This window comes from Thalia democratica, chromosome 2, assembly GCF_965202585.1.
Source record: "Thalia democratica chromosome 2, ktThaDemo2.hap1.1, whole genome shotgun sequence".
NCBI classification, from domain to species: Eukaryota; Metazoa; Chordata; class Thaliacea; order Salpida; family Salpidae; genus Thalia; species Thalia democratica.
The window spans coordinates 38,867,826-39,012,004 of NC_139166.1; the positions used below are offsets into that span (position 1 = coordinate 38,867,826).

At 26.5% G+C, this 144,179-nt stretch overlaps 1 protein-coding gene across 1 annotated transcript; it reads right to left on the reverse strand.

Moving 5' to 3' along the window:
• Window positions 1-33,293: 33,293 nt before the first annotated feature.
• On the reverse strand, window positions 33,294-100,735 carry LOC145830137 (hepatocyte nuclear factor 4-gamma-like). Its single transcript, XM_082938026.1, has 12 exons — window positions 100,642-100,735; window positions 72,273-72,386; window positions 71,279-71,431; window positions 65,642-65,756; window positions 58,112-58,206; window positions 55,621-55,733; window positions 55,168-55,308; window positions 47,392-47,504; window positions 37,965-38,098; window positions 37,039-37,147; window positions 35,448-35,578; window positions 33,294-34,051 (listed from the first exon to the last, which is right to left on the reverse strand). Exons 2-12 carry the CDS (start codon window positions 72,367-72,369, stop codon window positions 33,699-33,701), a joined length of 1,554 nt encoding a protein of 517 aa, XP_082794152.1. The 5' UTR covers window positions 72,370-72,386; window positions 100,642-100,735; the 3' UTR covers window positions 33,294-33,698.
• Between the last annotated feature and the right edge of the window lie 43,444 nt (window positions 100,736-144,179).

Here is a 144,179-nt window from a genome sequence, read left to right on the forward strand (position 1 = left end):
AGAAAGTTAATTGTTGAGTTAATGTTTTACAAGTGGCCATACAAAATTTAAACGTATTTGAGCTCAGTAAGGCTTAAGTATATAAATACAACAAGCCACAATAAAATACAGAATTTATATTTTCGAAGCCTTCTGTTTATGTTTTGTAATGTTTTTATTTCCCTCTATCACAGATGGCGACAGAAATAATTTGCTAGCCAAAGAAAAAAAGTTGTAAAATATTTAAAAAATTTAGTAGTGATGAAAATTAAAAATAAACAAGTCAACAGTAGTTGGGTGTAAATAAATAGTAAACGTTATTTAAATCTCATTTATATGTTTTTATAAACAACTAAATATTAATTTTAAAATCATAATATACATAATAAGTCATCAATTATATTAAATAGATAGTAAAAATAATACATAAAACTATAACTTTATAGAATTAAATTAACTCGTAGTTCTACACTGTTAACAGGCTTAAAATGAGACGAGCGTTTAAAATAAATTTTTAATGCAATTAGTAAAAACAGGCCAACTTTTTAACTAAAAAATGTTTCTATAATAATACTGTGGGGTTGCGTGTTTGTCGTGTTACTATGTTATTGTATTCATTTTTGTTTTTATTGCTTTTAACGTTTAAAAAACTTTCATAAAGTTGAAGTGGTGTGCATAAGTTTTAAGTTGAACATTTATCTTATAGACCAGGGGTCGGCAGGCAGTTGGTGCTTGCGGGCAAAATTTCAATTTTCCAAAATCTTCGCGGGCCGCAGTTTTAGTTTTAGTTACATTAAAACATATTTTGATTTTAGTTTAAGCCACACTAAAGAAAATTTTACTTTTAATCAGTTTACTATTTTTAAAGACTTTTAGCTTTCAAAAAATGCTTATTTAAATTAAACATGTTTATTAAAATAAAATTAACATTAACTAATGTACTTAAGTCTTGAAAAAAGTTGTACTATCTTAATAACAAATAAAATTAACTTTATGTAATTATTTCACTTACAACCCTACTATCTATAAAAACCGAGCTTAAAAAACATTTAAAGATTACTTTATACATCTTTATATCATAAACCACTTTTTCATATTTTCAAAAATATAAACCTTTGAAAATATTTTTGCGTTTTAAATAGTTTGCACTCTTAAAAAAATCAGTAATTAGTTAACTAAATAAAACTAAAACCTATTTGTATCATAAAAAAAGTGAAACATGTTTCTATCATAACTAGTGCTCAAATATTTAAATAAAATAGCTTATTAGTAAATTATTAGTCTTTTACATGGTTGCTACTCTAAAAGCAAAAATGTCTGACTCATATAAAACCAGCCTGTAAAAAGTTAAAAATGCTAAAAGATTGCTGTTAAATACCTAAGTAAAATATTGTTATTATAAAAAAGTACATTATATTTAAGTAAACTAGAAAAATGTAAAGTTAATAAAACCTATTCTGAGAATTCGAAGATTTATTAATAGTGTTTAAAATAAAATTTTCACACACCTGAGTTTTTAAAGATCTCTAAAGCAAGTCTCACCTAGTCTGAATTTTTCAGTTTTTTAAACTAGCTTGTTTGTTTGACAACCTTTATTGAATAAAGTTTACATAAAATAAAAAAATAACGAAGTTTATTAACAGTGTATTAGTTATATAGCAAAAAAATAATTATTATAAGTCAGCTTAAGTGAACAATAAGGTTTCTTAAATTCTTTTGATGGAAGTATATAAAAAAAAAATTAGCCAGTAATGAAGTAGGAAAACTTATTTTTTAGTAATCATTATAGCAATTTATTATCTTCAGTAAAAATATTGCGTTTAAAATGAGTAAATCTAAACTTAAAAAACGTTAGTTAAAAGTTGTTGTAAGAAAAAAAAAACAAATCGCTTAAGTCAGTTTTAATGAAGCACATGATTATGTTCAGTAACTACAGACTGATCAGAAAGAACTATTGAGAAGTTTATAAAGAAGCAATAGTAATTATTGTTTATCAGTGGCGTTGCGTGGTATTTTTCTTAGGTGGAGCAGAAAAAAAAAAAGCCGAGTTGCCCGTTCTCAAGTTGCCTCTGCTCGAGTTGTCCCTGGTCGAGTTGCCAGTGCTCGAGTTTTCTCTACTTGAGTTTCCTCTGCTTAGCTTAGTTTTCATTTATTGTTTACGATAGCTTGTGGAATGATATTTAAGCCTGTTCTGTTTTAGGGAATTTTCAACATAGCTTACTTACCACAAGATATTGATTTAACGGTAATTCTTGAAGAAATTTTGCTTTTTTGAGTTCATTTACGGCAGGCAGCTAAGAGTTTGCGGCAGTGTAAAGAGCAAAATGATCGATGTCTGAATTCCATTTTTATAAGAGATTTTATTCTAAAAAATAAATAAAACGTTATAGATACTTTATTTTTTTCTTATAAATTTTTAAGGTGGTGCAATTGCGGCAGTGAAACACCCCACGCGACGCCTCTGCTGTTCATTACAACCATGTCTATGATATTTTCTGTATAATGTTTAATATACAATAAAAGAAGATTATACTGCGAAACTATATAAATCTGATTACTAACAACGGATGTTAAAGATAAGAAATTTAAAGTAATTAGCCATTATAATTAAAACTACCAGCATTACCTATTTAAAAAACAAATGTTTGTGTTGTATAAACAAGAAATATGTCAAATAAAATACATTTTTAAACTACAAAAAAAATGTAAGCAGTTTTAGGGTTGCCAAAGGTTGTTAAGAAAATTTTTCCAGGTTTTCTGATCTTTTCGACGTTTTTGAAAGTTGAAGTTTTTACTTCTGTTTCAGTATAAAACTAAGTTTAAGATAAAACTATCTTCGATAGTATAGCAAAATTAAAAAGATATTTTTAAGCCACTTTAAATGTTATTAATAGAAAAATGGTGATAACAAAAATATAATATAATAGATTTTCTATGTCATATCGAAACTTCATTATTTTTCATGTAAAAGTTGTGCATAATTTCAGATTTTTTCAAAAATTCTCAAATTCTAGGTTTTTACAGATTTTTTAGTATAAATTTTCAAACTCCAAGCTTTTCAAGAATTCAAGGTTTTTTGGCAACACTGATTGTTCACCATTTTTTGCATACAGTTATATAAAAAATAATATTGTAAATATTAGCAGCTGCAAGACTTAAAGTTATATATATTATAGTCTAAACCAACACTGTGAATTGAACAAAACATACATCATAAGTTTACTTTGCCTCTCTTCAAAGCAAAAAAGCCAGCGTAAGTTACTAAAAACTAGCCTGGTTTTTTAGAATAAAAAATAAATTAAAGCCAAAAGCTGAAAAAATATCTAAACTGGCATGAGGCTTGAAAATTTTTCAAACTAAGCTGACTTAGTCTGAGTGGGTGGCAACGTTTAGTTGTTTATTTGTCTAAATTTGAATTATTTTGATTAATGGTACACAAACTTATTAAAAAACCACCCCTAAATCTAGTTTGTATTAAATTGGCAAAATGAACATCTGTGTATATTAATATACAAAGCATAGAAAATGTTTAAATTTCCAAAAAATGTTGTTTGAAAAACGAAAATGTATACCTAGCATAAAGTGTAACAAATTATATCATATACATTAATTTAAATGTGTCTGCACACACTAAGATATCATATATACAAACAATAATAAAATGTAAATTCTTAATCTAGCTAAGTATTAAGTAAAATAATGGTTCAAAAAACGAACATCTGTGTACATTGGTGTGCTTAGAAAACAATTTAAAGTGCACACAAAGTAACTAAAAAATCAAAGTGTGTCAAATCCAAAATAAAATAAACTTTTATTTTTATTATTATGTTGTTTTTAATGTTTTAGTGCACACTCAAGTATAATTTATAGTGATTAAACATCTAAAAGAAAACTTGGGTTTGAAATAGATGTCATAAATACCTAAATTAGAAAAAATTACAATTTACTATATTATTGTGCTCTTTTTTTTTACAAAATAGAAAACAATTGCATTTTGTTAACTTTCTAAGTAGGTATTATGTAAATATATTACTAAATTAAAGCACTCTTTAGAATTTTTTTAAATAATAACTTGCTGTTGTATGAAGGAAGTTATTATAAAACTGAGAAAAAAACACTAGTCGAATGCTAACCTGTTTTTTTAACATTTTAAACTAAATCTGTAAAGTTTTTTGATTGTTTTAAAATGTTATACCGGGACTTAGAACGAGATTAATCAAATTCAACCATATTAACAAAAAAATATGACTTTAGATATGTTTATGCTCAGCGGGCCACATTTACCTGCTCGCGGGCCGCAGAATTTTCTTTCGCGGGCCGCATTCCATTCAAAAAATAAATATGCCTGCGGGCCGCAGATTTATTTTTTGCCGGCCGCAATTGGCCCGCGGGCCGCAGTTTGCCGACCCCTGATAGACCATTATTAACACACTTAAGTTTTATAGTTGCTAATTATAATGCTTAAAAATTAAGGTTGAGTTTTATAAATTAGAGCTTGTTATGTTTTTTTTTTGTTTTCTTTCTTTTTTTATGGTTTATAAACCACCGCTCAAACAGAGCTGGTCATAAAAAATATTTGTATTATTGGTTAAAAGCGATGTAAAAATGTATACCACCACGGCGGACTTTGAAAGCTTCAAAGTCCTTGCTAAGTTCTTAAGTGTTGGAAATACTGGTTAACGCGAAAAGTAGCCGAACGAAAACCTTCGTAAAAAACTAGGAAGTTGCTGCTTTTGAAGTTTCAGCAGAAGTAGAAAGCAGCTCATCGAAGCAGAAACTTGCTTAAAAAGATTCAATTTGCTTTTCACTCGCCGGCCAACTTCTAAATGATTAATTGACTCTCGCTGAGAAAATTGTCAACACTTGATTTCCATGTCAAGTTGCTAGAAATAAAACTTCGTGGTTCCCTTGCTCGTGCTGGTAAGGTGAAAGGTTAATCTTTAGCAGAAGGCTAAGAGAGAAAGGAAAGAGCGAGATCTTAATCTATTTAAAATTGAACGGTTAATTTATGATTTTTTAGTAAGTTTAAGTTGTGTAATATTTTTACCTTTTGGTTTCAACCGTTCACCTAAAGTTGTTTGTATTAAAATGCATATTATTTAATTTTTCAGTTTCTAGCTAATTTAACAAAATATTTTGTTTAAGATTCAATATTTTCAGTAAGATATAAGCAGATCTTAAAAAGAGTTTCTGAAAGGGACAATTGATTTTTAGCGCCGTTTTAGAGATTAATTTTAACTTCACGATTAGTAGATACAAGATAAATCAAATTATAATTAGTTTTCAGTTTTAGTTTGGTAGTAAAAGTAACGCATCTTGGATAAATTTGATTATTCTTATTTTTGTGAGTGTTTAGTTTGGTTAACTTTATTCTTTATCGTTTTGTTGGTATAAATCTGTAATAAGTCCAATAACTAATCATACAACTTTATTGACAATAAATAATTCAAAATACGTGATCATAAAGTTTAAAAATATTAAAACTTAATATCTATAATCTAAATTTATTTGTAAATTAAAGCTAGATTATAAGATACTAAAAAATTATTAAAGTTTAAAGATTACTAATAATCTCAGTTGTTATAAAATTATAAGTTGGATGGTAAGAGACAATAAAATTGTTAAAAACAAAATAATATTTGTAATCTAAGTTTGCTAATTAGTTACAAGCTGGAATATCAGTTTGACTATAAGAATTTAAACTACAATGAGCGCGGAGGGTTAAGTTTTTGTAAGCGGTTTACAGAAAAGAGTACTAAAAGGTAGCCCACGTCTGGCGGAGTCGTGGGTGACATGACACTCTTCTAGTTCAAAATCCTTTTTGCGGCTTTAGCACGCCCGCCGACTGGAAAAATTTTATTAAAAAAAAATATATATTGCAATCTAATATTATTTTATTTTTACTTAATATAATTTTATTTTTACCTAGGTTATCCTAAGGCTATAAAAAGGTCTTATTTTATTTAGTAAGCTTGTCTTATTTATAGTGATTTACCGGATCGACTAATTAAGAACTGGCTGAAACCGATCTTTTCTTATTTTTAAGATGCGATTAGATCCGATCTTTTCTAATTAAGATCCGGCCAGATCCGGATCCTAAATAATTTAAGTTTTTCCTATAGTCTATAGAAAACAAACTTACAAAAATTAATCATTATAAAACCACTAGTTTAGTAAACATTTTAGTCATACGTCAGGTTGAAAAAGAATCACAACGTTATTTTTAAACTGTTTCATTTTGAACTCTAAGAAAAAAAAAGTTAAACGTTGTACAAAAGAATAATGAACTTCAATTAGTTTTTTATGATAAGATTAAATTAAACTTTTGTATAAAAAAGTTGAATTAAAAGATGAAGATTAACTTCTAAAACAACTGCTTAGATATATAATAGTAAGTAGTTTAGTAAATAACATTTAATATTTCCACGATAATAGGCTATAAAGAATTCTATTCTAGCTTTTAAAAGATGTGATGAAGAAAAAACAGTTTTTTCCGGTCTTTGGAAGCAACTTGTTTTTCTTTTGCTCGTATAAGTTACCAGCTTCAGAAAATAACCAAGCGAGATGTGGGTATTTTTTTTTGTTTGACTTTCACTGAGTTAAGACTTTAGCTTCTTTAATTTGTTTAACTAATTTTTCTTCAGCAACAAAAAAACCTTATGTTCTGTCTTCATGTCTTGATTACCTGAATCTTTTTGTTTGCTTTCTTGAGTAATTTTACTTTTTCAAACGTGCAATATAACGAAAAAAAATCATTGTGAAGATTATTAAAGTTTTAGGATTATTAAACGGTACTAGAGGAAAGTACGTTGACCAGTCTCACGACAACTTTGCTTTTTCACTTCTAACTTCAGCAGTCTTTCAATGTCCTGTTTAAGTTAGGAGGGAAAAAGTTAATTCGATACCGTGGATCAACAGCTGTGTGACTAACAACAAGCTGTTATCATGGAGGTTTAAGTGTGATCTGTTACTTGTAGTGTACAACGTTCTTTTAAAAGCTACTTCTATATTTTCTGCCAAGATTACTAAAGTTGTAGAACCACTTTGACCTAGTGGACTATTTGTTTTAAGATTATTTTTTTTACTTCTTTATGCAGAAATACACTTGACAACAATACATCGTTTTTACTACACTGCTGCGTTACTATGTAAAAAGGTTCAAACAGTTCAAAAATATGGCTAACATTTTGCAAATTTTCAGCTGCAATAAAATAATTAAATTGAAATTTATTGTCAGCTACTTAGTACTGGACACATTTAAAAAAAATTTCCAGTCTTTTCAAAGCCAAAACTTTTAGGCCAAATTCAATTTCAAAGTGATTTACTTCTATTTAAAAGTAATTCTTTTTGTTATTTTTCTAATAAAAACAGTTGTTAAATACTTTATAATTTTTTCATTAATGTCAATAATATTCTTAATACTATACGTTATTTATTTTGCTTACACAGTTCTTTGAAATATGTTTTCATTTCATACATGTATTTCTCTTTAAAATTAATTCGTACAAATAACTAATTCTGAAACAGTCGAAAAGACCAGTCTTAATTTATTTGTTAGTAATTGAAAAGGCGCTAAGGAGTAGTAAATAATTCTATAAAAAGTTTTCTAAGCAAAAAATCACTAATCTAAGTATAAAACTGAAAGAAGCTGATCGCAAAAAACACAGTATTTTCAATAAATTGGATCTGGCCGGATCTTTAAAAAAACAGTACCAAAGAAACAAACGACTAGATACTGATCTTTGATCGAGGTCTTTACTTATCTAATAAGTTTTAACTCAGGCAAACATAAAATAAAAGTGAGTGAGACATAGGTAAACAAAGTTATTGAGACAAATAGAAAAAAAAAAACAAAGTATATAACTTTTTTAAGAGTTGTAAAAACACGATGCAAAAGTTTTAAAATAAATATCTAATACTAAAATAATGTTATACGTTTTTTTAAATTGAAAATGCACTGATCAAAGATCTCAACTTTTACAAGAAGAAAAAAATACTGCTTAATTGTTTCTAACTTTTGTTACGTCTGCTGAAAGAGCTCATTAGTACTCAAGCTGAAATTCTGAAAAAATATACTTAAAAGTCATGGAAAAATGGTTATTACTTTACAAATTAGTTAAAATACTTATGTGCTACAAAAATTAAAGTAAAGCATCTAGACCTCAGGGATGCATTTTTATCAAGAATAAATTAGTCTTAAATTCCTTTTTTTTTAAAGGCTTCCACATTTATTACTAGGTTAGTCATTTAACTGTAAAATATAGATAATAATTTCATTTGTTTTGATTTTTAAGTCATGTTTTGTTTTTGTTTAAATTTTATTTATGCTAGTTAATAATATTTATTTATCAGTATTTTAACTAACCTCTTAATTGAAAACCCTTTTCCATGACTTTCAAATATAATACGTTATTATCAATCGGTATATTTTGGTTTAAAATTGCTTAACCTACTTAATTTTTTATAATTTTGCTTAGTTTTTGGTGTTTTTTATAAAATTTTACGTAAACAAAAATTGATGTGTGAAATTTACTGTTTTATTATACTTAATAAGGTCAGAACTTTTTCTCACTGAAACCGGGTGGTGAATAAAAAAGTCAATTTGCACATTTATTATTACAGTCACCTTTCGCGAATCTACTTACTCTGGATTAGTTACGCATTTTAGAACTCTCAAAAAATCAGTTGAAAAAACTTTGATATTGAAAACTTTTTGTGTGTATGGAGTTAGTAGTATGTTTAACTTTTAATACAACATTAAAAATGCTAATATAGGAAGAGATGGGTTTTCAACAAAATTAAGATTTTTGCATTTTTAGTTTGTACGTTTCACAAAAATCTATTGAACTCTATATCTTTGCTCATTATTTTTAGGTGTCTTGCTCTTCTTTATATTTTAAAATCAAACAAGGTACAATTTTTAATTTACGCAAAATATGTATGGCATAAAGTTTCATTTCAACTCAACAAATATCTTTTTTTTAGCTAATTGTTTCCCTAATTTGCCCAGCTAGTAACAAACTTGTTTTGAATGGTGTTAGACAAAAATCTTCTTATCTAATACTATGCTATACTATACAAGCTTAACCTTAGGTGGGCAAAGACCATATAAAAAAAAAAGCTTTTGTATATAGAATAACATTTTTTATTAAATTACTATTCACAAATAAGTACAACCTGAATGAAAACTTTTTTATAACTAAAAAGAAGAAAGTCTACAAAATGAATTTAATGAAATCCATTATAAAAGAAAACAGCCAATATAGCAGGGGCGTGTTTTGACTGGTTTTCTGTTTCCTGTGAACCCTCTGAAAAAAAGAAAAGAAAAAAAAAAAAGATTCTTAGAATATCACTAAAAACGTTGTTTATTGACTTTGTTTTGGTTATTTTATAAATATTGGATAATGAATGTTGAACTTATAACACTGAAAGATTATAAGTTTCCGTAACAAAAAATGCTCGTTATTGCCCAGCTGAAATAGATTTCAAGTAAAGTTTTAATTGTGACGTGATAATAAGTAAAAGTTTTAAAGTAGCATTTTTTTTCTGGGAAAGTTTTATTAAGATGCTCTTAGTTCCCATTATATATTGTTACTTAGTGTAAATAACTTTTGATTAAGTATTGTTTTTCAACTAGTAAGTACAATTTTACTTAAAAATACAATAATCACTAAAGTTTTATTTTACTTAGTTGATTGTATGTAATAATGTAGTGTGAAACGTTTAAACCTAGAAAAGTTCAATTCAGAGAGTTTTCAAAATCATCTTTTGAACACTACACTACTTGGCAATTTATTCTTTTATCATTTAATGGTATTTTAATATTTTTATTTAAGTTGTTTTTTTTTGTATATCTGTTGGCCACAAAGTTGATTCTTGATGGTTTTGAAGTTTTTAACTCAGAGAGATTTCAAAACCATCATTAGAATCCCTGCACCATCAGGCAAACATTTAATTAAAATTTATAGATATTTTAGTTTAATTTAATATAAGTCTAAACATATTTTTTAGTAAAATTTCAAATTTTATAGACTAAACTAGTTGAACAAAATATTTTTATTATAAATAGATATATTAATGTAAACATTAGAAATTTAAAAGAAAAATTTATAAGAACTCCATCTATACTAACATTTGAATCAAAATTGAAATTCTCTATATAAAAATTCATTCTAGTTTTAAGAATTTTATAATATTGTTTCCTGATAAAAAGGTTAATTTTTTATAAAGTAAATTAGTTATGTCTGCAACAGTTAAAGAAATAAAAAACATTTGTTTTTTAAACCTGTCATTGGAAAAAAAATTCAAATAAAGATGAGAGGAAGAGCAACTCTTGATGTTGAAATTACTCAAACAACCAAAGAAAAATGTTAGTATATTTTTATAACAGTTTCCAGTATGATTTAATACTAAAAAAAAACATTTCATTAATACATAAATAAAAAAGTGTATAATAACAAAAAAGTTAATCAAAATATTAGGAAATTTTAATTTATAGTGTTTAAAAAAATGATTAAATATAAAATAACAACTTTTTTGAAAAATAAGTGGTTTAAGTCAAGGTTTCAACCAATTGGCTTATAAAGTTCAATTAAAAGAATTTTAAATTATCTTTAAAAATAATCTTTATTCCTAAAAAAAATATATTATTGTAACTGTCATGATTTATACTAAAACTTTTAAAAAAGTGTCTAGAATATCTCATAGAAGTATATATAAAATAGAATATAAGACTGTTTATTAATACAATTTTTCTCTGATAAAAATTACTTGTATATATAGTTTGCACAGTTAGATAGTTTCTATCTACTGCTAATGTAACAATTTTAGAATGGAATATTCAGTTAAATCAGGAACAAACTTTGTCAATATAAAATTAAATAAATTAACCTAGTAAAAACAAAAAAGATATACTCAAGGTAAGAAAATTCAACAACAGTTGGTATGACAGAAAAAGCTGGTTGACAGCTTCCCTATCAGAAAAAAAAAATTCTGCTTCCCATGTCTTCTGTTTAAAGGTCAAAGTATTTGGTCAAAAACGGGTCAGTTGGTTTTATTGCTGAGGTTTTAACTATTTAAGTAGGTATTTGGTAATATACTTGTTTCAAATAAAGATTTGAACTTTGATATACAATTCATAAGTTCATAACTTTTTTCTGGTTCTTTTATTTTTAATTTATATAAATTTAATACAGTACAATAAATAAAATAAAAAACGAATTACTTTTCTGTTACTACTTATATGTATTTTCTTTATTTTTTAGCAGAAAACAGCATTTTAAACACAGATTTTTTCGGCTAAATATTGCGTAGTACCCAAAATGCGTACTTAACTTGCAGTGCATACCTAAGAAATGCGTACTTAAGCGGGAAATAAGGAACAAAAAATTGTGAACCCCTTTTGAAAAATGTCTAGACACGCCCCTGCAATATAGTAAGTATATTAACTGCCTCTCGTTTAGTTACATTCTCTTATTTAGTTATGCACTTGTGCTTTTTTTTAATTTGACACAAAGTGCGTAGATTTATGAGAGGTGACAGTATATGTATTTTTTTTACTAAAGTATGCTTAAAACAATTTTGTTATGATAAAAGACAACTGTAACACATGTTTAAAAAATTTAAACTGAAATAAACTTTAGTTATTGTTAAACTCGGAGACACTCACATTAGCACAAAGGTTTTATGAATTTCCATAATTGATACTAGGAAGTTAAGTAATGTTTTATCATAATAGTAATATGCTTTTTCATTTACTTTAAAAGTTGAATTTTTTAATTTGCATTCTACATATCTTCTTTAAACTGTTTAATTTTTGACATTGGACTACCTTTTTATGAGTGATGACGTTTCTAATACAACGCAATTTTGTTATATATTTTAACTTTGAAACATAATTTAGTATTTTAAAGTGTAAACTTTCGGTACTTAGTACTTACTTAAAGCCTTGCAGCTTTTATTAGTACCCTTCAAGGTCTTATAAAAAAAGTACATTTTTTTTGTCAATTATACCATGTTTGTATGAGTGGTAACGTTTTTGTTACAACGCCTTTTTACTGTGGAATTTAACGTTAATTACGGTTATAATTATTTTTTACATTTGCAGCTTCTTAATATTTTTGAATATGATGCGCCCTTGGTTAACATTTGAAACTTATGGCAATAAATCTAGCTACCACTGATTAAGAACCTTTTTTTTTAATAAGTTTATTTCTTGTATGTCTTTTGACTAAACCTTGATTTAAATTTATATAAATATATATGTGTAAAAAAATGTTGGTTTTAATTTCAATAGTACAAATGTATAGTTTTAATTTAAAATTGTTAATTTAAAAGCTACTATGTTGGGTTTAATTTTTTTTCCTTTATACCTTATAATACATTTTGCGATTACAAGTTATTTTCTTTTCCGGTAATTCTGTCTGTTTGTTTCTTTTAAAACGTTTTGTTTAAGTACTGAAGAGTATGGACGTGATTTACTGTGATGATTTGGGTAGAAAGGTAGTCTATTTCGTTTAGATTCGTTCTTAGATGTTCCATGTGTTTTGTATTGTTCAGACTTATACTCGGGAAATGGACTAAAAGTTCCAGCATGACACCCACCCTGATTTTTAGCAGGGCTAGAATATCTGAAAATTTTTCCTATATTAGCGTCAGTAAAGCTAGTATGCTTTTTAGTTTTGCTTTCAGCAAGTTGCTTTTTTAAAGCATAAGGATTACGGTCAAAGTATTCAGCTGCGTGCAAACTCAATTTAAAAGGTTCTGATTTGATATTTTTGTCCCTTATTTTTCTTTCTTCACTATAAATGTGTTTACTTCTATCATACTTATCATCAATGTAAGTGAATGGTTTTCCTATAGTTAAACCACTATAACCGTAGCCAGTTCCTTTCTTCCCTGGGTTATTTAAAAAATTCTTCTTTTTTTGCTTATATGGTGATCTTGGCCTTGTTCCAGGACTGAAATGCTCAACAGGCCCAGAAAAGGTACCAAAGTACATTCCTTTTCCATTTAAATCTTTAAAACCTTCCGGAGGTCTAAACTCTCCTGCTATTTTCTTTTTTCTTTCTTCTACTCTATTTCGTCTCAAAGAACCTACATAATCTTGATATGCTTCTTTTTCGAATATTCTTACAAATTTTTTGTCAAAGTAAGCAGCCTGTGAATTAATTTTGTTGTCAGTTTTCGGAAAGTCGTTCAAAAGCTGCTTTCCTACGCCTGCCTGTTTATTAAATGGCTGAAGGCTCACATGCGTTTTAGGGTACTTGTCATTAATAGTGTGATAACCCATCTCTTTAAAAAGAGCGCATCTGTCCATATCAGTTTTCGTTGTCATAATTTCTAGATAATTTGTTAAAAAACTTCACATAAACAAAACAAATCTTCACGCTTTACATTAACCTAAAAATCTAAACTATTACAACTATTTTACATTCAATAAATCTTAAAATTATTTGAAAAAAATATTTTTTTATGACATCATTTTTGTTAGTAAAAAAGTATTGGTATACTCTATCGTAATTGAAGTTAAGATGGTTTTAAGTGGTCGGCAGCCTTTTACAAGTAACAGGCCAATTTTTATACAAAAAGTTGCTTGCGTGCTGCACAGTATAGAAAAAAGTAATCCGCAGACCGCAGTTATTTAAAACAGCTTTAATATCAATAAAACTTTTTTTTTTTAACTTAAGTGTGACAATATATACAATAGTAAAAAAAGGAAGATATTGGTTATTTAATTGTAAGTTATTACAATAGATTAATTTTTAAGTGAAAAAGTTTTTTTAGCTGATCATCGCAGGCCGCAGTTCGCCGACACCTATTCTAATATTAACTTCTATTTTTTTGTGATTTTTTTAGTTAGTTTCTATTTAAAAAATGTATATACTACAGCTTTTTTTGTAACAACCCCAGCCTGGTTTAGAGTTTTAACTTCAACTAGGGAGGCTTGGCCCCTTTTTTGAGCCAAACACTTTGAGTATCTAACTCTTAAAGTTCTATTGAATTTACCTAAATCACTAGGTTAACTCTGAAGTTTTCAAACTTAATAATGACTTAATACATTATTTATAAAACTCTATGAATTAGAGTGCTGAATACTAAAAAGCTTAATTAACAAAAATTTATTCAACGATTGTTACTTTAGCTAACACTGTTTCACCTAAAAGGATCATCAGAGCTTTTAAGTAACAATAAAATTACATCGAGCACCTAAATGTATGTAGTAAGATAAAGTAATGAGAAAGTGATTAGTAAATAATTAGTCATTATAGTTATGTATTTATGTTAATCTAAGGGAATTTAACTAATTATAAAAAACTGACTTAAAACACTTGTTAAAATTAAATAATACTTGTAAATAAAATATATATAACAACAATAATAATCAACAAATTTTAGGTTGGTATATAAACATAAAAAACTTGCAACGAAAATTATAAATTTGAAAAAACAAGATTTGAATTGGGGGTAGATAGAAGTTAATTCTTTTTTTATATTGACCATTTTAACTCTACCCGCTTCAGCAATGCCCATTCTTTCTAAATTGCAAATGGAACAATTATCTGCCTTTTTTGGTACCGAGCAGTTGATTGTATATAGCATTTGCCAATTATTCTTAAAGAATTCGACATTATTTGATATAGAAAATTTAGCAAGGGCTGTTGCTTGTGATTACTGAAAATGCTACACTTAAGCTGTTGCCATCTTGTTTTGAAAGGAACTCCCGTTGAACAAATATATTCCTTATCTTTGACTGTTGCTTTGTATACACCCTTTGAAGGGTATTCATCATTAATGGGCAAATTATATAAATAAGTATATTTTAATAGTATGTATATTTACTAATACGATGAAATCAGATACTGGAATCATTTCCAAAAAGATACTTGACAAAATAAATAACAATATTACATCCAAAACCAACTTAGTTCAGTAGAGAAATTCCTTTTAGGTTTCTGATCGGTTTGATGAAATACAAGTCAATAAACACTAAATTTTTTAAAATTTGACATTGAGAAGTTCTATCTAATGTATTAAAATTCGCATATAATTACATTAAAATAAGCCCCTAAGGCAAAAGAAAACTTATTCACTCTTACATGAGTGTTCTATCCGATTCTAACGGCACGGATAGGGTAAAGAGAAATTAAACCAGTAATTTCGACCTTCCTATAGGTAATTTCATAGGTGCTGAGATTTGCAATCTAATAGGCTATTGCATACTATTGATTTATCTTCTGTGAATAGTTTACTATCATTTGACCTAAATCGTGACGACAGTCTGGAGGTTTTAAATAGATCTAAATGCGAAAACGAAAGAACAACAAAAAGAATTAGAAGCATATTTAAAACCCGTGGATTTAAGGTTTCTGTGGAATGTAATTTAATCCAGAGTGATTTTTTTGATATTAGCATGAACTTAAGAAGCAGCACTTTTGGACCATATAAAAAAATAATTCAAGCATAAAATAAATAAACAATTGGTCTAACTATCCCTAAGTAATAAGAAAAGGTATAAGCTGAATGATTAATAACAGATTAAGCAAACTATTTAGTAACAAGAATATACTTAATAGCATCAAAACAGATTATAATGAAGCATTGACTTCAAGTAGACATAGACATGATAAACTTAAAGGTTACGACAAAAACAACTCAAATTCTAATAGAAAAGTCAACAGACCCAGAAAAATCAGATATTTTAATCCTCCATTTTGCTGTTCTTTTAAAACCAATAAAGGAAAGAGATTTTTAGATCGTGTTAGTATACATTTTCCAAATAAAAAAGAAATTCAAACGGTTTTCACTAGGAATAGATCAAAATCTCGTATAGTTGTCACCTAACATAAAAAATATCATCAACTCTCATAATAAAAAGTTTTTAGAAGCAGCGAACAAAATGAATAAAATATTGAATTGTACAAACAAGTTAAGTTGCCCATTTAATGGTTAAAGCGTTTTAAAGGGGTTCAAAGCTACAGGCAGAGATTAGGAATATATTGAATCAACGGAAGTTTCTTTCAAAACAAGACTGCAACAGCTCAAGTATAGAATTTTCAAGAAATCACAAGCAACAGCACTTGCTAAATTTGCTATATCAAATAATCTCGAATTCTCTAAAATTAAATGGCAAATGCTATATAAAATCAAGTCCTCAGTACCTAAAAAGGCACATAATTGTTCCATTTTCAATCTAGAAAGAATGGCCATTGCTAAAGCAAATAGAGTTGAAACACTTAATATAATAAAAGAATTAACTTCTATGTGCCCCCAAATTGGGAACGAGTCAAATATGCACGTGATACTTTTGCACGGATGGTCAATTTTGCACGAGAGAATAAAATCATTATAAAAAAAAAATAATATAAAGAAAAAGAAAAAATAAGTTACCGACCGAGGGTAAGGGTTAGGGGTAACAGTGATAGTAAAAACAATAATGAAAAAAAAGAATTAATAAAAATTATTGCTAAAAAAAAAAGTAAATGCAAATAAACTATTTATAAAAAGATAAAGAAAACTTATCGACCGAGAAGAATGGTTAAGGGTAACAGTGATAGTAAAAAAATACAAATAATAACTAATACAAATTACTAATAAAATAAAAAATGTAATAATAATAAAATTAATAAAAAAAAAAAACCAACCGAGGCTAAGGTTTGGGGTAACAGTGATAGTAAAAAAAAAAATTAACACAAAAAAAAATCACCACGTGCAAAAGTGTTCCTTCGTGGATATTTGACTCCTACCCCCCTCAAATTAGATCTTTTTATTTGAAATTTATTAATTGTTGTTGTATTTATTTTATGTTTATTATACCACCCTAATTTTATTTATTATTATTGTTATTTTATTTAGAAGTATCATTTAATTTTGACGAGCGTTTTTACTTAGTTTTTATCAAGTACAGTATCCTACCAACTAGGGATGCACGACTATTCAAATTCGGACAATTCAAATTCCGACAATTCAAATTCTTAATAAAAATTTGAAACGGCTAAAATAAAAAAAGTAATGTATATTTGTCTCAAATAAAAAATGCATATGTGAATCATATTAATATCTACAGGCCATTTTTTGCTTTTTGCATAAAACTAAATATTTTTTGAGATGTTGCTTTATTAAAGTAAAACACATAGTTATTTTTAGTAAATTCAAAATATCTTAAAAAAACATTTAAGATTTTGCAAAAAAGAAAAAAGTTGCTTGTAGATTTTAACAAGGTCTACGTATACATTTTTCATTTTTCTCAAATTTATATTACTTTTTGAGATATAGTCTTTTAGATATTTTTTTAAGAATTTGAATTGTCGGAATTTGAGTTGTCCGAATTTGAATTGTCATGTAACCACCAACTAGGTACACACTTTAAACACAGCGCAGAAATGCTTACCCAACTGGAAAAGCCTATAAAATTTTGGTCGTTTATTATCTACATTAAGCTTAATACAAACTTTTTAAAAGCCAATAAATTTTACAAATGACGGGTCCGATTTTAAAGCAAACGTATTTACCCTAATATTTGCTGAATCCTAATTAATTTTTTTTTAATTTTTTTTTTAATACTTATACCCTTAACCCTAACCCTACTTACCCAAAATACTTTAATTTTTTTTATTTATACGCTTAACCCTAACCCTACTTACCCAAAATACTTTAATTTTTTTTATTTATACGCTTAACCCTAACCCACTTTACCCAAACATATTAGAAATTAGTTAAAACAAAAACTTTTATAATTTTTTTATGCTGACTCAGCAAATATTGGGGGATTTCCGTCACATTAACAAAAAGAGCTCCAGTCCAAATGACTATCAAACCGAAATTCACAAAAACTAAAACTTTCATAATATAAACAAAGCATTTTTATTGAAGGTACAAACATATGTTACAAAAATTGAGTATATTTAAGAATGTGTATTTATTTGTATAGATTTATTTATCTATTTTGAGAGTTAAACAATAAATTACTAGAGAGCTACACTACACACTTAAGGAGCATTTATAAATAAAATTAAAACAAAAGTAATTTTTGAGTTAATTACTTTAAAAATTCTATTTGAATAACTGTTTAATATAGATTATTTATTTATTTTTTTTACGGTAGAAAATGTTAAGTTGTCAAATATTAAAATTAAATTGCTTTTTCAAAAAACAACTCTGAAGAGCTTGGAAAAAATGATTACGGGAATGAATGGAGAAATAAAGCATTTGAAGGCTAAATTTGGAAAAGGTCAGAAGGTTCTTTATGATGAAATAAGGGAGCTGAAGGTGGAGCTCACAACTCAGAACAAGAAAGTCATTGTTTTAGAACAGTCTGTTGGTACCTTTATTAATGGTGGCTTTGAAAAAGTTAAGAATGAAAATGAAAAAATGGAAAATCAAATAGAAATACTGAAAACTGATAACATTAAATTATCAGAAACTGTTGCAAAAGTTGGGAGGGTGGTGTCGTGGTGACCTGTGTCAGAAAGTAAACCAGATGGATAGTTTTCTAAGAAGGTCAAATGTTGATATACAAGGGGTACCGGTAGTAAGCAATGAAAATTTGGAAAATATAGTTAGGGGCACTTTGAAAGTAGTCAGGGTTGCCACTTTACCTGTAAACCTGGAAAACCTGGAATTTAAGAAGTTTTGAAAAAACCTGGAGTTATGAACAAAAATCACTAAAAAACCTGGAAAACCCTTTAATTCTAAACAATTTTTACATGTTAAGTAGACAATTTTTTATTTGACACAAAAAATCTACTATATAGATAAAATTTTTTGTCATCTTCAAAAATTTTTTTTTATTAAAAAACACATTTGCAGTAGCTTTACAGTATCTTTTTACTGTTTTTTTACTACTTAAAACAGTTTTTACCTTAGACTTAAATTCAAACTAAAAATAGATCCAAAATTGTCGAAATTAAAAATACTAGAGGAAATTTTAAAAACCTGGAAAAAATTTTGAAAAAACGAGTGGCAACCCTGAGTAGTTGACCCACACATTCAAAGAAAGTATATCGTTTCATTTAGAAGGATGAAACGAACTGGAACGGCTGAAGACTAGAAGAAGGTTTTTAATCCTATCTTAGTTAAGTAAAGATTGTTTGAGCAGAAGGTTAAGATCATGAAAGAGAAAAAAAGTTGGCAAATGCTAATCTTAACTTTATATATAAAAATATTGAGAAGGTGTATATCAATGAGAATCTGTCACCATTTAGCCGGACCTTCTTTACCATATAAGAAGATTCCAAAGGGTTAATGGTTGGAAGTTCTCTTGGTCGTCTGGAGGGGTCGTTTTGATGAGGGAAAAGGAAACCAGCAAGTTTGCTGTGTAAAAGATTCAGAAAAATTTTCTAAAAAATAACTTATAATTAAATTGCATGTCCTTATATTAAATATATTTAGATGAGTACGTATAATTTAGAGTTAGATAGTTTAGTAAATATTGATTTTGTATGCAGTGTATGTCAAAAAGATTTTGAACCTCCAAAAACTGATTCTATTTGTTGTGATAATTGTGAAAGGTGGTTCCATTTAAATTGTTGTGGAATATCTGAACATGAGTTTAGTTTTTATATTAATACTGATGATCCTTTTTATTGTATAGACTGTGTTAAGTAATGTTGGGAGTGATGATTTCTACAAATCTTGTTTAATTTTTTTTTCTAATTTAGATTATTGTTTGTTCTGTGAAGGGTGCTTCAAATGGATACATCTTAAGTGTTCCAAAGTATCAATTAAAAGGTTTGCAGAAATGTGTAAAAATGGTTTACCCTTTTTTATGAAACCTGTGAGCTAAAAATATTTGTATGTTTTAAATGTAAACTGTGTTTTAAAAACTTGAAAAATTGTTTAACCTGTTTTTTTGCTTCCAAAAATGTCATATTTAGTGCGCTTCTGAAAATAAAATCTAAACAAGGCGATTACAAGTTTTATTGTGATATATGTAAGGAGTCAGTTTTTCCCTTTCAGAATGTTAATAACTTTGATTATGATTGTTTTTCTGAATCTGTTAAACCTAGTATTTTGAAATAAACAATGAGAGTTACTAAGATTTGTATAGTGTGAAATTTAACAATTTTTTATTATTAGTATTGTTTTTATGAATATAAGAAGCTTGAATGCAGATATTTATGAAATTGAGGAAATTTTGAGTGTAGTTGAGGGGTTGCCTGATGTGATTAGTGTGTGCGAAACATGGCTAACAAATCTGAGACCTTTTGTAGGTACGTTGTATGGATATGATTTTGTTAATAAATTATCTAACTGTAATCAATCTGGTGGTGTTGCATATTTTGATAGAGCTTGTCATTCTTATGAGGTTGTAGAAAGTGTGTCTTATGAACAGTGTGATGTAGATGATCTATTGATCTCTATTTAACTTAAAAACAATAAATCTTTTATAGTCGGTAATGTATATAGACATCCAATCACTGCATTTGATACTTTTAAAGAAAATTTCTTTAATATTTTAAACCTATTTGAATATTATATAATTGGTGGTGATATAAATATAAACTTGTTTAATAGAGATCAGCGTACTTGTGACTATTTGAATTGTATTTCTAGTGCTGGTGCTTTGCAATTTGTAGATTCGCCAACTTTACTAGGCATTCTGCTGATTATTCCTCTAGTTCCTTGATTGATCATGTTTATTCTAGTTTTGATTGTGAAAAGCTAAATGTAAATGTTATGGATTATGATATATCTGAACATATGCCTGTTATCTGTGAAATAAAATTCGAAAAGTCCAAAAATGGCTATTGTGATCTGAAGTTCTTTTAGGACTTTAGTAAGTTTGAAGTTGGAGCTTTTCTGAATGATTTGAGTGTAAAATTGAGAAACATGAGTCTGTGTGCTGAAAATTGTGAAGATGTTAATAAATGTTGGAATGAGTTTGAGAGTGTTTTAGTGGGACGGTATTTGATCATGCTCCAGTCAAAATATTAAGTAAAAAAGAACAAAAACTAAAAGCTAAACCGTGGATAACAAAAGGTAGAACTATCTCAATTAACTTTAAAAACTTAATGTTTAAATTTGCTATTAAAAATAATACAAAAAGAAAATTCTGTTTCTTTTAAAAAATATCGAAATATATTAAACAGAGTAATAGAATCTTCCAAAAGACTTTATTATAAACAAGTTGTTAAAAAGAATAAACAAAATAGTAAAAAATTATGGAAAATTGTGTATAGTATAACATTGTTTCCACTAAATTTACGTCTAGTTGTAAAACTAAAGGTGTGCTTGATGAGTGTGGTAAAATTGTGAATGACCCAAAATGTGTAGGCAATCTAATGAACAAAAATTTTGTAAATATTGCTAACAATCTGTTAAAAGAGATAAAAGATGTTGTTGATGTAAAGAATGATGAGTATTTGTCTGGCTTATTTAAAAATGGTTTTGTCTTTAATGAAATTTCTTGTAGTGAGATTCTGAGTTATATTAAAACCAAATAAAAGTGTGCGTTCTGATGTCCCTAGTATTCGTTTCGTTAAGCTCAGTGCAAAAATAATTTCTCCTTATCTTTCTAAAATGTATAATAAATGTGTTGAATATAGTGTGTTTCCTGAGTCGCTTAAATTTGCTGAGATAATCCCAATCTATAAATCTGAAAAAAAATGACATTAATAACTTTAGACCTATTTCTCTTTTACCCCCATTTTCAATTTTTGAGTGTTTAGTGTGTGAGAGATGAAAAAATTATTTTTGTTGTATGAGGTACTACATGAGAAACAATATGGGTTTTGAGAAAATAGTACGACTGAACTAACTGTAAATCAGATTGTTGATGAGTTAAATGAGGCTGGTGAGAAAAAATTGATAAATTGCTCTGTATTTTTGGACTTGGGTAAAGCAGCTAACACGGTTAACTATAAAATTTTAATATCAAAACTTTAAAGTTATAACATAAAAGGTTCAATATAAAATTTACTAAAAGATAGAAGCCAATCAACTGTCATAAATAATATTGTGTCTGAGCGTGAAATTGTGAATGTTCTTGTTTGGGTTGATGAACCACAAGGTTCTTGTCTGGGTACTTTGTTGTTTCTTTTCTGTATTGATGATATTTTTTCTTCTACTGAGATAAATATGAGATTGTTTGCTGATGATACCTGCTTAAGCTACCAACATAGTGATTCTAAGTATTTATATGAAGTTATTAATAAGAAGTTGATTAAAGTTGATAAATGGTTGCGTGCTAATAAACTTTTTTTTGATTATTCAAAATCAAAACTTTTGCTTTTCAATAAAACTTCAAAAAAATTGTGAATTTAGTGTTAAGATTTATGGTTTTCTTATTGAGCAGAGAGATAGCATAAAATACTTGGGTGTGGTTTTGGCTGATAAGCTGAATTGGAAGAAACATTTGAGTTGTCTGAAATCAAAATAGTCCAGGAGTTGTTATTTTTTGTCAAAATTAAAACATTATTTGTACACAATTGCTTTTAAAATGGTATATTATAGTGTGTTTTATCCGCACATAAAATATTGTATATCTGCTTGGGGTAGTGCTGCTGACTGTTACTTAAAACCAATTGTTTGTATGCAAAAAAGAGTAATAAGGTGTGTTTGTGGTGTGCCTGCCTTGACAACAACAAACCCTTTATTAAAAAAAAAACTGGTGTGCTAAAATTCAATGATGTGTATAAATTGCAAATGTTTAAACTGATGCGTAATACTATAACAGGGTTTGATGTAGAGCACAATAGATTTACACTTGCTAGCTCTATTCACTCACTAAAAACAAAAGATTTTCAAAGAAAATGTATTTAATAACTGAAAGACCTAGAACGAGACTTGGCCTAAACTGCTTTAGGTATTTGGGTCCCAAGTTTTGGTCTAGTGTCCCTGAAACTTTAAAAAACTTAAAAAAAGATGTTTTAAATTTAGTTATAAAAACATTTTGTTAAATAGCCACAAGGGGTAGATCTAGAGTGCTTCTGCATGTGTGTTTTGTTTGTGTTGAAATTTGATTCATGTTATATGGGCATCAGATTGTGATGTGTTGGTCTTTTATTTTTTGAATGTCCTAGTAATGAAAGAGTGATTGTTATAAACTATTGAAATAAATTTTGTTTGTTGTTAATTTATTTTGTTTGTTTTCATTTTGTAAGTGTGTTAGATTTAAGATAGTTCATTTTATTTTTTTAATTATAGTTAAATTAAAGCTATAGGCTGTGCTCTTTTTATAAATTTCCAGGATATTTCAAAGTCAATGTGGTTGCGCTGGTAGCTGTAAATATAATTTGAAAGGGGGCAATTGCCGATCAGAGAACATCGTTTACAGGGACAGGGCCACAGTTAACTCTGGCGTTGAGACGAGGTTCTATGTCGGCTTGTGCTTGACTCAGTTTAGATTCAGGTATGCCAATCATAAAAAAATATTTTGAAGGCGGCATATATGAAAATAATACTGAGCTTTTAAAGTATGTTTGTGGCCTAAAGCGCAGCGGCATTGACTTTGAAATATCCTGGTAAGTTTTAAAAAGAGCACAGCCTATAGCTGACGGCAATAGCCTAATATGTAGGCTGTGTCTCAAAGAAGCAACAGCCGTTGTATATGCGCTGAAAGAAAAGAGATGCCTAAATAAAAGAAACGAGTTTGTATCGTCTGGTAGACCTATAAAAAAATTGCTTTTAAAATTTAACAAGATTTAATTTCATGTAATGATAATTTAAATTTCAATATTTATCTTAATTTTATTTTTATCTCTTTCAATTGTCTGCCTAAATATATAGTTACTCATTGAAGTTTTATGAATTTTTGCCAGTTTATTGTCGATTGGTAAATTAATTTTAGCACAAGCCGTTTTGCATGATTTTCGATAGTTTCAAAATTACGTCATAATCTATTTATGCTTAATTTTTTAACTTTCATTGAAAAGACTTAACATGTCTTGCTTTGTGCTTTATTTTGAACTTGTTTTGGAGTTGATGAGTGCATAAGCACGAAACTCGAGTTCTTCAAGTTTTACATCTTGAAATAAACCTTTTTATTAAAAAATGTGAAAGATTTAAATTATTAAGTTAAATAACTTGATTCTAATTATATATATATATATATATATATATATATGAGATGTAACGTTATAAGGCGTTAAATCCTGGAGATCCTGATAAGCTAAGCTTATCGGAATGTATACCACAGATGTTCTTGTGCTAAAACGCCGTTAGTTGAAATAAAGTTTTAGCACAAGAACATCTGTGGTATATATATATATATGTATATATATATATACATACTTTTTTTTCAAATACAAACAGTATCTCTTTTTTCATACTTACAGTATTTCTTTATTGTAGTTCGTTTTTATAGAACTTAATGTTTTAAATTAGATATAGATTTATTTAAGTATGCAACAGCTGATTGTGAGTTCACGCTGGTGGCAGTGATCACATGATTGGATTTTTGATGTGTTTTTTGTTGTAGCGTCGGCGGGTACTTACCTGGGGAGTTCAGCTTTATGATTTTCCCACATTTTGTGGTTTTTGGTGTTGAGATTTTAATCTTGTGAGTATTTGCAAAATGACGTGTCACCAATGATTTTTTTATTAAAGAGTTAGGATTAGTTTTTATTTGGTTAGTTTTTTTAGTTTATAGACAGATTTAGTATTATTTTTAATTAAAAGGTGAATTTTTTCTTGATAAATTTAAAGATAGGGCAGGTGGAATAACATGTGATGAGCTCAAACTCACTCAATTGACCTTCAGAAAATCGTTTGTTTATCGTTGCAGAGGGGAGAAAGAGTTCTGGTGCTTTTCTAATAAAAAAAATGTTTAACGCTTACCCGATGATCAAAGGTAAATAAACTAACTAGAAACAATGGATAAACACTATATACAGTTTTAGCTTGGTAATTAGGGTAATTAGATAATTAAGTGATTTTAAGTAAAGTTAATTGAGAATAACGTAAAATATAACTATAACAAAAACGGTTTACTATCATATCTAACTCGCTACAATTTCTAACCCAATCATTTCTAACCCGATCACTTCTAACCCGATCATTTCTAACCCAATCTTTTCTAACACGATCACTTCTAACCCGATCACTTCTGACTCGATTTATTCTAATCCGATCACTTCTAACTCGATCACTTCTAACCCAATACTTCTAACCCGATTACTTCTAACCCGATCACTTCTTACCCGATCACTTCCAACCCGATAATTTCTAACCCGATCATTTCTAACCCGATCACTTCTAACCCGATTATATCTAACCCGATAGTTTCTAATACGATCTAACTCGACAACTTTTAACCCGATCTGTATTAATATGTTTATTTATTATTGTTTTAAAATAATGATTTGTTTTAAAAACTAACTATTCTCAACAAAGTTGCTTTTTATTGAAACTTAGTTTATTTTGTTGAAAATAAAACTTAAAGTTCAGATAGCTTTAGTTAAAATATAATTTTTGATGTTTATTGCTATTGTAAGTTTGTTGTCCTACGCTAGACCTAGGCATCAAAATATGAATTACACATAACGAAGAGACGAAAATTTATATACTTTAAAATCAAAAACGACAGTTTCATCTAATTCTTATAGATTAAGAGTGAAAGAAATCAACACTTTATTATAATACTAGTTACCTTATTTATAATTTGAACTTGAAGGTTTTTAACATATTTGGTTTTATTTCATAATAAGCAACTTTAACGTCAACTTTTTCAACATAAGTGAGTTTCAACAAAACCAAACACAGCTGCACAATCTTTCATTTTAGAATTAACTTCCAATTATTTTCAACAAAAAACCTTTTCTGCAAAATTCAGCAACATATATTGAGACGATTTTGTAAATTATTTCAATGATTTTAGTGCAACAATCAACAAAATAGTCTAAACCACGCACTTTTACATCAAAATAAAGTTCAGGGTTACTTTTATTAAATTGATTTAGAACATACCAAAATGTCAGAATTCAAACAAATTACAAAACTTTATGAACAAATTTTCTTCTTGTTCAAACATAAAACGGATATAAACATCCTGACTTTTAGTGTTAGGTTGTGCCGCTCTCGCGGTAATTGTCTCTTATTTATTTTCTTCTTTTCTCTCAAGCCGAGTATAAATTGAAAAATCGCTCGTAAAATCGGCTTTTAGGTTTGGTTGCGAAGCAGCGACTTTAAGTCATGGCGGCTTTTCGCTAAACTTAGTTGTGAATGGTTTCAATCTTGTTTAAGCAAATTTAGTTCGCTTCTTTATTGCTTTATGGATTTGATTTTTACGGACGCTTAGTTTTCAGCTTCTTTGATTCAAGTATTTTAGTCTTTTAAAAGAACTGATAATTCGATTTAATAGTTTATCTTGTACAGTATTTTATCATCTTTTCGTTTCGCAATTTCATTGTAAATATAATCATTATCACAGACTCGAATAACGTTTAACACTAGTATAAGTTATTTATTTATTAAACCTTTAGTAAATGGTAATTAAGTCATATTAGTCTACTTAGCAACTATAGTTTACTCGTTATTCCAGGGACATCTTTTATACAAGTTAAAGCGCACGTTGCGTTATAAACCAGGCCCCTAACATTGTATAAGTAGCCCCTAGGTAGCGACAAGGTTCTGCACATTTGTGCAACCGTTTGGTATTCCATTGTTTTTTTATCAATTGTTTTTGTAGCTTTTCCAAAGCAAAAACGATACATTTAAAATAAACATTATTAGAATTAAGGTACAAACAGTTGTAAAATAGAAAAAAAAAACAAGTGCATTGACTAATCACTAAACTTTAAGTATAAAGTCCAAAGCACATTAAGAATACAGATCAGAATAAATAACCATCTAAAACATTGAACAATGGTTTATTATTCACAGAGGAAATTGCTTATAACATCTAACTATAGAATGAACAAAATTATACATATTAAATTAATGGTTTATAAGTTTAAAATTTGGTAGATAATTGATAGTTTCTAGTTTAAAGTATCTTATCCTAATCAAGTAAACTTAAATAAAAGTTTTTCATTTTTTTTGCAAAGTTTGAAAGCTAATTACACATTTAAACTGAAAGGTAATTATGACTGCATGCATTCTTTTAAAAGTATTTTTCAGTTTTCAAAAAACACAAAAACTTTAGATTATTTAGCGATCATTAGATATGAGTTATATATAAAGTTATTAGCATAATTAGTACAACTTAAAAATTTACAATAAAATAATAAAAATAATTTGTGTTGTGAAACCTATTATAAAGGTCTAAATTTCTAATGAAGAAAATACTCATTACATTTAGAAATTTAGAGGTCCAAAAAATACCGAGAATAAGTCAATAGACTTCAAGCTGGCTTTACTGTGATGAAGAAAAAGTAAACATGTTGCGTGTAATAATCGTCTGAAAAAATAGTTGATTAAAGGAAACAAAGAGTTTGATAGAGTTTTTACAAGCTTCTGCTCCTAGTTATACTTAATTAAAGTATAATTAGTTTATTTTTCTATTTCAAAATGTTTTTTTTAGTTCTTATTTCGTTTTTACTTATGTTATTTCAATTCTTCATGTTAAAGTAAGTTTTAAAGAAATATTTGTACTAGTTTAAGTCGTAATTGAAACATTTCGTATGATGTATAAATTTAAGTGAAAGTTTTGAAGAAGATTACCTAGGCGAAATTTAATTACTTACGGACTTGTTTTATAAATAAACATGTCTGTTTAAATTATTAATGACTTTTTTGCTCTAGGACTAAGTTATTTATTAAAGATGTGAAATCAAGACGGTCATACGAAGTATCATACTTTTGCGGTTTGTTATATGGCATACATATTTTAATAACAAGTTTATATCTAAAAATCGTGTTTTTCCACTTAATATAACAAAAGTGTTTAATTTCTCCTAATGTTTGTTTGAATTTCATTATCTTAATAGGCCTATGCAAGTTTTTGAACAGTTTGTATAACTTATTAAGATGAAACTTAAAACTAACTTTCTATAAAACATTAATAAACTAGTCAGCAATAATACAACATTTACGTCAGACTTACAATGTAGTTTTTAGACCATAATATAAAAGTTTTTGTATCTGAAAATTATAATTGTATAGGTTTACTTTTTAAAATTTGCTTATCTTAAAATTATTATAATCATGTGAATTACAATAAGATTCAACTTAAATATAGCTATATTTGCTTACTTTAAAATTCTACAAAGAAGAGTTCAAAATATTGTAAAATAAACGATTTAGTAAATTGTATATGATTAACGAAAAACGTCTGTTAAAGTAGATTGAAAAAACAAAAATATATGAAATTATGTGTAGAATGAAAACCGAAAAATAAGGTAATAAAAATAAATTAAAGTTATGTTAAGTTAATACTTAAATTAAAAATTATACTAAAACTATTTTCTACGTAACACATTAAAATCATTATGTTTTATAGTAACTAAAAATTTAAAATTGTTTTATTAACTCAATAACTTTATTAAGACTAATTTGTTTTTGCAAGAAATCCAGATTAAAAAATAAAATAAACATGTAAAATGGGCTAGAAACGATCAGGTTAGAAGTGATCGGGTTAGAAATGATTGGGTTAGATGTGATCGGGTTAGAAGTGATCGGATTAGAAATAATCGGGTTAGAAGTGATCGGATTAGAAATAATCGGGTTATAAGTGATCGGGTTAGAAGTGATCAGGTTAGATATGATCGGGTTAGAAGTGATCGGGTTAGATGTGATAAGGTTAGATATGATCGGGTTATAAGTGATCGGGTTAGAAGTGATCGGGTTAGAAGTGATCTGGTTAGAAATGATCGGGTTAGAAGTGATCGGGTTAGAAATGATAGCGGTTAGATAGGATAAGCTCCCAACAAAAACACAATATGTAAAAAAAAATACAAAATAATGGTTAAAAACAAAGATAGGTAAATTAAACTTAGAGCTAAACAATTAAGATTTCAAATATTTTTTTTTAAGTGCTTACTTTTTCAAACCAATTCAGATCTTAAATTAAAATTTTTGTTGTTGTCTACAAACGCAATTTCAAATCTCTCCAAATTGCAGAGAGTATAAATTTTTCCTGGTCTATTTTGATTTTTAAATTGAATAATCTCCCACTTAATTATTTTTTTTTCAGTCAATGTTATCATTTCTCATTTTGTGGATGTACTTACAGTCTTGTACTTTCCTTCTTTGTTGCACTTATAAAGTATTGCGCATGTTCATAAAATATAGCTTTGAATTGTCTCCCTGTTGATCCGGTACAAATAATTGGCTAAAAAATGAGCATACAATTCTACAATATTTTTGTTTTTATAAAGTTATTTGATAAACCTCCCTGGCGGTCATTCAAAAACCAACAAAATGTATAAATTTTGCTACATTTCCCTTCAATCAGTCTTCTACTGAAGCCGTTGCGGGGGAGGGGGGAATTTGCAAGATTTTTATATTTTTTTAATGTACATTTAGAACTTGTGAAATTAAAATGTCTTAATGCACAAAAATCGTTAAAGATATTATTTCTTAACTTCAAAGTGTTTATACAAATAGCCAAAACTAGATAATATTTAAACATTAATTGAAACTGAAATGTAAAGTTTTTATTAAGTATAAGCATTTAAATCATTTAAAGCTCTACTCTAAGCTGGTTTAACTAATGTAAGTTCACTAAATTTAATTACGGTCTGAAATAAGTTTTCACAATTGTCCCTTCAAGCGGCGTTAGCTGCGGCTTCTTCTGCCTATCTATCCCTACTGCACGCTTTAAGCCGCAGGCTTGTCTGTCTGTTGACTTCCTCTTTCTAACCCGTCTTGATCAAAGCTTGTAATATCTGCTCTAGTGTATAGAAATTAACAATGACTTTACACTCTCGAAATCTGCTGCCAGACGTATGTGACGTTTTGTTTTTGTGTAAGGTAGTGCACGCGAACAGGTATTGGTGACTTGCCTACAAAATAATATCTTACTTTGCTATCAGCGTTAAAAGACGACTAGTAAATTTTCTTCCACATTTTCAATTAATATATAACATAATCATGTTCTTCAAACATTTTTGCTTGCTCAGCTATCAGTTTAAAATATGATTTTTTTTTAATGTAAAGTGACAAGAAATAAAAGGTCAAAAGTTCTTTATAAATAAAAATTTTAAATGTTAAAACTTCAAAAGTTAATCAGGCTCATATTTCATAAAAACGAACTATAAAAATATTATTTTAATTTGTAATAGCTGACAATTTTTTTTTAATTGAAGAAAAAATTATTATTTGTTATAAATATTAAGTTGTTAAAGTTTATTTTTAGAACATAATACAGTTAATTTTGTTAAAAAGTATTGTTTTAAAAAGGTTTTTGTTAAAGACAGAACAAAAAACAACACGTCATAGCAATTAAAATTTCTACTAAAGCAACACTTGTAATATTAATCTCAATGATAAAGCCAACATTTTATAGTTTATTGAACGACAAATAAAAAAGATGTTCTAATAGTTAAATATTTGGTCCTAGGACCTGGTGCAGGAAGTTTTTTTAAAGTTTATTTATATTAGAAATGAAACTTATTTTTAAAGGTTTTAAAAGGAATATCGTAACGGATGTTAAAAATTTTGTTAAAAGAAAAAAATTCTAAAAAAATTACAAAATATGAAGATCATACAATGCATAACCAACAGAGCTTCAAAAATATGCATAGCAGACTGCTTGGATTTAGAATTTGACAATATTTACAAACTTTTTCTCTCATTACGTTACCCTGAAACAGTCATCAAGAAGACAATTAAGGCAACTCAGTCCAAAATGAACCGCTCACCCTCTTTTGGTCCACATCCTTGCCCAGTCAACCTCCGCCTTCCTTATTTGGGTGAAAACTTAATTAGGTTAGCTAAGCAAGTTCCATTAGCTATAGAATCCACCTTTAATAGCGTTTCGCTACGTGTTGTGTACAATACCAACCGCCCGCTTAACGGAATTGTGAAAGATTCCACACCTACCCTTGATTTAAATAATGTACTTATACATACTTAAATGTCATTGCGGAAAAGTAGGTCGAACATCTTAACGTTTCCACGTCAGGCGAGAGCAACATGTCACGAAAAAGATAAAAATGATTATTACAAATGACGAAATTAACCCAAAAAGTGAACAATTATCCATCCATGAACACCTCCACAATGATCTTGGTTGTGCTGAGAACTACTTAGATAGTAGATTTGAAATTCTACCCCAAGCGAGAAACTCTTACCATCTCTCAGTTCTAGAATCATTGTTTATTATAACTAGCGAGCAAAAAATTTGTAAATAACAAGATTTCTACAACTTGAAACTTTATAGATAGCGTGTTTTTACTTTTTAGTATTATTAGTGTCGTTTTTTGTAATGTACTTTTTAATTTAGTTTCCAGTAAAACGTCTACAATCTAAATGATTTTATTCTAACAATTTTGTCTTAAAAATAACTTCAAATCAGTAAAGTATAACTTAGTTAATTATAAATTTTATTAACAATACAATGTTTCACTTGTTTGAAACCAAACGAGATCTTCAGTTGTTTAAAATCTGTAAAAACTTATATAATAACATGTAAGAAGACATTAGGCTAAACTTGAAATAAAAGAAATTAAAAAGTTAAAACAAAATACTGAATAAAATCTAAGTAAAACTTATAGCTTAAAATTACTAATATATGAAAATTATAATGTTATTAGGTTAGATTTAGAAAAATGTAAGTTACTTAATATTTATATAATCTTAAAACTTAAACAAACAAATAAAAAAATGATAAAGATAAATAAAAACAATTATACTAACATTTAGCAGCCTTGCGAAATTTGTAAATAGCTAACAACTTAAATTAGAGAAAGTATAACTTAGGTCTAATTTAAACCTTTCACTTAACTCATTATGACGTAAATATTTTTAGCTAGACATTTAAGAATCATTGTATATAAATTAAATTTACGCTATATTCTTATCAGTTTTTAGCAAGCTTATTCTGACAATGTGCTAAATGAATTTAATCAATAATCTTTTATAAGAATAATAAGTTATTTATGTTTTAACTTTTTAGTAAATAAATTACTAAAAGTACAATTTTAAATTTTAAAATCACTTCTGTTACTTTTTAATGAACACTGTATCATATTAAAAAAAAGATAGCAAAATGTAAGTATTTCTAGTTTTCATTTTAAGAATACAAATTAATTTTAAAATTACCTTAAATCTTTGCAGCACAGTATACTTTTCTTAATTGGATTTCTTTTTTTCTTGATCGTAGTTAATTATTTAGGAAGTAGTACTTCAAAAATTTTTTTTTGTAATACTTGCAAATTATTCTTTGACAAAAATGTTGAGAACTTTTAGTAAATTATGAGCTGAGTATAGCAAAACTGACTGCCTTTAATTTAATGGTTTAAAAAAATTGAAACACTTAAAGCAGAAAATAAACCATACCATTTTCTGAATAAGATAACCAGCTACAGCTAGAATATGTTTTAATTTAAATTTTAACTCTATATATTTTGATCTTCTAACAATTAAAAATTCAGTTTCTGCTTGATCCTCAGTCCCCACCATTTAGCCCACTGTAATGTACTACACAAGTATTTGCGGCTGATATATTCTTGCTTTTTGTGAAAATTTAAGCAGTGTATGGATTAACTTAATGTTTTTATTTAGGCATTGTATTTTAATAGTTGAAATAGAACAATTAAAGCAACAATATGAATAACTGATGAAATTTACTACTACGAACTCGTCAGTATAATATCTTGGTAACATAAAATAAATGTAAAGTTTATTTTAAACAAAACATTTTAAATTAAAGTAAACAATTTGATGTACTAACTAAATTTTATAAATTTTCAACTTAAACTTTAAATGTTTTTTTTTTTTAATATTCAGTTTAAAAAGATTGATAAGCTTGGTTGAAAGCTTTTATAATAAGTTTTACCACTTATGCAATGTAATTTGTAAAATTTTTTACACAAGTTATGAACTAGGTAAAAGTTGTTTTAGTAATTGTAGTGCAGATATATAAAGAAGCTTTAAATAAAACATTTTTAAAAAACATTAAAGGTATGATTAGCTATTTATACTTTAACAATTGCATAAACTTAATATGTTTAGTATTTGATCCTGTTTGTACTAATTCAGCTTAACTTTAATTTTTTTATTTTTTGTTGTAAAGACTATCTACATTTGATAATAACAAAAAGTACAGTATTTTACTTTAACATAAGTATTTAAGAAGCTTTTATTAGAGAATGTTAAAAACGCTATCAATTAACTTGCAAAACCTTTTATAGAGTTTTAAAATCGTTATTTCATTAAACGAAGATAACCAATTTAGGAAAAAGAATTCATTATAAAATTTTTAGGTAGCTAAATTAAGGACTGAACAGAAACATAAAAACAAAACGACTTATAGCACCAAACTACTTATATAAACAATTTGGACGGAGAAAAATTTACATGAACTTCATAGAACTACAGTATAGAAATTAACTAAAATACATTTAAGTAAAAGGCACAAAATAAAGTAAAACTATTTGGACTGATTGTAAATAAAAATATTCAAAAAAAATCATATATCACGTATGTTTTTTTGTAGATGGCACAAAAATATTTTTTTAGTAAAATTTTAAGAATAAAGTTAGCACCGACACATTTTTTACACATTAGTGGTTTTACACACTTTATTTTAAATAATTTAAACAAATTTCGTAAAACGAATTAAAAATTTGTAAAAAAAGAGTATATTACAGTTTGATTGCTTGTTTTAAATATGTTGTTCATTGGTTCATTTGATTTCCGTGGCAGCTTACTAAATGAAATGGAGGTGAAGGTTGAGATGAAAAGACTAAGTTGTTTGGTAATGGTGATGATGTCATATACACAGATGACATCATAGCATCGTCAGTCGTACTTCCACTTGTGTTGTTGCTTGTTGGGCTTCCTTTAGCACACTTTAAGCTTTCTATTGGAGATTCGGAAGCAAGGACAAGTCGGGAGTTACTATCATCAGCACTGTTAATGTTAGCTACGGTTTGGTTTTGGGGAGAAAGGTTTGCTGCCAGGCAGTTTTGACTATTTGTTGAAATCATTGATGCATGGTGGCTTTGCATAATCTGTGATTCGTTTCGTTCTGTATCAGATAATTTTAATGTCATTCGGTTACACTTTTAATTCTATACTTTTTAATATAACAACAAAACTTTTTTTTTCCGTGTATAATAATAAAGTTTATAGAAAGAAGACGATAAAACATCAACGCTCAAATATTTTGGTCATAGGACCTGGTGTATAGAAAGATCTTTCGGTTATGGAGCTACACACATAAAAGAGTACATCATTCTAAAATTATTACAATTTATTTAAAAAAAAATTTCAACTTTAAATCACCAGTAGATTATTTGGGATATACAGCTTTCTAGCTAGTCCGGCCATATTGGGCAAGCTTTTTTTATATTTATTGTTGGATAAGAACAAAACATTATCTTTCTAAAAAAATATTTATCGGTTAAAGTTTTAAAATGAAAACATTGATTCTGGCTAAAACAATTAAATCAACTTCTTGACTATAAATGACCGAATTAACGAGGAACCGGATAAGCGAAGGCCGGATAAGTGAGGATGGACTGAAATGATAAAATTAAAGTATAATCTAACCAAAACACTTTAAAACAAGCCATAAAGATGACGTACTAATTAAATAAAGTTAGTTTGTAGAAACTGAATTTTTATTTCAATATAACGAAAAAGTTTAAAACATTTCATTTAAATATCTAAACTCATTAAACTGTTATTTTATTAGGTTTTCCTTACGCAAAACAAATTAGAAAAGAAGAATATCGGTTGAAAATAAAAAAATCACAATAAATGGGTAGGATTTTAGATTTAGAATTATAAGAACATCGATAAATTGTGTGGACACTTGGGTACTAATACGTTTTTTATTTATCACAATTTTTTTTTCTTTGTGTATTTGCAATTTCAAATCTTTCCAAGGTCCAAATTTTTAATGTAATATTATTCATATGTTTTTTTTCTGTTAATTTTCAAAGCTTTGTGTCTCATGATTAAGTGCATACTACCGATATAAAGTAGCGAATATAATAAAATAAAAACTCGATGTTTAATATATTGGAGTCGATTAATCTGCATAGAAAAGTTTTGTCTTTGACTAAAATTAAAGCTTTATTTAGTTGAAATTTATATGAATTTAGTTTTAGACAGTGTTATATATTTAGTTTAAAATAAAGTATACGATAATTAGTTACGAGAAAATAAAGGCCTGCAGTAAGAGACTGTTTGCTGCAGAGCAATCAATTAAGCGCTCGGTGCGTAAAAAGCAGATGTAAATGATTGTTAACTAATCTGAAGACTAAGTTGGTCTTAGAGAGCCTTCCAGACTGAACAAACTGTTTTGAAGTCAGGGCGCCGAGTCTATAGGTTAAGACTTAACTATTTCATAGTGAAATCATTAGTATAATACTATTAAGTAAGTAAGATCTCATCAAGTTAATAAAAGCAATAAAAACCATGCAGCAGTATTTCTTGCAGTAACTCATCCACTCTTGCAACACCAAAAAGTTTAACAAACTGTATTTGTTCAATCATTTGGGACGTTACTGACTGTAATGTTGGTAACAAAAGTAAAGTCTCACCAAATCTAAAACAAATTAGCATTAATAAAATAGTGTCAAAACTTATGGAAAGCTATCTTATTATTATTATTATTAACCGTAATAATTAAAATTTTTCTCTAACTATTTTATCTAAAATAATTAATCTTATACTGATTATAAAAGTAAAAATAAATAATTTTTCAAACTTATAACTATGTTATAAAAAATTCAATTTGTAAAGTACATTTAAATTTGTGAATGAATGCCACCAATCCTTATAAATATAAATAAAGCTGCCCTTAATCAAACAGTTGTAAATATCTTACAAAATATGATATTTGTTTAAACAATGTTACATTTACGGCTACGTTTCTAAATGATATGCATAGTTTTATAGTCTTATAAAATTATAAACAAAAACTAAACTTTTATATGAAGAGATTTTACGGGTACATAAATTGTGGATGAGCTTTAAAAAATATATAGTATATTCCTTACTAAAACCATTTGTTTTAGAGTTTATTATTCTAAAAATGTATATACGTTAAAATTTAACGAATATTTACTTTAAATTCAATCATCCTAATTTTTAATAAAAAGTTAAAAAAAAGCTTTTATGCTGCACAACTGATCAATAATAGATTGTGCGGTGCTGACTAGTGCTTATTGAATGATGTCGTAAAATGCTTCAAAGTTTAACGATACAGTAAAAGTTATATTTTACTAAAAAAACTATTTTAAAAATAACATTTTCAAGTAGTACTAACCAGTTTAGGCATAAAAGTTAATATGGTTGTAAATTTATCAAAACGACTGTACGAATTAAACAAGTAAATCTGAATATGTGTTTGATATCTCTTGTTTTTGATGTAATAAAAAAAAACAATGTTTTATACTAAGAAAGTAAAAACACATATTTGGATATAAAAGTACTTCGTATCTGCCATAATTTAGTTAGTTTAACTTTAAAGTGAAACTGTTTTTTTTTTAGTAGATGTATATTTTCAGACATAACAAAATTCGTCCTGGTTTTTTATAAGTTTTGAAAGAAAATAAAAATGATGACCGAAATAGTATGAAAAATTTCTGAATGATAAAGCATATCTAAATAAAATACAACACTTAATAGTTAGTTGAATAAAACAAAATTTACTGAAAGTTACATAATATTTCAATTATTTAAGTTGACCTATTTAATTTTTTTCTATTAAAAAAATTAACAAATACTAAGTAAACAATTTGATAGGTATTCATACAAAATTTATACTCAGCCAGGTTTTATGTTTAATACTAAATATTATTACTAAGTAAACTCAAAGCAAATAACTTTTTAGCTTCGTCACTAGTTTTAATTTGCATTATACCAGGTTTCTCAGAAAATAAAGAGTTAAAAAAGATATGATGAGGATAGTTGTTAAAGTAACTTTTCAGAAAAACATAAAGATAAAAGTAAGTTTCTAAAAATTAATGATAAAGTATTTGAATGAGGCTACAAAAATTAAACCTTCCCCTACTACGGTATTGGTGGTCATTTATATAATCTTCTAAATTCAGCATCACTTTTCTTCTCATTGCATTTACTTTTGTTTTTGCTGCTAATGGCCGAACATCAGCTAAAAGTGTTTAAAAATTCGATACTCTAATTTTTAATTATTAAAAGTTCATTTATAGCTTGATACTTCAGCTGTTAAAAACTATTTTTAAACGTTTTTCTTCCAACTGGTGGTTTAAATTTTGTTAAAACTTTAAAAACAATTTTTAAGCTTGTTTATGATATTTTTAAATAACTTTGTTGTTTTAGTAAAAAAAAACAATTCAATAACAACTGGTTTCGTATCTATATTGTAACAATAACTGTGTACTTAATATTGTTTTATTAGTAGTAGATTTTACAAAAACAAAATATACAAATAAACTATGTTGGTAAAAATTTATGTTTAAACAAGACTTTTTATTCATTTTTGCACTTCTACTTTTGAGTTTAGAATTTTTTAAATATTATATTTAAAATTTAAAGCTGTGTTCAAGTTTTTTTCGAGTCTCGTAAAGATTGTTGTCTTTTAAGAAATCGTTTATAAAAACTAAGTAACTTACCATTACTTGTAATCTAATATTACGTAAAAAAAATTAAAATGTCAAAATAAAAAGGTGATAAACTTTATGCTTCTATATGCTTTGAATACAATCCTTCACACAAGACAAGTTAAGATTTGGTTAGAAAACATTATGCATTTTAAATAAGTTGAAAAAAAGTTATAAGATAATATTATAAAGTTAAAGTTGCTAATGCAACTGTTCTATTATTTAAATTTGTTTTAAAAATTAGTAGGCATCGTTTATACTTGATGCAGTAAAAAATATTTGTAACGTATCTTTAAGCAATCTAAATTATGTTGAAACTTTATTTTACTTTCTATAACAACTACTTACATGGATTAAAAAATATCAAAGCTTTTAAACAAGCAAACTCAGTTTCATCTAAGCCTAACTCCTTTAATGGAATGACCAACTCATCCAGTATCCGTTCAGTGACTATGTCTATTTCAGGGTTTGTACCATTTTTTCTGAAAATAGTAAACTAACTTTGAACTTTGGAAATTATAAGTCTACTTAGACGTGTTATAATAAACGTCAAAAGTTTGTACCTACAAAATTATTTTTTTTCAAAAATTATTTTAAAAACTTAGTACATTTATTTTTTTTGTAATAAATGTTTTATTATCCAACTAAAAATGTTTATTTTGCTGTATTGTTAACTATAATTTGTTTAGTACAATTTCTAATACATAAATTTAATAATATCAAAAACTTAGTAATATATTTTATTTTGTAACAAATGTTTTATTACACAACTCAAAATGTTTATTTTGATATATTGTTAAGTATAATTTGTTTAGTTTAGTTAATAATACAAAAATTTAATAATTTAAACAGTTAAAATAGTTTTTAATTAAGTTCTTACTTAAAATTAAATTTAGAATTAAACTTTGGCAAAAATTTATCAAATGATTACTTTTAGATTTAAATTATATTGGTTAGATTACACTCCATCTAAATTTTTAGTTGCCCAGGTTTATTTTTGAAGATATTTGGTCAAATGTACTGTAAAATAAACTATGGAAACTATATAATTAATTGTTTTAGACATTATAACTAGTGATCTCCGGATCCAGGATCGCGCTTTTTTTCACTAATATCCCGATTTATCACTTATTTTACAATTATTCCAAAAATGAATCTTGTTCCGGCTGAATCCTAATTTTATGAGTTTATTACGTTAAAAACTTTTGTAAATGTTGTCCAAAAACAGAATCGAATCCAATTTTTTGAACCGAGCTATAGTCATATTATTGTGAAAAATATGTTTTTATTTTATAAAACAACAACTAGGGGTAAGGAGTACTTGGGTGATGTTTGCTGGACTTATGAGTCATTATGATTTGGATGTGCTTTTGCTTTATTAAGAATAATCTGAAAAAAAAATTAAAAAATTATAAAAAATATCAACTGCTGCCCAAAAAACTAATTTCAATCCCTAAAATCACATACTTTTCGATTTTTTGACTTAAACAGTAATAAAATCACTTATACATGTCCTAGACTTATAATTTATGTCTTAAATGAAGCTAATACTTATTTACATATATTTAAAGATATTTTAACTGCTTTTAATTTACTATGACGTCATAATCACCCTAAATGAGCAAAAGATGTCTGTAAAATGTAGGGGTAGGAAGTACAGTATAGGACAACATATGACATTTTTTGGTCATATTGTGAAATTCAAATAGGTACATATGATTCGGATGTGTTTTTGCTTTGTTAGAAAGAATTTAAAATAAGAAATTAAAATTTTGTAAAAAAAAGTTGCTGCACAAAAACTGATTTAAACCCCAAAAATCACATATTTTTTGGTTTTTCGACTTAAACAGTAATAAAATTACTTATAAATTTCCTAGACTTATAATTTATATCTTAAATGAAAGCTTATAATTATAGGCATAAATAAAAGACATTTATATCAACTACTTTTGTTGTTTATGACGTCTTTATTACACTAAATACGCAAACTTTGTCTTTAAATTCGTCCTTTTTTTTAAATAAAATGCGAATTCTTCTGCTGATTTAGTTTTAGTTTTTTGATTTAGAATATAAAATATTTCAAGTAAGCTAGGCAAAAAGATATTACTGATGTAATGTCATTTAAACTGCATGTTTATATATATATATAATATATTTTAAATCACTTTCTTATTTTATATAGTTCTTTATTAGAGATTATGATTATTGAGAGCTTTAGTACTTTTAGGCTCAAAAAAAAAACTTGTGCAAAACAACTAACTTTTTTATAAAAAATGTGGTTTTAAAATGTCTTATGAATTTTGTTCTTTAAACTAAAGTACTTAAAAGTTATGTTTCAATAAAATTTAGCGAACAAGGACTTTAAAAATATTAGTGTACAATTTTCGAAAGTTTCGCGGCCCCCCCAAGATATATTTTCTAATATGTCAAACCCACAAAAGGCTTTTCTTGTAATATTTTAATGCAAATCGACTAGAATTTTTGTTCATCTCTACAAAAAATTAATGAAAAAAAAAAACTGGATCCGGAGCTTGATTTTCAAATGAGATCCGAATCCGGCCGTATTTCAATTTGAATAAAAGATCTGGATTCGGCTTGATCCTAATTAAAAAAACAAATCCGGATCCGGCCGGATTTTAACTTTAAAGATATAGTAGATCAATAATTAAATCTAGACTACTCCAAACAATTTTTTTTTTATATTAAGTTATTTAATCTTTATATACACACTGAAGATTAGTAACTTTTTACATACACTTTAAACTTATGAACACTTCGTTGTGATAAATAAAATTAACCAAATTTCAATAAAACTTCTTCATTTAAGAACTTTAACTAAATACAAATTTTGGATTTTATTAAGAACTACTAGTTAACAGTCTTATATTAGTAACTTTGTACTCTTTTAAAATCGTAATGTTATATTTACACTGCAAGTTATAATATTGAACTACTACTAACAACACTAAATATAAAAGATTAAGAAGTTAAAGGAAAACCTTAAAACACTTTAAACGTTGCAGCAGTATATAAATCTCTAAAAAATAGTTACTGTACAGTTTGCCGCGTAATTTTGCATGTTGAACTCAGATCACGTGTGTTGTGTAGATATAAGAAGCTTAAAACTTAAAGGTTTAAAAAAATGTTTAACAAACCTAGTTTTCATTTAATTTATAGTTAGTTTTAAATAAAAAACAGTTACAATAATAGTTTTACTATGGTAAGAAAAAAAAAACATCATAAATTATTTTTAAACGCAATTTGCAAAACAAGACTGACATGCCATGCTTTAAAACAAAATTTTCTAAATTTTTTTGTTTTAAGCTCAATCAGGCTTACAAGTAGATGAAACAACGTAGCCTATTAGTTTGGTTGTATTGACTTAAGCTACTAAAGATAAAAATTTTAAGGATAGTTTTTATTTTTTAATTCCAAATTATTTTATTCGATATGGCCTCTAAAAAATAGCATAAGAATTTGAATTGTCTGAATTTCATTTGTCATTTAACTACTGCAAAATATTTTATATACATTACTCATTTTTTTGAACTGCTAGCTCACAAAGTGCTTGGCTAAAAAATCCCAGTGCATGAAGAAGAATTTTAAGCTTAACAGTTTAGTCTAGATAAATCGAGCCTGTTGTTAAATTTCTTAAAAAATTATAAACTTTCTAACTTTCCTACTGAAAAAACCTGACATTTTTGCGACAATACCTTTGTTTTAGCATAATTAAGGTTACAAGTACCAAATGCTAATTTACATAGAAATTAACAATTTGTTAAAATTTTTAATAAATAAACCGGTTCTCAAATACCTTTTAAAATCTCGTTTTTAGAAGAAGTTTTGAAACATTTGTACAACTGACAAACCCTAAATTTTTCCGATGCTACCTAAATTTAGTAAAGATTACAACATAATTTATACTTAAAAAACAAATCCATTATATATTAATATACTTAAAACAAAAACTGATTTAAAAAATAACTATATACTTCACAAATTTTTAAGCATTTAAACAAAAAAACTGAATTTTACCACTTTTGTCAAAAAACTGATTTGGGCTGATTTAGCTTTACGCGTATTGACCTTGTAACAACATGTAGTAAATGTTTTTATTCCGGAAATAATTAGAAAAAAAAAATAATACTAAAGAATAGTAAAAAAGTAGTTTTAAGATAGTTATGTAGCTTGAAATTCAATTCAACTTAAACAAAAAAGTATCAACACATAATCGAAACAATTACTTAATAAAGGTAGTCCTACCATAGACAGCTTTCACATGTAGATAAGTTTTTGTTGAAAACCATTAAAAGCTTTCTTTTAACATATCTGATGTCTTTTTAAATTATAAACTTTTTCTTAACTTGTAAAAAAAAGAGTTGGAACTTCTATTATAACAATTGAACAAGAAAATTACTTTTAAAGATAGATAATATTTGCAAAATATAAACACAAAACAAAAGATTTCAAATGGTTCGGAACTTAAATTAGGGGTTACAAACGTTTTAATCGGCGGAAAAGATGTGGAAAATCAGTCTTGCAGCATTTATTTTTGAATAAATTTTATTTAACTCACACTTATCCAATTCATTTTGAAAAAAAAGATCTAACTAACATTTGTTTTAATATGACTAGTTTAAGTTTTCGAATCTCCCGTAAATTGTACCTAGGAATTTTTTGCTCTTTATTTACCCTTAAATACTTAGCGTAAGTGTTAAAACTTTGTTTAACGGGCCAGATTTACATGCTCGCGGGCCGGGTTCCATTTAAAATTTAACTTTGGCTAGACAAAGTCATTTTTACTCCGTAGGACAAACGTTGCCCACCTTTATTTTATATAGTTACAAAAAGATATAAAATACCCAAGAACATCAAGTTAATTTTGAAAGTAGTGGTTCACCAGAAATAAACTGAGGTTTTTACATACTGTAACATTGTTTTGAATGTCAAGTAATGTGGAATCAGTCAACAAGAACCCATTTCTGATGAAGCTTAAATAGAGTTTAGATTAAGAGAAAATCAAGAGCAATAGCAAAGTCAATCTAAAACGTCTGATGCAACGTTTTATGCGCAATTTACAGCTATATATGCTCATCAAAATAGGAGCGTCGGGAGTATTCTAGCAAAAACTCCTGATTGAAACGAATAACTTTGATAATAACTAAACATTTCTTGGTAAAAGAGTATAAAACCATTTAAAATATTATTAGCAGAAAACTTTATAAACTTACCACAAGCTTGTTAAATTTCTATATTAAGTTTTTCAAGTAGAAGTATAGTCACTTCTTTATATAAAAATATTAGAATTATCAAGTTAGATCGTGTTAAAATGACTTTAACCTTCATCAACTTTTAAAATGAGTTTAAACGTCATACTGTATATATTAAGAGAATAGTTGTTAATATGTTATTAAAAGTTTGAACTATTATCAAAACAATTTTAAAAGTAAATTAGATGTTATGAGATAAATTAGCTTAAAACTATTTATTTAAATTTCAGTTTGTTTATTATAAGCAAGTTTTTTCAAGTATTAATTCAAATACAAATAACTAGTACTTTTCGTTTTGATTTTTTATAAAATTTTTATTTTTCAAATGTTTAGGGAGTTATTTAAGAATAAATAAAATTTTAAAAAGTATCGAAAATTTTAGTTTAAATTGTCGTAAAGAAACTTAAACTTTTTTCTTGTAGTTATTTTAAAACATAATAAGTAATCTATTGTAATTAAAAAGAAGTAAAACAACAAACATTAATTACTGAATTTATAAATAAATTAACAGTTTAAAGTAATTAAAGCTTTAAAAATTTAAGATAATTTTTTTTTATCATACTACTTTTTTCCAAACATAAAAAATAAGTTTATATAAAAATTTGAGACAGCAATTCATTTTGCAGTTTATTTTATTTTTTGTGAACTTAAAATTTTTCAATTTACCCTTTTCAAAAGTTCTTGTAGATAATTAAATAGATTTTTGTAAAATAGTTAACTTAATAAAATTGTAAGATTATGTGTCATAATAGGTAAAAAAAATTATATGTGCTATGCAATGCAGTTGTTTATAAAGTTGTTTATAAAGTTGTTTAACAAAAATTAAAGTATAAAGCTTAAGTACTCGAAATTGAAAGCATTAATAGCAATTTTAATAAGAGGAAACAGACTTATTTAAACTTTCTTTAAAATAAAATTAAACAACAAAAACAAAACTTAGTAGCGATTTTACAATAATTTTAACAAATTAGAATTATAAACAAATTTTTGTTTGCATAAACTTGGCTTATTAGTTTTTATAAATAAAGATTCTAAAACACATAAATGATACATGTTACGTCCTTTACAAACAATTGAAAACATATTATCGTTATAGTTTTTTGCGCATTCTAAGTTATCTAACAAATGTTCACTTATTACCGATTGACTTTTTATTGGCTTATTTGTCCCATAGATCATCCAATTTCTTAAGGGGTTGGTCACGTGTTGGTCCCTTCTTATGTGGAATCGTTGCTAAGTTCTCCCAATATACTCACTATCACAGTGGCATTTGTACTTATAGATTATGTTGCATTTTTCTGGATCAGGAGTGAGATCTTTAACAATACCGTTAAGAGGTTTTCTGACGAAATGAGTAATTCTTAAATTTACTGCCCAAAAGTGTTATCTACGGTTTATAAAACTTGGTTTTCAAAAAGCTTAGCTTCCTTTCCTAAATATGAAATTCTTAAATATACTGCACATTTATTTGGGCCGTGTTTTGTAGGGCTGACAAGTTCCGCTGTAGTCCTATTTATTGTTTTTTCAATAACTTCTAAAGGGTAACCTAAGGAGCCAAAAATACTTTTAATGTTATTGACTTCTTCATTTAGTTTCACCTCAGAACATTTTTTATGTGCTCGAAAAAGTAAGCACGATAATAAGTTGGTTTTTTGTGAGGTGCGACAAAAAGACTGCCAAGGAATATATTGGCCTACGAAAGTTTATTATGGATTATAAGTTCTATAAATGGATGTGTTTAAAGAGGTTGGTGTTCGTTTAACTAAGACATCAAGGAAAGGTAAATAGCCATCAGCTTTATGCTCACGAGTGAACTTAAGTGAAGGATGTAACTTGGAGATTTGGTCAAAGAAATCATCCACATTGTAGTCTGTCTTATAAGAAATAAAAATATCGTCAACATATCTAAAGTAGTTTAGAGGTTTTTCTATATTCGTAAATAAAATGGACTCAAAATAGCCAACAAATATACTTCCTAACACAGGACCCAAGCGACTGCCCATCGCGACACCGTCAACTTGTCTATAGATGTAATTATTGAACCTAAATTCTACGTTCTTAGCTGCCATATAAAGCAAACTCTGGCATATCTCTTTTAGAAACATTGGTGGGTTTAGATTTAAAATAAATTAATATAAACAATGGCTTAAAATTTTGAATCAGTATTTCTTGAACTTCATGTGAGTTGCTTTATATTATGGTTCGTTATTTTATTTTGTATGTTACTTTATTTTATCTAATTTAAACTTTATAATTACAAATATTATTAAGTTTTTCAACAGTCGGGTTTAACATTATGTACTGTATCTATTATTAACCATTTATCTGCATTAATCTATAGTATTTATTTTCATTTTTAATAAACATATATATACACATACTTAAGCTTCTTAACTTTCTATACAGTATTTAATTATTTACAGAGCTCCGTTGAAGTGTGTTAACTTGATAACACAAAGAAAAATGTGTTACTGTAATAAACAAAGAGTACTGTTTAAATTTATTAATACTATAACCAAAACCAAAATATATAGAATTGAAGATATATTTCGTTTTTATTTTAAAAATAATATCAAATACTTTTCATTTTATCATACATTTTTTGTTATTTTCTATAAAGAAAGACCAAATACCACTTAAAATTCTAAAAAAAGTTAAAAGAGGACAAATTTTAATTAGGTTATGCAAAAAGGCGTTGGAATTTCTTCAAAAAATCTTAAATTCGTTAATTCTTTTACTGTTGTTTTATATAATTGTTTCGTAATTGCCCCCTTGGCAGAGTTAAAAAAATTGGCCCCTTTTGCTAGATATTGCATTTTAACTAGTAAATTTCCTAGTTATTTTTCGCAGTCTTTTGAGTTAGATTCCTTGAAGAAGCGATATTGCCTACTTAAGGAAACAATGTTCAATATTTTTATTTAATTTACTTTAAGGAAGTTTTTAAAATTATTATAATGCATTATTAACATAAATAAAATTTATAAACAAAATTTGCTTTTAAACATTTTTTGTCAACAATATATATTTTCAACAGTACATAGCTTAAAGAAAAATGTTGTAAAAGTAAGTATTTGTTAACTAAGTTGTATATAAATGCTATGCTTTTTTACACCTACACCGTCATACATCTAGTCTTAAAAAACTAAGTGCAAAAATGTAATCTTCATAAACGATAAGGTTGGTCAATTTTAGTTTGTAGGCCTTGCTAAAACAATAACATACAAAACTGTAGCCAGATTATACCCACGGTATATACTACAAAGTTAAGGTTTATATTTGTTACAATCTTATTTTGGGAAAATAATTTACAAACTGTTTTCTCGGAAGTAAAAAATATCTTTTAAAATCTAGTTCTTCTCAGTTAGTTAAGTTTCTGAACTTAAATTACTAGGAAATAGTCCTAGCATCATTTAAAAGATTAATTATGCAGTATCAATGGCAAGTATAAGACTTTTTTTAATCAGTTTTTCCTATAATAAATATAATTTAAGAGGAATTAAAATAAAAATAAAGTTTACTCATAGTTTTTACAACTGTAAGTGGCTAAATTATTTTTTTACAGAGCAAAGACTATGTGGAACAAGTTACCACAGTTTAGTGTGAAAAACTGGAACATTTCCGCTCAAAACTTCAAAATATTTTATTTAAAAACTACAAATATCAGTAAAATTCAATAGTTTTCCATTAAAAAAAAAAGACAAAAAAATTACAAAGTAACTTTTTAAGTTTTATGTCATCTAAATAACTACTGATTCTTTTATATTTTTTTTTAGTTATAATATTACTTAATTTTATTACCGTACGCTTCCCCCAACAGACTATAAATTTATTTATTAATTAAGTACAAATTTGTTATGTTTTATAAACAATGCTTCTAGAAAACCATCTATTTAGTTGTACTTTATTAAAAATCTGCATTTACAATGAAATTGAAAAATCTTTTATCTATGTACTAAGTTATCGCCGTTCTTTTTGACTTTGTTTTTTATTTATTTATGTGTTATTGTGGTAACTCATTTTTTAATTTGATTATTTTTTTTGTAATAATATGTATATACCATGTATCTAAAAAGGAAAGTAAACTGTTTTAGGTTGTTTTGAGCGAGGGCTGCTTAGCTTAAGGCAAGCGGTGGTTGTTCAGTTAGGTACTAAATTTGTTTCTACCAAAATAGTCTTGAACTTATGTGTTATACATAAAAATTAACCTTAATAAATTATTTTAGTTCAAAATCTCAGCACTGAAATCTTTAATAGTTCTGTTTTAATAAAGCCAAAAGTAGTTTTTTATTAGAAATACGAAAAATTTTACCGATCCCTTTACTTATTAGTCATAGAAATCAACGTTAAATTAATATATACAGTATATACACCATAAAACAAGGTACACTAATAATTAAGGTTATATAATGTTTTTACTTTATAAAAGTATAAAACGAATACATAACTATTTACTACTTTTTACTTAAAATTATGTTTAGTAGAGAAACTGTGTAGTTGAAAAAAACCTTGGAATAATGAAATTATTGCCTAGAAGTAATACATCTGAGTCACATTTTAGCGATCTCCGTGCAACTCCCATCACTAAGTTTTTACCAGCATGTGCTCTGAACAAAGCTACCTGTATAATAAAAAGTTTCTTTTACAAATTTAGTATTTATAAGTCAGTAAAGTAATGTAGTAAAAAGAATAGAGACAAATAAATCAGTAAAATATTTATAAGACACATACTTTTTCTCCATGTAACCACAACCTTTATATATAAGAATCAATAAAACAAAAGAAATTTGTTGAACAAGCTTGTGAAATACTACAGTTAATAGAAATTATTTCTTTAGAAATTATTAAATACACAAGAGGTCGGCAGCAATAAGCAATAAGTAACGGGTCTTTTTTTTTCTAAACAAAGTTGCTTGCGGACCGAACTATATAAAAAAGATTGACTTTATACAAAATTTGAAAAAACTCAAATATAAAGAACTAGCAATTAAATTAAGAGCTTAATTGTAAGTTCTTACCGAAAAAACTTTTAGTTTTTATGTTAAAGTTTGTGTACTCTAAAAAATACACAAAGGACTGTAAACTTTTGATTTGAAGGCCGCAGTTTACCGACCTCTATGTACTACACGTACGTCAAAACTTTTGATCTAGCGAATCCGGCTGGACCAAGCCTTTTCTTTATAAGATCCGGATCCGGCTGGATTCTATCCAAAATTTGGCTGGATCCGGATCTAATTGATTAAAAAGAGCAAATGGTTTCGGTTTTATAAAACTCGATGTTTGAAAAACAATCGTAATAATTCTGTGTTTAAACGTTAAGTGTAAGCTTAAAAAAATTATTGAATAAACTTGTACTAACTAAATGTCACCTAAAAATACAAAAGTAAGCAATCAAACATTAAAAATTTCTTTGTTTTTTTACTTTTACCAGTTATTGTTGTTGTATATTGTATATTCAAAATTACAAGCTAGTTGTTTCTAGCCCTAGCAAAGTAAGTCCAACAGGTAATTATGGCTTATATTTTAGTAGATACACATATTCACCTACATTATCTCGTAACATTTTTTTAAGTACTTGTTATTTATTACAGAACTCCGTTAAACTGTGTTAATTTTTCTTTCACAGAGAAAGATGTGTTAGTTTAATAAAAAAAAAAGTACTGTGCAAGTTTTTGTTATTGTAAACTTACAAAGTTTATAAGTTTTTTCTTGTATCTATAGAAAACACTAAACAGCTTATGGAAAAAGATAAACAAAACTTTAACTTGCTTATTGTTGGTGTATGTTTACTTTATTTGTAGTAATATAAGCGTGTTTATTAATTAATAGTAGTTTTAATCTTTCTTTTAATGTCATACCAGTAACTTTTTTTAAGTATTTTAAGTTTAAATTGATTCTTATCGTCCTAATTGAATTAATCTTATTAAACTTTTAAATATCCTATTATAGAGTTAAGAAGCTTCTCTAGTCTATAATCCAGGTTTGGCAGCATTTTGTGTATAACATGGGGAATTTGTTCGACATAAACTTTTGCAATACAAATTTGGTTAAACTAAGTAATTTTAAAGTTAGTGATGTCAACAAAGACTGCTTTACTTACAGGAGCCAAATCTTAACAAAGTACAATTTTACACTTAGACATGGTTCGTAAGTATAATTTAGCAGTTTTAGACTGACATGCGACGATTTAGAATAACAGCTTCCAAACATATTTTGGTTGGGCTTACAACCAGATGAAAAGACGTAGCCTATTCGATTGGTTTTAATAGCGTTAAAAAATAGTGATAGGACTTTTCAGTACAGATTGTAGTTTTTCAATTTCAAGTTGTTTCATTTGATATGGCCCCTCAAAAATATCATAAAAATTTTATTTCTCAGAAGTTGAATTTTAATTTAACCGCTACAGATTTATTTTACTTTCATATGTTAAGTTATCAGATTGCTAGCTTACAGAGTGCTTTGCTAAAAAATCTAACTGCTTATTGAAGATTAACTCCTTGTCAATTTAATTTAATAATTTATTCACAATGTAAAATCTGAAACGAAAACAAGTATAAATATAAAAACTAAAATGAGCTATAATCTAATTATTCTACATCCCCTCCAGCTCATTTAAGATAATAACAAGTTTAAGGCAATGACATAGCTCGTCAAGAGGGGATTTAAATAAGTAACAAAAATATTTTACTAGGATGAAACTAAATTTTATGCATTAACAAAGCTCAATTAACTTAAATAAAAAAATATCTCTAAACAAGGGATTTATTTGAGGAAAAACAAAACTGCAATAAAACGCACTAAATAAATCCAAAACAATTCAAATTCATGCAATTCCACGCTGAATTCTTCCTGACTCAGCAATTATCACTATCAGCAACAATTGAACACTCAGAACCAACTGTTGTATAAACAGGAACAAACAAACTTCACTTACGGTGATTTCTACTTTGGAGTACTCCACTTTCAAGCCTCCCTGGCGCATTGAAGTCTTTCAACCTACGCAAAGCAAGCGGAACCTTTTTTTTTTGTGAACTATAGGAGCAGGAATGTACTCTTCCTCAACCTCTTCATGATCCGCTTCAACCTCACCGGTTTTACCAGTATTGGCACCGTTGGAATCCTCTGTAATCTTTACAGAAGAATAAGGACGTTGATGACCAACATTGCACTCATGTGAGCTTGGTAGATTACTGCTCCAACCATAGGAAGTTTTTGCTTCAATGCTGGTTGAGACTGGGTTGTACATCCTTAAAAATGTTCTGTTCCTCCGAGTAAGTCTCCGTGAACCATCAACTCTGACTACATACTGATCATGTGGAAGCACCTCCATTACCACTCCGCTTCTGTCCCATTTACGTGGATGAGTGCCACTCTGGTTCTGTAGTAGACACCTACTGCCAACTTAGAGAGGTCGCAAATCCCTGGTTCTCTGGTTAAGTACTTCAGAATTCTTTACAAATCTTGTACGGAGCGCCTCTTCTTTAAGCTTCCATGCTTTTCTCCACATGGTTCGCACATTAGGATTGGAGAATTTGTCAAGTTTGTTCAAGAATGTGAAACTATCTCGCAGCTGACGTCCATATATAATCTCGGCTGGAGACACTTGACAATCGCTATCAGGAGTATTTTTCAGATAAAGCATCGCACTTAAAAACTTGTCATTGTCCAGACTTCCTGAAACGTCACATTTGATCTTAGCAACCTTTTTACCTGTTTGACAGCTACTTCCGCTATACCGTTTGATCTTGGATAGTAAGCAGAAGATATTCGATGCGTAACATACCAGGTTTTAAAGAATTCATTTGTTGCACTGGACGTAAATTGCGGTCCACCATCACTTGATATTTCCTCGGGTACTCCAAATCTAGAAAACAAAACTCGGAGTTACTTAATCAACCCACGCGAACCTACCTGAGAGGTTCCGCTGGGTGTGGAAAATATTTCTGACCAACCCGACAACCTGTCACCGACTACCAAAAAATTGTTTCCGGCAAATTGGAAGAAATCAGCGAATATTTTTTCAAAAGGGTTTGTAGGAGGATCAGATGCTTCTTGTGGCAATGATGGTTGAGAAGGTGAATTGCGGTTGCAGCTTTGACAATTGGCCCGAATTGCTTCAATGTCTTGTGTAATACAAGGCCAGAAGACAATTTTTGGGCACGATTATGCATTGATTTGACTCCTTGGTGCGCCGAGTGTAACTTGTTGAGGACCCGATATCGTAAACTGACAGGGATTACTACTCTGTCCTTGTAAAGAATAACTCCATCACTTAAGTACAATGCATCATCGTATCTAAAATACGCTGACAAAGATTCATCATGTTTCAAGCTTCGACCTTTTTCAATACACCTGGATACTCTTGAAAGAACTTTGTCATTCAATGTCTGCTCTACAAATTCCTCCCAAGTGATTGCCATTGAATGGCATACTTCATTACTCAATAGGCAATTAGAAGTGATTCGTCAGTCAAATCACTACCATGTGAATTCACTTCATTAGTCGAGCTTGGATAACGCGATGCAGCATCTGCCGCTAGATTAGTTTTACCTGGCATGTAATGCACTTGAAAAAGCCATGGCAATGTACGTTGTTTGAGCCTGAAAATGCGCGTGTTGTGAATTTCGTTTAAGGTGCGATCACCAAAAATCTTTACCAGTGGTTTATGATCCGTAACAACCACAAGATCTTTGCAGCCCTTAGTGAAATACTTGGTATGTTCTAATGACCAAGCAATAGCAAAAGACCCCCCTTCTATAGCAGCGTAATTCTTTTCTGACCCATTCAGAAACCTTGAACCTGCAAGCGTCACTTTCCAGCCGGTGGTGCAGCAATCTGGTAACCGGCTATTGCATTTGCAGTGTTTCTGCATAATGATTTAGCCCAATCCTTGCTTTGACCAGTCTGGTCTAAGACAAGTCAGTTTCCCAAGATCAAAAATTTGAACACCGCTCTTTATTGCGTCAATGATTATCTCTTTTGATTCATTAAATGATTGGTTTAATTTTTCTGTCCACATAAACTTACATTTTGGACTGAGAAAATCTCTAAACGGTGCCATGACTTTACGAAGTTTGGCATAATTTGCAACTTGATTTATCAGACCAAACCAGCTACGTATATCTGTGGCAGACTTTGGGGTTGGAAAATTGCGAATGGAATCCAGATATTTAGGCAAAGGTTATATACGTTCATCAGAAATTCTAAATCCAGCAAAATCAACGGACTTTTGACAAAACTGGAACTTCTTGGGATTTAGAATGATCCCTGCATTGCCAACTTTTGACAGAAAATCTATTGTTCGCCACCAGTGACACTCTAATTCTGAATCAAAAAATATGGTGTCATCAACACATCTCTCCTTTCTTTCAAAATCAGATAAAATAGCTGCAAATCGTCGATTGTAACCATCACCAGATGATACAAAGCCTTGAGGTGCTCTAGTATATCGGAACCTGCCAAACGGAGTGATAAATGTAGTGAGGTGTTTATCACTTTCTCTCAGTGGAACTCCATGATACCCGTTCCATGCATCTGTTACAGTCTTGAACGTTCCCTTTGGAATTCTGCGCGCTAGTTTAAACGGAGTATCTGTAGCGCACGTCTCCCTCTTGCAATACTTAATAAGTAGTGAGAGATCTACTGTCCTCCTAGGTGACCCATCCTGTTTCCTGGTGACCACCATGCGGTGACACTAGCTGGGTTCACCAAATGGGACACGTTCCAAGACACCCAACCTCACATCTCGAATGAGATCTGCTTCAACCTGCTTCTACCAATGAATTGGCACGTGAGCTGGTGTATGACAAGCACGTGGTTTAGCATCATTCTCAAAATGTATCTCAAGTGGAGGCCCACTCATTTGCTGGAGTAATTTATGTGGACATACATTAAACGTTGAAGCTGCGTACCTTTGTAAGAGCCAATCACGCATTATGCTCACGTTTGTATTTGTTGCCTCAAACGGAAGTTTGTTTGGTCGGTCTGGCACTCTACTCCTTGGCGGGCAATCACAGGTCACATCTTTATGCGAGTCCAGTCTATTCGGATCATTTTCATTTGAACTTACAGCAACTTCAGAATGCTGATGAGGCAGTTGAGATCCGATGGTGGGAAAATCCTTATTAATAATCAGGAGGTCAACCATGCTTTCATACGAGAGAAAGAATCCAGTCACTGAATCGCTTACATAAACAATTCCATCACATCTGATAACTTCCTTCTTTGGAGACATTTCGCTAAAAGTCGCTTTGAAAGCCCCTAGAATGTTAATAGGAATTTTATTGGCAGCGCGAATTGTGATGGATACAGGCATTAAATCCTTCTTACAAAAACCATCCTCCTGAAAGTTTTCCCACCCCCAAAGGTTCGACTTTGCTCCAGTATCAGCTAAAGCACTTACCCATGCAAACTTGTTTGTGCCATGTCTAGCAATCTTGACTGATGCACGAGGATGATCGCTAGGACTTCTTGCTGAATATGGTGTTATTCAACATGATTCTTTTACCTGCGTGTAGTGACATTATTTGGGTATCTTGTTGCATAAAATCAGAACGATCAGCTTGGATTTGAACAGCATTAACTTTTTTTGATCGACTACGACAACAAGATAAACAATATCAGAAAGGCTTTTTATTTTGGTTACCTTTTTCGTTGAAAGGATAGAAAAGCTTTTTACAGTTCTGGCAAGGAAAATGTTGGGACTTATCTCCTATGTTGACACGTCCCTTCTTCTGACGTTGAAAGGAAGAGACTGCAGATATAGTCCGCGAATTCTCAGTTGCATGGCGTCCCATTTCTTTACTTTCAATAAAGGAAATTATATCAAATGATGACCTGGATAAGATATCTTTAGTACTGAGAACTTCTCTTCTTATGTCATCGTCCCCAACGCCAATGAGCATCACGTCTTTTATTGCTTCTTCTGTGTAGCTCGTCACATTGCTTTTCCCACAGTCACACTCACTGACTGTAGTGAAATTGCAGGTTTCTGCTTTGCTTCGTACACGTGTGGCAAACGTTCTAAACGGTTCATCATGGACCTGGTGTAGGTTCGTAAGTTCTGCTCTCTTTACACCAATAGCAACTTTTATGACTGCAATTGATTCCATCAGTTTAGCAACGTAACTTTCTGACTTGGCCATCAGTCGAGGATCACTTGCTAACATAAGATCGCCAAGCTTGTCCTGCGCACACTGAAAAAGCTGTATGCTTGCGTTTTGGTTGCTTATATTCGAACCAATCTTGAATGCCTCCCACCTCCGAATGAAAGCAAGCCATGTCTCTTGGCTGATCCCCCGGTCAACCCTTGGTCGAATCAATTGAGGTGCATTTGGCATTACTCCATTATTGGATTACTCAGAATTTTGCTGATGCTCCATTTTGTGGAGGTTGAGAAGGCTACTCACAACATCACCGGATAGATCTGGCGTCTGAAACTCGCATCCACGGATTGGGCACTTTACTACAACCATTTTACTTTTCTCAGATTGTTGATAAGATTTTACATGAAGAATAACTCCTTGTCAATTTAGTTTAATAATTTATTAACAATGTAAAATCTGAAACGAAAATAAGTATAAACATAAATACTAAAATGAGCCATAGTCTAATTATTCTACACTTATTTAAAATAAAATTCTCAACTTAACGGTCTAGTTAAATCAAAACAAACTTGTTGTCAAATTTCCTCATGAAATTAAGAAATTTTCTAGCTTACGTACTGAAGAACCCTGTCATTTTGGCAATAATGGTTTTTTTGGTAGAATTAAATTTACTAGTACCAAATGCTTATTTAGAAAGAAATAAACAATTTAAATATTTTGAAAAAACAAAATGGTTATCGAACTTTTTTTTAAATCTCAGAAGTTTTCTAGTATTTCTACAACTGAAAAATCCTAATATTTTCTAAAAATGCATTAGTTTTAGTAGATATATGTATACAGAGTAATTTTTTATCAACAAAGATATTAACAATTTATGAATCTACACAAAATAAAAACTTATTTCAAATTTAATTTAATACTTCGCAAACTTCTAAGAATTTGATCTGAAAAAAATGACATTTAGAAATGTTTTATAAAAACTGACTTATACTGATTTGTCCAGATTTAGCCTGATGAGTATCAAATATGTTTAGAGTTTATTTAGAAACACAGTGTTTCATGCACAAGACATCTGTTTGCATCTTTAATATATCTAATAAATAAAATAACTAGTATAGTTTAAGAAAATTTTGAATTCCTATTGGTTCTGTTTCATTCAATGACAAAAAAAAATCTAACTTGGTCATCAATAGGAAGTTCAGCAAATGCAGGAATGTACTTTGCCCAATCAACTAGAGCTAATAATTGTTCTCTCATCGAATCTCCAACATCGTTTACACTTGCTATAATTTTATGAGTATTTTGTTGTATCTCTTCAGGCTGTCAAATTTGTTAATATTTTTCCAAGCTTGTATACTTTATCAGTAACACCATTTTAGTTACAGAAAAAATTATATAAAATAAATATTTAACCAACTTATTAGTTTGTACCTATAAGACTTATAAAGTGCAACTATTTTAGTTATTATTTAGAGCTAAAAGTTGCTTCACTTAATTATAAAAATAGAAAAGACACTTAAGATACATAATTAAAAGCTAAAAACTAATTTTTCTATTTTCTAAAAACAATTCTTTATAACTAAAAAAGTTTATTTAGCTAATTCGCTTTTAGTATACTTTAGTTATTTAAACCTTTTTTACACTTTGGATTTCAGCATTAAGCAAAATTGCAATCGAGAGCGAATCATCGTGCTCTTTTTGTGTTACAGTCTTCTTTTTTATTTGGTCTCTTTCGTTTTGTACCGCTTTAATTTTATGATTATTTATTGATTTAAGTTCAGTTTTGAGATAAATTACTAACATTTCAAACTGTATTAATGCTTTAAAAATAGCTTTATTAAAATTTTGAGAACTAAAAAACATACTTAAACGTTTCATCAAAATTTTGAAATTGAAATTAACATAAAATAACTCACATCTATTAAAAAATAGTACAATCAATTTGCAATATTCGTCAACAGCTAATTGTTTAATTAACATAAGTTAAAACAGTCTTGGCAATGAAATTTAAAATTTTAAAGTAAAACAAGACAAGTATTAGTTATATTAGTTAGTTATTAGATTGGCGACTTAATGTAAAGAAAATTTTTTTTAATTAAAAAAAAAAAAAATCACTTCTAAATGGATCAAAATCACAAATATTTCATGTGATAAGTGACCGACTTGTCACAAAAAACAACACAATTTTATTTTTGTTATGTAGGTAATGCATAATGTTTTAAATAAAAACACTTTCATAACAATTTTGATTTTGTCAAGTAACAACTCAATATAAAAAATCATTTAAGAGCAACAGACCTGAAAACTTTTCACTTTTAGAATTGCTTTTAATTTAATCTCAAACGTGATATTTTTTATTTGATAGTTTACAGTTGGCTTATTTTCAGTTAGTTATTTGCTTTAATTAGTTAAAAAAACCAACTAAAAATTAGATAAATCAATTAGCTTTCGAATTTGACCAAAGGTACTATAATACTAAATGCAAATATTAAGTAGACTTAATAAATTTCTAAATGCATTTAACTTTTATTTATCCTAAAAATGCTCATTTATCTATATATTTTATATTATTTACATACAATACTAGCTAAAAACATCTGTTTGTTTGAATAGTTTTTATCTATTTTAAGAAAAATAAATTTAGCTTAACTATATTTGCCTAAGTTTGTAATTATAATACTAATTATTTCTATCAACTTTTCTTATATAAATCATCAAATGGTATTTTAGTATTGTAACTTGTATATAGTTTATAAATAAATATATTTTGTACTCATATACAAAATGTTATAAGCTCTTTACTAGTCTTTTTTTTTTTCTTACGGTCTTTACTATGTAATTTATAAACTTAAGTTAAGCCTTATGGTCTTAATACACATTTTTTAAACTTCGAGAATTCCATTTTAACTGAAGATCTCTTATAGATTTTTTTTTTACTAAAATAGTTCTTCGAAAAATTAAGTTTGTAAATTATAACATAAAGCTTTTGTAAAACGATAAAATAAATTGTTCTAAAAATTTTATACTTTGAAGTTTAATTAAAACAAAAATGTTTATAAGTTTAAAACTCAGCAAAATTAATTTGAAATTACATACATTCACATATAGCTTATGAAAAATTAGATAACAGCATTTACATAATGATTGGTTTAATAACTGGATACTACGGTCAAATGTACTTCTTAGTTATTTAATTGCAAATTTTCAATCTTTTTGTTCTTGGTTTTACTTGTACTTTATAATTTTATTTTTATAACATTATTGCTTGTAGTTTAGTACTTTTATCAATATTAAAAAACTTTTTTCTAGTTAAAGTAGCAATGCCATTTAAAATTAAAAGCGATTTAGACATTTATTAACTAAGCGCTAGGTTTTAATTTAACTTTATATTAGTCAATTTTATAGAATGTTAAATGTTTTCAATGTACTGGAAAGGTTGAATCTATGAAAACTAGTTCATGAGTATTTATATTATACCATTATTTATAAAACTGCACTAAAATCAATCATTTTAAAGCATTTATTTAAGCATAAATTATCTATTTATTCAATATAACTTTTATGTGTTATCTATGGTTGAAATTTTTTATTAATATCAATTTTTAAAAACTAATCTAGTTATTCGAACTACAGGTTAAAAATTTTTCAGCTTAAAATTTACTTAATAAGTTGTACTTTAGGTATAATAATCTCAATTTTTTGATAAACTTAAAAATATATTTCGGAAAAATGATAAAATTTATTTTATACTATTACAAATAGAAGTTTCTATGCTTATTTTTTGAAGTAAGCAAAATTACTAAAGTACAATAAATTATTATACAAGTGTGTTTACTAAATTCTGTCTTTAGTTAACATGATTTAATCTAGTTGTTTTTTATTTTTTTTAATTTGTAACACTAGTTTAAACACTGTTTAAGTTACTTTTTCTTACTGTATAAATACATAGGTGTTAACCCTTTATAGTCGTATTTATAAAATAATTTTATGTTTATATAGAATTTATATCTATTGTTTGAAAGATTTTAACTCTGTACAAATGATTTTTTTTAAACTATCGGTACTTGATTTTAAAACTATTTTTTTTTTATGAATCAAACTTATAAAAATTTCTTGTTTATACCTTCTTTTCTCATTCCAGCAGCAAAACACTTTTTTAGTCTACAAAATCTGCATTGGTTTCTTTTGTCCTTATTAACTATGCATTGCCGATTAAACCTATATATATTAGGAATTTAAATTATATTAATTTTATTCTTAATTTACTTTTATGTTATTTTTTAAAGAGTGTATATTTTAAATATAAGACATTGAACATAACGCTTAAATCTGAATAGGACACTGTAAATTTTTGTTTGTGATTTTTCTAGAGTATTAATTAAATAAAGAAATTAATGATTTTTATTTTCTTTTACTTAAAAATGTGTAGATTTTAAAAGTTAAAATTAATTCAACTCAAAAAGTTAAGTGAATCAGTGGTGTGTAGCTCTATGACTGAATGATCTTTTTTATACATCATGGCCTTTGACCATACTTTTAAGCTTCGATTTATTTATTGCATTCAATAAACTTGTATAACCTTTGTATTATCTTATAAAAGTGTTGTTAGTAGTTATAATTAATATTCTAAATGTATTGACCGGTAAAATTTTGATGTTCTGTTAACCATCAATATAACGCAAAATATTAAATAACTACGTTGATACAAAAAAGAGACAAGTTTTTATAACTATTCAAAAAATAAATTTAAACGTTTGTTAACAAAAAATTCTAGCGAAACAAGTTTACTGGAATATATAAAAATAACAAATTATACAGTATCATTCTTTTATTACACTGACACATGTTTCTGTTTGTTAAACGAGTCAACACACTTCAACTGAGCTCTGTAAAAAAATAAATACTGTAAGGAAAGAATAGAAGCTAAAGTAGGAATATACATGTGTCCATTAAAAATAAAAACAGTTGCCATAGATATTTATAGGTTAATAATAGATAAAATACTTAATGTTATAAAATCTATTATTGATCTATAAATAACTATAGCATTTATTTTTATTGGACACATGTATAAATCTACTTTAGCTTCTATTCTTCCCTTAAAATATTTTTTTTTTACAGAGCTTAGTTGAAGTGTGTTGACTCGTTTAACACACAAAAACATATGTCAGTGTAATAAAAGAATGATATTGTATAATTTGTTATTATGACAAGTTTGTATTTTAAGAAAATAATTGAAAGCTAATGCATGATGTACAAAACTACATAAAACTATTATTTGTACTTAAAATACAATAAAAACTAAATCAAAATTATTATCAAATTCTAACAAGAATTAGAAATTGTTTTTAAGTTTTTTAAAATAGGTGAACAAATGATTTAATTAATTTTAGTTATGTTAATTAAAATACCTTAGTTTTTGTTGTTAGAATCTTATTTAAGAAAAAGTCAATAAAACTGTATATTATATTTTGACCTGAATGAATATTATTTTGATGGTACTTAATACCTTATTTAGTAGAAAAAAAAACTAAAATATAAAACGAAAGTTTTAATAAATAAAACTAAGGAAGGTTTGTCAATCATAATAAATAAGAATTAAAAACAATATTTTTAGATTTATAACTTTAAACTTAACTATTTAAGCTCATTTAATCAAAAAAAAAAACATAAGTATGTTAAAAACATGTTGTAATTTAATCACTAATTATTCTTCCTAAAGTTTAAAACTATTTTTATTTATATAAATGCTAAAATTAAACATTTACATTCCAGAATATGTAGCTGGAAAGAGCTTTCAGAAAGAAAAACTCTTGTCTTTAAAGTTACTGGCACACTGATGAGTGTAATTAAAGTCTTTGCAAAAACCCAGCATAGAATGAACAACAACTCAATAATAATAAAAAATTAACCTCCCAACACATAAAAATAGCCGAAAACTAAAATACAATTTAATAACAAAGGGCGAACTTGTTACAACGTCACAATTAAGAAATTTATAAAATTTCGAAGCTAAAATTAGTATCCTTTTTAATTTTTTGGTGTTGTGACAACCAGGGGCGTGTTTTGACTGGTTTCCTGTTTCCTGTGAGCCCCCTGAAAAAAAAACGAAAAGAAAAAAGAAAAAAAAAAAAGAATAACACTAAAAACGTTGTTTATTGACAAACTTTGAATAATGAATGTTGAATTTATAACACTGAAAGATTAAAAACTTTCCTTAACAAAAAATGCTCTATTTTTCCCAGCTGAAATAGATTATAAATAAAATTTCAATTGTGACGTCATAATAGGTAAAAGTTTTAAAATAGCATTTTCTTTCTAGGAAACTTTTTACTAAAATGCTTTAGTTCCCACTATAAATTGTAACTTAGTGTAAATAACTTTTCATACAGTATTGTTTTTGAACTAGTAAATACAATTTTACTTAAAAAAATGTCCAATATAATCACTAAAGTTTTATTTTGGTTAGTTTATTGTATATAATAATGTTGTGTGAAGCTTTTGTGTTATGCTGTTATATGATTATGTTGTGTTTATACTTAAGCATTTATGTTATTTGTTTATGTGTCAACCAACTGGGTTTAAACCTTGAAAAATTCAATTCAGAGAGTTTTCAAAATCATCTTTAGACAACTACACCACATGGCAATTTACTCTTTTATCATTTAATAGTATTTCAACAATTTTTATTTAAGTTGTTTTATTTTTGTATATCTGTTGGCCTCAAAGTTGGTTCTTGATTTTTTGAAATTTTTAACTCAGAAAGATTTCAAAATCATTATAAGAATTCCTGCACCAGCAGGCAAACATTTAATTATAATTTAAAGATATTTCAATTTAGTTGTAAAAGTCTAAACATTTTTTGGTAATTACCTAGGATGATGTTGCACCAATATCAAGCTGAAATTTTATTGTGTTTAATATCTTTTTGAACAACAAATATAGGCTTAAAATCAATATTTTAAGCTTTGTATGATTGATCTAAACTTATACTTCGTTTTAAACAAGCTATACAAATACATGTTTAGAATTAAATTCATTTGTTATTAACTAAAATACTTAATTGATTTTATTTTACAGTATAGTAATGTATATAAGTTATTGTATCATTTACTTTATTTTAAAAATAAAAGCAATTAGATATTTAAATTCTATTGGTTTATGATAAATAATTTTTTTTATGTATTTCTAAGCCTAATTATGGTAAAAAACGACATTGAATTAAATATAGTTTCAGCTTGATATTGGTGCGACATCATCCTAGGTAATTACCCATTTTTTTTAGTGAAATTCAAATTTTTATAGAATAAATTACTTGAAAAAGTGATTTTATTATAAATATATATTTTCTGGCTCTTTTAGTTTTAATTTATCTAAACTTAATACAGTATAATAAATAAAAACATATTATATTTTTCCATTACTACTTATATGTTTTTTTTTTATTTCTAAGCAGAAAAAAGCATTTTAAACACAGAGTTTTTCGGCTAAATACTGCGTACTTAACTGACAGTGCATACCTAAGAAATGCGTACTTAAGCAGGAAATTAAGAACAAAAAAAAATTGTGAACCCCCTTTGAAAAAAGTCTAGACACGCCCATGGTGACAACATCTCTTTAAAAGCGGATCTTTTGTATTTTAAGTTTTATATTGGATAATAATTTGTTCTTATGGTTTTTCTTTGGTAATCTTAGTTACTAAAATATCTTACTTAACAAACAATTTCATATTTATTAACTAAGTAATAAATAGTGTTTGTAAAGTTGCTTAGAAGATTAAAAATGTATATTAAAGTTAATTAAGAAATTACATTTTAAAATATTTAATACTAAAAGGTGTTCATTAAATTCTCATTGAATAGTTAAATTGATAAGTTGTACATTTATAAGTATAGTAATAATATAAAATTGGTCATAATGTTTTATTTGATCAATTTAAATTCTATAAGTGGTTACATACAAAAGTACTTGTGAAATTAAGTTATTGTAAGATGTAAGCTAGAATTATAAGGGAGGTGTAAGTAAATAAGCCTGAATAATCTTTGTAATTATTATTTAGTAGTCAGTAGTATTTGTTTTAAGTTAAGTTTATTAGTAATCTTAAATTACTTATTAGGCGCAACTTTCTGATTCATAAATTTAGTCTACTTGTTTCATAATGTACGAAGTTTATATTGAGTCCAGTAGCAGCCAACTTTCACGGTCCTAGAGGAATTTTGAGAAAGACAAATTTAAAAATTTATTTCTCATACTAATTGGTGTCCCGATTCAGTACCCTGCAATGTTAGCTTGCAGGTTTTCCGCTACACCCTTCATCAAAATTTTGTAACTTTTAGCACATGCTTATCAATACGTAATTAAGCTGTTAAAGCATTCTTTACAATGTAGTAACTTGCACAATGACAGCTAAGTTTATAGATTTTTCTACTTTTTTCTTTAGTTGGAGAAACGCCATTATAAATTCCACTATGAGATCGATTAGTTTACAAACTTACTCTTACACAGTCAAAAATATGGTTTATATCCTTAGACTTTTCTTTGAGAACACCTTAGAAATACTGCCAAGATTGATAAGAGCAAGAAGTTTTTAAATTATTTGGCGATCAATAGTGTTTAGTTACAGGGGTGTGTTTTGACGGGTTTCCTGTTTCCTGTGAACCCCCTAAAAAAGAAAAGAAAAAAAAGAAGATTTTTAGACTATTACTAAAAACGTTGTTTATTGACTTTTTTTTGGTTATTTGATAAACTTTGAATAATGAATGTTGAGTTTATAACACTAAAAGATTATAAGTTTCCGTAACAAAAAATGCTCGTTGTTGCCCAGATGAAATAGACTTTAAATAAAATTTTAATTGTGACAAGATAATAGGTAAAAGTTTTATAGTAGCATTTTTTTCTGGGAAAATTTTTACTAAGATGCTCTTAGTTCCCACTATATATTGTTAATTAGTGTAAATAACTTTTGATTAATTATTGTTTTTCAACTAGTAGGTACAATTTTACTTAAAAAATGTCCAATATCATCACTAAAGTTGTATTTCACTTAATTGATTGAATATAATAATGTTGTGTTAAGCTTTTAATCCTCGAAAAGTTCAATTCAGAGAGTTTTTAAATCACCATCTGAAAATTATTTCTGAAACTACTTCACCATCTGGAAATTTATTCTTTTATCATTTAATGATATTTTAATCATTTTATTTAAGTTATTTTATTTTTGTATATCTGTCGGCCACAAAGCTGATTCTTGATTTTTTGAAATTTTCAACTCATAGAGATTTCAAAACCATCATTAGAATCTTTGCACCATCAGGCAAACATTTAATTATAGTTTAAAAATATTTTAGTTTAATTGTATAAGTCTAAACATTTTTTTTAGTAAAATTTCAATTTTAATAGATTAAATTACTAGAAGAAAATAATCTTATTATAAATAGATATATAAATGTAAAGAATTTAAAACTAAAAAGAAAAGTTTGTAATAACTCTATCTATATTAACATTTAAATCAAAATTGAACTTCCCTTATAAAAATTTATTCTAGATTTAATTATTTTATAAAATATTGTTTTCTGATAAAAATGATTATTTTTTATAAAGTAAGTTAGTTATGTCTGTAACAGTTTAAGAAATAAAAAACTTTTGTTTTGTAAACCTTTCATTGGAAGAAAAAATTCAAATAAAGATGAGAGGGAGAGCAACTCCTGATGTTGAAATTACTCAAACAACCAAAAAATAGGTTAGTATATTTTTATAATAATTTCCAGTATGATTTAATACTAAAATAAAAAAAAAAAAAAATTATTAATACATAAATAAAAAAGTGTATAATAACAACAAAATTAATCAAAATATTGGGAAGTTTTAATTAAATATAAAATAACAACTTTCTTTAAAAATTAGTGGTTTAAGTCAAGGTTTCAATCAAATGGCTTATAAAGTTTAATAAAAAGAATTTTAAATTATCTTTAAAAATTATCTTTATTTCCATTAAAAATATATTATTGTAACTGCCATTATTTGTACTAAAAATTAAAAAAAAGTGTCTAGAATATCTCATAGAAATATATATAAAACAGAATATAAGACTATTTATTAATACAATTTTACTCGGATATAAGTAACTTATATATATAGTTTGCACAGTTAGATAGGATCTATCTACTGCTAATGTAACAATTTTAGAATGGAATATTCAGTTAAATCAGGAATAAACTTTTTCAATATAAAATTGAATAAATTAACCTAGTAAAAAAACATATATATATATATAAATATAAAATAAAAATTAATACTAAAATATTTTTAAAAACTTTGGTTTTCTTAGTGATGCATTTTTATAAAATACATCTTCAAGTAGTAACAAATTTAGAACTTGGCTTGTTTGTTAATGTAAATTTTATTCGTTTTTTATTTACTCTCGTTATAATTATTAGCTTGACTGTTTTGACTGGAACGACTTAACTAGGTAGTTTGTTTACATATCATTAAGCATATTTTTCTATTATTAAGACAAGTTTATTACTAATTTTAAATAGTTCTTTGTTTTTAGTATCTTAAGTAAAAAAGCATTCCACATGTTCATCTTCATAATGTAAGGAAAATATTTTACATTGTATATAATAACAGCACAAAACTTAAGTTTATATTTTACTAAAAAATAAATAAAAAACTTATTATCAAGATATTACATTCTGTATTACTGGTATTTTTAGATTGTTTAAAGCTCAAAAGTTGTCATTTACCTTAGATAATTTTATTCCAGCTGTGCTTTTTATTAATTCTGTTCCAAACAAAATATGAAAATTAATGATAATGCTTGTAAAAATTATGTTCTCAATTGTTTATTTAACTGACTTGCAACTTTATTTTCGACAACTTCTAAAGATTTTTATTGAGTTTTGTATTATACAATAGATTAATTAAGTTTCTTTTTAAACTTTAAACCAATGATTATAATATACTAAGACTACCTGCAAGTTTTGGTCTTTAATTACCTATATTAGTCATAATACAATGTTCGTTATTTTCGTTAATTAAATAAACTGTATATAATATATTTGTTTTAAATAACGGATTTGAATTTTGATATACAATTTGTAAGTTCATAAATTTTTTCTGGTTCTTATAGTTTTAATTTATCTAAATTTATTACAGTATAATAAATAAAAAAATATAATATTTTTCTATTAATACGTATATGTTTTTATTTTTCTTAAAGAAGAAAAAATCATTTTAAACATAGAGTTTTTCGGCTAGATATTGCATAGTATACACAATGCGTACTTAACAGGCAGTGCACACCTAAGAAATGCGTACTTAAGCGGCAAATTAAGAACAAAAAAAATTGTGGACCCCCTTTGAAAAATTTCTAGACACGCCCCTGTTTAGCTATCAAAAACCTCGTTACCAAGACAATATTTTTCTGCAACTGGCAACAACTAATTGGCAATCATAAATGTGTCGGTAGTTAAAGAATGAGAGCTTTCAAATTTTATTACAAGCAAAAAAATATTTTTAATGGGTTGCCAAGTTTTTTTGATTTTTTTCATATTTCTAGTTTCTAAAAACTCTGTTTAAAAATGTATCTACTTTAAATATTGTCAAAAAGTATTCCAATTTAAGTAAAAAAATATTGACGAATATGAAATACCTGCATTGATATTGATGATTTTTTCTAACACTTCTTCTGAAAAAACCTTTACAGCCGTCACAACTGTTTGCACCATAGTGCTTTCCAGTTGCTCGATCTCCACAAATAGCGCAAGCTTCATAAAAAATGGTGAGAATAAAACGTAACATACTTTTACAAAAATTTTTCTAAAGTTATAACAGATCTTTATTAAAATAAAAGCCAAACTTAAAGTTTGCGCACTGAAAATGTTTTTTTTTTCTCTGCTGTTTGGATGTTGAAAAATAATTGTCATTTTCAGTTATTTTTGAAATTTTGGAAATTTTTTTTGATTATAAAAACAATTTGCACTGTACTATTTTTTATTAAAGTAACATATGTTTACTTGTGTTAAATAAATTAACATAGTTCCACGGAGTTATGTAAAAAATAATAAGTACTGCAAAAAAGAATAGAAGATAAAACAGATTAACATATGTACATATCTTTAGTAAATACACGTATCTTTAATAAATACACATATTCAACTACTTTAGCTTCTACTCTTTTCTTGCAGTATTAAATTTTTAAAGAGCTCCGTTAAAATGTTCTAACTCGTTTAACACAGAGAAACAAATGTTAGTTCAATAAAGAAAAAAAAAGTGCAAATTGTTTTATTATATATTTTATCGAACTTGCTTCGCTAGGATCTATATTAACAAACTAGTAGCTTTGATTTTTTTATAAATTTTAGTTTGATAATTTATAATTTTGTATAATGAAAATTATAGTCCTAACAATGTTTCGAATAGCAAGAAAGGAATGTTAAACTACAAAGTTCGCTTTTTTAAATACTAAAGAATAAAAATGTTCTGGTAAGATTTTTGTTAAAAATTTTATTGTATTACGAACTACAACAAAAAAACATCTTAATAAAATAAGACTATCTGATATTGTAAAATGTTTTCTAAATAAAGACTCATGAATTAGTTAAATAACATTTAGTCATAACATTTTCATTTATTTATTGAAGTTTGTTATTATTATGAAATTAAAAAATACCAAAATAAATATGTTATAAATGTTTGTAAAAACTCAAGCAAAATGTAGGCAAAGTATTTCCGTTAATTAGACAACTTTGCAATTATTTTTTTAATAGACAAAATGAAATTTTTTTGTTGAAAAAGCAGAGATTAATATCTATATTAGAATAAACAACTAGTTTTCGAATTGTTTACTGTAGTTTCAACGCGTTTGATATATTATCAGAACAATAAAGTAGATTATTGGCAAGTTTTTAAAGAATATCAAAAATACACACTTTACGTGTAAAAAAATAATTTAGGTAGCTTATTAAAAATTAAAAATCTTTACAAGTTTAGTAATGATTTGTTTTTTTTGTTAATAATTTTTAACTAGTTTTGTTTTATTGCTATTTTTTGTTATTGCTTTATGTATATGTTTTTAAGTACTTATTTTGGTTACTAGTGCAGGGTTAATGTCTTTCTTTTGTTTAGCAATAACTCTTTTTTTTTTTTTTTTAATTTCTTTATTTTTCCAAGCTGCATAAGTTACTTATTTTGTTATTTTTTGAAAATTTTTCTGACTATTTCCAATTTTAAATTATAGTCTTTGTTTGCGTCTTTTAATTTCTATATGTAATTTGATAGTTCAGCGCTATGTCTTTTTGATTTATTATAAAAATTGCCTTATGGTTAAATTTTGTTACGTTATTTGGTTTGATTACAGCTCGGTAAACTAGGTTGCTTTCTAAGCAGTTAATTCTCAAACACAATAACAAAATATTAAACAATCTAAAACTCAAAAACCAAAAAATACCTGCAACTGCAGGAACGATAATGCAGTTTAGACAATAACTGCTTAGAAAGCAACCTAATTTACCGAGTTACAATAAAAACGAACAACATAACAAAATTTTACGTGGGTTTAACTAGCAAAAAATTCTAAAATAGATACAGTAACCAAAATACGATAACCATTCTAAAAATATAGGGAGATTTAAGTTTTTTTCTTGACTCAAAAATTTAAAAACACAACAATTCCTTTGTCTTAATGAATATTTTTTATATAATTTAATAGCTTTATGATACAGCTAAATAGATAGTTTTGTTTTTTGAGTTTAGGTTTATCGGGCGGTGCTAGAGCCCATAGAATAAGTGGGACATTTTGGCTTTTTTTTTTAGTTCTCGCAACATATCTCAAAAAATGCAAATATATTTTAATAATTTTTTAATGTTCTTCATATTTTAGGGGATTCATGCTCAGTAAAAAAAAATCAACACACTTCAACTGGGTTGTTAATGGAAAATAACTATCTTTGAGTTATCTTTCCATTAACAACCCAATTGAAGTGTGTTGATTCGTTAACACACAGAAACATATGTTGGTACAATAAAGGAAGATTACTGTACAATTTGTTTTTATTTTAAAAAATATATATAAATTTTTTGAAAAATGTTGCAAAAACTAAAATGCCAAAATACCCTACTTTTTTATAGGATCTAGCACCGACTCAACAAACTAAAACTTAACAAAAAAATATAATTTATTTTAGCTATATTATTAAGCTATTAAATTATATAAAGAATGTTCTTTAAAAATAAATAAATGGTTATGTTTCGAAATTTTTGATTCAAGAAAAAGACTCAAATTTTTCTTTATTTTAGAATGATTATCGTAACTATGAGGCAAGTTTTAACAATAAAACAATAAATAGCACTGAACTATCAAATTACATATAGGAACTAAAAGACGCAAACAAAGACGATAACTTAAATAAAATATACTCTTCGGAACTGACACAAAACCGAAAATAAAAAACTAACTTATGCAGCTTAGAAAAATACGAAGTTGAAAAGAGCAAAAAATAACTATCGCTAAACAAAAGTAGATATATAAAGCAATCCTGCCTTAATAACCAACTTATGTATTAAATAAACAAAATATATAAATCAATAACAAACATAGCAACAAAACTAAAAGTAAGAACTATCAAGACAAAAAAAAACATAAATTAACTTGCACAGAAGTTGTTTTTGAAAAAGGTACCTAAATTTGTTTTATTTTTTGACATGTAATAGTGTGTATTTTTGGTATTCCTTAAAAACTAGCTAATAAACTTCATTATTGTTCTGATGATATGCTACACGCGTTAAAATTTCAGTAAACAATTCGAAAACTAATTTTTTTTTTTAAATCATAAATAATATATACGTATATATAAGTAGACTATGATCTAAGTACATATGTTAAAATTAATTAGTTTTATAATTAATGCTATTTTTTTTATCTTTACTTACATTATTATTTTTATTTCAACAAACACTCGAATAATTTAGTACTGCTACTCACCAAGGCAATAAAAAAACTATTATAGTGACCATAAACTTGTGTTATTTTATTATAAAACCGTTTTTAATGTTTAAGGCTTATCATAATTTACTTTAGCATTATGCTTCTAAATAGCTATATTTTATCTAAAAATCACTTATAGTATGACTGTAAGTATATGTTTGCATGCGCTTTTACTTATACTATTAGATACAAAAAAAAATTCTTGTGTTTAATTTAAAACCTTATGAGTTCAAAATTTTTAAGATTGTAAAGAAAGATATTATAACAGTTATAGTAATTTTTCAAAGAAGTACAAAAAAGTATATAGAGTTTAACTTATAAAAAAAAGACCTAAATAAAAGTAAAACAAACTAAAGTTATTTTGTCACGTTTAATTTTATATTAATAATCTACTACATCAAATATGTTAATATTATCAGTCAATTATAAAATAAGAAAGATTTAATCAAGAAAGTCCCAAAAATTTAATAAAGATTGAATTAAAAACTATACAACTCTTAAAAAGTAAATTAACCAATAACTATCAGAATGTTTAAAAATTAATCATATCATTCTTCATAAAACTCTAACATAACTAGTGATGTACCGGACTCACTATCCGGGTCCGGATCCGGCCGGATATTGCCATTTTTGTCTGATATCCGGATCCGGCCGGATCTTGATATGAAAAAAAGATCCGGATCCGTTTCCGGCCGGATCTCGATTTAAAAAAAAAAGATCCGGGTCCGGTTCCGGCCGGATCTTGGTTTTAAAAAAAGGTTCTGAACCGGTTCCGGCCGAATCCTAACAGAGATCCGGCCGATTCGGATCTAGTTAGTAAAAAAGAAAAGTATTTTTTCAAAAACAAACCGTGTGTAAATTAAAAAGAGTCATTTTCGTCAGTTAAAATTAAACACCTACCGTGGTTGGCTCATTTTGTACACGTGACTAATTTACATTTGTTTACATTTACATTTAAACTATGAAATAAACATATCAGAAATGCAACTCTTTACCTATGTTGTAAAATTAAAAACTTTACTACCAAATTGTCAACCTTATGGCTAGCTTTTCTACTGATTATTAGATTAAAGTAATTTTTCAGTTTTTAAAAACCTCATTCTGACTCAGGCTAGTTTATACTCACTCTAGCTAGTTTTTTTTTGACTTAAACAGTGGCAACCCTGCTAGTTTAAAATTTTTGGGAATTTTGGAAAATCTTAGGCTGCCTCAGGCTAGATTAGTTTTTTATAAAAACTCAGGCTAGTTTTAGAATTTTTTGAAAAACTCAGGCTAGTTTTCTTTTAGATTTTGAATGAGTTTGAGCTGATCCAGTTTTCAATATTTTGTGATTTTCTAGATAATTTTGTTCTTGATTTCAGAGTGTTAATTGTAAATATTACCTAAAATTGTTAATCTTGTGGCTAGCTGTTCTACTTAGTATTAGATTAAAGTTTTTTTTTCAGTTTTTAAAAACCTTATTCTGACTCAGGCTTGTTTATACTCACTTTACAGGGTTCCCATATCCCTAGATTTCTCTAGATATCCCTAGATTTTTGCAATTTTCCAAAAAAAAACCCTAACTTTCCCTAAATAAAATTGAAAAAATCATGAATTTCCCTAGATTTCTCTATATTTTACTTTATTTTAGTGCTGGACCAATTTTTATGATGTATATATATATATAATATAACATAATTTTTATTATTTTTTATAATAAACTCACTATCTGGGTCCGGATCCGGTCGGATATTGCCATTTTTGTCTGATATCCGGATCCGGCCGGATCTTAATATGAAAAAAATATCCGGGTCCGGTTCCGGCCGGATCCTAATTTGAAAAAAAATCTGGATCCGGTTCCGGCCGGATTATAATTTGAAAAAACTATACGGATCCGGGTCCGGCCAGATCCTAATTTGAAAAAAAAAGTCCGGATCCGGGTCCGGTACATCACTAACCATAACTAATCGATTTGTTCATAAATTTATTTGTCTATGTTAGCCGTAGTTTTTTTTATAAATTTAAATCAGCCTTAGAATGAAGTAATTTTAATATATTGTCTTTTAGGTAAAAACAATTATTATTTTTTATATCTAAAAGAAAAGTTGTTTTAAATTAAATATAGAAAAATTAACAACTGTTTTTGGTTATGTCAACCTCGCTACTTAATAAATTTTCATCAGCTTTTAAATTCCAAAGATGAGAAAAATTCATTATAAACTAAATGTATAATTAAATTAAGATTTAAGTTCAGAATATGCTTTTAATTTTTTTTGAAGTTTTTTATATTCTTATACGATATTTTCCATTAAAAATCTAACTTACAAGACTTGTTCAGATCGACGTTGGGGGATGAAACTCCTGCATCAAAACTAACAGGTTGGGATTTTATATTGTAAGACACAATTGTTTGATTAGTACTAGGGAGCATATCATTCATTGGGTTCAAATTAATAGATTTCGTTAAATTACCATTAACTGAAAAAAAATTCTAACTTATACATTAAGTATGTACTACAAATAATTTTTATTTGATTTTTAGTAAGGAAAACATCTAAAGACTAATCGTTCAGAAATTTATACTAAACTTTTATAATACTTTAAATTGTATAACAGATTTTTTTAAACTAGGTATTTAAGTGATGCTATTAATCATACAATTATAATCTGAAAAAAAGTTATCGATATGATTAGGATGTAGTTAAAGACTGTACTCCAAAAACATTTAAATCTAGATTTAGTTAGAGAAAAACAAAACATTATATATTCAATAAAGCAATATATATTTTTAACTTATTAAAAAAAGAAACTTTAAAAAAAATTGTGTTTATTTCCAGTATAGGAATCAGTCTCTTTCAGAAATTTATTTTTTCCTCACTATCAACTTTATACTTAAGCAAAAAATTTTATTTTTAATATCATGTTTAGTCCTTGGATATGTGATTTTGCTTTCGACATAAGTTTATACTGTTTTCCTTAAAAAAATAGTTTATCGTATAAGTCTTAGTTTATATTTATTAAAAAACATATAAGACCAATGATAGATTTTAAAGTAGAACTTGAAAACATATATTTAGTGAAATAGGAAGAACTAGAGTACGTCAATATTTTATAATATCGTAATTTGTTTTGTTTCTGTTTTATAAAACTTTGTGTATAGTATGTAACAAGTTATCTAATTAATGTGATATTTTTTTAACCTTTAACTTTTCTTTGAAAATTTACTAAAAAGCGTTTTAACGTCATTTTTTGTTTGCATAATTTTTTTATTTTTAAGATAATACTATAGCCAAATTATCATTTTTAATAAACTTCTTACCGCAAGTATTGTTTACAGTACGGCATACTGCATATGGAGTAGAAGGGTTGGAATATGGTGTTGGTGGTTTAGAATATGGTGTATCCGAGCTTTCCATAAAACCAATTGTAAAATCTGAGTTTTATTTTTTATTTTTATTTTTTACCAACAAGGTTTTTCAAATTAAGTTTTTAATTATTATTATAGTAAAATCATACTTTTTTTAATTTGTAATAGTTTGTTTTTTACATAATAAACAAGTAGTTTTTTATTTTACTTGTGTTTATGAATCTAGATATATTTTATTACATAGTAAAAAGTATAAAAAAAAAGCTATAGAACTGATCATTAAAAACCACTTTTGGTTAAAATAAAAATTTTAAACTTTAACATTAGCTATCCCCATATACCTAAAAAATTATTTCAACAAAATCATTGTTTCTATTTTACTAATTTTAAAGACAAAACAAAAAATATTTTTAGTGTACCTTGATAACCATCATAATATACACCAGAATTCTCATTTTGCATTACAAGTAAATCGGTAAAGTTTTGACTTCTCTGAGATTCCATTTTAATAAATTGAATGTAGTTTAATCTAACTCAGTTAATCTAATAAACAAAATTCGTTCAAACCTTATAAGTTTGTTTTATTGATCTAAAAAATTTGTGCAAAATTTATGATCACGCCAATATCTTTGAATAATCAACTCAAAGTTTGCAAAACGAATTAGCTAAAACTAATTGCTTTTTTCTTACTTCACAGAAATAATGGATAGCTGTATTTCTAAAATAAATAGGCTTTTTTAATTGAGCATACTTGATAGTTTTTTTTTCATTAGGGTATTTTCTTAAAAACATTAAAAAAATGTTTAAATGTATGTACAAAACCTTTTAAAAATTTAATATTTAAACAAATGTAGTTAAACAAAATCTTTTTGATATACTGTTGATCAACAGATGTTGAATTGTTTTTTTCTTTTTTGTATATTTTTAAATAAACATTAGTTAAACCTTTGCGTTCCTTCAACCTTTCAATTTTTTATAAAAATATTTAGTTTTCTAGTGGGGTAGTTTTTTTTTTAAACAAAAGGAACTAAAAGATTTTCGTTATACTTTAAATATTTGGAGCTTAACTACTTCTTTTTTGCAATCTTTAATGTGACTTTTTTTTAGAAAAAAGTTAATTCAAAATATACTTAAGTTTCTAGCTGCGAGTAAACATAATATTTGATAAGGTTTTTTTAAAATTATATCACAATTGTTTGTATTTTATAGATGTATTCCTATTATTAAAGTTGTACAGACAATAAATAAAAAATCGGCCTACTGTTGCAAATATTAAAATCAGTTTAAAGCAAAAAATCAAATCTGTAACGGCTTTTCGAAATTGCTGTTTAACTTCGCGCTTTTGAAGTGAGTTAAACATGCCAAGTTATACAGCAAATTACTGTCTACTACAATGTTTATAGAATACAAAAAAAACTCAACGCTCAAAAATAATGGTCAAAGGGCCTATTGTAAAGAACAAACTTTCAGTCATTAAGTTAAACACCAACTGTTTACTCTGCATATTTTATTAAAAAAAAAAAAAGTATAATATAACATTAAAAGTTTGTAATTTTATAAAACAAGAAAAACACACATTAAATTAAACATTTTAAAATAAAGCATTATGAGATTTAAAACTAAATAATTTATCATGAAAAGAAAAAATAGTTGTATTTACGTAAAAAATATATTTTTGCTTAGAACAACAACTTAGGCCTATCGACTTGTTTTAAATCGTATATAATAGTTAAAGTATTTAAAATATATGAAATAACATGTGTTCTTTAGTTTGCTTACAACTGTTTCAACGTTTTTATCATATCTTTAGAGAAAAATCAAAGTTTGTATGGAACATTATTTAAATTTAGGAAAGTACATATTTGGACGAACCAAATAAATTTGAATAAATATAGTTAGCCTACTTTAAAATCACGATTCTTTGTTGCTTAATAAGTTGTTAAATATTTTGCTAATTGTTTTAAAAATTTGCTTAGGGTAGCGTGATTAATTACTACTCAAAGAATATCTGAATTTGGTTTTTTAAAGGGATGTATTTTTTATTGGTTCGATTTAGCTATTTGTCTGAAAAATCTGTTTGAATTAGGCTGCATCTATCGTTGATTAGAAACCCCATTTAATTAAAATTTTGCGTAGTGCGTTTGCCATAATTTCTTTGATTCTTGGCGATTTTGACTGTATGATTGCGAGGTATCATCTCTATAAATTAGAAATTCCCCGTTATTAAATAGGTTATATGTTTTGATTTTGTTTGGCAAAAAGAGTCCTAGTAAGATCCTAGACTACATATTATGTTCATTAAATAGGGTTTCAAAGTAAAGCTTTACTGAGTAAAAAAGTAAAACCTTACAAAAACCGACAACACTAAAAACATTTTATTCTTATAGTTTTATATTATAAGGACCTTGGGAGTTCTTTAGAAATTTTCGGCTCACGAGCTTTAATGAACAACGATTCTATAACTGAGAGATAGTAAGTGTTTCGCGCTCTAGATAGAGTTTAGAATCTACTATTTATGTAGTTCTAAGCACAACTAGGGTTGTTGAGGAGGTGATTATGGATGGATGATTGTCCACCTTTGGGCTTAACGTCGCTACTAAAAATAAATCTTTTTAGCTTTTTGTAAAATGCTTCTCCCACCTTTGTGGAAACGTTGAGATGTACGACCTATGTAGTCTTTTCCGCAATGACAACTAAAACTTATACTACGTTTAATTGGTAGGTGTGGCATCTTTTACAATTCAAAAAAGCGGGTGGTTAGTGTAGTTAACAACACATAGCGAAACGCTATTCAAGGTGGATTTGATAGCTATTGAAGCTTGTCTAGCCAACCTAAATGAGTTTTCACCCACTTAAGGAAGGCAAAAGTAGACTGAGCAAGGATGTGGGTTGAAGGAGGGTAAGTGATTTATTTTGTACTAGGTTGCTTTATTTGTCTTTTTTATAACTGTTTGGAGTAACCTAATGAGACTAACTTTCTAACATAAACGAAATATATAATTATTACCTGAAATATTCTAACATCAACAACTGCGCGGTGTTTTGAGTAATAGCTTCAGAATTTAGTTGTAAGTTATTATCATTCTTACTATGCAAACATTATAGATTTATATTTGAAAATATACAAAATTAACTAAGTTTCACCCTTAAAGGGATCTTTAGTTACAATTTAAATTTGAAAAATATAAGATAAACAAAACATGAAAGATACTTTAAAGGTTTTTTAAAGTTAAAAGTTTTACATTCAGTATTAGTAAATTTCAATTTAAAGACTCAAAAATTTCTCTATATATTATAGTATGTAAGTAGCTTGTTTTAATTTTTACCCATTAATGTTTTTTTCATAACAGTTTCACGTTCAGTTTTTAAAGAGCCTAAACCAATAGTATTTATTTAGTATTTTATTCAAATACTTGATCAGTTTTCTAACTAACATAATTTACAATTTCTAATTTACCTGTTTCGTTTTATAGTGTTTTGTTTATCTTATATTTTCAGATTTAAGTTGTAACTGAAGAACCTTTAAAGAGTGAAACTTATTTTTGCAAATAAAAATCTTAAATAATTAAGTTTTATACATTATAGATAGAATACAACAAATTTGTTCTGGGCAGCGTATGATTTTTAATTTTCTACAATAAAATTTTTTCTGAAGAACTACTAATATAATAGCAAACTTTAATAACTAAAACATAATTAAATTTTATAGCTAATCGAAAATATAAAAAATTACTTTGTTAAATTAAGGCTAAACAAATCTGACATGGTTTTCATATACTATTAAAATCTAATATATTTTGGTTAAAACCCTCACTTAAAAATTTTTCATTAGTTTCAACTAACATTAGTTTGATTTCAAAAGTTTTAGAACAAATTTGATTTCGATTAAGTGGAACAAATAATATTTCACTCTATAACTCATAATTGCTCATTTCGGAGAAAATTAAAAGATTATCACAACCTTTTATTAGATATCACTTCTTTACTAGTTGAAACCTATGTATTTCTTCCCTTTATTAGTTACGCCCCTACTAACCATAAATCACCCTTAAGAAAAGATATAGTCTACTTTTAGAACCCATTCCATAACTAGACAATCTTTTTAGATAAATTTTTAATATGGTAATTCTACAGTAAAAAATATGTTTTTATTAAACTTAATCGTTTAGTTATTTATTTTACTTATATTTATAATCCTAGCTAAACATAGTCAGAGAACTTTTGTCACAAGGATTTTTTATCTTAAGTTTTTCTTAAGCTTTTGTTTAAACTCAGTACCTAATGTTTTTACTGAGTATTTTACTACGAGCTTCAAAGCAAAACTGTTGAGCTTCTACTAAAACTTTAGACTAGTGGTAAACAACTTTTCTAGATAGAGTGCCATATGTGACAGCTTTTTGTACATAACAGGGCAGCTTTAATGTGCGACTCGATTACCGAGAGATCTTTTTGTGCACCCAGGTCATTTGATAATTTTTTTAGCATCCTTTAGTTTAATAAAATAAATATTTTTGATTTACCTGTCACTTGTCTTTTGTAACCTTTTATTAAATTAAATATTTTTTTTCTTACTACCCAATGGGTTTTTAAAAATCACGATATAGTACCTCAGTTTACTAACAATTTAGTTAGTTTTAGACTCAAAATTTTTAATTAACTTGTTTTGTATTTAAACTTGTTATTTATTTAGTACAAACTTTTACAACAAAAAATAATTTGCAAACAGTATGTTGCAAAGGGAACCGATCATTTCTAAGCCGATCTCTTTTAACCCGATCGCTTCTAACTCAATCGTTTCTAACTTCATTATTTCTAACCCGATCATTTTAAAACCGATCATATCTAACCCGATCAATTATAACTAAAATAGTAAACTTCTTTTTCTTTTTATATTTCTTTAATCAGAATTAATTTTTGAGTCAAACTAAACTTTACAAAAACGTTTATTTATTGAAATTTGAATTTTCTGTCTTAAACAAAACTTAGTGTCTATTGTGTTCTACGTAAAATATACTTTTATTAATAATTTTATTTCAGTTTATCATACTTACAATTTTTGAATTTTTTATTATTACAAATCTGCTCATATCGAAATTTTGTTTTTGAATATTTAAAATTTACTACACGAATATCATTTTAAAATAAGGATAAATCAGGGTCTTCTTGCTTAACAACTTTTATCTTAATCTAAACTTATTGACAAATGTAAACAGCTATGTTAAAGTTATGCTACGCAAACTAAGAACCCCAAAGGGTCGTAAATGTTTTTTATTTTCCGTAACATTAAAAAATATATATTTAGCATTCAATATATTTTTTAATTTTAACAAAATATCGTTATTCGTAAGTGAAATTAGATGTTCTTTTTTTTTTTTGACCAAGTAAGAAGACCCTAAATTAAGACAAAATCTGAAAAAAAAACTTGACAACATCCCAATAAATATTAAGTTTATATAAAAACAAAAACACTGACTATTGTAGTTAGTTCACTAAAAAGATTGCAAGGAAAATTAGTAAAAATTTATATGTATTTTTTGAAATATACTACGCAGACTAAAAAGAGCCAACATGTTTCACTTTTTCTATAGGCTTACTAATGACCCAATAAACCCGAAATCGATAAAAAAACGTATATTGTTTTAGTCGTGTCATTTTGCTATTACGTTCTGTAAATATTGTACTTTAAAAACAAAGAAACAGTTGTGTATGGAAACTTTTAAGTCTAGAAAATAAATATAATATTTATCTAATTAGAACTAAAGAAAAAAAATTAATGACACTTAAACCAACTTGTCTGTTAATACAACAAGTACGAGGATGATCAAACTCGTCTAGTTAATCATCTTTAAAATTTTCAATTAAGTTTATATAGTATATGAAAAGTATTATCATTTAGTTCACTTTAATTGTATTAAGTACAACTAAATTAAAACTTATTTTGATATGTTTGTTGTATTACATCTTCCTTTTTTTAAAAAGTTAAAAAAATGTCAGCACAAACAAAATAACAACGAAAAAAAGCACTTTATATAAATAAATAATAATAATTAAAATAACTATAGTTACGAGCAAAAGATCGTTTAAACTTTGTTTTATAAAGTAAAGTCTAATGGTAAAATATAAATATTAAATTAATTACTAATTTTGGATATTATATACATTTAAGTAAAAGTTTTTAAAAAGATTAACTAGATAAAATTTGATAACTCTCGGACTTGTTACATAAATAAACAAATTTTTTTAAGTGGTTATATCTAAAAATAATGATTTTCCACTTAAAAAACAAAACACTAAATCGTTTATTGTTTTTTTACGTTAAATTATCTAAACAGGTTTTTGTAAGTTGTAGTACAATTTGTGCAAGTTTTTAAGCTTAAAATTGAAAGTTACAGACTATAAAATGGTAATAGATTAGTCATTTACTGTACAACGCTTGCGCAAGACTTACAACAAAGCTTATAAACTGTAATATGAAAATCTTTGTATCTGAATATTACATTTTTAACAGTTTATATTTTTGAATTCATTTGTGTTAAATAATATTTTAGTTACCTAAATCAGTGGTTGTCAAGCTAATCAAAACCTGTGTAAACAAAAATGCAAAAAATAAAATCGGTTTATCCCAAGATCTAATTTTTATAAGTGCCGCTAGTGGTGTCACTACGTAAATATTTTTACTAAAGCATTTCTCCTTTAAAGTAATAACTCAGTTTGTATTTACATGCAAACCTTTTAACAACTAAAACTAGAACTTATCATTTGATCCTGTTTTTAATGAACCTTTCTATTTGGTTTACCTTGTTTGCACAATGGTATTTTATTTATATGGCTTTGTCTTACAAACGTATTAATTGAACACATCTTTGCAATCACTACAAAATTCCCATTTTAACAGTACAGTACTTTTAAAATGTTTTATTTAAAATCTTTATGTCGCTTAAACTAGATAAATATTATAACAAAAACTTGATTTTTTTTGTAGTCTAAAATTTTTGTGCACCCCTAAATGAGTTTTGTGTACTCTAAAAGTTTCGTGCACCCCAAAATAAATTTCGTGCACACTAGTGAATACCAGTGTACACCTTGACGACCACTGATCTAAATGACAAGAATATATAACTTTAGTGTAGTAAAAACAGCTTACATTAAAAATTCAACAAAATACAAATTAAAAGAAAAAAATCTAGTAAATCTTGTTTAATCTGAAAAAAAAAGTTTGATTGAAGCAGGTTGATATGAAAAAAGTTCAAAATAAGGAAAACAATTTTAAATTAAAACTTTTTAAATTATAATGATTAATAAATATTTTTTTAAATTAAAGTTAAATAAACATTAAGATTTGTAAACAGTATTTTGATATAAGAATAATTTTTCTAATATTAGTTTCGTTTTAAAATAAACACTGATTAAAATAAATCTTAAAAACAAACAGTTTTTACTGATAGGGTTAGAAAGATCGGATTATTAATGATCTGGTTATATATGATCTGGTTAGATTGTTTTATGATCGAGTTTGAAGTTATTGTGTTAGAAATGATAAGGTTTGATCGGGTTAGAAATAATCGGGTTAGATATGATTGGGTTAGAAGTTATTGTGTTAGAAACGATCGGGTTAGAAATGATAGTAAACCGTGTATCAATTAAGTTTATATTATATCCAAAATATATTAAATACGACTTGAATTATTAATTGAATGATATTTTTATTTTATAAAAAAGAGTTTTTACGACCTTTTGCTCATAGTTATAATTATTAACTTCTTTCAAGACTTTTTAATGCAAACTCATTTTCGGTCAAAGACCTCGTCAGTGCTTATATAAAAATCTTATTCAAATAGATTCTATTTAATTGCATTAAAAAGTCTTGAAAGTACTTAATACATATAATTCCACTAGAAGTTGAGATCTGTTTATTAGTTTTCGAACAACAAAAACATATTATATAATTGTAACTATTTTAACTATAAGTACGTTTATTTTTTGAAATTCTTTTATTCGTAGTTATTTCGTTTGTGTCTACGTTTTTTTTAATTCGTTTAAATAAAGTAAATACATAATAAAAAATATATCAATATAAGTTTAAACTTAGTTGTGCTTAAATTAAATAAAATGAACCAAATTTAAATACTTTTAATATATTATATAAACTTAACTGAAAGTTTAAAAAGAGATTAACTTGACGAGATTTGATCATCCTCGCACGTGTAGTATTAAGAAACAAGTCTGTTAAAGTGTCATTATTTTTTTCGCTCTAGGTCTAGATAGATATTTATTAATGAAATGAAAGGTAGACAGTCAGTCGACATTACATGCTTTTTCGGTTTGTTAAATGATATAAATGTTTTAAAGTTTTTATTTAAAAAGGTTATATTTTTTTTTTTTTTTTTAATACCTAAAACAAAATGTTCAGGTTCACCTAATATTTGTTTTAATTCCATTATCTGAATAGGTCTGTGCAAGTTTTTGAGCTAAAAATGGAAACTAACTGACTTCAATGTAGTAATAGATTACTAAACAACTGTTTGGTTTTTCAGTTTTTTCTTTATTTAGGTTCTTCACAACTAGTCAAAAAAATATTAAGAAAGTCTAAGTTCACTGACGAATATTGATATTTTTGTTTAAATCAAAAAAAGATAAAACTTATTTTTAATATTACGGAAATTAAAAAAAAACATTTAAAGACCATTTTGTGGTTCATAATTTGCGTAGAATATTAAAAAAATAACTCAACAACTTTTAAAAGTTTAACAAATATACTTTTATTCGTCAGTGAATTTAGATTAAGAAAAAATTGTTAAGCAAAAAGACCTTAGTTTCTTCTTATTTTAGAATTATTTCGTTTATTAATTTTATTATTATCAAAAAAAAAAATTGATTTAAGCAGATTGATATAAAGAAAAAAGTCAAACGAAGAAAAATAAGTTAAAAGTATAATAAGTTGAAATGAAATTAATATTATATAAAAATTTGAGACAACAATTCATTTTGCAGTATATTTTGTTTTTGTTAACTAAAAATTTTTCAATCTACCCTTTTCAATAGTTTTTGTAGATAACTAAATAGATTTTTCTAAAATAGTAAAATTTATAAAATTGAAATTAATATTAAAAGTATATTTGAAGTAGAACAACATAAACTCTAAGTTTTGTTTATGACAGAAAACTTATATTTAAATAAAAGAACTTCTTTGTAAAGTTTAGTTTGTTTTAAAAATAAATTCTGATTAAAGAAATAGAAAAATAAAACAAAAACTACTGATTGAGTAAAAAATGATCGGGTTAGACATGATCGGGTTAGAAATGTTCGAGTCAAAGGTAATCGGGTTAGAAGTGATCAGGTTAGAAGTGATCGGGTTAGAAAACGATCGGGTTAGAAATTATTGGATTAGAAGTGATCGGGTTAGAAGTAAATGGGTTAAATGATCGAGTTAGAAATGATCGCAAGTTAGAAATGCTCGACTCCCCTGTGTTTTTAGGTTTTTAGTTAATTTGGTTATTTATTGACTTTTTTAAAAAGTAGTCCTTATTAATAAATGTTAAGATAAAATTATTTCAGTTTACTTTCAATACTCATTAGCTATGAAAAACTTGCTATAACTTTAGCTTATCTGTAGTATTCAACCCACTACTTTATTTAAAGTTTAAAGAAAAATAAAACAGCTTATTTAGATAGTTCTCATAATTAATGCATATGACTTAGCTGAATACTTAAAAACGAATATTTCTAAATAATGATATAAATATATATTAAAAATAATACTATCTATAAAAACTTACTTTTGAAAATATGCTATTCAATTTACTTTCATTAAACATAAGAACCTAGCTCAGATTCATCTGAGTTTAAAAAGAAGCATAAGTTGTTATGAGAAGCTTGTAATGTTAAAACTTTTTAAACATAACTTTATTTCATAACCATATAATAACAACAAGATTATTTTTAAACTGGTTTTGTTGATATAACACATAGATGTAACTTATTGAAAACAAATCCAAGAAAACAAATTGAAAAAACATATATAAGTTTCTAAACTTTGACAAACTAATATTCATAATCAAACTTTTTTTTTGTTTAAAGACTTACTTTAGTATGTTAAACATAAAGTAACTTTATGCAATGAAAGCAAAAATACTTCAACAAATTTGCATCCTCATCTATTTACGTTTTTTATTAAAAAAAAAACAAATTCAAAATTGCAAAACACAGAAAACACAACCTGTTTGAACTAAATTTTTATTTGACAAACATAGTATAATACTAAAAAAACATGTTAATTTAACCGATTAAATGGTAAATACCAAGTAGATAAGAAGGCTAAAAGTTGCAGAAAGTATTATTATTGTAGCTAAAATATGCTACATAATTGATTTAGTAATTCTTCATAAAACTGTTATCTTATTTAATTTTTCAGTTCATTATTGTTGTTTTCTTAAAATTTTAATAAATACTACATAAAATTAACTGAAAAGTTATTTATTAACTAAAATATAATTTAAATTAATGCTTAAAGAAAATTGTAAATACAACCTAATCTTAATTGTTCTTGACTAATTTTTCGTAATTCCTTATTCACAGTTGTGTGATTATTTATAGTAAGTTTAAAGGAAGCGTTTCTTATAAGTTACAGAAATTAAAACTTAAATGCAGTTATATATTCTAATGTATACTTTAATCGTTAATGTTTTTTCTATTATTTTATATACTATACAATAATAAATGTAAGACGTTAAGAATTTTTTTTTTCTAGTAATAACTTTGAAATCTTTTTTAATTAAACTTTTATCAATAATTTAAGTTGTCAAGTTTTAAAGAATATATATGTAAAGTTTAAAGATTTAAATATTGAATGCTTTTTTATTTATATTTAAAACTGATTCTAATTCTTACAATACAATCATTAACTTAATTTATAATGATACACATTAGGAAAAAAGTATAAAAAAATTGTCTACTTGATTACTCAAATATTTTATCTCTTAAAAGAAATCAAATTCTTTTAAACTTGCAGTTTTTCAATGGTTTGGTTAACTATAACTTATGAACAAATATAAAAGATTAAAACTTTTATATAATTGTTAAACATATGATTTCCTTGATCAAAAAACGTGACTTTACTTTCCTTAAAAAAATACTCCTTTGTAAGAATTTATTTTAGAACTTAACTTTACAAAAATAAAAGTAGTAATACTATACATAAAACTATTTGTAGAGTTTTTTATCCGTGCGTGTAAAAATTTAAACTTTAAATCTACTTTAAAATCTGATTAAAAGGGAAAACGAATAAATATTTAATGAGTTATACTGACAAAATATTAAGAAAATAAGTTTAAAGAATGTTTCATAATTTATTACAATATATATATAAAGTACATTAGTATATCTTGAAAATTTGATGTATTAAAAAATGTTTTTGAATAAATTCACTAAGCAAGTTGCAGCTTAAAAAGGTCAAATTTTAAACTATTTATATAAAAATGACAACCTGTTTTGATACAAGTGTTATCAAACTAACACGAGTTTACCATTAGATACTTTAAAAATTCTAGTAGTATTAAAAAAATATAAATTATAATAACAATTTGCACAGTACTTGCTTTCTTTAACTGGCGCACAATTCTCTGTGCTAAACACTTAACACAGCTCCAAGGTGTTTTGAAGAAAAATATATTACAAAAAATAATAGGAGATAATGAAGATGAATATGTGTGCATTCAGTACTAAAACATGTAATACTAAATGTATGTCACAATTACAAAAAAATTACTAATTAATATAATAGTAGTTACAATATATATTATATATGTCATTCATAGTGTAAGATAAAGCAAATGTAAGTATTTTGATTAGAATTAGTTGATAAACTTAAACTATAGTGATACGAAAAATTATATTCTGAGTATTTATTTATGGTTATGGTATTTATATCTATTTTACTAAAGCAAAAATAAAAACGATTATGATATAATAAAAAATAAGTTTAAGTATAATTAAAATATAAACAAACACACAAACTCTACTTACATTTATTGAAGCTTTCCAAAGTAACTAATAACTTAAAATGAAATAGTAGTTAAGCAATCTTTTTTTGAATATAAGTCACGTCATAATATTATGTCCAAAGCTTTACTTACATTTATGAATAGGTGTAAACAGCTATCGTGTACTTTTTACTTTATAAATAACAATAAAAGTTCTTGGCTTAATGATAAGGAGAATTATAAATTCAAAATTTCATTAACAAAACAATTTTTCACTCGCTTGAACCAAATCAAACGAGATCATCAGTTGAATCGAAATTTGTAAAAATTTTTACAATTACATGCAAGAAGATATTAAGCTAAACTTAAAATAAAAAACTAAAACAAAAAACTAAATAAAACTTATAGTTTAAAGTAATCATTATAGGAAAATTATAATGTTACCAGGTTGGTTAATGTTAATTTTTGAATAATTTAAGCTAATTAATAATATTATAATCCTAAAACTTAAACAAATAAATAAATATACTTACAATTAGCAGGCTTGTAAAATTTGTGAACAACAAAAAAAAAAAAAGAAAACAACTTCTGCAACTAAAGCATTAGGCTGAATTTACTGTTTGTTTAAAAAACAAAATGATTATCGTATCGTGACGTAAGTATAAATTATGCTTATAAAATCTAATGGCGTTATGAATTTGAAATTTTTAAATTGGTTCTACCATTTGCTTGTAAAAGTTAAAATAGTTATGTAGTTATCAAATTGTTCTTAAGTTTTAAAACTGCATGATTATGTACCTGTGAGAAGATGAAAATAGCAAACGCTGACGAGGGAACTTTTTTAAATAAAGGAACGAATTAATATGTTCATGTATACATTTTAAAAAGCTTTATTTTAAAACTCAAGAACAATTTGATAAATAAATCACTATTTTAACTTGTACAAGAAAATATTAAAACCAATTTAAAAATTTCAAATTTAGAACGCCATTAGATTTTATAAGCATAATTTATAGTTTCGTCACAAAACGATAATAAATTTACTTTTAAATAGTAAATCAGTCTAATGCTTTAGTTGCAAGAGTTGATTTCTTTTTTTTGTTGTTCAAAAATTTTACAAGCCTGCTAAAATTAACTATATTTGTTTATTTATTTATTTGTTTAAGTTTTAAGATTGCAATATCATTAAGTAGCTTACATTTTTCAAAAATTAACATGAACTAACCTGGTAACATTATGATTTTCCTATATTGATAGCTTTAAACTATAAGTTTTATTTAGTTTTTTTCTTTAAGTTTTCATTTCAAGTTTAGCCTAATGTCTTCTTGCATGTTATTGTAATAAATTTACAGATTTTATTCAACTGATGATCTCGTTTGATTTGGTTCAAGCGAGTGAAACATCGTTTTGTTAATAGAATTTTGAATTGAGTATATAGCTATCAGCTAGTATAATTTTATTTCTAAAACCATCAAAAAAGTTATAATCGTATAAATATTTTACAATTATTCTGAAATTAAATTAACGAGACAACTATGTGGAAGTTTAAGCATACATTAAAAAACTTCTCCCTGATCTTATATGAGCAAAAGATAAGACCATATTTTTTGCAATTTAATACAGGTCCCAAGTACAGTTAAAAGTTAACAAACAAAAACAAAATGTAATGTAAGTTAATATGTGTTGTAACTACTATTAGCTATTGGTCTATTATGATTATAGCTTATTATTATGTATATACAATATTAAAATTAATACAATAAGATACTAACATTATAAGAATAATTTAAGTAGATAGTTATATTCATCTTCTATTCTTTTTTGCGTTACTTTTTTTCAGAACTACGTAGAACTGTGTAAATTATTTAACACAGAGAAATTTGCGTCAGTTTAATATAGCAAGTCCTGGGCAAAATGGTGTTATTATTTACATTCTAACGAACTTGTTTCGTTAGGATATTTATTAGCAAATTAAAAACAAGATTTTATTAATGCCTTTTTTGAATATAATAACATCTTTTGCAATCAAAATATACTCTTATTAAATTTTAACTTGAGAAAACGATATAAAAATAATACAAGTCTGTTTGACAGTTTATAGGAAAAATATATGTTTCTAAAAGGTATTGATTTCATGTTATACTAAAAATTCGTAAAAATGATTTTCAGTAGTTTCATATTGTACTTGTCAAATATTTTTAAATTAAAATAAAACTTAACAACTGTATATCTAAACAACTTTTTAACCAATAATTTTAAGTAATTAGCTACTTGTTGTATTCTTTTTTGAAACAAACAATAAAAAGCTCAAATTCTAAAAATAAAATGAATATGTATCGAATAAAAGTATAAACTACAACCTTAAAAATATATTCAAACAAAACTAGGAAAGGTTAACACATTCTATGTCATACATACATATGCTTCTACTACTATTTTTGCTCTACCAAACTATTTTTTAGTAACAAATTCTTATTATAGTGGATGGATATAATGCTACATTTAAAATAGGTTTTTTTTTCCAAAATGAACGGTATCTTAAGTATTTATTTTTCAAAAGAAAAATAGATTTAGAAAGCTATGTACAGTAATAGCACACTAAAAAATTCTTAATGCTAACATATTAGTTTTAAGTTTATTATGGAACAGTTAAAATAAATACTTTCGTTTTACAGTGAATAATCTGTAGGACTTTTGTTTCTTTTTTTTTTTGTAACGCATTTTTCGAGTTCTTTACTAGTAGCTTTGTGCGTATTTTATTAATTAGTGTTAGTAACGTTTTTAATACAAGACTAAAAAATGATGTTAAAAATATCTAAAATAAAACTAATACGATTTCTTTTTACTGATATAATAAAGTTATATAAAGCAATTACAATTTTTTTTCTAAGCTGTATAAAAAGAAATGTAAAATCTTAAATATATCTTTTAGTAAGTACAATCATGATATTAAATGTTTTATAACAACTTTTATTATCATAATTTGTACTTTTAGCTTTGATTAGTTAACTTTTTTTTTTAAACAATTAACTATAAACTCATAGTAGTTTTAAAAATCAACCACCGTTATTTAATAGACTTTAAAATCAATTTCAATGTTTGTTTCACTCTTAATTAAGATACAAAACATTAGTTACTAATTAGTGACGTAAAAATTGCTGATGTTAATATAAAGAGAAAATGCAGAGATATCTCTTTTTAACGTTTTTTGTTTACTCTAATCTGATGATTTTAATTGTTTTTGCTGCTATGATGTAATAATGCATATTTGCAGCATTTTGATGCGTGACAAGCAAGGACAAATTTTTTTTAACAATAATTGCCTCTTTCGTTAAGCAAAATAAAAACATAACTACTTTATCCATTCTAGGTTTTATATGCTCAACTTGCTTGACAAACTAAAACAAAAACTTTTCAAAAAACTACACTTACTTAACATATTAAAAAACTTTTATTATCATTAGGTTGTTTTAATTAGCTGATAAACGTATATTCAATTCTATAAAACTTAAGAAAACAAAAAAAAAAAAAAGGAAACTCAATAGGATTTAGCTTCCCAATTACACAATACATAGACTAACCAAAATATATAACAAAAAGTTATATCATAATGTATGATAAAAAACAAACAACCTTTTTATGCCTTATTTAATTACTATCTTATGTTTTAAATAACCAAAAAAAACACTTTTTAAATAAAAAATATATTACTAATTTTTTAAATTAATTTAGCTTATTATTTTGCTTTAAGATGAAACTATTTAAAACAGTTTTATCTTAAAAATGTTATCCAAAAAAAAATGTTTCAAAACCAATACAATATTTAATTTACGTAAATTTAAAATCACTTCAACAGAAATGTTAATATTCTACAATTTTAAATACTTGTAAACTTTACATAAACTGTTAATTTGACTTTTAATTTAAACGAAACATCACCCAAACATTATGTTTAAATAAATTAACTTCATTTTAAATCAGATCTTTTCCAACAACCTTTCAACAACGAAAAATTTGTAGTTACTAATAAAAAAATTCACTTATTTGTCTAAGTTTATTCTTAATAAAACTTTATCTAATATCCTTTATGTTCAGAAGAGTTTTATCAAAACTTGTAAGTTTGCCAAACCCTACCAAACTCTACCAACTTGTTTAAGGTCCAACTAAATTTATCAAAAAGTCAGATACACTAGTTTTAGTTGAAAAAAAATGCAAAACGGTTTATAAACATTTAAAAAGATTTTGTTGTATTATTTATTTCCTAACAGTTACTGTTTTTTATTTTAATACTTAAAATTTGGTTTAAGTACATTCAAAAAAGACGTTGTTGTTTTCTTTTGCGCTTGCCATACTTTGTTTAATAATTACTAAAACACTTTAAAAGAAACGACTATATTATGATAGAAAAGGTCTTAAATAAATATTATAACAAAGGTATTTAATTAAATATAGTTAAAAACTATATAAAAAATTGATTGCTGGTTGTAAAGCTTTATTTTTTTTAGTTGAAACTTATACAATTATGATTCGCTTAAACATTATTTTAATATGTTACTATACAATCTTATAGTATAAAAAGTTAAAATATAAACTTTTGTAACACATAATACTCAAAATATTGTAGTAGCATAAATTTCAAGAGGTTTTAAAATACTAAACTATCTTTTAAGTTCTCTATTTTTTATAAGTCTATGGATTTTAGATACCGGTTTCAACCTAATATGAGTAAGAAAAAAAAAACTCTATTCCTCTTTTTCTATTTTTGTTAAACAAAAATATTTTTTTTTATCTAGACAATATAGGGTCGGCTTGAGTAGTAAAGTTTTAGAAATATGGTAATTCATAATAATGTACAAATAATTTAAGGTACTACAGTAGTACATTTAAACTCCTATTCCTAATCCACTTTAATAAAATTAAATAAATCCATGTAAACTGCTAACCCTAACTCACCTTAGCCAAGTATATAAAATATAAAACAAGAAAAAAGTTTTATCAATTAAAACTTAAAGTCAACATATATAACATTTTAGCCAGTCAGGAGCGCTTTGTTTTTGCAGCTGACAGAGATAAATTGTCTACATCAAAAATAGAATGTATTTAAAGTTACTTACTAAGCAAAGACATAATGAAATAAATTTAACATGTTTCCAAGCATACAATCTAGATTTAAAAAATCTAAAACTTAATGTCGTCAAAATTAACAAATGTTAAGTAAAATATGCTAACTGTTAAACAATTGGAAGTGTTTACTTAACTTTTAATGTAACTTGAGTGTTTTATTATATTTTTGTTCTTCAATTATCATCAATTCCAGGCTCCTACATACAGGGTTGCCAAATATTTTTGACAATTTTTTTCCAGGTTTTCAAAATTTCCTTCAGATTTTTGCAAGTACAAATTTTTCGGTCTATTTTTAATTTAAAGTGTAGTTTAAGGTAAGAAATTGTATTAAATATTATAAAAACATTTAAAAGATACTGTAAAGCTACTTCAATGTATCTTTTAATATAAAAATTTTAATGATGAAAAAAAAAAATTTATATGGTAGATTTTTTGTGTCAAATCAAAATTTTTCTACTTAACATGTAAAAGTTGTTTAAAAATCCAGGTTTTTTTTAATTTCTCAAATTCCAGTTTTTTCTAGGTTTTTAAGTTTTTTAGCAACCCTCTACATATGAGAGATACCAAGACAAGTTTTTCAAAAGTTGTAGACCACTATGAAACAGACCAAAACAGCGCAATATTTAATCACCTGATTTATTGCATTGACTGCCAAAACTCCTACTTCTTTAGAGTTCTAAAACGATGTAAAATTAATTAGCCTTACGACCTGCAATCGATAATAAAAGAAGAAAATATGTCTAAGTTAACCACTAAATTGGTAAAGCACTATACTAACTATAACTGTTAACTAATCAGCACTTTTTTACTCAACTATTGCTATCTTTATCACGTTAAAATTGTATTTATTTAAAACGAATGTATCCTCAAAATTTTGTAAAATTGTTTGATTTTTTTTTCACATACTATAAAAAAACTAGTTAATTCTATCATTTCTTTTTTCAGGTATTTAAGTCAATGTCGAAAGCATTTGTGTAAATATTTTTTTTTAACAAAATGAAAATAGTTAATTTCTACTTATTTATGTTGAGTTTCAAATGGAATCTGAACTAACGAAAACCTTCCTACAACAGAACATACAAAAAGTTTTAGTATGTTTATAAAACAAAAACATTTCCACTAAAAAACTATGCTAATGCATTTATAACTAAACAATTTTTAAGCTATAATTAAAAACATACAATCACTATAAGATGTGTTTAAGGTGAATAGTTCTGTGTATAATATTTTACTTATAAAAAATATACAAAGTTTGAAAGTTAAATAAAAAAAAATAGAACTAAACTTTATTTTACTACAAAAAGTATTTTTAGTCTTTCTGTATGGTTGTTCTACAAACTTTTTTGACGAATAGTAAGAATTGCTGATGAATTAGTAAATATTTTAGAATTAGTAATTCCTTCATTTTCATGTAAGGAGTTTATATTATGATTTGTATTCTTATTTAGAATTTTTACTTTAATATATTTAATTCAGACTTAATAATTACAAATATTCTACAGTTTTATAACAGTCGGATTTAACATTAAGTATTTTATCTATTATTAACCTATAAAAACCTATAGCAACTATTATTATTTTTAATGGACACATGTATATACGTACTTTAGCTTCAATTCTTTCCTTACATTATTTGTTTTTTACAGAGCTCAGTTGAAGTGTGTTGACTCGTTTAACGATCAGAAACATATGTCAGTGTAATAAAAGAAGGATACTGTATAATTGTTATTAAATATTCCAGTGAGCTTGTTTTGCTAGAATCTTTTGTTAACAAACGCTTAAATTTATATTTTGAATAGTATTAATATATCTTCATTTTCGAAAGAATGATTTTCAAATGCGGCTTGTATAGAAATAAAGACAAATATTTGTCAATTTTGAAAAAGCTTTTTGCTAAATGGAAGCAAAAAAAACGAAAAAAAATCCTTTTTTCATTGGTGATTACCAGCTTATCAATCCAGAACGCGCTAAGTATTATGGGGAAAAACATTTTTTTATTGTAACATAAGAAAATATGCACATTATTTGAGTTCTCTGAGTTTTTTAAATTCCAATTCTTTGAGGCAAAAACTATAAAATTAATAGTTAGTTTAAATGTGAAAGTTTTTGTAGCTTGTTTTAGCCGTGTATGTTGACTTAATTTTAAATTTAGTTTGTATTATAATTAATCTAGTTTATTGTAATTGTTTTTCAAAAGTCTTAAGTCTCAAACATTATATATTTTAATAAAATACATTAAATTAACTTCAAAACAAACTATCTATAATATTTTTTGTTTAGTTTAAAACATTTAACAATTTATAAAAAAAAACTTTACTGTAAATTTTTTGAAAAATAACAAGCATCTATTTAGTTGATTTTGATTTAAAAAAAATATTTTAATAAATTTACTAATTTCTCTACCATACTGTATTAATTTTGAATATTGATTTTAGAATTATTTATATATCTTTTAATATGCACTTTACTTTTAGTTTAGTTGTAAACAGTAATAAATTAAACATGTGGTTGAAACAAATTGAACAAAGGAATCAATTTGAGATGAAGATCCATGTAATAAAAAATTCATAAAGTTACTGAGTATCACCGCGATCAGATTTTCATAATATAGTTCTTATTCAAATAGAATTCCATTTAAAAAAAATTACAGTTTGAAAATCCATTCGCGGTGAAACTTTATAACAGATGAATGTTTTTAATTTCTGTTTATACAAATGTTTATAAGCGTATACCGAAAAATTAAAGCACATTATTTACATCAAATCGCAATAAAACATATATTTGTCTTTATTTTTATATGAAATTTGTACCCAAAAACTGTTAAAATTTTGTTTACTATCATAATAACTACTTTTAAAAATACACTGAAAACAACTTTCTTATAAAACTTCTAAATTGTTTCTGTCTAATTTTAAGATTTAGTTTATCAATAATTTAATCTTAAGAGAAAATATTAAATGAACTTTAAATACTAAAAAGTTTATAAATGAATTTATTTTAGTTAAGAATAAAACTTAAAATTTATTAAAAACGAGTAAATAAAATACAACAAACAATAAAAACGTTACTTTTTTTTTCAAAGGTTAGAGGTTTTTTACTTCTAACTAAAAAATAGTTTTCCAAATCCGAAAAATATATAAAAGTTAAATCAAGTCAGGGGTCGGCAGGCATTTGGTGGTCGCGGGCTATGTTTTGAAAGGAAAATATTTTTTGGACGTGAAGAATAACTTCTCGTCATTTATTTAAATTAGTCCTTAAATAAGAATTAACAATCTCAAACAAAAACTAGTACAAATAAAAATAAACAAAAAGAGTTACATATTCAATAATTCTACATCTCCTCGAGCTAACTTAAGGCAAAAAACAAAATTCATCGAAAAGAGATAGATTCAAATGATTTTGTTAAAAAATAGTATTTAAGAAAACAAAACTGAGATTAAAAACATTTAACAAGTTAAAAGTAGATTTAAACTATAATAACTTTAAACAATGATATTAAAAAAATACAATAAAGCACAATTTAATTAAATTGTAGCGTGACTGCTCTTAGTGTTGAAGAGCAACGTTATTCTATACTTATAAATTTATAAAATTCAATAGTTACGTCCTAACCAAGAAAGTTAAAAAGTTTTAACTTAAATTAGTAGTGAGTTTAATGTAGGCGCGGTGTTGATAACATTTCTTGGAAAGTAGATGTTTTGTATTGTTGTAAATCTTTTATTTGATTTGTTTCTATTAATTTTATTTTGTGCTGTTCTTAGTTTTTAAATATTTTAACTGAACAAGCAATCTCATAGTTACTAAGTAATAAATAGTGTAAATAAATAGTAGTAATAAATTCCTAGAGTTGTTAAAAATACAAGTGTAAGTGAAATAAATATAAATCGTTAAAAGTATAGTAGTAACGTAAAGTTGTTAATAAGAATTATATTAAATAGTAAAAGTATATACAGCTGTTACATTCAAAGATATAGTTTTAATAAAAATTCTTGTTAAGTATAAGCTGGAATCGTAAGGTCTATACAATAAATAAAACTTAAAGATTTTTGTAGTTAGTATTGACAGGATTGCCAAATGTTTTTGGCAAATTTTCTCTAGATTTTTAAAAGTACACATTTTTGGGTCTGTTTTAAGTCTACAGTTAATTTCAGGTAAGAAACTGTGTTAAATAGTATAAAAACATTGAAAAGATACTGTAAAGCTACTTTAAATGGGTTTTTTTATAAAAACAATCTTGATGACAATAAAAAAATTTATTTATATGATAGTTCTTAGAATGCAAAAATTGTAAAAAATTTCAGGTATTTTTAGTGATTTTTGTTTAAATAGTCAGGGTTTTGTTTTTTTTTTAGTTTCTCAAATGCCAGGTTTTTTAGCCTAAATTGTCAAATTCCTGGTCTTCAGGCAACCCTGTATTTAGTAATTAGTATTTGTATAAAGTTAAGTTTACTAGTAGCATAAATGAGTTAATAACTGTAACCTTCTGATACATGAATAGTCGTAGCAGCCAACTCTCACGGTACTCGAATAATTATAAGAAAGATAATTACTAATTTTATTTCCTAACCCTAATTATTGTCCCACACAGTGTCCTACAGTGTTATCTTTGAAAAAAGAAACAAAGTTAACTTCTGAATGAATACCTTTTAGCTTATCGGTAATCAATACGAATATTTGCAATTAAAGATCAAGAAGCAAGTGTTCAACTTTATCAGTATTATCAACTCTATAATCTTTTAAAAGCACATAATAACAAAGCGTTGTAGAAATAAGTATTAACATATCTCCATTAACTTCACTTGTGACCGTTTCTACTACGGAGTACTTCACTCACAAGCTTCCTTGGCGCATTAAAACTTCTTGCTAATGGCACCTTATTTTTGTAGAAACCATAGAAGCAGGTATGTGCTCTTCCTATACCTCACTTAGTTTTTCAGTATTGGCACTGTTGTTATGTTCTTTAACATTTCCTAGAGAAGACATTCGTTATCTAGGCTGCCCTCATTTGAACTTAGTCGACTTCTGCGCAAACCATGGTATGCTTTTGTTTAAACATTTGTTGACAATTAGTTTTACTCCCTTAAACAATTTCTGTTTCTCTGTTTCAGTTTCCGTGAACAATCAATTCTTACCACAAACTGTTCATGTGGAAGCATCTCTATCACCACTCCTACCACATGTTTATCAATCGCCCACTACTAAAAATTTTTCCAACTAATTGGAAAAAAATTGCAATTATCTTTGCAGAAAGACCAGATTATTCTTTTTATCAAGGTTGTTGAGAAGAATAGTTTCAAACTTTTATCGAACTAATTTAAACTCAAATGTAATACCAAGCCAAAAGACAATCTGTTGAGCACAATTATACATTAATCTAACTGTTTGATGGGCTGAATATAACTTTTAAGAGCAGGAGATCATAAGAAACTAAATCAATAAAATTTTAAATCTAAGAAGTTAGCTTTAAACAAATATAAAAACGTTTATACTTGCTAAAAAATAAGAAAGTTTTCTAGTCATGAAGTTGTACAAGCATACAGACAAAATGTAACTGACCGTTGTTTTTTCGTGCTTAATTTGTTTTTTAAAACCTTTGTAATGCTGAAGCTGCAGCCAATACAGCTGGAGATGTAAAAAAACTAATGCGAATTAAAATACTGAAGAAAAACAATGCGCCCTACATGAATTCAAATAATTTTATTTCAAAACTTTATGCTTATTAGTCATGAAAACTCGTATATGTATTTTAGACGACCACAAGGCCTATGGTTAAAACCTTTAAGTAGATACGTTCAGTAATTATGATACTACACACAAAACAATTAGATAGTACAATTCAGGTTTTTTATGCAAAACTACTCACTTGATAGTCATTAAAATTTGTATACGCGTTTTAGATAACTACAAAGACATTGATAATATTTTTCAAGTCGATATATTCAGTAGTTGTACAAGGTTATACCTAAAAGTTGAGATATTACAATTAATATTTTTGTTTTGCATCCACTCCTTTGATAACTCATTGCTTTAAACTAAACTACTTCAAAAACAATAGAAAAAAATTCAGGTCAATCTAGACCAGGGTTTCCCAAAGTTTACTAAGTGGCCAAGACAGAAATTTAGGGGCATATGAGCAACATGGCGGGAGGCATGAGCAGTAAAGGGTCCACAGGGGGATATACTGGAGTTGATGATAAAGAGCCAAAAAAAAGGTCTTAGGTGTTTTCAATAGTAATTTTGAACTTTACATTAGATATTCTTGGGTTGAGGGGCCATAGCTTTTTTGATAAAAAGTTTGGGAAACCCTGATCTAGATTGTATTTAAAACGTCACAGCCAATAGACTAAATATAAAAATACAACTTTTTATTTCAAAAACACACGTTTGTTAGTCATGAAAATTTATAAACGTCCATGACTAAACCTACTAAAATAAACTGTAGGAATATTTTATATAATTTTTTAAGACTGAAATATTTTACTTGATAGTGTTTTAGCAATTGGAAGTGGCTTTTTTTCTTTCTTTTCTCTCATTACTTAGCTTAAAAGGGCTAAGTTTTAGTGACTTTGGTCGCTGAGCTTTGTTATCGTTTTGATTTGTTGTAGCTTGGCGCTAACGCCATTTTCTTGACAAATAGTGATGTTTTTCACTTTAGCTTTCGAGCCAAGGTAGTTTATTTGTTTTTCTGTTAGCAGTTTGTTGTGTTTTACCGCATTTTTTATTCATTGTAATACACCTTTTTGTTTCTAAGACTCGATTTCTTCATACTATTAGTTTAAGCATTCTAACAATCTTACTACTTGAAGATAGTAAGATTGATAGGCTAAGTTTAAATGATAGCTAAGTTAATTCTAAACTCTAGCTTAAGTAACCGTCAACGATATTGTTATAACGCGTTAAGTCAGTTAATCGCCAGGTCCGCATAAACATAAGTAACAACTTCGACTGACAGGCGCAAGACTTAAAACTGTCAAAAATTTTTTTTTTTGATTTTCACCCAAAAAAGTTGAGGAGTTATGTGTTTAGACCACTATTGTATAAAATTATTTGTCATCTTAATATTTTAACTTCAGTTTAAATAATTTTTGTCATTTACTAATCTGCAGCAACCGCTACCAAAAACACCACTTGTCGCCACTAATAGCAGCCAAAAGATCTTGGCAACCCTTAGTGAAATGCTTTGTATGCTCTAATGACCAAGAAATGGTAAGTGATCCTTATTCAATGGCAGAAAATTTATATTCTGTTCTACTCAGAAACTTTGATCCCACAAGTGTCACCTTCTTACCAATGGTACAGTATATGGTTACTGGCTTTGCAATTACAGTGTTTCTGCAAAATAAAGCATAACAAACCTTGTTTTGACCAACCTAGTCTTAGACAATTCAGTTTCTTAAGTTAATATTTTTGGACACTACTTCTTGTTGCGTCAATGATCATCTATATTGATTCAATAAATGCTTAGTTCAAATCTTTTGTCTATATGAACTTTCTTTTTAGGCTGAAAAAGACTACATAGCAAAGCCATAACTATATTTAATGACTTGATTTTTTAGAGCAAACGACCTCCGGTTATATATAGCAGACTTGGGAGTAGAAAATTTTGAATAAACTTCTAATATTTAGGCAAAGGCTCTTTACATTCATTAGAAATTCTAAATGCTGCAAAACTAACAGTCTTTAGTATGGCAAGTATAATTCAGAATTATACCTCACATACTAACTTTTTACTGAAAACCTACTGTTTGCCATCATTGACACTCTAATTCTGAAATATAAATCACAGTGTCATCAACATCACATCAACCAATTCGCCTAAAATTAGATAAAACAGCAGAAAAGTGACGATTATAGCCATAATTAGACGATATAAAGCCTTGAGGAGCTCAAGCATATTTCTTGATTTTCATTTCTTGATTACAGGTTCAACAAATTGAACACGATCCTACATACCCACTTTTCATCTCTAATAAGACCTGCTTCTGCCAATAGATTGACATGTGTGCTTTATTATCACAAGCACGGTATTTAACATAATCTTCCAAATGGAATACAAGTCAAGGCAAACCCGTTCGAATGAGGGGTTTATGTAAATAACATGAGCAAGGTGTGGGAAGGAACGCTGATGCAGTTGTTCCTCGTATAGGAAAATAGAATAAAAAGTTACAAAATGTACCAGTTTTATCTTTTAACCATTTAACTTCCATGCTAAGTTTATTTGTTTTAACTATGTATATTGATACTCAAAAATTCCGTTTCGAGGAATATATAAAACTTATTTGTCCTTCTGAAAAATTCTTCAGTCTATCTGAAAGTTTTCAATGCATAAACTCCGTCAGAATTAAAACAATAAGAGCTGAGACAGGCTACTGCATTTGGTATTAAGCTATTATAATTGAATTTTTATAAGGAAAAATACTAACTTTTTCTAAACAAATCATCAATCTTATGAAAACGGCTCACATGTAGACAATATTAAGTAAATGTTGTAACAGATAAAACACAGCGCATACATTTAATATAGTTTTGGGCTCACTTTACAAAAAGACTAGTTTAAAACTAAATAAATTTAAAGTTAGCTAAAAAGTCTCAATATTAGTAATTTCTGTTTTACATTAAAAAGTGAACATTTCAAAGTGTGTCAAATTTTTCAACCAGTAGAGTTGAAAAATTCATTAATTTTTGAAGCAATTTAGTCCATTATTTTTGTTTTCAATTTATTTACCAAATCTATTCTCTAGGACTTTTATTTTCTAACAGCTAGTTAATTTATTTCAGGGCTGCAATTTTTTTTTTGTCTCCAGATTTTCAAACTTCCTTAAGCTTTTAAATGTACACATTTTTGGATCAATTTTAATTAAATATTAAATTTAAGGTAAAAAACTGTGTTAATTAGTATAAAAACACTAAAAAGATATTGCAATGCTATTTTAAATGTTTTTTTAGTAAATAAATGTTTGATGACTACAAAAAAACTTATCTATGTGATAAGTTTTTTGTATCAAATCGAAATTTTAGTACTTAACCATGTAAAAATTGTTAAAAACTCCGAATTTTCTAGGTTTTAGTGATTTTGTTCAAGTTTCCATGTTTTTCCAGTTTTTTTTTTCAAAATTTCTCAAACTCCAGGTTATTTTAAGATTCCAAGTTTTGTTGCAACCCTGTTATTTACATAACATTACAAAAAAAAATAATTTTAAACATTTTATTTGTTGATAAAAGACGGTTTGAACCAAAATGTCAAATTATTTTAATAATTAGTTAGATATTTAATTGTTAAAATTCATAAAAAAAGCATCTCTAAAATAATGTTATTATTAAAAAAGTAAAATATTAAGTTAAGTAATTTTCCTGAGAAACTGATTAATACTTAAAATCTACTGGTTGCTTTAATATTTATAAGTATACTTCAATCACTATCTTTTTTATTAATTTGAGAACCTTTTGATTAACGTTTTTAAAACACATCTGCTAATTAAAACCAAAGTTAATAAGAAAATTAAAAATCAATCTTTTTTTTCCTTTATAATAGAAATTTTTAGGCCATATGGGTCCGTACTATTACTAATGCCTTAAGAAAAAACTTTTTCAAGAGTTGAAGTTAGGCAATATAGTGGGGATGATTTACTTTTAAAAAGTTTGAATCTTATTTTTAACATCAAAAAAGAAGCTAATAGATATTTTATATCATACATTTTGAATTTTAGTGTAAGTTATGAATGAGATTTAAATGCAAAAATATAGTATTTCACTAAAGATCTATATCCTCATTCTGTTTTGGAACAACTGTTTTAAAATTTTTTAGTCTAAAGGTGTTTAATAGATTTAAAACAAATTGTTAAAAAACACGTTTTTAATACTTTAATCTAAACTATAAAAAACAACTTATTAATTGTTTTCGTAAAATAAAAACTGTAATTTTTAAAAATTGTTTGTAATATTACAAAAAAAAATTTCCTAATGATATGAAAAAAATTGCTTTATAAGTAAAGGAGGATGCAGATTTTTTGTATATTTTTCAAAAAGCTAAAAGATATCGAGAAATTATACTAAAAGGTCAGTCTGATTTGCATATTTGATGAGTAATCTTTTTTATACATTTAGCAATGATCATTAAGGCACTTTCTATGCGTTTTAACACAATTCAGAGAAAGTTTTATGAAGGCATTTCTTGATTTTCTGTAATTTTTTATCATTTTACGATTTCTTTAAGTTTTTTTTTTGAGAAAATCAAGAAATACCTTCATGAAACTTTATTTAAATTGTCTTAAAACGTGTAAATTTATTTTTTGTAGCTGTTGCAACATGTAGAAAGTTTTTCAATTAAATATTTAAGGTCGAAGTTTTAAGGTCTCATACAACTCCATATGGGCTTTTTTCAGAAAAACATCAAAGCGCTGAATGGTGGTAAACGCTAAGAAGTTGTTTTTTTTTTGTGTTTTAGTTTTGAGGTGATTTGACATGCTGAAAAAATCTTTCAGTGCGCTAATTAAAAAAAAATATTTTATGAGGGGCAACAGATGCACCCTAATATACATTTTATAGGTTGTTGTAGTTTTAATCTTACTCTTCTTTACTTAGTCGAATTATCTAGTGTAAATTTTGAATTACCATTAATAGATTGTTAATCTAATACTAGCTTTTTTTGCTATTCATTTGAAACTTCAGTATTTCTATTGTAAGTTTAAAAAATAGAATAACTAGTATAAGTTTTAAAATTTCTTATTGTTGTACCTATGACTTTTTTTAAACCTTCACTTTAACTCTAGTATACGTAGTGTAGGTTTCAAAACTCGCATTTTTGAGTACAGTTTTACACTTCATCAGCAGCATCCCATTTAAAATAAAAACATGCTTGCGGGTAGAACTATTACCCATATCAGCCCAGTTTGCTGACCCCTTATATAAACCAAATTAAACAAATATATTTCACTTGATAAATGCTTTAGTAAGAATGTTTTGAGCATTAAACTAAAGTAAATTAATTTTACAATTTCAAAGTAAAAATACTGTAAAATTTAGTGAACACAAAGTTATTACTCATTCACTAAATATACTAAATACAAAACAAAATATTTATAATTATCAGACTTTATAATAATGATGTTTCATTAAAATTTTACTAGAAAAACGAAAGATTGCTTTTAAAAACATAAACTGAAGTTTTAATTAAAAGTTAGCATTTTTTTTTACATTTAAACAACAAAAAAGTTACTTACCAAGTATAAGTTTGTAACAGCAAGTTTTCCTTTTATGTTTGGTTCAGCTGACTGACAAAAGATAACTTTTATTGTTGCAAGTTATGAAAAAGCTAAAAAAGTATTCATCTTTAACTTTTTTATGATCTAATTGCTATTAAATACTTCAAATTTTTTAATATTAAGTCAAGAGTAGGATAAATTCAACAAATAAAAATTAAATTAAGCCAATTTTAATAATAATAAACATGTTCAATAGTAATATAGATATTTTATCTAGTTTTTAAGTTCTAAAAAAATGTTAATTAAAAAAAACTAAACTTAATTCAAAACCACTTTATTTTTAATCTATCTATCAAAGATAAAATAATTAACAAACAAGAAACAAAATCATACATATTCTTATTTAAATAAAGCAAAACAAACTATAATACTGCAATAAATTTTAATAACTTATTATTTTAAAGAAAAACAATTACAATGATTCACCACAAAGCAGATTTTTAAATTGTAAATCTTTTTCAAATAGAATATTCTATTTATTATAACATTCATTATAATATGTTTTGATTTTAGTCTTAAAGTCTTGAAAGAATAAATTTATAACATTTATTATCAAAATATATATTTGATATAAAATATATATTATTAAGATATTAATAACTATTTATACAGTATTCTACTTTTATTACACTGATATTACAACACCTAAACGAGTTGTGCAAGTTTTATATTTGTTCAACATGAATCACTAGACAAACAGAAAGTTTTTCATGAGAGAACTTAAAACAAGTATTGGTTTTAATTTTTTAATGTTATATAATAAAAATTAAAAGTATTCTTTCAAAGTAAACTTGCATTGATGTAAGGGTCAGAAAAAGTGGGCCTGTGATATATTTTTCAGCTATAAATTTAATTTATCATGCATACAAAAAGAAATAAAAAAGTGAAAACTTATATGAGACTTATAATCATTAAACCTTAGTAATTAGTATTTACTAATGTTTTAATATAGCTTATTTTAAGTACAAAAGAAATGTAAAAAAACACAACCCATAAAACTATATGACAATATCACTAACTAGTGGCTTTTCTATTTATGAACTCATTATATTTATAAAATTTATAATAACGTCTTAGACTATAATTTACTAATTAATATGCAATTTACTTTTGTCCTTAACTGCTCATCAAGCATTTAGCTGTTGACATGCTTACACTCCTAGCTAATATCTTATCTGGGGTTGCCACTGGTTTTTGAGGCTTACTGAGGTTTCTTCCAGGTTTTTGGAAGTACACGTTTTTGGGTCTATTTTTGAAAACAGTTTAAAAATGTGTTAGTAGTAAAAGAACGTTGATGAAATACTGTAAAGCTACTTTAACTGTGTGTTTTTTTTTCTTTTATTTTTCTTGTATATATAATAGATATTTCGTGTCAAACAAAAACTTTACTACTTAACAAGTAAAAATTGTTTAAAGTTCCAGTTCCTTTTAATAAAACTTTTCTTTTCAAAATTTACAGGTTTTTTTTTAATTGAAGTTTTTAGTCTAAATTGTCAAATTTCAGATTTTCTAGGTTTTATGGCAACCTTGTCCTATTCTAAATACGAATCTATCAAAATAGTCTATACTGACATTCAAAAAATTTTTGAATTACTGTCACAACAAGGATTAATAAATCTTTTTTATCTCTTCTCCTCTTGTGTGTCATGTTTAAGAGGCTCAGGTTTGATGCTTGAGACTAACATTCCACAATAATAGTATAATTTTATCAAATTTTTGGTCTAAAATATTTGTTTTATAAAAATTTCTACAATAATTCAGAATATCTGTGGGCAACAAAAGAGTTTGGTTGTTAAAACTTTTTTAAGAAAGTTGGTTGCAACTTATAAATGTTTAGTCAAAATCATGCTAAAATCAAATTTGAAAATATTTTTTATAAGTTCACTTATTTTTAGCTACGTTACAGAAGTTATTTTCAAGCATATAAGTTATTTAAAAATAAAATTTCACTTACTTATTAATAAGTCTTGTTATATTATATAAATATTGTCAAGTAGACATTTCAAACAATTAGTTATTATTTACTAGTGAAAGATTGGAAACAGAGATAAAAAATGTTTACATAGTTTTTTCAAGTGGTTAGTATTACAAAGACTTCATTGCTAATATTGCAACTACTATAATCTAAGTAAAATAAAAAAATTAAGTACAGTTTGATTACACTCAAACCTTATGCATATTTATTTTTATCAACAAAGTTTAAGTAAATTTTACAGACTAATGTTTTTATTTAAGTAAACAACGACAATAGTTGCAATAAAATTAAAATTTTAAAGTACAAAAATTTAATGTTTGTTAACTTAACTTTTGTAATTATGTTTATACTTTACAGGGTTGCCACTCTTTGAGCCAAAAAATCTTCCCTGAGTGACCAAAAATTTCCCTGAGTAACCTTAAATTTCCCTGAGTTTACCTGAGTATTTTTCAAATCTTAAAAAAAAAATTTCTCTTCTAACACAAATTATTAATACCTCATTCTCATTTTTCTTCTTTAATAATAAAAGGAAGGTTGTATGTGTATGCTTCTGCATTAAATTTATGAAAAAAACTGTTTTCAAAAACTCAATCTTAAAAGTTTTAAACCAATTAAAAGTTAAAAACTAAATTTTTGCCCAACTTTGTGTAAACTTGTTAGTTAACTTTCTACATAAAAGAATAAAGTTTAATTTGTTTGACATTTTAATTGACAAAATTTAATACTATAATCAGAGATGTTAAAATGCTAAAAGTTACTATGGTAATTCAGCAATGAAGTGTTTTATTTTTGGTTTGTTTTAAGTTAGTAATTTCACGCTTTAGTAAACAAAGCAGAGCTTTTTAACATGTCTGACTATAATAATAATTTCACATGAAGAACTCGCTTAAATGCATACATAATAACTTCATTATGACTTGTTTGTCTTTCCTAGCAACTGTTCTGAATGCAGTAAATAAAACTTAAAAGCTTAACATTATTGTAAAAAAACCTGCAAAAAGAAAGTTTAAAGAAATAGCTAAAGAAATATCTCATATCAAAGTACAACTTAATACCTAACAACTGATACAAAATAATCTAAAATTAAATTTTTTCTTATGTTTTTTAGATGTTCATACACAATCTATTTTAAATAACTGAAAACATAATTTTGATTTTAAAACAATTTCACATTACCTAATAAAAAAAATCTTAATACTGTTTTTTTAAGTATGCAATTTCTAAATCAATAGTTCTAAAAGTAATACAACACTTATCTGTATTCATTTTAATTTTTTTTACTGAAAACAAGTAGTTGTAAACAAATAACTTTATTTTTTTTAAATAAGAACTAATAGTACAACATAGTGTTTTTTTAAACTACATAAGTAACTAAAAATAAAAAGTTTATTAGAACTTTTCAATGAATAGTTAACAACAACTTTCATTTCTCTAAACTGTTTGATTTTACTTTAGTAAATATAAATTTAAAACTTAAAAAAACTACAATGTTAATACTAAGAATATTGAAGAACTAGCCGCAAGGCTAAAAAAATTCTAAATAACCACTTAAATAATAAAAATTACTACTTTTGACAAAATATTGAAACTGGATTAACTAAACCTCTTTCTAGATCTATAAAAAAATTTCCCTGAGATTTTCAAAAACTTCCCTGAAATTTAGAGAAAAAATCAAAACTTCCCTGAGTTAAAAGAAAAATGCCAAAATTCCCTGAGTTTCCCTGAGATTTTCTACAGTTTGAAAATTCCCTGAGATTCCCTGAGTGTGTGGCAACCCTGACTTTAAGAAAGGTCGCCCTAACTCAGACTACTAAATAACTTTTGCTTTTTTAAAATTCTTTAAAAACTCAGATTAGTTTTTGTATCTTTATAAATGTCATGCAAAATTCTATAGTTTTATTATTGCTTTTTTATTTTGTTTTCATAAGAAAGTATTTTAACATGAGTTTGATGATATTACGTATTTAAACTTGATTGATGATAATTTTTTTAACTTGGCTCATATTAATTTTTCTATTTGTATTCTTATTTTAACTCATACTAGTTTTTGACCAATCAGCTGGAATTTTTATCAAAAACAGTGATAACCTTGTTAAAATTTAGAAAAAATTAAAAAATTTTTCAAGATATTCAATACTATTAGATTTGTCTCATCTCCTTTAAATTGTAGTGTCAGTTTAGCTTTTTAATTTAGAATCTTAAAAAAACCTGAAACTTAGAAATTTAAGCAAAAATAAATAGGTAATGACACGAACTTGGTACTTAAAAAACAACCAGATAAAACCTTTAAAAACTTTTACATGTAACAATGATGAAATTTAGATTAGATATAAAAAAAAATTATACACAAAGAATACTAAATATATGTTTTTAATTTTATGGACTACAAAATATATTTAAAATAGAATTACAATATATTTTAAATATTTCTATACTATTTAGGACAATTTTTGACCTTAAATGTAACTTTTTACTAAAAACAGATAAGAAAAGTTGTACTTTTAAAAATCTAAAAAATATTTCTAAAACCTCAAGATATCCACAATCAGAATACTCAGGATAACTCAGAACAGTTTGAAAACTTTGAAAATTTTAGGACTATTCATAACAGTTTGAAATTAAAAAAAAACAGGATTAACTTTTTTAACTTTTTTAATAAAAATCTTATGTTGGTTTTATCATTTCTGAAAATCTCAGGCCAATTATTTTTCTAGATTTTTAAAGAGATTTAGTTGGTTTAGTTTCAATATTTTGTTATATTACAACTAGTTTTGTTAAACAAATTGATTTTTATTAGTTTTAAATAGTTTTTAAGTTTTCTTTTAAGGATTAAAAAAACTCAGGATAGTTTAAGGTCACTCAGGAAAATTTTTTTGACTGCACCCTGTACTATGAATTTAAATAGACATGGTTTTGATTTTTATTTCTAAATGTATATGTATGGATAAGTATTTAAGTTGAAGAACAATTTAAATTTTTACTCATGTTGACCAAACATACTTTTCATTTAATGTTTGATGTTGCCTAAAAGTCAGGACAGTTAGGATAATTTGTAATTTTTAGAAACTCAAAATAACACAGGATAACTTAGGATAATTCAGGGTTGCCACACATTCAGGGTACTCAAGATAACTTTTTAGTTTCGAACAGAACAACAAGTTTCGAATACTTAATTATTTTCAATGTTTTAGCTTAAAGCTTACGCTAGAGTAATTTTTAGTAACTTTGTTATGATATTTTAATTTGCTTTAAATTAATTAACCGAGGTTCTAAACTTAGGTAGCTTTAAGGAGATTAGTTATACTTTATTTCCAGTTTATTATAAACAAAACAATGTTCCATTAGAATAAGAATTATTTTAACAACTGATGGTTTCTTATATTCTTTTTTTGTTAGGCAACTTCTGCAAATCTACAGAAAAGTATACTTATGTGCGAAGAAACTTTCATTATTTCAGCTTGAAAAGACTCTGCTTTTTTAGCTTTTAGTATTCATTTATACTTAGTTATGCACTCTTCAGAGATAATTTTGACATATATGTACTCTTTACTAAAGTCTTTAGCACTTTTAATGTCGTAAAAACTAAACGAGTTGAAAACATCTAAACTGTATACATTTAGCGCATTAAAGATTTAATTTGTCAAAAAGCTGCATTGCAAAATTGATTCTAATGGAAGCTGTAGATTTTTTTACAAAATTTAAAAGCATACAGTTTTATGTTACAAAAACTTGTATAATTTGATGTTTTATCTATTGACTACATTAAATATTTGATTTTTAAAACAATATAAATGTTTTAAAACATTTTACCTATTATTAATTATTAGCGTGTAAAATCTGTAGAAATTATTAAATTTTAATATTAATTAAAACATGTATACACTTTATTCTATGCTTCTATTCTTACATTACAGTATATATTTGTTACAGAACCCAGTTGAAGTGTGTTAATTCGTTAACACACAGAAACATATGTTGGTACAATAAAGGAAGATTACTGTATAATTTGTTTTTATTTATTTTCCAGTGAACTTGTTTCACTAGGATCTTTTATTAGCAAAAGATTGTTATATTTTAAACAATTACTTGAGTTTCATAAACTGGTCTTGGTTGCTATTCAACTTAAAATTAAATACTAGTAAGTTAGATGTGTTATTTATTACTAAAAAAAATGCTTCTTAATTCCATTTGTTTAGTGTTAATATTATATTTTCAGAATGATATTGGTGCGACATCATCCTAGGTAATTATTTATATTTTTTATTATACAGACAAAAATATTCAAACAGCATTGTAATTTAACATATTTAATTTTTTTTGACTATTGTAAAAAAAAAACGTTAAAAAGTTAAGCTGAGTTAGAACAATGCTTAAAAACTACATGGCTATTAGTGGAGTTAATAATTAAACATTCGTTAAGTAAGACGAGAGTGTAATAAGCAACTCCTTTTTTAAAGCAATGAATAAAATTATATAACATAGATTAAACAATCTAAAAAATTAATAGAATATATTAGCTATATACAGCTGATTATATGAAAAAGCACTGTTATAATAAGTTTCTACAACTATAAAAATTAATCTAAAAAAGTACCTACCTCAAAACTTATGCAGACAAAACTTTTAAAGAAATTTAATTTCTTACTTCAAAACAGGAGCAGTAAACTACAGCTACTTAGTAAAAATCGACCCCCGACATTTATAAATTATATAATATTTTGAAAACCAAAAAAAAAACATTTTTTTACAATTATAACTATACAAACGTGATATTAATTACTTAAACACTAAATAAAAAAACCTGCATTTCATTACCATATATCAAAGTAAAATTGACCTTTCATTTAATTACTTTTTTAGTTTATTTATGGCTTTATCCCTAACCTCTTTACCAAAAAATATAAAAAATATATTAAAAGTATAAAGCTTTAATAACTAAAAAAAAGAGAATAATAAAACGTCAATCTCAGTTAGATATATGCAAATGTTTTGCAGGTTTTTAAAGTTATCCAAAAGTAGTGCTTAACGATTTTAACTTTCGTTTAATACGAATTTATATTTTGCAAATTGCTTTCATACTTTTCAAAAGTTATGACAGCCTGTAATTATTTTTGTAGCGAATGCAGTTTTTTATGGAGTTAAATATTTTTAAATGATCTATCAGAGACCAACGTTTCCGACAACTACTTTTAAATATGCTTTTTATTTTTGTAAGCATAAGTTTTTTAGATTCTAATACTTTTACAAACTATGTTCTTTACAGTTTTTATAGTAACTTCATAAATAGTAAGTTTATGTGGCGCTAAGGCGTTTGAACCTGAGGCTAATACAATCAGCCATAAAATTGATAAACAAGGCAATTTAAAACGGATACGATGTTATTACTTGCATTAGTTTGATTTAATAACACTCTGCCACTTAGGTTTAAAAAACCAACTAAACACAAACTGGGCTGGGAATTCAGACATGGTAACAAGCGCCGCCTTTTAATTAAAATTAAAACAAATTTATCGAAAATCCCCGGTAGTAGGATCTAAATTTATTAAGAAAGAAAATGTTGTATATAACAAGTCATGAAGAAAACACAAATTAGATTAATTATAAAAAAACAAATTATTTTTATAAGTATGAATGCCTCTAATGTTAGTTTATGTTTTTTTTTATTAAAGTTAATTTTAGACATCTAATAAATAAATTAATCATAACTAACGTGTTAAACTGTTAACTGTTAGTTGTATTGTAAGTAATGATGGAACAGTAAATTTGAGAAAAAAAGTATATTCCACTATTTATATAGTAAACTTGACTAAAAACGTAATAGTATTGAAAATAAATAATGTTATGGATTATTTTAATTTTTTGATTTTTATATCTTTAAAAAATTTTTTTCTTAACTTTTATGAAATAGACAAAACTGATGATTTTTAGCTAAACATCTTTTATCAAATCTACTTTTATTTTCATTTATATTTCAAATTATTTTGATTTCTAAACGTAATTATAAAATAAGAATTTTTCACTTGTTGAAGTTTTTCAAAAATTATTTTATTAAAAAATACAATCACTATAAATTATTTTTTTTACAACTTAGTACTTCTATTTACAACCTTTAAACTGCCATTTATTTATATGAATTATAATTAAATTATTTAACTTTTAATGTGGTAAAGCCATTGGATTTATTTTATTTTATAAAAAGTTTGCAAATACCGTATGATCTACATTCTACATAGTGTTATTAAAAATCATAGTACACAAATTAAGTTTTTTACAACTAATTTTGTAAATTAAGAGTTGCTAACAGCTATAATAAAGTGCTTTTTAATCTAAAACCCAATAAGTTTTGCTTATTTTTTATTAGTTCAATCACTTAAAAACCTTGTTTTTTTTGTCTTATGAGTTGTACACACTCAGGAAAACTCATGCTTGTTAAAAACTGATGAGAATCTCATGCTAACTTAAGTTATTTTTGACACTTGTTGAGTCTCATGCTAGTCATTAGAACTTTTTCTTGAATTAAAACTATTTTAATTGTCTTAATGTTATAAACTTGCAGTTTTATGGTATTTATTGTCAATTGATAGTAGTTTTATCTTTCACTTATATAAAATTTATGTAAATACTCACATAAGTTGAGGGTATCCCTTTTATTAAAGGTTGATAACCATGTATCTTGTTTGCAGTAAATACTTCTGAAATTTTTAAATGATTAAGCTCTTTTTAAGTTTTAGTTAATAATTTAGGTCAGTATCTAATGACTAAACTTTTTTTGTTTAACGTACTAATAATATTTAAGTTACAGACTAAATATATCATTTAAACACTTGCATCTTGTAGGTAACAAAAATGGATATAATAACACAAAACTTACCAGACTCAAAAGATTTACCACCTTTAGATGTTAAACCACCCAAAAACAGAGATATTTGAAATCTTGGAAATCAGTTGATGACTTATAAGGTTTTTTTTTATATGTTACAATTTATAGTAATTCAAAATACAAATTTGAGTAGTTATACTTTGAAATCAACTACATTTTTTTTTTCTGGAAAAAGTCAGCTTTTTTTACTGTTAATTGTAAGCGAAGGTTTTTTAAGCAGATTTAAGATTTTCACCTCTGTTTTTTATAAAAAATGTTTTTTTAGTTACTTCTTAAAGTATAATTTTTAAATTGAGTTTAATATTGCACAAATAATCATTTATCATGTAAAGTCTAAAATCCTTTTTCACTTACTACTTGAAAATTGATAGTTTTTTTCACAATTTTGTAAGTATTGTTATTCAACAGTTTAGCAATGCATTTTTCAATATTTTCCAGAAACTTAGACTTAAATTTCTAGATGGTTATTATCAGATTTTGAAAATAATTAAATAACATTTTTGAGTTCAAAACAAAGTTCGCCTCATTAACGAAATTTGCTTTCCTTTATTAAGTAAACTAAATGGTTTAATATGGTTATAGATGGAAGAGAGGCAGATAACTTGTTTATAAGATTCAGTTTTATTTTTACTCAATTAACTACGATATCGGTTGTTTTTTTTATGAACAGGGTTGCCATTCGTTCAGGAAAAGTCAGGAAATCAGGAAAAGTCAGAAAAATTTTTAAAAAGTGACAAAAGTCAGGAAAAGTCAAGAAAAAATGGGGGTTTTTGAAAAAAGGTCAGAAAAAGTCAGGAAATTTGATAAAATTTAATAAAAATCAGGTTTTGTCAGTTTAAATTTACAAAATTCCTAGTTTTTTAAAGCCTTTAAATGGTAAAAATTAATTAAAAGTCCTTCAAAGTCAGAAAAAAATTCCAAAATTTTCCTAGAAATTTACATAAGTATTTTATTTCCAATGCCTTCACCTGGTATAAATTAGTAAAATATCCTTTATAAAACTGCGAAAATTTTCTATTAACATACTGAACAAGTACCCTACTTGAACAAGCAGATTTTGTAAGCTTTTTAGTATTGATGATCTGATCTGTAGCAAGGACACTTTCATAGTGAAACTGTGATATATACACAAAAGTTTATCTAGCATAATTTTAGAATCAAAGTGTTTTTTGTTTAAATAATTGAGTTCTTTATAACTAAGCAGATAGTTTAGTATTTTATGTAACAAATTAATGTGTATACTTTGCCTCTTAATATTTTTTTTAATTTGTTTAAATTTGTAAATTAAGTTATAAGAGAGGTATATCGCAAGATTAAGTTTATTTATTGTTTGTATTTTTTTAGAGTAACTTAAGTATTTAAAGTAAATAAGAGTATATTTATTTGTTACAAATTTTATACTAAATGATAAGAGGCAATATTTTATAAAACAGGTGTATAGTTTAATTTTTAATTTCTTTTTTTTACAGTTACTTACGTATATTCTTTTTAAATTGATTTCTAATTTGAGTATTTTATATTAAATAGTTTGGGTAGAATTTTATTAAACTAAGTGAACAATTTATGTCAGTAAAACTGATTTAGAAAAGTCAGGAAAATTTTGGTAAAAAGTCAGGAAAATGTCAGGAAATTTTTCTCAGCTTGATTAGTGGCAACCATGTATGAAGTTTAAGATAAAAAAATAGCTTTACTTAAAACTTAAGTCATAATATGATTTGTGTTGCATTATTATAAAATTTCTAACTTTTATTTTAAAACTTTGATTTTTAAAACAAAAAGTTATAAATGAAATTTAATGTTTTAAAATCAATTATCTATATTCAATGTCTAAATACCCTTTTTTTTTACTTTAAAATTCATTTATATTGTTCAACTATTGTTTCCTTAGTTTATTAAATACTATTAATAATAGCACAATTTAATAGTTTAGTAACAAATTTATTTTATGTTAGTACTATACTTAGACTTGAACTTTTTGCTTTGCAAAATTTAATTTTGTAATTTTATTAATTAGATCATTTGGTTAATTGAGGCCATAGGGAGGGGGAAATCTGTTTATAACATTTAGTTTTATTATTTTCCTAATAATTTGACATAAAAATTTTAATAAAAAAAAATGAACTTAATTTTTTATAAGGTTTATAAAATATTATAATTTGAATTTTAATAAATCTTCTTATGACAAGTGGTTTGTAATAATATCAAGATCTTTTTCTGAGAGTTTGAAGTAAATTGTTTTAAAAATGAAAGGAATGGTGGACTTTAGTTTTTTCTATAAATGCCAAGAAAACTGACTTTGACAAATTTTCGTACTTTACAGCTGTACCGGATTTAATATAAAAATTTTATTTAACAAAAATTAGTTAATTTTTTCTAAAGAAAGTATGTTCTAGCAAGTTTTTTTTTTAAATATAGCCTATGTTTTTTTTTTTTTTTTTTAATTTCGACCCCTTATGGCATTAACAAGCTGTACACACCTTTTATATAACATTTTACAAGCTTCTAAGTAGTTTTATTCATGGTAGAGTTATGCTTTTACCATTTTTTAATGGTTAATTTCTATGTTTTTTGTTTAAACAATAAATTTATTATATGCAAAAATGTTGTCATAATTATATATTTAGATGTTTAGATCTTATTTTAAGTTTAACCAAAGGTTTAATCAATAGAGTGAATTTTTTTTATAACAAAAGTCGTGACTAAATAATCTTATAATTATAAAAAAGTATGTAAAGCATGGCTAAACTTAAATATAAATCCTGACTAAACTTTACCTATTTATTTATTAATTCACTTTATTTAACAGATAGATTATGTTAATATTCTTCTTCAAAAAAGTAAAGTCGAACCTTTTCAGGTTAGATCTGCAATAAACACACTTAAACAGTATCTGAAAGACTTCATTTACACGCCAAATTCAAGTAAGCTTAATTTGGATAACAAAACAACTAGAACTATAAATTTTTTAATTTAACCTTTTATTAAATAAATATGGTATAACTTTAATTTTGAATCATTTTTACAAAAATAAACATCTTTATTTATTTATGAACGCCAACAAATGTACCACTACTTTCTTATAACCAAAAATTACTAACATTAAATTAAAGATTTAGTCGAATCAGTTTTTGGTTAAATTTTACAACAGTGAAATTAATAACTGTTATTTATTTTCTAATTATTTAAATAGTTTTCATCTTACTATATAAAGGAATTTATAGATATAAAAGTTTTCAATGTTTTTATAGGTCCTTTTCTGGAAGAACCTAACTTTCATTTTGAAGTCAACGAAGTATATGAAAATATCACGTTTAGTTAAAATGCACAGGTAAAACCTTTCAAAATCCATGTTGTATAGTAAATGGTGTTTGTTAACAACTAAACTAAATAGCTTAATTTTCGTATTTAAAGAGGATGTATCTAATAAGAGTTAATAATGTCTGATTTTGTTTTTACTTTGCTATTAAAAAATTTCAGTCAAAACAAAAATTTTTTAAATATTTATATTTCTTTTTTAAATACTTATTTTTAATTCCAGTAAATTGTCGTATTTTTTGTAATTGCATTTCAATCAAAATTTTAAATTATTATACATGCTTTATTTTAAACGCCAACTAAAAAAGTAAAGAATGTTTTAAAACTTTCATATATTTTACTAATTTTTTTCGTTTTAAAAGAAATTATATAAGTAATTATATTTCTGGTTTTCTTATTTACTTACACAACATACATATTTGTGTTATTAAAGTAACGGGATGTTACTCATGTTAAACGAGTTGTTGATATTACTCGTAATCAATAGTAAACGAAGGGCTCAACTTGTCTCATCGTCGATTAATCAAGAATTTGGAGAATCTTTATAGTGCCCTGCTATATTCTGCATGAACGCCATTCTGACTGTCATTGCTGCCTTATTTGGTAGAGGATCCGTAACTAAAAACCCCGTCGTTCTGTCTTTAAGTTAAATAATAAAAATAAAGGCGAAGGGCGTGTTAATGAACCTTAGAAAAATATGCGTACAATTAAAAACGCTGCGTATTCTAAAGAATAAATCCTATGTTCGGTTTTATGTGCCTGAGGAATTTTGTTTGTTGACACGATAACTGACCCAGTGACGTTAGTTCACAACCTGTCATCATTTAGTCCACGCCACCAGATGATCTCTATAGATTTTTCTTCCCTAAGTGTAGTTTATTATGGGATGCGTTATAGTCAGTAAATTGTAATGGTTCAGATAATATTACGCGTTTAGTACTATTTTCTACAACATATGCCATACCTTCGGATATCGTATAAATATTGTTTTTTTTTTTGCGTTTGTTCTGAGTTTTAGCTCTTAATTTTTGAATACTGCAGTTATTTTTCTATTTAGCGTCGTAGAGCTAATTGTCTCTAGTTCTGTGTCGTTACCTAGGCTTAAAAATTTAGAGCTGATTATGTTCATCGTCCTTGCTAATATCACCATCCGGCTAGCTGTCGCTTGTCTATATTGAGAAAAATATGCATAGTCTGAATCCATTCGGTTTACCATCACATGCATATCCGTGATAATGGTGGTCGACTCAAGCTTTCGGCTACCACATTTTTCGGCCGTCAATGTGTCTTACTGTAGGATTAAAATTTTTGATCGCACATATCTAGCGCTCTCACTTATTGTCATAGACTCCAAATGTAGTTTAAACGCGGAAAATTTGTCTCAAAATCAGCTTTTTTTCACAATAGCTGTTAGTTAAGCATAAGCCTCTCTTAATCCGAATTTTGATTTTTATACCATAACGGCTTAATTTAAAATAATGAAAAATATTTTATCAAAGTTTAAAAGTTGTAATAACGATGCTTGTAAGCATTGATTCCAAATGTAGCTTAACGCGGAAAATTTGTCTTAAAATCAGCTCTTTTTCACAATAGCTGTTAGTTTAGCATAAGCCTCTTTTAATCCGAATTTTTATTTTTATAGCATAACGGCTTAATATAAGATCGCATAAAATCCCCTCATATAAAACATATTAAAAATAATTTATCAAAGTTTATAAGTTGTAGTAACAATACTTATACTTATCGTACAGGCATTGATCTATATCTCGTCCATAACTTTCAACGGTCTAACTATACGTTCTTATTATAAGGTTTCGCCATAGAGATCGCGCTTGGAAAGTTTTAGGGAAAAGTGTATGCCGCTGAGCTTTAAATAAAAAGTTGATCTTACTCGTTTAACCGGTGGTAACATCTTTCGAGAGGCCTCATCTCTCCATTGTTGTTTTCCTGTTAAAACCGAACCAACGTTGGTGTCAGATGCGTCTGAAAATAGAACAATAAGCTTATTGTCTTTGTAAGCAAAAGTAACTTTTTTAGCTTAAGTATCATGGTATGCATTGTCTGTGAGTTGTTAAGGCTGAGTTTTACTCTGCTACTAGCCTTAGATCCGCCTGATGTAGCATTCACAAGCGCCATCATTTCAGCTAATGTTGGTAAATGGCCATGGTAGTAGTTTACTATATTTTTTAATGTGTTTTTGTGATGGTTGCTACATGTACAAAAGTGTTCAGCTAACTTTTTAAAGTTTTAAGGTCCCATACAAATAACTAGGGGTTGTTTTTAGAAGCATGTAAAGTGTGCCACGGTGGTAAAAGCTAGGAAGCTAATAATATTTTTTTGTAGTTTATTTATGCAATTCCCCACGCTAGATTAAAAAAAAATCATTCGGAAACTCGAGGTTCGGGGTAACAGGTGCTTCATACTGCACATTTTAGGAGCAAGAATTTATAGGATATAGTAAGCTTCTTTCAAATTCAAAGTGCTAAAGAATCGTGTAGGGCTTAAAATTTTTGAAAGTTTGTATATTAGTGGTAATGGATATGGCAACAGTCTAGTCTTTTTAGCGTTGTAGTTGACGTAAACTTTTTATTTAGCGTCTTTTATTGACTACGGTGATGGGGCTGTTACAAACGTCAGCATTCCCCTTAATTACAGCTTCTCTCTCAATAAGGTCTCTAAAACTAATTAACGTTATTAAGTCATTTGCAAATATATTTTCAATGTAATAATGTTATTAAGGAAACACATACAAACTGTAATTTTGTAATGCATCCCTGATGTTGGGTTATGAATATCAGGGTGAAGCTGTGCAGCCAATCATAATCAGCACATTATTAATTAGCAAATCACTTATTATTATGTATAAAAACTGGATTGAGGAAAGAAAAAACACATTTTTATTACTGGCTTGCAGTCGCTTTTTGTATTGTTGGGTCACGGATTTGGATTTGAGTGTTGGTGTCATTCCACTTACAGCTTATTTGGATTTGTTACTTGTTTAGACACAAATCCTATATTTGAATTTGAGTGTTGGTATCATTCCACTTACAGCTTATTTGATTTTGTATTTGTTCTTTGTTTGGACACAAATCCTATTTTTGAATTTGAGTGTTGGAATCAGTCCACTTACAGCTTATTTGATTTTGCATTTGTTACCTGTTTCGACAAAAATCCTATATTTGAATTTGAGTGTTGGAATCAGTCCACTTACAGCTTATTTGATTTTGCATTTTATTACTTGTTTGGACACAAACTCTATATTTGATTTTGAACAGTTGAATTTCAAGTCAGCAGTTAGCTACCAGTTCAAAATAAAATAACATTTTTAATTGTCTATTTGTACAATTTTATTAGGGGCTTATAATATTACATTTCTAGGTTTTTATATTTTACTTATTTGCTAATTTATACAATCTTGTTAGAACCGACTTTTATTTAAACTGTTTTTTTATAATTGACTAATTTGCCAATTTTGTAGATTTGTATTTGTTTATTGAATTTAAAGCTTAATAAGTTTTTTATGTTGCATTTAATCTATTTATTAAATTAATAACCTTAGTCTCAGTTTTACCTAACATGGACCCTAACTACAAACCCCTTTCTAGTCTAGATGTAGCAAAGCTACCAAATAGAAAACCTTCCCCACGATTTAGCATGACAACTAATGTGTCCCCCCCAAAAATCACATGACGTCCTCCGCCCACACGAAGAGCTAACCTTCGTTGACAGTCAAATAGAAATTAAGGGTTCAGATGAGCAAACCTTTGGTCAGTCAGAAAAGCCTGTTGCAGAAAATATGTATAAAGCATTGCCAACAAATCAAATACCTGCATTTTAACAGGAGATGTAATTATTATAAAGGCATCTTAAACAGTTAAGGGAGCAACAGACTGTATTGGATAAACTAAACAATGAAATCAGTAACACGGAATTGGGGATTAAGAATAAGTATAATAGTAATTTGACCAGTAACTCTTAACACTAGAAATTTGGAATGTCCACCAATTTATAGGAAAATTAACTCACACGAAGATTGTATGAACCAGAAAATTGCTGAGCTTAAGAACCATTTGAAAGTAGATGAATCAAATGAACCAAGAGACGAGCTCAATTTTTTCGAAGAGTCATGTAACTTTGACGACATTCACAACCCAATCGATAAGTATAAAACACTAACGGCAGTATGGCCTGCTAAAGACATAAAAACTTTTGGGCTATAACTGAGGGAAAAATAAATCATATCAACCCTTGAAAGAGTTTTTACTCACAAAAGATGGTCATTTTAGGAGAGTATTTAGGCATAAACCGGAAAAGACATCAATGAGTGGTTTATAACTATACATTGAGGTAAAAAAATGAGAGAACGAGCTCACAAAAGGTAGTAACTTAACTAAGTTCCTCTATTTACATCTAGCACCAAAATAGTTAAAAACTAAAATGAGAAGAAGATTGTGCCTTAATGAAGAAAATTTCAAAGTTTGCTGTAAAAACATATGTGATGTTAATTATCTGCAAAAAAGGGACGAGGGTAATAACTTGAATTATTGGGGAAGCCCCAACAAAAATTTCAAAGGTTTTCATAGTTAGTTAATTGAACAAGTAAGTTTATTGAACAAAAACAAAAAAAAAATGCTCAAAAAACTTTTTGGTTTAATGACCTGGATAGCAAAAAGACCTCTCGGTCATCGAGTTACATACCCAAACTTGATCAAAATTATAATGAGCTAAAAATGAAAAAGAAGAAAAATTTAAACTCTAAAATGAAAAGCTCTATGACAAAATTAAACTTTACAACATTAAATATTTTTCTAAAAAAAAAAAAAATATCAAAAAAAATTAAACAATTTTTATACACACATATATCTAACATTAAATACACATAAAATATATATCTAACTTTACGTTAAAAGGTTAAGTTTTTATCTTAAGTTTTAATCTTAAAATTTACCTAGATTTTTGCAAATAAATTAACCTTTTATATGATTTAAAAAAGAGAAAAAAATAAAAATATTTGAAGTTTCTTTTTTTTATGTGTGTTTAAGAATTTGACTCTACTACAAGATCGGCAGGCAGTTGGTGTTTGCGGGCCAAATTTCAAGTTTCCAAATTCTTCGCGGGCCGCAGTTTTAGTGACATTGGAATAATCTTTTGATTTTAGTTTTAGTCACATTAAAGAAAGTTTTACTTTTGTTCACTTTATTAATTTTAATGATATTTAGCTACACATAGAATGCCTATTCTAATTATAAATATTTTTTGGAGAAAAATTTACATTGACAAATATACTTAAGTCTTAATTAACTGTGTACTTTTTTTAACATAGTTATTGCTCTAACACTCTAATAAAGTACCTTATTAGTAATTAATCAACTTTTAACATGGTTTCCACTTTAAAAGAAAGTGCAAAAACTTGCAATTAATCAAGCTCAGATACCTAACTAAAATAGCATCAGTATAAATAGACAATGTATAAGTAGACCAGAAAAAATTACAATTAGTAAACAACACTACAGTCAGAAAAACTGTTCTAAGAATTCGAAGTTTTATTTAAAGTGTTTAAAATAAAAGTTTACCTGAGTTTCTTTTAAATGTCTAAAACAGGTTTAACCTGTTTTCAATTTTTCAAATTTTTAAACTAGACTGTATGTTTGGCTATGCTTTTTATAATATAGTTTACGAAATAAATAAATAACGAAGTTTATTAACAGTGAGTTAAATATATAGCAAAAATAATATCATAAGTCAGCTTGAATGGACAGTTACATTTCTTAAACATTTTTAACAAAGTAAAAAAAAATTATTAATCCATTAATAAAGTAGAAAAACTTAAATTTTGATCGAACATTATAGCAATTCTTTATCTGCAATAAAGATATTGTATTTAAAGAGCAAACGTGAAATATAAGACGAGCTATAAAAATTAAAAACGTTAGTTAGGAGTTATTGCGAGAAACAAAAAAAAACAAATAGCTATAGTCAGTTTCAACAAAGCAAATGATTATGTTCAGTAACTACAGAATGATCAGAAAAAACTGTTAAGGCAAGTTATAAAGTAGCAAAAAAATTACTAGAAAGAAGATACTGTTAGAATTAAAAACTTTTTTAAGAATTTATGTTGGCAGTAGTAAAATATTTTTGTTTATTTCTTCAATGACAACAAGAAGTCGTGTTTAGTAAATCTATGAAGGTTATAAAGCAGCATAATTAAAATAAGAACTTTGGTCAATCTGTTAAGATGAGAGAACTGGTAAAACAAATATTGCTCATCTGAGATTTTTGTTAGAGGTGTTTTTACTGACTTTGATTTTTTAGAAAAGTTTCTAGGTTTAGTTTTTGAAAATTTTTGAAAGTATAATTTTCTGCTTCTTTTTTAGGTATAAAACTAAATCACATGTTATAAAAAACTGTCTTTAGTAATATAGCAATACTAAATAGATACTATTAAGCTACTTTTAATGTGTTAAAAAAATATCTATATAGTAAATATATTTTTTCATTACTTCACACGTAAAAATTGTTTAAAGTTCTAGTTTTTTCACAAATTCTCAAATTCAAGGTTTTTCCAGAATTTTTAAGCATAAATTTTCAAACTCCAAGCTTTTTCGGGATTCATGTTTTTTAGTAACAGTAATTGTTCACACCTATATGTATACAATTATATAAATAATATTTCAAATTTTATCAGCTGCAAGACTTAAAGTTTAACATACATTATAGTTCAAACCAACACTGTAAATTGAACAAAATATACATTACAAATTTAATTTGCCCCTTATAAAGCAAAAAAGCCAACCTAAATGACGAAAAACTAGCCTAATATTTTAGTAGACAAATATTTATTCAAACCAAAAACTGAAAAAATGACTAAACTGACTTGAGATTTGAAATCTACAGATAGTCATAGTTTAAGTGTGTGGCAATGAATAGTTGCTTATTGGCTTGATATTTAACTATTTTGATTAACAATCTACAAACCTTATAAATTTACCATCCCTAAATTTAGTTTGTATTAAATAGGTAGTTCAAAAAACAGTAACTGTGTATATAAGTGCATAGAAATTTACTTAGTTTGTCAAAAAAACATTGTTTAAAAAATTAAAATGTATACCTATCAAAAAATACTTTAATTTATATCATGTATTGTTTTAAATGTGTCTTTACACACCTAGATACTACATGTATAAAGAATAATTTTAGAAAATTATTAATCAACTAAACTTAATCTAATTTAAGTATTAAATAATACGTGGTTTAAAATGGGAACCGCTCATTTCCAACCCGCTTTCATTTCCTACCCGATCAAATCCGAAAACCGCTTACCAATCAAGGGTAAGGGGTAACAGTGATAGTAAAACATAAATTAATGTTAAATAAAAATAAAACAAAAATATTAGAATATAAAGGAAGAGATAATGAAAGTTAAACATATTTTCGAGTGGGAATTGTGCGCGGGTGGGATTTGATCGGATGGGAAATGACCCTGGTAGGGATTGTCAGTATGCCGATTAAAATATGAGCATTATTGTACATCTGTGTGCATAGGAATTAATTTAAAGTGCTAAAAAAACTTTTAAAACAATGAAAATATGTAAAAATCAAAATAAACGTTAAAATGTTAAACAGGGACTTAAAACAAAATTAATAAATTTAAACAAAAAACCAAAATTAGTTTATTTTAAAATATTATTTTGCTCAGCGGGCCACATTTACATGCTCACGGGCCACAAAGTTTTCTTCCGCGGGCCGCATTCTATTCAAAAAATAACCGTGCTCGCGGGCCGCAGATTTACCCTTCGAGGGCCGCATTTGGCCCGCGGGCCGCAGTTTGCCGACCCCTGCTACCACCAACTTATTTTAACTTTTCAAAAAATAAGTAACAGTAATATAAAGCTATAATTTTGAAAGAAAAAATAAAATAAAGTAAAGCTGCAATATTTAAAAAAAAGTAAAATAAAGCTGTATCCATAAAAAATAGTTTGCTTAAACAAAATAAAAAGTATAAAATAAATTTATAGTTTTAATTAAAATTATCTATTTTTACAAACTTGAATAAATGTCTAAATATGTGAGTTTAATTATACCAAAATAATAAAGTAGACGAACACAAAAAAAAACTGAAAATAGTAAATAAGTTTTTTTTTTTTTGAAAAAAAAATAAAAAAATAAATAACAATAATAAATAAGATAAAAAACACTAAAAATCAAAAAATAAGTCAACCTATTACTAGTGTAACCGTCATCAGTTACGTTGTTGTTAGCTTGGTTTAACTGCTCTTAGATAAGATAACAAGAAACGGTTATTTAAAGTATTACAGACGTTTAGATGGAACGCAGGTTTAATTTGATATACTAGTACTTTCTATAGAAACAATGCTAAAGACTAGTTATAAGTGAACGTTATATATATTTACAAGATTAATAAAAACATTGTGAAATAAGTGAAGTAGATGTAAGAAAACAAAGTGCTATAAAAATTCTATCAACAACTTCTTTAAGATTCTTGTAAGCACGCTAACTAAGTGATAAACATTCTCTTGAATATGTTTAACATTGAAAATCGACTCGACGATAAAGTTTCCTATTCTCGTTTAATTAACACAAGTCTTAAATAAGCTTCATCTGCCTTGCCGGCTCACTCGCTTCCCCGTCGTTGTGTGCGTTCTCTTCCCCGGTGATAATCCACCCGACTCGCTTCTCTCCCGTCACTAATCCAACCGACTGGCGTCTACAAGCTAAGTTTTAAACTCTTTCTCTCAAATTTACTTCACGCTTCTTTTTCTCATTTTCTATTCTCAATACCAGTTGTGACGTCACTGAAAACATTGAAATTCTTTAACTTTAACTCTTCTGAAATAAAACGAAACATAAAATGTAATGATTGGTTCGTTACATTTTCTTTTGCTTTTTTTCTTCTTTTTTTCTTGCTTTTTTTAAATATTTTTATAAATCTAGTCTCTTACCTTACCTCTCTATTTTGTCTTAATTTTGAGATTTTTGTAAACTCTATTTCTGTCTAGTATCACTTTCTATCAACATTTTTATACTCAAGATTGTTATATCAACATTACCTTTAATGTATCAATAATAATTTACGTCTATCATTTAGTACCTGTACCCACATACTCCTTACGAAACCATTGGTAGAATAAAAAAAAATAAAAAAACAAGTAAATAGAAAAATATTTGTACAAGAATATGGTATTTTTAATTACATGTGTATATACTTTTCTTAATTAAAATTAATTAATTAAGTCAGTAATTCATAGTTTAAAAAAATTATAATTTTGGAATTAAAAAACTGTACATTGTTGTTGGTGCTTAAAATATAAAAGTTAATTGAAATGTTAATAAAAAGTTAGTGAGTAATGGATTAAAAACACGGCAAAAAATTACAAACCATAACAAAACATTTTCTAAAGTAAAACTAATTAATTTATTCAGTAATTCATAATTTGTATGAATTAAGTTTGGTGTTACAAAAATTAAAAACATAGACATCCATTGTTTAACATACATATTTTCAATTAATTTTTTTATTTGCCTGTTTGCAGAGCAGGAGTTATGTAAGTAAAAGTGTAAGTAGAATTAAAAATCTTATTTTGAGCTAATTAAATCTTTAAAAAAACTTATGTTTATGTTACTTTGGAAAATTGAATGTTATTTAAAGTTAAGTAATTAAAAATACATAAAAAAATTATAACAAAACCTAAATATTGTTTTTTCATTTTTTTGATGCAATAAACTTAATGTAAGTTTCTTCGTGAATTCCTTGTCAACTTCTTCGTATCTCCATCATCTTCCATGTCAACTTCTTCGTCTCTCCATCCTCTTCCATGTCAACTTCTTCGTCTCTCCATCCTCTTCCATGTCATCTTCTTCGTCTCTCCATCCTCTTCCATGTCAACTTCTTCGTCTCTCCATCATCTTCCATGTCAACTTCTTCGTCTCTCCATCATCTTCCATGTCAACTTCTTCGTCTCTCCATCATCTTCCATGTCAACTTCTTCGTCTCTCCATCATCAATTCCCGTCGTCAGCTCCTTGTTAAATTATTCATTCTTCTGTCGTCAATTACCGTCATCAGTTCCTTGTCAACTTTTTCGTTTTTTGATTTATTTTAATTTTCAGTTATTTTTGTTTGTTGCTTGTGCCGTTTTCTTCGTGACTCTTGAACTTAAATATCTTTAAGCTCTTATATTTTTTAAACCTTTTTATTATAACTTTTTTGACTTTTAAAAGTGGTAATGAATTATTCTTAATATATATATTATATATATAGAGAAGTATTTCATTTCTATTTAAAAAATAAATCTTAAGAATTTTTAAATTAAAATTGAATTTTAGCAGACAGCAGGCTATATCATTAAAACTTAAGTTTAAATTTCTATAGACAAGTTGTGTTTCTTAAAAAGTTACTTTTTTGTGTTAGTTATTAGGCTTAAGTAGTTCGACTATCTTTCCAGTTAATATTAGTGGAGACGGTTACCCTTCCAAACTTAAAAAAAAAATTTTTTCCTCACATAAAACAATAAATATTTCTGAGTTCAGCCAACGAAGCTCGTATAAAATATTGATAAATTGAGAAGTTACATTGTGTAGTGTCACGGGAATAGAATGTGTGAGCGTTCCACGACTTTTATGTTATGGCACAGGATTGATAAATACGTAACCTTGACGAGAACATTTCGTTTTCTTTGTTTGGTGACACTGGAGTAGAAGGTGATTTCTGATCACAAAATTAGTGTAGTGTATCCCACAATTACTAAATAAAAAATTAATGAACAACTCTCGCAATAACAAGTTAAATAATAAAAATGCTGCTGACCCTAAAATTTGCATGTCTTTTATGCAAAAAGAAAGTACCCTTATTATAGTTTTGAACAAAGTATTTGCGATCTCCAGACTTTTTAAAAACTGTATTAGAATAGCACTCATCTCTGGTCGTTTAATAACTTATAGTTTCTTATTTGTTTAAAGTTTTACTTATTCAATGTTTTTTGTGAAAACAAGCCTGCTGCTGATTAATGCCTGATTTTGAAATAATAGTACCAAAAAGTATATTATTTAACCTGATTATATTTGAAAAATTATACACACAATTGCTTGTCATAAAACGTTAAGTTTTTTATTTGAAAATAAGAGTTTTTAAAGTTAGGAATTCAAAATATATTATAGTTTCTAAACTTATTACTACTAAATCACTTGACAAACCTTGTATCTTTTAAAACATTTCTGTATGTTTTTATTAACTAATAAATAATTATTTTTTTATGAGCTTTAACACTCGAAGTTAAAATATTTGTTAAAATAATTAAAGTTATATAAGACTGAATGTAAATTACAGTCTTAAACTATATATATTTCATTAGTTAAATATTTGTAATATTTATTAGAATTAGTTGACCTATAAGTTGATAGAGTAACAAAGACATAGAGTAACTCGGATGTTAATTTACTGTTACAATTTTTGACATTTAACTTAATAATGTTATCACTTGACAATTTTAAAACACTTGATTTGTGGTAATTCTACTCGCTTAAAATGAAAAACAAAACTAAGTTTATATTATTTTTGGTTGATATACAGTGCACTAAGATTAATATAATTAAATAAATATTGAAACTTTTTTATTTTTTATAGTTTAATTATATTTACTTACAAAATTCATTTTTTATTTTAGAAAGTGTGTTTGGCGTTCGTAAATGTTATTTTTTGTAATATACAACATTTTTAAAGATAAAAGCAGACAATGCTTTAAATTAAACAATCAAAAGTTTTAGGAATCATTACATACTTATAGGTTATCTAAAGGAAAACTTTTAAACGTAATTATATAATTGAACTTGACATTGACTTTGAAAACAAAGATTTAAGATTCATTTTTGCCATTTTACGAGCATTAAGAGAGCTGAAAATTCACTGTTAACATGCCATGCGAAGTTGCTTACGAGTTAAGTAGTTAAACTAGCAATTTAAAAAGGACCAGAATTTTGGTTTTCTTGAAAAACCAAAATTTCTTCATTATAAAACCAAATAACATCAACAATATATATATACAAGAAAAAAAAATGAAAACTACAACAGACAGACTATACATATAATAACTTTAAATCATAAAATACTTCTAAGTATGACATAATGAGAATAAACTTAATAAACAATTGGTAGTTTAAGACAACGAAAGTCCTACATCGATGCTCAAACCCATAAAATGCCTTACGCATAATATCAACCTTACCGTTACCGCAACAAATCACAACTACTCGTGAAGCTACAATCAAAAGTTTATACACCTATGTTTATACACTTTTTAAGCAAACATTAGTGGACTTTTTTAGGTATTAAGTAAGATTGTTAAAAATAGATAAAGATACTCATACTTTATGTTTTTATACTTAAAGCAACGCATTTATTTTATTATTTAAATAACTTATTGAAATTAACTAAATTATAACAGTTTTTTTTTTTTGAATCTCTATTCACAGAAATATGTTTAATAGTTATTGTATCATTATAGCAATTAATAGTTAAAGATTGATTGTATTGTGTAACTTATTTTACTAGAAAATCATTATAACTTTATCAATAGATATAAATCACTATAAGTAAGCAAAATAACTTTAAACCTACAGAGGAAACTAATTATCAAACTACAAGTTTGCCAAAAAATGTGACGTAATATATCAATAATTCGAACTAAGTATTTCTTTTCAAGTTATGTTATAAGAGAAAAATAAGACAACTAGTCAATAAAATTAAGTTTTTTGTAAGAAAAACTTCATAATACTTTTAGCTTCTGTTGTTATCGATTTATAGTCAAACGCAATACTAAATGAATTAAAGCCAGATGTTATGAAAATTTAACAATTGTTATTTACTCCTAACGTTTTAGATTTTATCGATAAAAAAATAAAATCCAACTGAAATTTAAATTGATAAGAAAGTTTAACTTTTACGACAGTAGCTATAAAAAATTATCAGATGCTTGTAAAACGAAAATAGCAAGTTTTATTTTGTTATTGTTTGAAAAAATTATTTTTAACAATTTTTTATGTGAAAATTTCCAAAAACTGTCAGCCAGTACTCCTATTTGTTTATGATTAAAGTACATTTTTACTGCTAAAATTTTATCTTAACAAAATTCGATTTTTTATACGACGGGAATTTTATCAGTAATCGGTGCGGTTAAATAATTTAAACTCCTTCCGTTGTGTTAACAAACTTTAAAACATTGTTAAAAAAAAAGATTTAAAGTTAGGCTATAAGATTGTATCGTAATAATTTAAAGTTTGAAAATAAACATTCTTAAAGTTATTAAGTATGGTGTAGTTTTTATACATAAATTGTAGTTGGAATATACTAAAACATTCTAAACTTCTTATGTTCTTAATGAAAACCACACTAACAAAAATAATAGCAACATAATTTTACACATGACATAGTTAATTAGTTTGTAAATGTAAACAACAAAACTTTTTTTTTTTTTATATAATATTTTCAATTTTTTATGGTTTTTTGTCATGTCTTTTAATTTTATGTACTTTTTATGTTTATTTTTTTATTTTACCAACTATTCATATGAAAATAAAATAACTTAAAAATTAGTATATGGTAGTAACAAACAAAAAAAAAACCGTTAATTGTTTCGATATTTTGAAATAAAAAAAATTAACTTAATTTTAAGTATAACTATGCAAATTAATCCATATTAATAGTTTCCGAATTAAACGGGAAAAATATAACCTAAACCGCAAACACTTGAACAAATTTAATTTGCACTCAAGTTAATTCTGAATGTTACTAAACTACACATTATGTCAATTCTAATTAAAATTTTATTTTATACATGTTATAATCTCACTTGTTTAATTATTTTTTTGTTAAATACTTCTCGTTTAAAATTATTGTTTTATAGTTATGACGTATAACAGGTACAAAGTATCAAAAAAATCAAAAACCTCATTTAAGTGATTGAAGTTCTAATCTTGAAACCAATAATTATTAGGTGAAATCATTACTGTGAGTATTAATCAAAAAATAATATTTGTTTCAAACGAATGTTTACTTTAAGTGTCTTTAGAATTTGTTTTAAAAATATTTTAACTAGTAAAGTACAAACTTCTTCGTTTAGGATTTTATCAGTAACTTTAATTATAATAAAAAGTTAAAGTTTAGTTTAAGATTTTATCAGTGATTTTAGCTCATATATTAAACTTTTAACTTTCTTTGTTTTCTGGCAAAAATATATTTAGAGACTAATAGTTTTATTTACACTTACTAATACACTAACAAACTACTAACAGAAAACATATATATTACAAATTTCTTCAAAATAGACTGGACCAATGCTATTGAAGCCCAATTTATAAACCCTTACTCAAAAAAAATAAATAAATAAATACCTACTCAAATGAAAAATGGATAATAATAGCAAAAAATTTCGTAGCAAAAAAAGAAACAATCAGTACAGATATTATCAAACAAATACCCAAAATCATGATTATGAGCTCAGAATGCATGAGGCTAATGTTTAGTATAATAATAGCAATAATAACTACAATAAATTCAGAACTAATGACAAATTCAAAAAAGACAATTCATCAAGTTGAAAAATCTTTCCAGCACATCAAAGCTGGAAAGAAAAAACATTTAACGGTCAACGGCCTAATAGTTGTAAAATGGCTGATACATTTGAACCCTTTAAACCAAAAAACGCCGACCCGTTCTGTTCAAAATGAGAGGCAGAAAGAATGGGAGTGGTGAACTTCTTAATAAATTACTTTCAGCTAATACTTACTTAAAAAAATTAACTCAAGTGCATACAGTTGAAATCATGACTAAAAGAAATGATTCAACGTTAGCTGGAAAATCTAATGCCAAACTAAAAGATTGCAAAGCTACCCAACATCAAAGTTACATTACAAATTTACAACCCACTAGCAGTGTCACTAACAATAATGTAATTAGGGAGAAACGCTGGGTTTTTGAAATAAAGGAACAATAAGCAGTAAATACAAACACTTTACCTGAGGGCTTTCAATTTGTATTGGGTTCAAAAACCAATATTCTCTTTTTATTAGATTTCGGTAGCGAAATATCACTAATTCCACAGTCACTTACAAATGGAATTAATAGATACTTTTCCTGTGAAAGTAAAGTAGTTCAAGGAATAGGAGACAAGGAAGTAATACATCTCTTAGGTACAGTAAATATGCTGCTAACACTTGGACACTTGGAACCTATTAAACATGAGTTTTGGATTACTAAAGAACATAGGGATTATGGCATTATTGGTTTAGATATTTTGGCTGATAACCAACTAATTGTATGTCCTTCAAATTCAGAAGTAAAGTCTTTAAAATCAAGTAATGTAACCAAATTTTTTAAACCATAAGAATTACCCACCTAGTTAGTCATGTCTGTTAACAAAATCAAAATTATTGGTCAATCTTATTGTAGCTTGGAAAAAGAATGTAAAAAGTTATAAAAAAAATACCTGAAGTCAATAAAATGCCAGATTATAATTTGCCACCGAAACACAATCATTCTCTAGATATCATTGTGGACAATTACCAACCAGAAATGACTAAAGCACAGAGGTGCAACGGTACAAGGGAGGTAATAAATCAGCATTTTTTCAGCCTATTGAATAGAGGTGCGGTAGTACGGGGAAGCGCTATTGCTGGAGCCTCACCTGTAACATGTGTACCTAAGAAAGACAACTAAATTCGGGTATGTGTTAACTATACAAGGTTGAATAAACACACTCGACCAGTATCTTATTCACTACCTCGGATTGATGAATTGTCTGAAATAATTCCAGGAGAAACCAAGTTCTTCAGCACCCTAGACCTAAAGGAAGCATATTACCGCCTCCCTATTGAGAAACAGTCCCAAACTTTAGCAGCTACTATAACTCATAGGGGGGGTCTTTACTCCAAGGCGTTGTACATTTGGCTTAAAGATTACCCAACCCGCTTTCAACAGATGATGGATGATATGTTTATGGACTGTAAAGAACTTACCTACGTATACCTTGATGATATATTATTTTTTTCTAAAAATTGGGAAGAACATCTTCATCACCTAAAGCGGGTCTTAAATGTTGTTTCTAAAATGGACTATGCCTTAATACAGAGAAAAGTGTTTTTGCACGACCTCAGGTAGAGTTCTTAGGGCACACCGTTGGGACTAAATGGACAGATGTACAAGAAAAAAAGGTACAAGTTATTAGAGACTTCCCACTGCCCAACACAAGGAAGGAATTGAAACGCTTCCTAGGCATGTGTAACTTTTATCACAGATTTGTGCCAAATATAGCTGAAACAATGGCCCTATTAAATGAAATCTCTGGGGGACCAAAATCTACTAATAGAAAGAAAAATTTTCTAAACACAGCTGAAATTCAGGCGTATAATAAGACTAAGGCCACATTAACTAATGCCGTGACATTATCTTTTGAAGATCACGACAAGCCTCTGATATTGACCACAGATGCGTCAGATACGCACTTGGGGGCGGTCTTGAAACAAAAGGGTGAGGAAGCAGAAATGCGTCCTTTTGTATTTTTCTCAAAAAAATTTGCACCCCTTAAAACCGTCCGATCGCCATTTATAAAGAGCTTCGCGCACTTTATTTGATAATAAGTTTACAGATTTGCGAGTATATTTAGCTTTAGTGCGTTTTTGTTTTCAGAAATATGCACAGTTTGAGATATGGTTAGATCGTCTATAGCTGTGTCACAGGTTTTTAGTGCTCTTTTGAAAAAATCTAATACTTGACTTGGTGGCCCTTAGCTGCGGTGAATAGTTGTTAACGTTTTTATTGCTTCTAGTTGGGCCTTTACTCGAGTTAGTAACATTAGGACAACTATAATAACCGTTATTAAAGTTTTTTCCCCTATTACATATTTACGTCCATAGTTACAAGACTATTTTAGTAATATTTATTTTGAGCGTTGAAATTACGCATTTAGTTACCAACATTACCGTAATTTTGGTTTCGGCTATTAAAGTTGTGCCCATAATTACCATAGTTACAATACTTTTGGTTACGGTTATTAAAATTGCGCGCATAGTTACTACCATTACCGTACTTTTGGTTAGTAAAGCCATCATGGCCATTATTGTGACGTCTACTGTGTCGCCGATGGCCTTGGTTTCTTACGGTTAACTGATTTGAGTAACTCACAGTCTTCGCATTATTCCTAACTTCTTAGCCAGCGGAATCGTATATGCTGCGGATGCTTACAGTAATTATACGCTGCCCATAGTAAATTTCTAACAAAACCTATTTTAAAGCCTAGGTGGCGCCAATTGGTAGCGACAAATTTACGCAAAGTGTTGAAGTCCCTCAGTTCTGACACCCAGTTATTTATCTCTTTCTATAACTCACGTCCAAAAACTGACTTCTTCTCAGTCCTGAGCAACAGCAAACAACCTACGCCCTCCTCTCCACCTCTTAGCAACGCCTTGAAGCTCTGATAGTTTCTAAGAATTGATTTGTAGATTTTCTTATATAGTTCCTGTCGGTTCATGATAGCAACCTATTTTCCAGTAGTTTATAACGCTCCTCGTGTGCTGTTATGCTATGATCTTAATTTTTTTTTGTCAAAGTACTCTAACATCAGTTTAACATTTTGTGCTTTGTGTTCTAGGTGCTTAAACTTATCCAGAAAGAAGAAGTTTTGGTTCTCAATTCTACCACAAGATTGTGAGCTTGATGCTGTGCGGCTTGTCTTGCTGAATCCCGCTGCTGTTATGCAGCATCTGCTCAACCCTGATTGGCAAAGACGAGAGTAGTTTTGTATTTTTTTGTGTTGATCTAGTGTTTTATCGTACTCTCTGACTCCCTTGTTCCAACGGGTGCCCGCCTTCTTTTAAGGGTGCATGGCTTGTCGCTGGGTATAGAAAGGAGCTTTGCGTTTTTTGGGCTCTCTTTCTGCTCAGTTTCTCTCTTTTTTTTTCACTGAAGAAGGACTGTTGTCCGAAATCGATTTGAACTAAAGTATGCAATAAACTTGTAGATTTTTTTAAACTATCTTCCGATTTTTAGTAGTTGTACAAAGTCATAAACAAAATGCATGCTAGTAAAACAAAAAAATAATAACGATAATTGAGTCAATATATTGTTAATAGGGCTATCTTTCCATTTCAAGAAACTTGCGTATTTAGTTTTCATTTTTCTTTTTCAATGAGCATCGATTCCAAATTATAAAGCTCACCTCAGGCACACCTTTTAAGGATCTTAAAAGTATTATGGATATTAGAGTTTTGACACTGTATACAATGGTACAAGTGCTCAAAAAAAGCACTGCGTTTATCCTTTTCTTTGTTGTCAACAACTCTTCTAAATATTTGACGCGAGGTCTCCCCATTTTAGCAGTTGCTCTGGTCTACAGAGCAGGTATTTTTATATATGATATTTGCGTCAAATATTTCAGAACACTTTCTTTTAACGTTGAAGTATTCAGATAATTTCTTGGTGGTATATGCTGGTATTATTTTTATACTGTGCTTTTCGAAACAGTTTTTATTCGTTTTTAAAACCTTAACGAGCAATTTCATAGACAAATAGTTGTAAAATATAAACTTCGATCGATTTCAGAGATTTTACCTGTATTTGTTTTTAGGTCTTGTTTAAAAGTTAAGTTATTTATTTTGTGGCTTTCAAGGAAGTTATATATTTTAGTTCGTATAAGTTGTTACGGATATTAATTCTTTAAAAGCATTTTTGTAATTTTTAGAAGTTCTTCATTGATATCGACAAAGGTTGTACATAAATTTAGTGCACAATTCAAATATAAATCCAACAGACCTGGCTTCCATGCTTTTGGGCATACACTCGTATATTGTTTTGGTATCTGTTGGTTTTCTATAAACAGTTTTTGGAGTTTGTTTGAAACTAGTTTAACTAAACTAGTATCTTTAAACGGTAAGTTATTATTGGCAAGTTTATCTAGAGTAAGTGTTATATTTGAATGCAGTGAATTCATTGCGTAAAAGAAACTGTTTAAATTATTATCATTTTTCATGAATACAAAAATATCTTCAACATATTTCGCTTGAAAAATCGGTTTTGTTCTGAATTTAACGTTAATAATGAGTTTTCTATTGAAGCCATAAACCAATTTGTTAATAATGGTGTCAATTGATTACCCATTGCAACGCCGTCTATTTATTTATATACTTTCCTTTATAGAGAAAGACACTTTGAGAGCAGAAACTTAAGATCATCCTTAATTTTTTTTTTGTTATTATGCTATCTTTAAAGATTGACTTAGTTTTCTTATCGTAAATAGTTGTTGAAATATCTTCATTAACTTCATTTAATTGAATCTGCGTGTAGAGACTTTTGCTATCTAAACTAGCAAAAGTGTTGGTATGTTTTATGTCTAATATGGCTATTCTGCTAATAAAATTGATTGAATATGAAATACTAAACTTGACATTGAGATAAGTTTTAATTTCTGTTTCAAGTCATTTTCAAGTAATATTCTGGCGTGTTTACTGCAAATAGTACTGGTCTCATTTGACAGTCGTTTTTGTGAGTTTTAACCATTCCATACAATTTCCCTGGCTGGGCGCCTCGTAGATAAATTTTATTGAAGGTATTGTTGTGAACTAAACTTTCAATGTAATTGCTAAAGTAATAAGTGACTTTATTTTCTTGTATCATCTATGGAGCCAGCTTACCGGATTTGTTATTTTTACAGTTAATGTTATAATCTATTTCTAAAAACCTTGTTTATCCATAACTATTTTATCTAGCTTCTTAAAATAATCCTTTTAATTTATAACAACTACACCGTAACCTTTTTCAATTTTACAAAAAATAGTTAAATAATTTTTTGATAGATTACTTAAAGTTTTATGTACTTATTAATTTGGTTTAGACCAGGGTTTCCCGAACTCATTTAATAAATCGCTCCTTTTCAGAAATTAAAAAAAAAATCGCCCCCCGTGATTTTATAAAGTAATTTTTCTCTTGAGTACGCACTTTTTAGGCAAAAAATTGTGTTCGAAATGTAATTTAGTCTGGTACTTCTTATGCAAGCACTTTAGGCTGTGTTCAATGTAATTTACAGGAATTGAGAAAATTACAGTTATTTTCATATAAGCCTAGTAAAGTGTATTAAAATAATTTACATAGTTATTAAATGTTAAAAAATTTTAACATAGTCATTTGTACTTTGTTTAAAAGTCAAAGAAACGTTCTATTTAATAATAAAAAAAATTGTTATAAGATTAATAATAAGAAAGATATGCCATGAGGAAGTAAGGCTAAATTGGAAATTGAGGAAATTTAAAATTTTCTGAAAATCTATGGTCATTTTAAATATTGGGTACTTTTAATTGCAGAAAATATTTATGCACTGCAAAAATTTTAATACATTCGGTCAATTTTGAACGGTGCATCACTTTTGCACGCTGCTAATTTTTATTTACTTATATAAAAGTTTAGATAAATTTAATATAATATCTTATTTTCATCAATTTAAATAAAATTAGATTTTAAACGCAAATTATTTTGAATGAATAAAATGTGATGGTTTTTAATGAAATTTTAGTGTAAATTTTTTATATGAAGTTTTACCTAGATCAATATAACAACATACTACAATTCACTTCAATCATATTTATAATTTCAATTTTAATAAACTAGAAATGCACAATTTTATTAATCTTAAATTAAAACAATTTTGAATACTTTAAATAAAATAAACTGAATTTTGTTAATTTTAAACAGAAGTATAAACTTAATTTAGTAGGGCTTTAAAACACGAATCTTGAAACTGATTTGTTACTTATATTCTCTTGATATTAAAATTACCATTTATACTTGTTAAAAAAACTTTTTAAAATTATTTTAATTTTAAACAATTGTTATATAAAAAATATTTAATTAGTTTATGAAGTGTAAAGGTATTTAAGATTTTACTTGATGTTATTTTTCTAGTTTTATGGAAAGTTTACTTTTTAAATTTGCGTGAGAATAAAAAGAGCAGTAAAAAAGTGCATTTCTCATGACTTAAACTTGGATCATTTCATCACTATAATGTTGCAGGATCATGAAATAAGCCAATGAGAAAGTAACATTTGGAAGTTTGGACCTATGTTTGTCGAATATTAAGTCTTTGAAAAACGCACCATGTTAGTTTTTTAAGATTGATATCACTAAATAAATGTAAATTAGGGTGCTTATTTTTACAGCTACTTTTGATTTTCTGGGTGAAAAAAAAGTATGCTAAGAAAATATCATAAAAACACCATTTGCAAATTTTAAATATTTTGAATAAACTCAAACTTTTATCTTCTTGATCATCTTCTTGATCATCTAAGTTTTGGTCAAAGACCTCGTCAGTGCTTAAATAAATCTTATTCAAATAGAATAATTCTATTTGAATAAGATTTATTTAAGCACTGACGAGGTCTTTGACCGAAACTTAGTTTGTAAAACAAATTTTTGAAAGAATAAATATATTAGAATTTAAAACAAACTAGAACAATATACTTACACTTTTAGTGTTTTTTTTATCTTACTTTATTACTAAACTTAATTTTTTGTCCCTGGTATTAACCTTTTAAAAGCAATTTTATTTTATCTTTTAGTTAATTTGTTTGTAACATTAATTTTTACCGTTTAAGATTTTTTTTCTTTGATATAAGTATGTTATAAAATTTTAGTTTTCAGTTTTTTTTTATGTTACAGATTTGGTACTAGCTGAAAACATTTAATCGGCCTGCATGCAAAAGTGATGTTCTGTGCAAAAAATTCATCGAGCCAAATGTCGCTGTGCGAAAATGTCACCGTAAAAATGTGAAGTCATGCAAAAGTATCGTAGTATAACAATGTTGCCGTGAAAAATTGTCATCGTGAAAAAATGTCTCCGTGCAAAAATGACGCTGCGTGCAAAAGAGTCGCCGTACTAAAGTGTCCGCTCGTGCAAAAGTGATGGTCGTGCAAAAGTGACTCGTTCATAAAATAAGTATTTTTTTGTGCTATTTTTAACCCTTGAAAGGATGTAAACCAAAAAACAGGCCATTTATATTATGTTATAATATATTCTTATTCTTAGTAAAATTAATTTCGTATACTTTTATTACAACGCAAGGCATTATTAAGTACAAAGTTGTTCTATAAAATAAAGTTTAATGTAGAACAATATGTTCAAATTGATATTCAAATTTAAGAGGATCAAGGCTTACACTCTTATAAGGCAAAGAAAAATTAGTCTTAGTGACTAAAATTTAGCTTATTCAGCCTGGGTTTATAAAAATACTTCAAAAAAAGTTTTCAGGCTTAAATGCAGTTGCCTTTAGAGCCAGTGTGCGTTTTTTAAACCTATAAGTATACAATTAGTATAAGTATTACTTAAATTCATAGCACCTTCAGGATATTAAGTTTTACATATAATTAAAACTAAAACTTCAAACTGAAAAAGACATACGTCATAAGTTTTCTATGCTACTCTTTAAAGCAAAAAAGTCAGCCTTATAATCAAAACCTAGTCTGTGATTTTAGAATTAAAAATAAAAATCAACTGAATTTTTTTTAATCAAGATGTGCAACTCTAAAACTTTCTTTAAGTTGTCTAAAATTGGGCACAAGTGTTTATGTGATAACTGCCACATGTAAAAAAATTCAACTAAAAACTCCAAGGTCGCATTTTTGGGTCCTATAAAGCATGCATTAGGATGGTTTTTAGAAAATCGAAATTCGTTAAGATAAAAGTTTTTTCAAACCTTTTAAAGTTTTACACAGGGTGTTTTTTTTTTGGTATTTACGACTAAAAATATTAGCTTAAAACCTTAGTGTGCATAAAATTTAATTTTGATTCCACAGAAAAGATGTGTAAAAAAATCAAAACGACTCAAAATCAAAAAACAAACAATTTTACTCTATGTCTTTTTGTTATTATGTTTTAAATATTTTTAAAATTACATTTAAATATAAAACATAATGGAAACATCTATTAAAAAAACTTAGGTTTAAATTACATACTAAACAAAACAACTAAGTTTTAAATATTAGAAAAGAAAGAAATCTAGTTTTAGTTTATTACTGTGCATTTCTTTTGTACAAAATAGAAAACATTCGCATTTAGTTAAATCATTTAACATTTATTTTATATCTAACTTCCTGAATCCAAGTACTTTTGATACTCATATTTAGTTCACCAGTTACTTTTGAAAGAAGAAAGTTATTATCTAACTAAACTGATAAAAAACACTGCAAGAATTCCAATCTGTTTTTTACACATTTTTAAGCCTAAGAAGTAAAAATTTTTGATGGGTTTTAATCGTTTTCCAGTGACTTAAATGAAAGATAATAAATTACATCATTTTACCAAACTCGAAAAAAGTTTTGTTCGGCTGGCCACATTTACATGGTAGCGGCCTGCAGATTTATTTTCCACTCAAAATAAAAACGTGCTCGCAGGCCGCAGATTTATACTTTGCGGGCCGCAGTTTGCCGACTCCTAAGCTAGAACAACATTACTGTTTAGTTTACTTTAAAAAATGGTTAGATCTAAAATTTTTAGTCAAACTCCCCAACCCTAGCCAATTAGTTTGTAGCATCAAAAGAAGTTACAAAAAAATCAAAAACAATACCGCTATTCTACACAAGACATGTAGATGATATATTTGTAGTCACACAAATAACATTTAACCAACTTCTATCATGAAATGAATACTCTACACCCAAACTTAGAACTCGATCTAGAAAGATCCGTTGACGAATATTTACCGTTTCTTGACACTAAAGTAAAGCAAGTATCAAACCAATTAAACACAAATGTGTACAGAAAACCAACAGACACAAGTCTAATAATGTAATACACTAGTATTTGTCTAAACCTTGAAAACTCGATTTTATAAACTTTTATCTAAACAGAGCGTTATATATATGCTCAAATTTACCGCTTTTAAAGAAGAACTAACAAAAATTGAAAACTTATTACTCAAGAATCAGTATCCAAAATCCAAAAATTCCTTGAAAAATCTAAAACTCAACACTTAAACAAAATGAAAGAATTAACACAAAAATGAAAAGAAAACAGGAATTGAAAACTTCTCTTACTTCACCACAGTTTATGTTGGTAGTTATTCGATAAGATTCTAAAAACGAATAGCATCCATATTTTAAAATCACAACATTGCTATTAAACCGGCGTACACCAGCAAAAAGTTTCTGACTACTTCAGCAACAAAATGGGAAGTATTTGACGCAAATGTTATTTATAAATACACCTACTCTGCAGATCAGAGCATCTCCTGTATAAGATAAACATCACAACAAGTCTTCCGACAAATTACAGACCACTGCGGAACAAATAAAAACAGCGCAATATTTGACAATCTTTTTGCTCACGCTGTCAAAACTCTGACATAGTTCAAAACTTTAAAGTTTTGAAACGATGTAACAAAAGATAACTCTACAGCCTGGAACCAATATTGATTGAGGAAGATAGGCACAAGTCAAATACGCAAAAAGCATTAAAAAGAAAAGCAAAATTATTAAGAATTTATTGATAAACATGTCTCTACTTAAGTTTTACTTGCTAAACTCTAAAGTTTGTATTCATTTGAATTTAGTTATACATCACATTCTAAATTAAATTTTTTAAACTGTTTTACTAATCAAAATTTTTTCAAATTCATTTAATATTTACCACTTGCAATGAAGTTCATATAATTTTGAAAACGTTTGTAAAATAAAAATGAATAATCTATTAAAACTAAGTTGCTAATAGTAGATAAACACGTTTAAAAACCTCCCCATACTAGAAAATAATAACACTTATTATAAACTTTTTCTACTGACTGTATCAAAATATGATTATTTGTTGAACATTTAAAATAGGTGTTTACAAAAAAGTAGTTTTTTTTTTTCTAGAATTGAGTTTAAAGAATTATTGCTTCAATCACAACATTAACAATTTTAAAAATTGGCTCTAAACTAGAATATATATTTACACTGTTAGTTTTTTTGATGTCAAACTTTTCACAAGAGATTTTTACACTTAATTAATTACATCTTATTAATGCGCTTTTAGTTCTATAGTACTTTATTCTTTTATTATTTTCACTTAAGTTTTTAAGACTGTTTTTCATGTAATTAACTTGTGTTTTTGTACTTTTTTTGTATTTTTTTTCTCTTAGATTCTGTAACACGAGAAAACCTAAACAGAAAAGTGTTTTTTAATCCTATATTTTTTACAGCGTTTTAAAAGTATTTTAAAACTTACAAATGTTCATTTTGAAAACACGTTTTTCGGTTGAAGTGCGTACTCAAAAGTCAAAAGGAAGTGTGTAGCTAAAAATTACGTTCTCAAGGTAAGGTGAATGTACTTATGTTTTACAGAAATCCTTGGAATTGTGTTATAGTTAATGACAAAAAACATACATCAATTTTGATAAAGCAAGTATATACTTTACAAATTAATTTTATATAACTAATTTTGATACTTTAGTACAATATTAAAATACTATATAAGAAATAAGACTAAAAATTCAACACAGTAGTAAAGATTCCTAACTAAACTAGGCAAAATAATTATCTTTTTATACTTTGAGTTAACATGGAGTTAAGTAAAAATCTTTATCTTATAATAATTCTAATGAATTTAAGATTAAGTTTAATCATGAACAAACAATTTCATAATAATTAGTTATTGTTTTACTATAAGTTTGTTTGAAATATATGTTATTACTAAAATCATTGTCGTTAATTGACTACAGGCATGTAGCTTGGTATACTTTTGTTTCAATTCTTCAGTTTACAAAGGCCCTGCACTCTTAGCTTTTAGTATTCGTTTGTACTTGGTTTTGTCCTCTTGAGAGATAATTATGTATATATATATATTATTATATATGTACTGTTTAGCACTTTTAGTGTCGTTAAAGTTAAAATAATTAAATACATCTAAATTGTATACATTTGGCTCATTCAGATTTCATTTGTTTAAAAGCTATGCATTAAAAAATTGGTTCGAATAGCAGCTGTAGCCTTTTCTTCAAAAATCAAAATCATACAATTTTATGTTGAAGAATTTGCACAAATTGATGTTGTTTTTATTGACTACGTTAAATATTTGATTTTGAAACTTTCAACAAAATCTCCAATTGGTTTAAAAAATCATATAAAAAACTGTCTCAATTGTTTTACAGATACGAAAAAACATTCCATCCATTTTTGAGTATTAACATAACTGCATACTTTTATATTAAATTCAATAACATTAGAGGTAGTTTAAGTTGCTCTGTTCCTGCTAGGACGTTATCACGCGTCATTTTATATGTTTTAATTTTTTGCAGATTCGTAACTATTTTGAGCTAGCTACGCCCCTGACTGATTGTAACTTAATCAGATCTGGCTATTCTGTTATTTACGCTTCATTGCATTTATATTCAAAACCATGGTAGCCTGATGCTTAAACAACAAATAATTATATGCCATAGTAAATTTTTATAGTTTTTATAACGAGTGTGAAGCTAGCTTGAATAATTTTTTTTTTAATGTCCAAACTTTAGATCCAATTATTTCCCTTATCTTAATAGCTAAATAAAAACTTTTATTTTTATTTTAGAAAGCGGTCATTTTTCTTTAATAAATGAAAAAAAAATCCATTCAATTGGGGCTTGACTTTTAGTGTGGGGTCCCTTAGAAAAAAAGAGTTTTTTTATCAATTTTTACTTAGCTCGAATTAAGAAAAAAACATAAAAAAAAAAAATATATTTTCTTTTAATATTTATATTTATTAGCAAATAAATTTTATATAATACTTTTTTTTTTTTAAACTGTTAATATTTTGTACTATTTAGCCTTATTCTAGAAATCCTAATTGCGGAATAAGGTCAAACAGTTTGAAATATGGGTTTGGTTATCGAATTTTACTTAGCTCGAATTAAAAACAAAAAAATAAGTTAAATTAATTTCTTTTTTTTTTGTTTTATATATTTATATGTGAATAATGTTTCACAAATTTTTGAATTTTCAGTTGTTAATATTTTGTTTTATTTGGCCTTATTTCGGAATTAGGAAATCTAGAATTTAAGTAATAGTTTAAAATATTAACAGTTGGAAAAAAAAGTATTATATAAAATTTATTTGCTAATAAATATAAATATTAAAAGAAAATAAATTATTATTTTTTTTTTTTTTTTCTTAATTCGAGCTAAGTAAAAATTGATAAAAAACTCTTTTTTATAAGGTGCCCCACACTTAAAGTCAAGCCCCAATTAAATGGTTTTTTTTTATATAATAATGACAAAAGACCGCTCTCTAAAATAAAATAAAAAGTTTTTATTTAGCTATTAAGATAAGGGAAATAATTGGATCTAAAGTTTGGACATTTTTTTTTAATTATTCAAGCTAACTTCACACTCGTGTTTTTATAATATGTTATTTGAATTGAATAAATTGTGGAAAACAAATATTTATTAGAAACTAATATTACACATTTTTCATAAACTAAATTATACCTATAATTTCATTTATAAATTTAGGGTAGATAAAAATTTTTATATTATAAAGTTTATTTAGTTGTTGTTGAAAGAAATCAGCATACCTGACAATTTAAGAAAAAAAAGAACACTCACAACAAATGGTCAGCAGATTAAAATGGTATGGACAAAACTGTTTTGGTCTTCCACCTACACACCATTATTCTTTAAACTTTTTTAGAGTCAAATCAGTTTTTATATTAAAGTAGAAGCTTGAAATTAAATATTATTTTTATTTAAATGAACTAAAAAGTTAAACTGATATAAAAGTAAGAACTCATTAAAAAAAACTACTACTGCCAATATTTACCATGGAAACCATTGTCAACCATGAACACCATGCCTTCTCCTCCTTAAAATTTCAATTATTACAAAGATTTACATTAAAGTTTATCTTGTTACCCTTGTACAAGACCAACCACAAACCTTTTTAAAAAATTTGCCAACAAAAACTTTATTTTTTATAGCATTGAAACAGTTGTAAGTAGCTTGAAGACAGTTGTTTCTTTATACTATAAGTAAAAGTACTTTGAAAGTTTGTTATTATATATTCCAGTGAATTTGCTTCGCTAGGATCTCTTTTAGCAAACGATTAAATTTACTTTTGAATATTTACATTTATTATACTTTATATAAAACTACTTTATATTAAACTGAAAAATTTCAACTTAGTTATAAATAACACAAAGAATAAGAATAAATATATTAAAGAATTTTCAAGAATTAGCACCATAAACTTTTAAACTGATGCTACTAAAGTTTTCAACAAACATGAAACAGATAAAATTATTAAATCTAAAAATTCCTTTTATACCAAATTAAATTATTTAATAGACAAAACTAAAGATATTAATGATCAAAATGTGCCAACTAAAAAAAATGTACAAAGCTAAACTAAAACTAAAATGTAAACCCTAGATAACAAAAGAAATAATAAAGTCCATAAAAAGAAAAATAGACTATATGAAAACCTTTTCAAAAAAATTTTTAATAACCCAGTTAAACTAAAAGAACACAAAAAATACAGAAATTAACTTACAAAAACAATAACAAATTAAAAAAAGGTATACTATTACAATTTTCTAGAAAGTTCTTACAAAAATACATCTAAAATTTAAAAGTAGTAAATCAGATCACTAATAGACAGAAGAAAGACAGCCATTTTCCACATAGACTAGATTTGTAACAAAAATCTTTTACAACACCAGTAAATGTAGTAAACAAACTCAAAATTCATTTCTTAACATTGGAAAGCAAACATCAACAAAAAAGGTAACCCACTAGGTTTTATTGACAATCTGAGAAATGTTAATTTTAGTTTTTTTTTGGTTTAATGTTACAGAAACTGAAGTATTTAATATTATTAGGAGTTTAGATCCAAACAAAGGCAGTGAGGATAGTATATCTGTAAAGATCCTTAAGCAAGTTAACAATCTTATATCACCAATAATAAGAAAATTAATTAACCAAGCATCTTATGAAGGTGTTTATCCAAGTAGCCTAAAACTTGCAAAAGTAATTCTAATTTTTAAATCAGGTTTAAAAACATTACCAGAAAATTATAGACCCATTTTACTTCTATCTAATTTAATTAAAAAAGTTGAAAATGTAATCTATAATCGCCTGTACAGTTTTTTTTTATAATAAAGTTTTAAATATTTCTTCGTTTGGCTATCAACAGAATCATTCCACCACTTTAGCTTTGTCTGAATTTGTTGAAGGGGTTCTGTCCAATTTTAATAAAGGAAACGCATTTTGTGCAGTCTTTTTAGATTTAAGTAAAGCATTTGATAGTGTAGACAGAAGTATCTTACTAAAAAAATTGGAATAATATGGTGTGAGAAGAAATATGCATCTACTAATCAGTTTATATCTAAAAAGAAGGAAACAGTTCCTTAGCTTTAAAAGATATGTGTCAACCTATGAAAAAGGTGAAGTTTGGGTATGATGATACAATGTTATACAAAACATTCACAAAATACAAATACCTAAATGACAGTGAAACTTTTAACACAGAACTAAACAAGGTATCAAATTGGCCAATGGGAAACAAACTTAAACTAAACCTTATTAAAACTAGAAGCATGGTTCTACATCAATCAAAAAATTGTTTTTGGAAAAATATAGATTTTTATGTAAAAATAGGTAAAACAGTTATAACAAATACAAATAGCTATAGATATTTAGGAATAATTGTAGACAAAAAATAAAATGGTCAGAACACATAGAAACTATGAAAACAAAATTACAAAAAACATTGGGTGTATTATATAAAATCAGACACTTCTTAAATAAAAAAGCATTATATTTGATATTTAATTCTTTGCTTATGAGCAATGTTAAATATGGGTTGTTGTGCTGGAGAAGAGCAAATAAAAATTATATAAATGTTACCAATGTTCTCATAAACAGACCACTTAGAATTCAGGGGTCGGCAAACTGCGGCCCGCGGGCCGCATTGAATTTTTTTTTCAGCTAGTTTAATATATTAGTATCCTCAAAAAACAAAAATAAAGTTTTAGTCTCATCTTCAAAGTATAATCTATCGCCTAACTTTTTTTTGTTCAAAAAAATTATATTTAAATATGTTTTTTAAAGCACATGAAAAACGTTCCTTTTTTGACTTGCCAACCCCTGACTCAGATAGTGTAAAAGAATTAAAAGCACAGAAAAAACATTGATGTTGAAATTATGTATCTATATGAACTAGGTCTATTTATGTTTAAGTTTAACAATAAATTGTTACTAGATTACTTTGATAAATACTATAAAAGTGTAAAAAATGTCCATAATTATCGTACTAGGTATTCAGAAACAATTTTTTCTTACCTAGATTTAACAGCAAGTTAAGTCATAAATCGCTATCGTACCAAAAAAGTATGTTATGGTTTAAGCTACCATTATGTTAAAAAATATAAGTCATTTTGGAAAGGTTTAGGATGAACTTTAAAGTTATATATTAGTTAGTGACTATCATGGTCATTAGTGATCATTGCTACTCGTCTAATTACTTTTATTTAAGGAGTTAATAGTATTTGTCATTTAGTACCCAACTTTATTTGTTTATTTATATATACTTTTTTTTGTTCAAAAGTTGATTTGTTGTGTTACAATAACAGTGGTTTAGTCTAGATTGCTGAGTTTTCTATCTAGTTACTCTTAAGACTATTTTTAAAGATTACAATAAAAATAAATATATTTAAGTTCAGAATACTTACCAATTTTTTTTATGTCTTTTTTTAGCATGCCAATGTAAAATGTATATACTTAAACAGAAAATTAAGTTTTTAAATAGTTTAGTTTTGGTACTGGTTTTAACTAAAAATTTTAAACATAAGTTACTCATTTAAAAAAAAAGTTTATCAATTATTTTCGTTCAACCCATCCTCAGAATAATCTTGCTAAAAACTATTAGTATTATAGTTTAATTTTAGTTATACATAATAAGTTTGAAAAGTATAGGTAAAAATAGTTACGTCATAAAGTATAAAAGTCTGTTTAAAAAGTTTAAATTAGAATTGAGTTGTACTAAGCTAATTTGAAGTAATTTATAAGACTAAATTGCTAAAACTAAAAAATTTAAAATAGTAGAATTTTTTTTTACCTGAAACTAAATTAAATAAAAAGCACATTACAAAATACGACAAAAACGACAACAATAATACTACTAAAAACACGCTATTTATAAAGTTTTAAATTGTAAAAATCTTTTTGTTTGAAAAATTTTGGCTCGCGAGTTCTAATAATCAAAGATTCTAGAACTGAGAGATGGTAGGTGTTTCAGCTCGGGATAGAATTTTGAATCTACTATCTAGGT

What these genes read in the sequence shown, in the direction of transcription:
- LOC145830137 (XM_082938026.1), bottom strand. Translation starts at nt 72,369, where the DNA reads ATGGAAAGCTCGGATACACCATATTCTAAACCACCAACACCATATTCC. An exon ending in CGTCGATCTGAACAAGTCTT is followed by an intron (nt 65,757 to 71,278) that starts GTAAGTTAGATT and finishes TTTTTTATGAAG; the next exon opens with CTTGCGCTATTTGTGGAGAT. An exon ending in TGCTGGAATGAGAAAAGAAG is followed by an intron (nt 55,734 to 58,111) that starts GTATAAACAAGA and finishes ATAAAATTAAAG; the next exon opens with CGGTACAAAACGAAAGAGAC.